The following is a 144,179-nucleotide window of genomic DNA, read 5'->3' on the forward strand; positions in this document are numbered from 1 at the left end:
GTGGCCGAGCGGTTCTAGGCGCTTCACTCCGAAACCATGCTGCTGCTACGGTCGCAGGTTCGAATGCTGCCTCGGGCATGGATGTGTGTGATGTCCTTAGGTTAGCTAGGTTTAAGTAGCTCTAAGTCTAGGGGACTGATGACCTCAGATGTTAAGTCCCATAGAGCTTAGAGCCACTTTTTGAAAATTCGACCAGCTTCACCGTTTTCGAGACAGTCGTTCACAGGCTCTGCGTAATAATAGTCTGCTCTTTGTCGAAGTCGCTTATCTCAATTGGTTTCCCCATTCTCTCCCCATTCTCAGTCTTCATCTTCGCCAGGGTGATCCCCCGTCCGTGTCTGCTCCGCTTACATACTTTGGTTACGACGTTTCGTGCCCGTAGCGCCACCAGGCGGCATCCAGCGTTGCGGTGGGCAGTGATCGTAATGTTTTAGCTGATCAGTATATATATATATATATATATATATATATATATATATATATATATATATATATATATATATATATATATATATATATATACGTGTGTATTTACAGATGGGCGCATAATAGGTGTCAGAAAGTTTTTGTCTACTACGACATAATATGGGGTGATATATTCTTGTTATCATATTTATGTTATAGTAGACAACCTGAAATTTAAAACAAAATATTTTGAAAGTGTTTTCCTTCTGCAGCAATGTGAGTGTAGAGCCTTGAACTAAACTGAGTCAAGACTTCCTAGAAAACACGGAACTTTACCTTTAAACCACTGGATCGATTTTTAAAAAAAGTGGTTCAAATGGCTCTGAGCACTATGGAACTTAACTTCTGAGGTCATCAGTCCCCTAGAACTTAGAACTACTTAAACCTAACTAACCTAAGGACAGCACACACATCCATGCCCGAGGCAGGATTCGAACCTGCGACCGTAGCGGTCGCGCGGTTCTAGACTGTACCGCCTAGAACCGCTCGGCCACTCCGGCCGGCGGATCGATTTCAACCAACCTTGGTACACATCATTTAGTGTCTGCAATTCATCACTGTGGAGGTAAGAACCACCCACCTGTGAAAGGGTTGGAGGTGGGAGGCAACAAGCAGAGTATCCCACGACGCACTAATATCCATAATGAACCGTTGTAGGATCACATTGTTGTCCGTCCGTCTTTCTGTCTGTCGGTGCAGCTGCTAAACATCCTTTTTCTCAGGAACGTGTAGAGTCGATTTTCATGTCATATACTAACGTCTGAAGCCCCTTTGTGGTGTAATACATGAAAGCTCTTAAGTCAATGCAGTCAAAAGATACGGCCATTTATGTCACATATTTTGGAACGCGCAAACTCGCTCAACAAAACCTATAGGGCACTTCCCGTTGGCCTAGAATGAGATTTGGCAAGAAGAAAGGTTTCACAGTACAACCAAAGGAAAAAATCCGAAAACTGTACTTATGTAATCATATCACACGAAAAATTTTCCTTATCTCATTTTTTTATCCGACGTCAAACTTGCGACTGAAACATTCTCCAAAGTCTTGGAATCCCTGGGGCCGATATCTTACCATTTCAATGTCGTTATTAGGCAAAAATGGTCAGATTTTCTATTCTTAGAATGGATGAACTGTCTATGTACTTAATTATTTTTGCACAGACCCCTCAGTGCGTTAGTTCTACTCGTACCTGACCAACTTTTTATTAGAAACAGTATTCGCGACGCATCTTGCAGACAGTATTTGTATACACCAGTGAATATAGCAGAAAAATTATATCGTTGCACGACACATAGTTCAGGAGATATGACGCCATAAACACTGAGATGCGTGAAAAACTACGACGTCTTGAATAAAGTTTTAATTTATTAGTTCGTTACTAATAACTCCAGTCACAATACATTTCGCAAACAGTAGACATATATAACACCTGCAAAATTATATCGTTGCACAGCACACAGTTCAGAGAAACCGCGTCATAAACAGTGAGAAGCGTGAAACTGAAACTGCAGTGCAAAGTTCACCATAGATAGAGGTGAAATATATGTACAACAGAGGTGAAATATATGTATAACAGAGAAATATCTTAAATAGATGTAAAAAATGTTTGATATGAGCGTACGCGGGCATAGCCACGGGTAGAAAGCTGATCTGGCTCGACTTCAACCAAATCTGGGACATATCTGAATTAAAACCAGAAAAGAAATACTGTGGTGGTAAGAACCACCAAACTCCTTTTGGGATGAGCGCGATAATATTGAGAGAGAAAGGAGAAGAAGGACATGGAAAGACAGCGAAGGGGAAGGAAGAGATGGGCTCAGATAAGGGGGACTAGTAGATGGAGAGGCAGAAGGGGGACGGAAACGGACAGAGGGAGCGGAGAGGAGGAGGTAGACACAGGAACGAAAGAGGAGATGAACGGTTATTGGTGGCGGTGGTGGGGGGGGGGGAGGGCAAGAGGGGAAGAGATAGGCAGAGAAGGGGCGAAGGAGGAGATGAAGAGACAGAGGACGAGGAAGGAATGGACAGAAAAAGGGAAGAGGAGGAGGAGATTTACATGAGTCTGTTCATGGCCAACATTGTGGCACTCCAAACTGGCCAAAGGACAAATTTACAATTGAATAAAGTAAAGTACCTATATAGTCAAATAGCAGAACTTTCATTTAGAAAGTACTACATGGTTGTGGCTCCAGCCTACGGTAAAATTATTAATTTATACGTAAGTGTAGTATCATTACCACAGATACTACTACAACGCCGCGCCAACACGAGGTTGGCAGCCCGTCGTCTGCAGAGCACAGTGCACTCTAGCGGGCTGTGCAGCTCGACGGAACTGGAGTGTGCCTCGTTCACCTCTTAGCTAGATTTCAACCTAGGCAGACGCACATTCGTAATTGGCCCTCAGCCAGTTCTGTAATGTTTGTCTTGATTCTCTGAGGACGGCCTATCAGGCTTAGTCCCTGAGAATATGTTACATTAATTCATGGTATTCCATGTTACGAGATTGTCAGTTCATAGCCGCAGCTACCATCCTACAAATTACTGAAGATAAGTAATTTCACTGTACTATGTGTTTCTTGAATAATAATTCTCTCTAAGAGTGAGCCACACCGCATATTATTCAAACGCAAGGCAAGGTGAGTGGGATGTAAGTGATAAGGGACGTAGACTGCACGACTTCCTCCCTGACATAAGGGAGCGGTTGAGAGTGAGACATATCGATCCCAGCCGCGGTATTGTACATTTCTTAAGCGGACACGGACCTTATCCCAAGCACTTAAACCGCGTGATTCTGAGGCAGAAGAAGGTTCCCCAGAACACACTGTCTTTTTCTGCGGGCAATACGCGAACAATACACATACACTACACTTAGGCTACACAGATACAGACATAGATATATACACAGCAATAAGAGACGAAGAACAATGGGCACAATTAAACGCACTGACAAACAGTATTTCAAAAACAACGTATGAAGAGTATATGCGGACACAACATTACAGACATGCCTATGTGCAGCGTAACAGCAATCTCCAGAGGATGGACAGCGATACCCACAGTGACAACGAAAATAGTGACAATGAGGAGGAACAGGAGGAGGAAGCTGAGATGTGACAGTAAATAAGCAAAAGTGCTGGCAATCTAGCCAAGAAAACACCAAATACTGTACATGGATGGGCACCTTAAGTAGTTAATACATAGGATTAGTAATAAATAGGATAAGCAACATTATTTCTCTACTAATAGCCATCTGTGTGTGTGTGTGTGTGTGTGTGTGTGTGTGTGTGTGTGTGTGACTGGCGGTCAACGGCTCGAAGAAACCATTCCGAGGTATTCACCGTCAGTCGCATTCGGTGACGGTACTAACAAATCTCTCATCTATCCTATCTTCTTTTTATATTATTCTTAAAAAACAACATAATTTCATTTACATTTCAACCTTAAATCATTGTTATTTTGAAAAGTAACATTCTTTGTAAATGTTGTAGATAAAACAAAAGGAAAGAAAACTGTAAAAAGATGAAAAACGAAAATTGTAATGTGTACGACCTGTTTCGATCATCAGGTAACAGGTCTATAATTTGGCAATAAATAAATAAATAAATACATACATAAATACCGCATATTATTGCAACCTGGACTCCTTCAGCTCCTATCAACTCGTCCTCCTACTTGTTTGCATTTAGTTACGAGCTGAAAACACCGACGCGTTTTGTGCCTCTAAACAGTGAGACACAATAGTAAGACAACAAGACGTGTAATGATGATGATGATGTTTGGTTTGTGGGGCGCTCAACTGCGTGGTTATCAGCGCCCGTACAATTATCCAATCTTTGCTCAGTCCAATTTCGCCACTTTCCTGGATGATGATGAAATGATGAGGACAACACAAACACCCAGTCATCTCGAGGCAGGTGAAAATCCCTGACCCCGCCGGGAATCGAACCCGGGACCCCGTGCTCGGGAAGCGAGAACGCTACCGTGAGACCACGAGCGGCGGACAACAAGGCGTGTAAGAAACGGAAGCTCTTTACGTTTTAACATACTTACGTTGCATTGGATCTTTGTACCCACCCGAAATTAATTTTGATAGGGTACATTCTAGCCAGCTTACAACACAGTGTGTGTGTGTGTGTGTGTGTGTGTGTGTGTGTGTGTGTGTTAGAGAGAGAAACTGAAGTCATAGCACAGCTTCCCTGGTGGTCATGTCTTCCTATTCCCCAAGTGCTTAGAATCTACGGGAAATTTTCCCCATTCCCGTAAATTATTACTTCTCGGTAATGATATTGTGTCTTGTTAAATACTGGTAGGGCTACAATTAATATCGCTCTGTTTGCCACGGCGGCCGTAATCTGCTGGGAGCTGGACGAGTGTGACCGGTGCAGGGGAACATGCGTAGCCGCGGCACAAGAGTAACGAGCGTCGAGCGCCCCGGGCGTCGGCAAACGAAGAAATACGCGGGCGGGGAGCAGGGCCGGGCCGGGCTGCGTGCAAAGCGAGAAGGATGACCGCGGCGCCGCCTCCCGTGCAGCAGCGCCGCCACAGTGATTGCCGGACGGGTGCGGCGCCAGCTGCCAGCACACAGCGCACACGAGCCGAGCCAGCTCTCTCAACACTGCTCGCCTCGGTAGGTACGGCACTGAAATCCATTGCAGTGGCCTAATCAGACGCATCCCAGCGATTCTACACGGTCCTGCTGGAACGTACGATGTGTATGAGGATGGCGCTCCACCACATATTGCTAGACGCGTGAAAGATCTCCTGCGCGCGTCGTTTGGTGATGATCGTGTGCTCAGCCGCCACTTTCGTCATGCTTGGCCTCCCAGGTCCCCAGACCTGGGTCCGTGTGATTATTGGCTTTGGGGTTACCTGAAGTCGCAAGTGTATGGTGATCGACCAACATCTCTAATGATGCTGAAAGACAACGTCCGACGCCAGCGCCTCACCATAACTCCGGACATGCTTCACAGTGCTGTTCACAACATTATTCGTCGACTACAGCTACTGTTGAGGAATGATGGTGGACATATTGAGCATTTCCTGTAAAGAACATCATCTTTGCTTGGTCTTACTTTTTTATGCTAATTATTGCTATTATGATCAGATAAAGTGCCATCTGTCGCACATTTTTTGAACTTTTGTATTTTTTGGTTCTAATAAAACCCCATGTCATTCCAAGCATGTGTGTCAATTTATATCTCTCTACTACATTATTCCGTGATTTATTCAGTTTCCAAATTTATACTGACTTTTTGATCACCCGGTATATACCGAGGCTTGTTTATAAGTAGTTCACGGAGTGACTTTCCTTGCGAGAAGATGCTGGAAAAAATGTCCAAGGCCCCTCGTCGGGCATGGATGCGGCAGGTGGCGCCGTAAAAAAGCTGTGCAGGAACCGTGAGCCGCTAAGAGCCGGTGTGTCCTCGTTTAGACGGCGGCGATACCTGTCCACGGAGCTTCTTGTTGCGCCGCCGGCCCGCATTAGGCAGCGCGCGCCCGCGGCTGCCGCCTTTGTGGGGAGCGCCGCTGCGCCTGCCTCGCTGTCTCTGCTTCTCTTTCTTGCAGCGAGGCTCAGCTCCCCACTAGGCCAGCGCGGCCGAGTTCGTCGTCTTTTTTAGGCGCAGCAGGCAGCGCGGCACCATCTGGCTAGCGTCCCCCGGGCCGGAGGTCAGGGTCTCCTTTAAGAGCGGAGCCCGCCCACCGCCCACCGCTCAGCAGACAGCCCTCCGACTTGTCCGAGCTGTCTGCACGCACCGCCGCTCTCGCACGCAAATCTGCTTCGCTGCCCTCCTGACGCGCCTCCCATCCTTTGTTGTCTACGGATAGGGCTGCTGACCTCTACTCTTTCCCGTGTCAGACTGCTGAAGTCCCCTGTCATAAAGGAGACCGTTCTAGGCAGTCCCCCGACACCCTGACACAATAAGGGTACGTCAGTGGAAAACATGTGGATTGGAAGCGATCTAACGTCGGGCGTTTGACTTATTTTTACCAATACTTACACCGCCTCCCATGTCTGTACGCATGCAGCAGCATGCGCTACTATTATGTTTCAAAATGCAATGCATAAAATCGGAATTTTTCCAGTAATCATACCTTGGGGTCTATGGGTGATAGAGAGGTAGGGTAGAGTGTTTTGCGTAGCCCTCCGGCTACGGACCATTAGCGTATCCAACAGAAGGATCGTCTTCCTGCTGGTCGTTGTGGCCGACCGGTTCAAGGTGCTTCAGTCTGGAACCGCGCGGCCGCTACTGTCGCAGGTTCGAATCCTGCCTCGGGCATGGATGTGTGTGATGTCCTTAGGTTAGTTAGGTTTAAGTAGATCTAAGTTCTAGGGGACTGATGACCTCAGATTTTAAGTCCCATAGTAGTCAGAGCCATTTTTTGATCGTCTTCCTGTAACTATCCTACAATACTGGGTCGAACATTGAATATTACCCTCCTCCTCCAGTTTAGGTAAATGGAGAAAATAATTTGTTATTTTTGCGATGTGTGTGATCTGTGGTGTTCCATAATGTCATTATGAAGGAGTTATTTAGTTCAAGGGCTGTCCTTGAGAAAACCCGAAAAACATTGTTCTCCGGTACCAAAACCTAGCCGCGGATTCCAAGATGGTTATGCACAGCAAATGGCTGAAATTTTTACGATATATTCCTAACATACTGATCGTGAACATCCTTGAAATTTTTTGATATCTTTGTCCGTTTCCGAGACACAGAGGTACAAATTTACCCCACTTGTACACGTAAAATACGCACTCAAACTCTGTTATGAGGCGTGAAATACACATAAAATACACACGTAAACTCTAGTATGAGACGTAAAAGTAGTTTATAAAGTGACGTAGCACGAAGAAATATGCTGTAAAGTGTCTCCGATAATATCTGAAAACCGCTTGTCATAGTACTGAAGCACATTTAAATTTTTGTGAACGTCTGAGGTGTAAAATAAGCTTTGCGCTATTTCAGTTTCACGTAAGTAAACTATCTAAATTTTACTGACTCTTAAAGTTCTTTTCATATCAGTGGCATACCCTAATGTAGCAGGGAAAAAAAGGGAACCAACGGAAAAATGCTCCTATCGGAGAACAAAAAAGGCGAATATGCTCCTGTTTTAAAAGATTCTGACTGAAAAGTGGGGTACCAGCTGCCTCATTGTGGCTTCTTCGGCAGAAAAACTTTGGCTTGCCAACATTTACGCACTTTTCTATGCTGAGAGACAAGGAGACAGCGACAGTGAAAAACGGGTCGAAAAATAATAAATACTGGAAGATAGTAGACAGCGATTGTAGTATAGATAGAGCAATTTAAGCGAAAGAGAGAGACACAGTGGCAGTGGAACGTAAGTGACAGTGGCAATAGTGCTAGGAATAGAGTGGAAGAGGCAGTGCCGGTAGGGGAGAATAATGAGAAGGATGACGATGACAACGAGGAAGAGAGAAATAGTGAGAGCGAGACGAGACAACAGCAGTGGGAAATAATGAATGAGTAGCAGCAGTAAGAGCCAGCAAGAGGGAGACTGTGAGAGTCAGAGAAGACAGTAGTAACAGGACAGAAGAAGGTGACTGTGGCTGTAAGACAAGGGACAGTTACAGATAAATTCAAAGGGATAATGGGATTGAGTTGGGCTGAATGAATGAGCGGGAAAGGGCAAGTGGGTGTGGATAGGTATGAGCGGTGGCCTAGTGAGTGTGAGCGAGTTAAAGTTAGGGGAGCTTGTTGGAGTGGGAGGTGAGTTGCATGTTAAAAAGTGCGCGAATATGTTCGCCAGTCAAGAGTGTTGGGAACAATTTTAAAGTAGAATGAGGCAGTTGGTACCCTAAGTTTCAGTCAAAGCCTTTTCAATATAAGCGTATTTGTCTTTTTTGTACTCCGATAGGAGAATTTTATCACTGGTAGAGAAAAAACTTCTAAGACAGTCTGCATTCCACTCCTCGAAGGTCGGCTTGCTTGGATACGGGCGCACACGTCTCTAGTGACATAAACTTAATACAGAATTATTGATCCTTCAAAACAGGGTGGCAGTAGTGGAAATTGGTTTCTCACTTCCTGAACAATAATAACCACGCAGCCTCAGCACAGATTTTCTAATGAAGGGGAATTAAAACTTGGAACATCAGTAACAGTCAAGTGGCAAGAGGTGCGAAAAATAGCGTGTATAGTCGTAACTCACAAAGGATGCATAATATGCGAAAACATGACACGCTGGAAATTGGAAATTTGTGGTAAGGTCCTATGGAACCAAACTGCTCAGGTCATCGGTCCCTAAGCTTACACACTACTTTAACTAACTTACGCTAAGGACGACACACACACCCATGTCCAAGGGAGGACTCGAACCTCCTACGGGGAGAGCCATGACACGCTTCGCCCTGTACAGTTCAAGCGTTAAAGGAATGCAGCTTCAAAAAATAAAAAAAAAAGACAACCACAGAAGATTAGAAGTAAGAAGTCAGAGTTCATATTAAGATGATTACCCACGACGAAGTAAATGTAATGAAGCTGTGTTCTGACTGAGTTTCAGGGGACGTGTAATAAAAATGTGCGATCCCTGAAGAGATTTGCTGCCCTCCATTAACAGCCAGGCCCTTATTCTGCCCTGCGGTCTCAATTCTGAGAGAGATTTCTTGACACCAAGTGGAAATCGCAAGGCAGATCTTATTGCATTGCATCTGCATTAGGTCAGTGGCAGCGGCAGCGGCGGACATCCGTCATGTCACGTCGCCGGACGGTCGGCCTGCGCTTTTTCCTCAGAGTAACGTGAGAACGCTGCAGATCGTATGGGTCTGACAGCGCCGAAGCCAACAGGACTGATGCTATGCAGCATCGCCACGGACCGGCTCAGTTCACTTTACTACGTTAATTCGTCTTCTGGTCTCTGCGTAAACATAATAATAATAATAATGTTCGTGGCTGCGAATTTAAGTATATTGGCCGGCAAAACTCAAGGACAAGCTAGATAAAGTAACATATCATACTACACACTCGGTGGAAATTAATGTAAGTGAGGAGCATGTTGCCAATCTCCCAGCCGTGTGCAGAACATAGGAAGTCACGTGATGCGAGGTGAGCGTGACTGTACTGGCAAATGCGGCTTGCCGCGCAACACAAGGTAGTTGGGGGAGCGGGAAAAGACTCTGTGTGTCAATCAGGGAGCAGTTACAGTATACAATGATGGTTCAAATGGCTCTGAGCACTATGGGACTTAACATCTGTGGTCATCAGTCCCCTAGAACTAAGAACTACTTAAACCTAACTAACCGAAGGACATCACACACATCCATGCCCGAGGCAGGATTCGAACCTGCGACCGTAGCAGTCGCGCGGTTCCGGACTGCGCGCCTAGAACCACTAGACCACCGCGGCCGGCATACAATGATGGCGATCTTCTTTAAAACATGGTCCGGAGACAAAATCTGGATGACATCGCACGGTGAAAAACCTCAGGAAAACTGTAAGAAGGACGAAGCGTGGCGAATGTAGGGAATTTGGTATTGCTCACATATTGTTTGGAGTGCATGAGAAGCGTTCCAGATCACAAGTCACTGCTGCCCAAATCAGATGAGGTGGTCGAACTACGGCGGTAGCACGTGACCGACACATTGTGCAGCACGCAAGAAGGGCCCCACGTCAATCAGAGGGTGCAATTGCAACCAAATTTAACACGATTGCAAGGCACTCAATCTCTCACTCGTCAGTGCCAGACCGACTGCATGGTGCACATCTCTTTGCCCGGCGACCGCACCGTTTGCGATCGTGGCAAGAGCATAGGAAGTGGACCAGCGAGGAATGGGTTCGCGTGCTCTTCTCGCACGAGGGCATATCCAATCTGAGTAGCGATTCTAGATGTACACTCGTATGCGCAGAGGTGGGAACACGCAGTACACCCAAGAACAACATCGAACATAATTAGTTTTATGGTCAAGTGTTATGGTTGCAAGGCGGTATACTGTTGCACGGGATACTGATCTCCGAATCTTCAATCACTGTGCACTCACCTGCCAATGCCATCGCATCGCTGTACTCCTTCCCCATGTGTGTCTTTTCTAGGCTGCATTCTGCCCTAACTTTACTTTTATGGATCATTCTATGTGACCCCATCGACCATCGCTGATGGAGAGGCTCTTAGAGAGAAAGAGAGGATATTCGATGAATGGACTGGCTGGTCGTTCCCTCGTATTAAATCACATCGAGGACGTGTGGTATGCATGGGGAGATGTACTGCAGTCAGGTGCTTTTGAGATTCAGCCTAACCAAAAACCGAACGAGGTGGCGCAGTGCTTAGCACACTGGACTCGTGTTCGGGCGGACGACGGTACAAAGCCGCGTCCTGCCATCCTGATGTAGGTTTTAGGTGATTTCCCTAAATCGCTTCAGGTAAACGCCGGGATGGTTCCTATGGGAGGGCGCGGCCGACTTCCTTCCCCTCCTTCCCTAATCCGACTGCGCAGATGACCTCGCTGTTTGGTCCCCTTCCCCAGAACTTAACCATCAATCAACCTAACAAAATTCTGAAAAATACTTATTAAAATTAGAGTTAAAATATGACAACGTGTTGGAAACAGTGTAAATTTCTTTTGTACGTCAATGCAGTTTCTTTCGGTCCATCCAAGAGTTGAGAGTTCATTGCGTTACGCACGCTTTCCAGTTTAACAATTCACTGTAGGCTTCTAGAAACAGTCTCCTGTTTCCACGCGGCAGTCGGCAAAACGGCAGCAGTGACGTGTGTCCTAGGAGCCTGGTATGGAGGCTTGGCTCAGCCGTGTGTTATTTCGCACGCTGTTCAGGCCTCGTTTAACAAAAATTATTTTAGTAATATGATTCGTGAGTGTATGTGCTTAACTGATTATGTTAAGGCTTGTGCAGAGAGAACAGTTGTGTCTTTATTTCGTGAATTAGATGGCAAAGCATTTTCAAGCTGGGCTTACGAAACAAAGTGCGCTTACAATGATAAGTGATTCATACAACACTTAACACGTTAAAAAAGTTTATGGTAAACAAAACAGAAGATTTCAGTTTTTTTGGCATAGAAAGTATCCTTGGCTTACAGGTTGCTCTGTAACAAACAAACTGTGTTGTTATGTATGTATTTTGTTTGGTGGATCTCGGATTGAAAAACAATGGACAAAAAATTCTTTCGGAGTACGTGTGGCAAAAAGTTTGGCGAAAAAGCCGAGAAACTCCAGAATTCAAGAAGGCACATACAGAGTCAAGAGAGTTTTCAGTTGTTGGCTCACAGACGAACTGACCATTCCATTTCTCACGAAGCCAAACTTCTAGCCATAAAACATGGTGTGAAATACAATAGATTCGCAATCGAGAGACTTATGGACATTGTTTGTTTCTTGGACAAGCAAGATCTTGCATTCAGAGGACATTTTGAAGATGGAAGTACCGACAAGGAAAGGATTTACCTCGAGTTACTGAAAATTTTGTCTAGATAGTAACAGTTTATTAGCGATCACTTGCAGAGCATTTTTCGGAGGAATGTCAAGCACAGTTTAAAAGGGGTTAACTAAATTGGTTACCGTAGCCATTAATGATCGAATTAAAGAAGAGTTAGAGTCATGTGAGTTCGTTGGAGTGCAAGCAGATGAAACCCTGGAAGCTTCCTGTAACTCACAAATCACTATTATTCTCAGGTTTCGTATAAAAGAAAGATTTATTGGTTTTCGCAACGTTTTTAGTAACAAAAATGCTCAGGGTTTATCAGAAATTGGATCCGATGCTCTTGATGTTCGTGGAGTTACTGAAAAAATAGTGAGCCAAACACATGTTGGAGACTCAGTAATGGCAGATAAACATGGAGCTGTCCAAAATTTTGTTGAAAAGAAATGTCTGCGAGCTATATGTTTGCACTGTTAGGCTCTAAACTTAATCTAGTGCTGTTACACTATTCTTAAAATATTAAAGCAGTTAGGCTTCTCATTTACAATCTTGTACATTCCATTCATTTTTAGGAAGTTCTCGAAGAGGGGAATAAAGGATTTAGAATGCCTCAAACACGTACTACGCGCCGGAATTTCAATTCACGAGCTGTTCGGACAATTTATCTTCAGTACCATGAGTTCAGAGACATTTTGCAAAATATCGTATATTCTTGATATTGTTCGAGAACAGGAGAGATGTGCAGTGTAATAAACTCAGAAGAAAAGCTTAAAAAATTCAGGATCGCTAGTAAAGCATTTATATCGATAACCGGTTTCGGTAAGACTTCGTTATTATCTTCGGATGTTATGGTCTACAAATTCACACAATATCCTTCATTTGTGCTATTATCGTGTCGCATCACGAATACGCATGTGAAGATCCGAAGGTGGTAACGTAGTCTTACCGGAACCGGTGATCGAAATAAATTCATTGCTATCGGTATTGGCTTTTTGAAGTTCTTCTTCTGAGTTTATTCCAAATATCACCCCACCTGATGAAGACTGGGATGCAGAGGTGTTGAGACAGTACTTCTTGCTTGCTTAACATTCTTAGTAAAACCCAATTCCTTTTCCTGGTTTGTCTCTACAAAGAAATATTTATATATGTTAACTATCTCTATGCACGTCTTCAACACGTAATTACATGTAATATTAAGAGTAGTATGTGCAGTGCTGAAATCGAGAACACTATGTTTGTTGAAGGATATGAGATTAGAGAAAACCGTGACTTCAAGTACTGAAAGCTGCAACAAGAAATTTCACAGTGCAACGCACTATGTGATCAAAAGTATCCGGGCACCTGGCTGAAAATGACTTACAGGTTCATGGCACACTCCATCGGTAATTCTGGTATTCAGTACAATGTTGGTCCACTCTTAGCCTTGATGACAGCTTCCACTCTCGCAGGAATATGTTCAATCACGTGCTGGAAGGTTTCTTGGGGAATGGCAGGCCATTCTGCACTGGGGAGAGGAATCGATGTCGGTCGGTGACGCCTGGCACGAAGTCGGCGTTCCAAAACATTCCAAAGGTGTTCCATAGGATTCAGGTCAGGACTTTGTGCAGGCCAGTCAATTACAAGGATGCTATTGTCGTGTAACCACTCCGCCACAGGCCGTGCATTATGAATAGTTTCTCGATCGTGTTGAAAGATGCAATCGCCATCGCCGAATTTCCCTTCAACAGTGGGAAGCAAGAAGGTTCTTAAAACAGCGGTGTAGGCCTGTGCTGTGATGGTGCCTTGCAAAACAACAAGAAGTGCAAGCCCCCTCCATGAAAAACACGACCATACCATAACACAACCACCTCCGAATTTTATTGTTGGCACTAGACACGCTGGCAGATGACGTTCACCGGGCAATCGCCATACCCACATCCTGCCATCAGATCGCCACATTGTGTACCGTTATTCGTCACTCCACACAGCGTTTTTCCACTGTTCAGTCGTCCACTGTTTACGCTCCTTACACCAAGCGAGGTGTCGTTTGGTACTTACCGACGTCGTGTGTGGCTTATCAGCAGCCACTAGACCATGAAATCCAAGTTTTCTCACCTCCCGCGTAGTTATAGCACTTGCAGTGGATCCTGATGCAGTTTGGAATTCCTGTGTGATGGTTTGGATAGATGTCTGCCTATTACATGTTACGACCCTCTTCAACTGTTGGCGGTCAGTCAAGAGCGAGGTCGGCCTGTACGCTTTTGTGCTGTACGTGTCCCTTCATTTCCACTTCACTATCACGTCGGAAACAGTGGACCTAGGTTTGTTTAGGAGTGTGGAAATCTCGCGTACAGACGTATGACACAAGTGACACTCTGTCACCTGACCACGTTCGAAGTCCATGAGTTCCGCCGAGCGCCCCATTGTGCTCTCTCACAATGTCTAATGACTACTGAGGTCGCTAATATGGAGTGCTTGGCAGTAGGTAGCAGAAAAATTCACCTAATATGAAAAACGTATGTTTTTGCGGATGTCCGGATACTTTTGATCACATAGTGTAAGTATTAGCGAGCGTGACTTGTAGTCCCTTACGATGTCATCTTGTGAGATCTTGAAAACATGATAGTGCAAATGGAAATGCGTTTTGGAGACCTTCAGAATATTCCGTTTATAGAGTACACATGGCAATTTTAGTGTAATTTTGTGAATAAATTGTAAGTTTCCGATGAGTGACGCGTAGGCGATTCGCAGGCTTTCAAATGTGACATGCAGCATGGTTTTCAAACACAGTAAGAAGCTGTTTCCGGTAAAAATACATGTACGATATGGACAACCTGTATTTTTCGGTAATCCGTGAGTGTCGGGTCGGCATTAAGCCGGATAATTTGTGATTTTAATTAGGTTTTTGCGTTTAGTAGAATTTCTGTGCCCATCGAAAAGCGCAAAGAAAGATATTCAGGGGAACTTCGAGAAGTGCCACTTTTTTTTGCATTTACCAATAATTTTATATCCAATGAAAAGCACAGAGGAAGACATTAAACGAAATTTCGAGAAGTGTGCGCTGGAGAGACGCTCCGCCAGCTGCTGCACGCCTGTATTCTCCAGCTGCCCGTCCTCACGGAGTTCTGTCATTCGCGCCATCCCATCAACTGTGCACGAAGGCGGCATGTCGCCGTGAACCGACAGCGGCGGGGAGTCGTTTCCACTGGCGTCCCGCGAAGCGAAAAAAAAGCAGCAGTGCAGTGCCACGATTCCACCCACGTCTCTTTTTCCTGTTTTGCTGTTTTGGCCACGTGACAACAGAGAAGTAGGTGTCGTCTACAACTGTGCGCATTTCGTCTAAATTATCCACATTTCTCCATTATTTAAAACTGTAGCTTAAGGTTCAGTAGACATAAATATCATTACACATTTGCAGCTACGACTGTTAAATGATGAACGCGAAGGGGGCGAACAAGATGGAGGTTCTTCTTTCTTTTTTTTTTCTCTCTCCAGCTCAGAGATTTGATTCGTATTCACAGGATGCGTAGGGCACGACTAGGCCTTTAACATACGTGAATAGGAAGCCGCAACTTTCAAGAGTTTTCGAGAAAATCGATTTTGGAGACAGCTAGGATGATTTGGGCATGTCATAAGAATGGACGAACACACATGGCCAAGAGAGTAATTTCATAGCAATCTGCTGAAAGGAGAAGAAGAGAAAGTCGCAGAAATCGTAGCTAAGTGGTATCCAAGAAGCGATGGAACGATGGAGAGAAGAGGATGAGAAAGAATGCCGAGATGGAGTCATTTGGCGACAGAGATGCGGGATGCGACTGTAGCTGTAGGATCCCGCAACAAGGAAAGAGAAAAAAATTTAGGTCAGTTTCTATACTTTGTACGATCGCTAGTATTGTAGGAGCCCGCAGCCGAGTCAGTAAATGCTTAGTTTCATAAGGCCGAGATCTCTGGACCCAGTATCGTGACTCAAAATTTTTTCTTCATTCCTATGTTCTTTGAACAACAGATTTATTAATGCTGTGCCAATTATCAATAATTAACGATACATTTGTTATTTTCCTGCTCATTAAACTCAAAGAAGACTTGTAAGATACAGGTGTCTCATTTGGGCCACGGGTGAAACACTCAGCCGATGAGTACCCATGCAAACACAAAAATAATACAATAACGTCATCAAAACTAGGCGAACTCACAACAGCGTTATACAATAGTATTCTCGCCGACGTCTTGAAGCCGTAGGTGAGAGAAGAACAAATGGTTTTGCTCTTCTATTCATGGGGAAGGGCAAAGAACGCAGGTTTATCCAACGAAACTTTTCAGGATGGAAAGCGTCTGCCAACGTTCGGTATTAAAGAAACTTCTCCGTAATGTACGCTGCTGGTGCAGCCTTCTGACGTGTATTTTTTACAGGCAGGTCAAAAACCTTATAAAAGTATTACAAAACTGTGCTTACACCATCATACAGAGTAGAGACAAAGGTTCTAGAGAATATTCCACAGAAATTCAATCAGTTGTAGACCATAGATTGTCTGTACCAACATTCGGTGACATGCTTCGAATCGTGAGATGACTGTGAACCGTTTATGAAAGTAAACCAAGTTTGTTTTGGAGCGGATACCCTGCAAAACCATACACATGCGTAAGTTCGTCGTTTATTTCATGTGTTCTGTGTCGCAATAATGATTATTTTCTATGTTTCTCTGATTAGTATCGTTCTGATTCGTGCACATCTCCACGGGTTAAACATTATACTTGTCACAAATTTATGTACAAGAACGTAAATATAATGACTGTACTAATGTATTCTTTTTTTTGTTCCCAGTCGCCTCACGAAAATAGTTTTTCTCCATTTTTGAGGATAAAAATTGTGAAAATTGATAATTTTCACAGTCATAATACGAGGACTATTCGGGATGTAAGGTCCAATAGGGTAGAAAATGGAAACCACTGTGAAAATCCAATGAAGCTTTGCAAAGATGTATAGGCAGTGTCTCTAAGATGCCCGTAGATCGCGTCACGTCACTCCTTTCAGTTCTGAGCGCACAGTGAACACGTAAAGATACTTAGAACAATAGTGTCTCCCGCCGAGTATGACGGCCTGGTGTGAGATTTCGCCTGATGTCATGCAGCCCACATAAGATAACTGTCATGAGTTTCCTTCTGCATGACATTTCTCGGCCGCATCCTGAAGAAACAATGAAGATTCTCCTGCAGCGTTTTCGATGGGAAGTGTTCGACGACCCCTGACAGAGCTCGTAATTGACTCTCCCTGAGTTTCACCTCTGCTCACATGAACTGCTAGCTATGAAGACAACGTTCTGGCGCAGACAAGGAGCTGTGGACTAGGGTAGAGAACTGGCAGGAAGCACATGCGGCTTTCTTCTATGACGAGGATATTGGAAAGTTGGTACAACGCTACGAAAAATGTCTAAATCGGAGCGGCAACTACGTAGCGAAGTAGCTGGAAGGTATCGCTAACAGTTGAAAATAAAATATTTTTGGTTTTCACAGTGGTTTCCATTTTGCGACCAATTGGACCTTACTTTCCGAATAGCCTAGCGTATAGTGAGCAGACCGTACACGACTCTTATTTTCACTCCAGCTTTGAAGAGGAAACCACAGGACATTTTAATTTCCACTGTCTATATTTTTACAAATAAATTTATAAAACATTTTCAGCATGACCAGGAAGGATTCAGGATTCACACTCAGCAGTGGAAGTTGAAAAACATAAGAAAATAAATTTTTTACATGTGAAATTTCATCAATTTCACTTACTATTGGCTGCATTTGTTGCTATAGGTACACTTTTCTTCATAAGAGTGATTCTCCGATGAACTTTGCACAACATAGAAACCATACTTACACGTGTATGAAACTCTAGAATTTATTTCATTTATGAAAAAATGAATGAGCTGTTACATTTTAAACTTCATGTTGAGAAAGAACAAAAATTTTATAGCTAATTATCTCAATTTTTACCACAGTTTCTAATAGATTTGAAAAATTCTAGAGTTTTTTACACCTGTAAGTATGGTTGTATGCTGTGCAAAGCCATCGAAGAATCTTACTTACTATAGCAACAAATGCAGCCAACAGTAAGTGAAATATGATGAAATTTCACATATACAGCGTGAGTCACCTAACATTACCGCTAGATATATTTCGTAAACCATATCAAATACTGACGATTCGATTCCACAGACCGAACGTGAGGAGAGGAGCGAGTGTAACTGGTTACTACAAACCATTAAAAAATGCACGGAAGTATGTTTTTTAACGCAAACCTACGTTTTTTAAAATGGAACCCCATTAGTTTTGTTAGCACATCTGAACATATAAACAAATACGTAATCAGTGCCGTTTGTTGCATTGTAAAATGTTAATTACATCCGGAGATATTGTAACCTAAAGTTGACGCTTGAGTACCACTCCTCCGCTGTTCGATCGTGTGTATCGGAGAGCACCGAATTACGTAGGGATCCAAAGGGAACGGTGGTGGTCCTTAGGTACAGAAGAGACTGGAACAGCACATTACGTCCACATGCTAACACCTTTTTATTGGTCTTTTTCACTGATGCACATGTACATTACCATGAGGGGTGAGGTACACGTACACACGTGGTTTCCGTTTTCAATTACGGAGTGGAACAGTGTGTGTCCCGACATGTCAGGCCAATAATTGTTTAATGTGGTGACCATCATTTGCTGCACACAATTGCAATCTCTGGCGTAATGAATGTCGTACACGCCGCAGTACATCTGGTGTAATGTCGCCGCAGGCTGCCACAATACGTTGTTTCATATCCTCTGGGGTTGTAGGCACATCACGGTACACATTCTCCTTTAACGTACCCCACAGAAAGAAGTCCAGAGGTGTAAGATCATGAGAACGGGCTGGCCAATTTATGCGTTCTCCACGTCCTATGAAACGCCCGTCGAACATCCTGTCAAGGGTCAGCCTAGTGCTAATTGCGGAATGTGCAGATGCACCATCAAGCTGATACCACATACGTCGACGCGTTTCGAGTGGGACATTTTCGAGCAACGTTGGCAGATCATTCTGTAGAAACGCGATGTATGTTGCAGCTGTTTGGGCCCCTGCAATGAAGTGAGGACAATGTTTCAAGCGTCAACTTTAGGTTACAATATCTCCGGATGTAATTAACATTTTACAATGCAACAAACGGCACTGATTACGTATTTGTTTATATGTTCAGATGTGCTAACAAAACTAACGTGGTTCCATTTAAAGAAACATAGGTTTGTGTTTAAAAACATACTTCCGTGTATTTTTGTATGGTTTGTAGTAACCAGTTACACTAGCCCCTCTCCTCACGTTCGGTCTGTGGAATCGGTTCGTCAGTATTTGATGTGGTTTACGAAATATATCCAGCGGTAGCGTTAGGTGACTCACCCTGTATATATTTTGCTATGTTTTTTAACTTCCACTGCTATGAGTGTGAATCTTGGAATCCTTCCTCGTCATGCTGACAAAGTTTAATGAATTTATTTGTAAAAATATAGACAGTGGAAATTAAAGTGCCCAGTGGTACCTCTCCTGCTCCAAATCGGCCTGTGTGACGTCCTGCCCCCTTTAAAAGTAAAGCACTCTTTTTAAATGATGCTATTTGATACTGCGAAGCTGTGAAACAGTCACCTGTCATCGTTGGCACTGACACATCTCGTTCAAACTAGTGACGCCGTCTACTCTTTGATTCCGACAGCAGCAAGCACTCAGTCTGAGGTGAGCGTTTTTCTTGGGAGCGGTAAGCAACGCGCCAGAGTGGGAAGGGGACGGGTGGGCAGCCGTGCCGGTCGGCAAGGCGTGCAGGCTCGTTACTCTGGCCATTATACAGTCCGACCGGCTGCCCGGAACTGATGGCCCGAGCGTGAATGCGTGACCGGCGTAATGACAGGGCGGCGAGCGGCCGGCAGCTGCCCGCTCTGCTCTGGTCTGGACGGCCAGGCTCACAGCCGCACAGGCCGCACTGCGGCTCACCACTTCCTCTCGTCTCCCAGCAGGCTGAACAAATAACGGGCCCCTCCCGTCATCAACGCAACGGCACACGTCACCTACTAAAAATGCAGCTATCAGGTCAATGTCTTAACAGGCCTAACTGTAACATACTGGCTGCTCAGAAATCACTGCACTTCTTCATAACACCATAAGGCTTCATTTTCACCTACACTGAAGATAAACGCATCATGCACGGTCCAGTCAATTTAATGTGGTCACCTGTCAAAAACTCTAATAACCTCCTTTTGAAGCACGAACTGCTGCGAGACGTGCATAAAGGGAGTCAATAAGGATCTGAAAGCTACCGACAGGGATGTGGAGCCATGCCGATTACCGCACCGTTGCCAATGGCGCGAGGTTTTACCGTTCAGGATCCACGGCACGATCATCCCGTTCGAGGAGTCCCCACAGATTCTCGATTGGGTTTGAATCCGGTGGGGGGGGGGGGGGGGGGTTTGCTGATCAGGGGAGAAAGGTAATCTCATCCTGATGCTATTCGAAACACTCAGTTACACTGCCACGTTGCATTGTCCATCTGGTAGGTGCCATCGCGCCGAGGAAAAAGCGAACGGCATATAGGTGTGGATATGGTCTCCAACCAAAGATGCATACTTGTGTTGATCCAATGTGCCCTTCAGAATGACTACACAACCCAGGCAATACCACGGAAACATTCCCCAGATGATAATGCTCCGTTCTCTGGCTTGGACCCTTTCGACGGTTTTTGTAGGGCCGTACACGCCAAAGGCCATCTGTTCGATGGAAGATAAAACGTGATCCATCTCTAATGATCACCTGTCTCCACTCAGTAGAGCTCCAGTTGAGGTACTGACGTGAAAAATCCGGCCTTCGTCGCCGATGAACATGATGTTCATGGGTGCATGAACCAGGTGCTTGCTACTGAGGCCCATACGCAGCAATGTTAGGTGAACGGTCGTTAAAGAGACAGTGTTGGTATTCCATTAGTGTATCTGGGACATTAGTTGCTCAGCAGATGCACGCCCGTATACATCTCCGCAGCTCTCGTTCACACGGTCATCTATAGCCCGCTGTGCATCAAAGTTGCCTCGCTCGCCGGTGTTGGATAGCTTCATTTTACCACGCTTTATGTAGCTTAACCATCGCGGCACATGAACAGTTTACAAACATAGCCGTTTCGGAAACGCTTCCACACCTGGCCCGAAATCCAATCATCGTACCCTTTTCGGCGTCAGCTAAATCGCTCCGTTTCTGCCACACGACAACGACTGCATCGTTTTTCGTGTCCCAGTGAACCAATTTATGTACCCTCCACTGGTAGTGATGCCATCTGCTATGTGTGAGTTATTTCAAATGCTTCAAATGGCTCTGAGCACTATGGGACTTAACTGCTGAGGTCATCAGTCCCCTAGAACTTAGAACTACTTAAACCTAATTAACCTAAGGACATCACACACATCCATGCCCGAGGCAGGATTCGAACCTGCGACCGTAGCGGTCACGCGGTTCCAGACTGTAGCGCCTAGAACAGCTCGGCCACTCCGGCCGGCTGTTATTTCAAGCCTATATCCAACTTTGGAGGTGGCGGCATTAATGCGAATGAACAGTACATTACCATCATCTCCAAAATGGCAATAAAATCAAAGGAGTCAATACACTGGAGTGCAAAACTTCAGGACGAAAATAGCATTCGCATGATTTGTCAGTGCAAAGGAACATAGCTCGATGAAACTCTGAACATACTCCTTTTATCATAAAAGTTCCACAATAGGATATTTTATTTTAATTTCTGAGTTTGCAATACTAAACAGGAACAAATGTTTTATGTTACCTGATGTGTGTGCGTCCTTGAAATAACCTTGGACACAGTTCCGCGCAAACTCACTAGCTCGCAGGACTACTGTTAGCAACACAGTGTTTGGGTTCTTGGCCCATCAGTTATGGTAATACTAAGGATGCTGACTGTGATCAAAGAGTGAACATTAAATTTTGCGTTAAGCTAGGGAAAACCCCTAGTCAAAAGTGGACAATGGTTAAGCAAGCACATGCGGGCGAGGCCTCTTCAAAAAGTCATGTTTTCGTATGGCACAAAAGGTTTCGTGAAGGCAGAGAGTCAGTGCAAAATGATCCCACAGCTGGTTTCCCGTCTACAGCACACCCGATACAAACGTGGAGCGTGTAAGGCAGTTATTGCAAGAAGACCGTCATGTAATTGTGCGTGCTATATCAGAAGACTTAATTTGAATCGTGATGTGTTTTATAAGATTTTAAGCGAAGATTTAGGGAAACAGAAACTTAACACGAAACTCATCACACAAACACTAACAGACGAACAAAATGAGGAAAGACGAAGAATTTATGCTGAACCAGTGGCTAGAGAGAGACGTGATTCCATGTTTCTGTCAGGGATTATTACTGCAGATGAGAGTTGGTGCTAACAGTATGACCCTCACACGAAGTGTCAGAGTGCTGAATGGCGGAGTCCTGGATCATTAGTGCCGAAAAAAGTCAAACGACAACGTTTGAGAACAAAGATAAGTCGATCACATTACTTGATTGTAAAGGATTAGTTCACCATGAGTATGTTTCTCCAGGTCAAAATGGGAACCAAACTCTCTGCATCAAAGTCTTGAAACGATTGTGACAAGTAGTTCGACGTCGCCGACCTGGTTTGTGCCATTCTCGGGACTGGTTCTTACTGCATGTCAATGCAATACCGCATACTGCTTCATCGGTTACCGTGTGTCTGGTCAGTCATTCTGTTATTGCCGTCCTATACCCGCTATATTCAACTGAGCTCTCGCCTTGCGACTTTTTCTTGTTTCCGCGAGTGAAAGGAAACCTTCATGAAGATATCGCAGACATCCAACGGGCTGTGACAAATGAGCTTACAAGCATAGCAGTTGAAAAATTTCCTGGTTGCTTCCTGTACCTCCACAAACGCTGCAATTATGTATAGGTAGCCAAGAGGAGTACTTCGATAGGAGCTAGGATCATTATTTGGTAAGCGTAATTTTCTGTTTTTAAAAGAAGCCTGTCCTGGAGCTTTTCTGACAAACTAAGCACATAAAAATAACGATCATAGCATACTACAGAAGGTAGCTAAAAGAAAAGTGCAGTGGGAGGAACAGAAATGACACTATCATTCAAAGTAAATAAGTACTCTTATTTCACTGCGATTTGCGATGTTCCCCTTGGCATTCCAAGCGGTGGGACGTGGTTGTTAGAAGGGTGTATGATCACTACGGACGACAATGCATGGCCGCCATCGTGCTCCGACGCTGGCTAAAAGGTTTATAAGTTCTTGTGCTAGGGCGTTCCATTCCTCCATCAACCCAGTTGACAGGTGCTGGATGGTCATTCGTGCATGAGGAACTGCTGCAATACATCTCACCAAGCCATCCCACTCGTGCTCGATGGGATTAAAGTCCATGGAACGTGCACACCAGACCACTCACCGGATATCCAGTCGTTCCATGACCTTCTCCACTTGCACCGTTCGATGCGGTCACGCATTGTCGTACATAAGAATGAAATCATGGCCGAGTGGACGCCTGTAAGGGTGCATATCGTTGACTGGTGAGCGTACCAGCAAAACAATAATATTCGACAACGTTTCTGGGTGTGGTACCTGTTTCCGCCTCGTACCGTATGGGGGTACGTCCAGAATCACTACTCAGACTGAATCTTTTCTCATCCAAGAGGAGATAGCGACCCCACTACTCGCTGGCCCCGTCGCTATGTTTTTGGCACCATTGCAACAACAGAGGCAACAAATAGACCTGCAAGGTGTAGAATGAAAGTCAACTGAAACACTGAGTCCCTTTTGTGGTGTCACTGCCAGACACCACACTTGCTAGGTGGTAGCCTTTAAATCGGCCGCGGTCCGTCTGTATACGTCGGACCCGCGTGTCGCCACTATCAGTGATTGCAGACCGAGCGCCGCCACACGGCAGGTCTAGAGAGACTTCCTAGCACTCGCCCCACTTGTACAACCGACTTTGCTAGCGATGGTTCACTGACAAAATACGCTCTCATTTGCCGAGACGATAGTTAGCATAGCCTTCAGCTACGTCATTTGCTACGACCTAACAAGGCGCCATTACCAGTTACTATTGATACTGAATCATGAACCGTCAAGAGCGACGTTCACCATTAATGGATTAAAGTTAAGTATTCCACCAGCTACGTAAGTTTTTTCTAAATTCTAATTTCCTTGTCCTGTTCCAGACCTCACGCCAGCCTGCGTGAGCTAAAACGCGTGCCTTTCGGCTTCCTCTAATAACACGGTGTTGGCTCTCCTGCCAACCACAACATCTTTCTACAGTGTACAGGGACGAGTCGCGCTTCCGGTTGTGGGACTCGCTCAGATTGACACTAACGTGTCTATGGACGACCATGGGAAAAATCTTGAGAAGCTTCTGTTCTCGAGACCAGCAGCTCTCCCACACCTGTAATAATTACATGGCGAGCTGCTGTATACGGCAACAAGACTTGTGTGGTACAATTATACGGAGGCTGAATGCTCGCTCCAGTCATGCACTTCATGGCATCTTCCAACAGGATAATGCAAGACAGGTCCCTACAGTTCACACTACAAACGCCTTGAAGTATGAACGGGTCCTTGACTGGCTCACACCTCCTTCTGATGTTTATGATCGACGTTATTCCGAATGGAATGAAAGCCTAATCTACAAGCTGAGTAGATAGGAAAAGTAATGAACATGCCTTAAGACAAGTGAATGAGAACAGAACGCCGCTAAATTATATAGGAAGAAGAAAATTAAAAAAATGATAGGGCACATAATGAGACACAGCCAGTTTCTAAAGAATGTATTTGAAGGAAAAGTTTTAGGGAAAAAACAAAGAGGCAGGCTGAGAACAACGTATTTTCATAACCTCAAAGAAGATAAGGGGATAAAATCGTATGAGGAATTGAAGAGGATGAGAATGGAGAGAGGGACGCGGCTAAATCGACAAAGCATAGCCTTTAGTTTATGACGATGAGTGCCTCGTACTGATTCGTCCTTTCGAAGCACGTTGTGTTTGACGCAAGTCAATAGTTTTCTAACTTGAAATACTTGACTTCATAGTTCCACATCTGACAGCTTAGCCAACCGACCTCAAGAGTAAACAAATAAAAATTCTAATCAAATATCAACGCCTTCCCTCCCCCCGATGACCCTCCCCCCCCCACCACACACACACACACACACACACACACACACACACACACACACACACACACACACACCAAGAAAGTTACTGTCGCCGCTGTTATCTTCGAGAGTTAAACTACTGACTGCCTGGAACGGCAAGTCGTCCTCTTCGTACAGACATGCCCGGATGTTTCTACCAACCCAGCTGTCAGAACTTCAGTGTGGCCTGCCTTGCTCGTCATTTTATAAATTACTGGTTCGGTCTGAGTGCTCTTCTAAATCTTGGACCGCCTCACGGATGTGTATCCGGCCTCGTTTTTTTCTATTTGCGCTGGCTGAGAAGGTAGAGTTGGAGGCCACCCGCTCTAGAACCGAGGCGGCGGGTCACAAGTGGCTGGCCGGAGTACAAAAAGCGGCGCCGATCGCGGGGTGGATGCTGGCCAGCAATCAGGCATGTGGCCGGCGGGGCACCCTCGTGCTGCCGCTTGCCGGCCATCTGTCGCCCCGGCGCAATCACAGCGGTCCAGCGGCGAGCGAGAGTGCCGCAGCTGCCGGGTGCTTCCGCTGACCGCGCGGCAGCGCCACGGCTCCTACCGCCCTTTGCACGCCTCCCTATTTCATGTTCTAGACGCAGAGCAGCTCAGTCAGCTTGCAAGGGAAACGAGTCATCTTTCGCACGATTAGCGAAATGGCTCTGAGTACTATGTGACGTAACATCTGAGGCCATCAGTCCCCTACAACTTAGAACTACTTAAACCTAACTAACCTAAGGACATCACTCTCATCCATGCCCGAGGCAGGATACGAACCTGCGACCGTAGCGGTCGTGCGGTTCCAGACTGAGGCGCCTAGAACCGCTCGGCTACAACAGCCGGCACACGATTAGCAAATTCTATTCCTGTTGATCGGTCCGTCTCTGACACAACGTAACAATCTAAATGTTAGATTGTAGCAGTAGAAAGAAAGATAAGGAAAATTATGATTACAAAGACTGTTAAAACTAATTCAATGTTCGCAACAGAAAAAAATTAGCGGAAGACAAATACATAGATTATCAAGAAGATTCACATACATGTAATTATTTATGTGCCAACGGCCTCGCCGCTGTGTAACAGCAGTTCCCGTCAGATCACCGAAGTTACGCGCTGTCGGACATTGCTAGCACTTGGATGGGTCACAACCACCCGGGTTTGTCGAGTGCTTTTGTCAAGCGGGGTGCACTCAGCATTTGTGAGCCAACTGGCGAGATACTTGAATCAGAAGTAATGGCACCGTCACGAAATCTGACAATGGCCAGGAGGTCGGTGTGCTGATCACATGTCCTTCCGTATCTGCAGCCGGTGGCGCCTTAGGGCTTAGGATGACACGGCGGCCGGTCGGTATCGTTAATCCTTCAAGGCCTATTCTGACTCTTTTTTTTGTTTTTTGTAACGGTCCATTGTTCTCATCAAGAAAGTGAACTGTGGTAAATAAATTTAAAGTATGAGTCACATTAACATGTATGGTGTCTGGTCCTTACGACACAGTTATCGCAATAAAGCGTAAATGTTCGTAATACTTTGCATAAAGGCAGCGAGTGGTAATTCCGTGACACTGGTGTTGCGACGTGGTGGGCGGCCACAGAGCTTGCAGTGGCGCAGCGTGGGTGGCCTCCCCGGCGCCGGCGGACCACACGGCTCGCTTCCAGAGGGTGGTCTGGTCTGGTCTGGCCTGCACCGTTCACCACCCGCCGGCCCCGCACCGAGGCCTCCCCATGTTCGTGGCCCATCAGGGAGCCCCTGACAGCTGCTTCCTCGTGCCTAATTGGAGGGCATCTCTTTATTAAGTCGGCAGCTAGCGTACGTTACAGCAAACTTGGCCGTTTGCTGGTGTCTCAGCTTTTCGTGGTCTTGATGTTTCGTATTAAGTCAAGCCTTACGGCGATATACGAGGCAAGGAAACGTAACCGAAACGTCACAGAAAATTTAAATAAATAAAAAAAATAGACTCTGAGCACTATGGGACTTCACTTCTGAGGCCATCAGTCCCCTAGAACTCAGAACTACTTAAACCTAACTAACCTAAGGACATCACACACATACATGCCCGAGGCAGGATTCGAACCTGCGACAGTAGCGGTCGCGCGGTTCCAGACTGAAACGCATAGAACCGCTCGGACATTCCGGCCGGCTAAAATTTTCAGCTGCATTCTTAGTGTGGTGTGGTGTACAGTGAAAAACACACCTAGGTAGCTTTGGAGTTTAATTATAGAACACTGTCTTATTGAAACAGTTGCTGTTGTTGTCTTGCTTGGAAAAAATATTAGTTTCTTACTGATAGCTCAGTAAAAACAGGCTGACCAGACTTCCCGTTTTTGCCGGGACAGTCCCGATTAACACAAATGTTCTGGTACCGTGATAAAGTCTTTCAGGGCGCATAATTGTCCGCGCTTTCAATCGAGAAACAAAATTCATTCGACAATACAGGGAGAGTCAAAAAGACTTAACAACTTTGGAATGATATAGAGATTTATTGAGGTAACTTACAGAATCGGCAGATGTGTCGTTTTGTAGCAAACAATCTCAAGTTTCACATAAATGTATCAAGTGTGATTTTAGTTCAGTGTGACTACAATTTGTGATGCGGCAAACACCCCACCTGTAATGGGTTTATTCCCACAATAGTTGCAGCAAATCGAGTGTAAGACGTGCAACGACAGCGTAGATTCGATTTTTCATGTCAGATAGAATTGTTTGATAGGGGAGGAGCATATAAACGGTCTTTAATGAAACCCCAGAGAAAGGAAACCAATGGTGTCAAGTCTGGGGAGAGACATGGCCATACGATTGGCGCTCCACCGCGAATATATAGACCTGGGAAGCGATTATCGAGGAAACCTCGAACTTCTTTAAGGAAATGAGGTGGTGTCCGATCTCCGTCGTGTTCATCGATCTGTGGAACTAAAAAGTTTCCAAGCTTATCCAGACACACCATACCAGTGAAACTAGCCATTTTAACTGTTCACTACACAACCTAACGTTGTTTGCTACAAAATAGCACATCTATCAATTCTGCAAGTTACCTCAAAAATTCCTATACAGGAAATAGACACATATGCGTCGATAGAACATCTCTCCAAATTTTTAACTCACAATACAGGTGCCCAATGCGGGTGCTGTATGTGATGCAGCAAACGTTAATTCTCGCATGCCGCTCCTTAGATGGCACGAACTGGCCGGGAAGTTGCGACAGCAGTTCATTTTGGAAATCTGTTCTTTGGGTTGCCTATCTGCAATCGCAAACTCATTCGATGCAGCAATACGAAACGGAAGGTTTTGTCTACATGTTCTGAAACGCCTGCCCCCTAAGGGTGTCTTCTGCAACTACTCCACGGAGCGCATACGAATCGAAACTAGCAGCGTTGCCATGTCCACTGATAGGTGTCGTTTTACTGTAAGCCTTGTAGCTTGTGTGCAGTCCAGTTCAACCTGTTCTATAACCGTCGATGTACTGTGCTTTTCAGTAACTCTACAAATGTGGTGGTTTTTATTGACAGTGAAAAAAATGGTTCAAATGGCTCTGAGCACTATGGGACTCAACATCTTAGGTCATAAGTCCCCGGGAACTTAGAACTACTTAAACCTAACTAACCTAAGGACATCACACACACCCATGCCCGAGACAGGATTCGAACCTGCGGCCGTAGCAGTCCCGCGGTTCCGGACTGCAGCGCCAGAACCGCACGGCCACCGCGGCCGGCTATTGACAGTCACATTATTCAGCTGTCGAGGCACAAATTGGTAGGCTTCAATAATCAGGGTTAAAGGAACTGAAAGGACACGGGATAGGAAAGAGACAGGGTAGAAATAATGACTTCCGGCGGCACAGTACATGCAACAATGCAACGATGAGAACTGAAAATTGGCACCGGACTAGGACTCGAACGCGGGCGTTCCACTTCTCTATATCTGTTGCCTGAATCGCCTCCAGAATCTGGAAATTTGGGTCTAACGGAAAGTGTGTGCGCAGGCCGATGCTGTTAAGTCAACCGTTCTAGAGAAGCAGTGCGTTCGGGTTAGAGCCCCATCCCGCACAAATTTTCAACTCTCGCCGTTGCATTGCCGCAATGCCTTTTGCGGCTGGATGTCATTATTTCCTTCAACTCTCTTTCCCATCCTCTTTTCATATGTTTCACGCAAATTATTTTTGTATCTGCCCTAGCTGCTTCATCGCGAATGGTGTTTGATACGGATCGAGTTTTTTCATCATTGCACTTTAAAATGGCTCTGCAGCCGAAATCGTGAGAGTGACATAAACAAATAACAACTTACAGTCAAATGGCGGCAATGATTTCACTCAATGAATATTTCTTCCTTTCGCTGAGGATAGTATTATACGAACTATAATGGGGAAAGTTTTATGTCCGTCTACAGGACTACTCTGTAATTTCTAGTTAAGTGCCTCGCAGGGGGCTCTTCAAACCGCCTTCACATTAATTCTCTACCATCCCACTCTCTAACAGCGCGTGGGAAAAATGAACATTGAAATCTTTCCGTACAAGCTCCGATTTCTCTTCTTTTATGGTTCACATTGCTCTAAGCACTATGGGACTTAACATCTGAGGTCATCAGTCCCCTAGACTTACAACTAAGTAAACCTAACTAACCTAAGGACATCACACACACTCATGCCCGAGGCAGGATTCGAACCTGCGTTCGTAGTAGCCGCGTGGTTCCGAACTGAAGCGCCTAGAACCGCTCGGCCGTCGAGACCGGCTGTCTTCTTTTATGACGACGATCATCTCTCTCTATTTAGGTTAGCGGGAATAAAATATTTTTGCACTCAGAGAAGGCAATTGGTGATTGGAATTTCGTGAAAAGATCTCGCCGCAAGGAAAAAGTCCTTGTTTTAATGATTGCCACTCCAACTCGCCTATCATATCCGTGACACTGTGCCCCCTATTTCGCCGACAGCACGAAGGATACTGCCATTGTTTTAATTTTATCCATGTTCTCCGTCAGTCGTATTTGATAAGGATCACATACTGCACGGCAGTACTCTAGCAGAGAACGGACAAGCGCAGGGCAGGCAGTCTTTAGTAAACCTGTTCCGTCTTCTGTGTGTTCTGCCAATAAGCGGAGTCTTTGGTTTGCCTTCCCCACAAGATTGGCCCCTTATTGTGGAGTGTCGCATATTCGCATCGTACCAATGATGTGCTAATAACTGGAAGGTAAATTGTTTTTGAATGCCAGTGCCGGTAGCTACTGATTATTCATGAAGGTACCAACGCTTCTGACAAGTGCTGTATTGTCTCGAGTGTTTCGGGCACCTCTAAAGCACCGTAATTTATTAATTTTTATCTTTCATCGAGAGATTTATTCAGGCGTTAAGGGTTAAGCTGTTCGTAAGTTGTTCGCCCTTTTTTCACATGATATCTTGCGAACCATGGATGAAGGGTATCAAACGGATGCCACACTCCTTGACTTCCGGAAAGCATTTGACTCGGTGCCCCACTCAGACTCCTAGCTAAGGTACGAGCATATGGGATTGGTTCCCAAATATGTGAGTGACTCGAAGACTTCTTAAGTAATAGAACTCAGTACGTTGTCCTGAAGGTGAGTGTTCATCGGAGGTGAGGGTATCATCTGCAGTGCCCCAGGGAAGTGTGGTAGGTCCGCTGTTGTTTTCTATCTACATAAATTATCTTTTGGATAGGGTGGATAGCAATGTGCGGCTGTTTCCTGATGGTGCTGTGGTGTACGTGAAGGTGTCGTCGTTGAGTGAGTGTAGGAGGATACAAGATGACTTGGACAGGATTTGTGATTGGTTTAAAGAACGGCAGCTAACTCTAAATATAGATAAATGTAAATTAATGCAGATGAATAGGAAAAATAATCCCGTAATGTTTGAATACTCCATTAGTAGTGTAGCGCTTGACACAGTCACGTCGATTAAATGTTTGGGCGTAACATTGGGGAGCGATATGAAGTGGGACAAGCATGTAATGGCAGTTGTGGGGAAGGCGGATAGTCGTCTTCGGTTCATTGGTTAATCTGTAAAGGAGACCGCTTATAAAACACTAATACGACCTATACTTGAGTACTGCTCGAGCGTTTGGGATCCCTATCACGTCGGATTGGGGGAGGACATAGAAGCAATTCAGAGCCGGGCTGCTAGATTTCTTACTGGTAAGTTTGATCATCACGCGAGTGTTACGGGAATGCTTCAGGAACTCGGGTGGGAGTCTCTAGAGGAAAGGAGGCGTTCTTTTCGTGAATCGCTACTGAGGAAATTTAGAGAACCAGCATTTGAGGCTGACTGCAGTACAATTTTACTGCCGCCAACTTACATTTCGCGGAAAGACCACAAAGATAAGATAATAGAGATTAGGGCTCGTACAGAGGCATATAGGCAGTCATTTTTCCCTCGTTCTGTTTCGGAGTGGAACAGGGAGAGAAGACGCTAGTTGTGGTACGAGGTACCCTCCGCCACGCACCGTATTGTGGATTGCGGAGTATGTGTGTAGATGTAGATGTAATTGTAATTTAAGGTGTGTAGTTGAATTGACAGTCTTTAGGTTTGTGTGATTTATCGTCCAACCGAAATTTAACGAATTTCTTTTAGTTCATTTTTCACACCATACAGATATCGAGTCTAAGTCACGTTTAGCAAGCTCGGAACAAGAATGCTAGAAATGCCAGACGAGGGAGCCTCGAGCAGCTCATCAGCAACGACTGCGAGTGCAACCGCGTTGACCAGCACGAATTTTTTACGTAGCCAATGCGAGGAAACGGAGGAAGGAAGAACGAAAAAAGCCGCAGCTAATGCGTTAATCCGACACGTCGGCGACCTTAATTAGCGGCGGCGCCTTAATCAGGAGGACCGCGGCGGGCCGCTGACGAGGAGCGCCGGCCGGCGGCCGAAACGCCTCGGGCGACGCGCCTGAATATTTATGCGCAGCCGATGCGGCGTCGCCGCTGTTGATACAGCTGATAGGCAAACTAGTTTAGTGGCACGGAGCCGGGCCCTGCGGCTAGCCGGGCGTCGCGACGTCCAGACGAGACGCTGCGCTGCGGTGCGGTACGGTACGGGACGAGACGAGACGAGATAGTTAATCCTTTGCATATGCATGGCCCTGCGCGCGCAGCGGGAGGCCGGCCCGTCTTGAGGCCAGGGTTACAGCCGCGGCCACATAATAACGTCGTCTCGCCGCTCCCCTCGCCCACCCCGCAGTCGCGCCGTGCCCTACGGCGAGGCGGGCCGAGGCTGTAGCCGAGCCACTGTCGCCCGATGTACTCTGCTCTGCCCTGCCCTCCGTCCCGCCTCCTCCGCCTCATCCTTAAGAGGCGTCTCCGTCCTTAGCATTCGAGACTCACTATCTCCCGCACTAGCAGCTTAGCAGAGCAGTGACCCAAGTGTTGTTGCACTCTCTCTCCTCCCCCCCCCCCCTCCCAACCCCCCACTCTCTCTCTCTCTCTCTCTCTCTCTCTCACACACACACACACACACACACACACACACACACACACACACACACACACACGTACACCATCGTCTAGGGATCTTGTCTTGGCCAACAACTTTTGTCAGACAAGAAATGTGCGCTGCCGCTTCTTTCTATTGATTTCGCCGGCCCTGGGACAACGAGATTTTACCGAACTAGCAACAGTCTCCTAGCCAGGTGTGATACATCTCCGTACTATACGATCCAGTCACATCAAGGTGACCACCGCCTATGTTCGACGTCGTTGTTGTTGTTGTGGTCTTCAGTCCTGAGACTGGTTTGATGCAGCTCTCCATTCTACTCTATCCTGTGCAAGCTTCTTCATCTCCCAGTACCTATTGCAACCTACATCCTTCTCTATCTGTTTAGTGTATGCATCTCTTGTTCTCTCTCTACGATTTTTACCCTCCACGCTGCCCTCCAATACCAAATTGGTGATTCCTTGATGCCTCAGAACATGTCCTACCAACCGATCCCTTCTTCTAGTCAAGTTGTGCCACAAACTTCTCTTCTCCCCAATCCTATTCAATACCTCCTCATTAGTTATATTATCTACCCATCTAATGTTCAGCATTCTTGTGTAGCGCCACATTTCGAAACTTTCTATTCTCTTCTTGTCCAAACTACTTACCGTCCATGTTTCACTTCCATACATGGCTACACTCCATACAAATACTTTCAGAAACGACTTCCTGACACTTAAATCTATACTCGATGTTAACAATTTTCTCTTCTTCAGAAACGCTTTCCTTGCCATTGCCAGTCTACATTTTATATCCTCTCTACTTCGACCATCATCAGGTATTTTGCTCCCAAAATAGCAAAACTCCTTTACTACTTTAAGTGTCTTATTTCCTGATCTAATTCCCTCAGCATCACCAGACTTAATTCGACTACATTCCATTATCCTTGTTTTGCTTTTGTTGATGTTCATCTTATATCCTCCTTTCAAGACACTATCCATTCCGTTCAACTGCTGTTCCAAGTCCTTTGCTGTCTCTGACAGAATTACAATGTCATCGGCGAACCTCAAAGTTTTTATTTCTTCTCCATGGATTTTAACACCCACTCCGAATTTTTCTTTTGTTCGACGTCAACATGCAATAATCATTCACAGACGGCAAGTGCCAGCACTAGCAGTGAATGGTATGTAAATGCTGTCGGAGAGACGCGGAAAACACTCCAGTTGTCTAGAACGAAATTTTTCACTCTACAGCGGAATGTGCGCTGATATGAAATTTCCTGGCAGATTAAAACTGTGTGCCGGACCGAGACACGAACTCGGGACCTTTGTCTTCGCGTGAAAGTGCTCTACCAACTGAGCTACACAAGCACGACTCACGCCGCGTCCTCACAGCCTTAATTCCGCCAGTACCTCGTCTCCTACCTTCCAAACTTTTTCAGAAGTTCTCCTGCGAACCTTGCAGAACTAGACGACTTGCCTTCGGATTTTCCAATCTCGCAAATATGGCTATTAAGACTGTCGAATATTACTTCTCTTGTGAAGGAAACCTCAGTAAACAAGACACGGAGTCACGGGTGCCTACACAATTTGGTGTATATACCACTGGCAGCAGTCAACACGCTGGGGAAAGTCATCAGTTGATGGATCTTGTAGCTTATCATAATTGAATGAATCCATACCTGCCTCCTGCACGACGTTACACACATTGGCTTTCGACGTATTTAGTTCCTTGGCTATGAATCGTGTGATGGCGCAGGTGTTGAACTCAGTCCGCTCTAACATAGATTCCTCAGACTGAACGGTTCGCACGATGTTAGGTCTACCAGTCTGTTGTCGGCCTCGTCTAAGGCATCCTGTGTTAAGAAGACTGCCATCAAGTATTTAGTATGTTGCATGATTTTGTAACCTCCTCCCTGAAAATCTTTCTGCGTACAGGCGCCTACCTGCTCGACTGTTGCAACGTGTCTCCCCATAAATGAGACGTAGATCAGAAAACTCAACTAGAGCATAATCAGCTATCAAGGATATTTAAGCATCAGTAGCAATATTCGTGTAAACATAACATAAACAACAACAATGTAATTATTTATCCAGGCCCGTAGAAAACGCTAACGGTAGCGTAAACTTACCCATTGCAGCAATAAGACGTAATTGCGTCGCAAATCAGATTGTAGTGTCAACGTGTTGCATGCAAAGCAGCCAAAACAACTGTCAACGTTTGCCTAAGTGAGGTCAAGCGTAAAAGCCTTGCAGACACATATGGTGGAAACGGTGCTTCATTTGTGTCAAACAACAAAAGTGGTTCTTTTTATCTCACATAAACACTCAAAAATTTGCAGACATATTGTTTTCCATCCTTTATATTAAACGTTTTAAAATACACTCCTGGAAATTGAAATAAGAACACCGTGAATTCATTGTCCCAGGAAGGGGAAACTTTATTGACACATTCCTGGGGTCAGATACATCACATGATCACACTGACAGAACCACAGGCACATAGACACAGGCAACAGAGCATGCACAATGTCGGCACTAGTACAGTGTATATCCACCTTTCGCAGCAATGCAGGCTGCTATTCTCCCATGGAGACGATCGTAGAGATGCTGGATGTAGTCCTGTGGAACGGCTTGCCATGCCATTTCCACCTGGCGCCTCAGTTGGACCAGCGTTCGTGCTGGACGTGCAGACCGCGTGAGACGACGCTTCATCCAGTCCCAAACATGCTCAATGGGGGACAGATCCGGAGATCTTGCTGGCCAGGGTAGTTGACTTACACCTTCTAGAGCACGTTGGGTGGCACGGGATAAATGCGGACGTGCATTGTCCTGTTGGAACAGCAAGTTCCCTTGCCGGTCTAGGAATGGTAGAACGATGGGTTCGATGACGGTTTGGATGTACCGTGCACTATTCAGTGTCCCCTCGACGATCACCAGTGGTGTACGGCCAGTGTAGGAGATCGCTCCCCACACCATGATGCCGGGTGTTGGCCCTGTGTGCCTCGGTCGTATGCAGTCCTGATTGTGGCGCTCACCTGCACGGCGCCAAACACGCATACGACCATCATTGGCACCAAGGCAGAAGCGACTCTCATCGCTGAAGACGACACGTCTCCATTCGTCCCTCCATTCACGCCTGTCGCGACACCACTGGAGGCGGGCTGCACGATGTTGGGGCGTGAGCGGAAGACGGCCTAACGGTGTGCGGGACCGTAGCCCAGCTTCATGGAGACGGTTGCGAATGGTCCTCGCCGATACCCCAGGAGCAACAGTGTCCCTAATTTGCTGGGAAGTGGCGGTGCGGTCCCCTACGGCACTGCGTAGGATCCTACGGTCTTGGCGTGCATCCGTGCGTCGCTGCGGTCCGGTCCCAGGTCGACGGGCACGTGCACCTTCCGCCGACACTGGCGACAAGAGCGATGTACTGTGGAGACCTCACGCCCCACATGTTGAGCAATTCGGCGGTACGTCCACCCGGCCTCCCGCATGCCCACTATACGCCCTCGCTCAAAGTCCGTCAACTGCACATACGGTTCAAGTCCACGCTGTCGCGGCATGCTACCAGTGTTAAAGACTGCGATGGAGCTCCGTATGCCACGGCAAACTGGCTGACACTGACGGCGGCGGTGCACAAATGCTGCGCAGCTAGCGCCATTCGACGGCCAACACCGCGGTTCCTGGTGTGTCCGCTGTGCCGTGCGTGTGATCATTGCTTGTACAGCCCTCTCGCAGTGTCCGGAGCAAGTATGGTGGGTCTGACACACCGGTGTCAATGTGTTCTTTTTTCCATTTCCAGGAGTGTACAAACATTGCCACACGATAATTTGAAGTTTTAAAAATTTGGGAGTGGAAGGAAACAATGGGTAATACCACATCATAAAATGATTAAAAGCTTCTCATTTGTACATATGACTGGCGTAATATGTAGTTCGATCTTAAACGAGGTTAAAAGAATCCACGAAATCTTTGTTAACTAGTTCCTAAGTAACACAGTGAGGTGACAAAAGTCATGGGATACCTCCTGATATCATGTCGGACCTCCTTTTGCCCGGCGTACTTCAGCAACTCGACATGGTACAAACTCAACAAGTCGTTGTAAGTCCCCTGCAGAAATATTGAGCCTTGTTGCTGCCTCTATAGCTGTCCATAATTGTGAAATTGTGGGCGGTGCAGTATTTTGTGCATGAAATGGCCTCTCCATTACGCGTCGCAAATGTTCGATGGGATTGACGTTGGGCGATCTGGCTGACCAAACCGTTTGCTCGAACTGTCCAGAATGTTCTTCAAACCTATCGCGAACAATAGAGTTCTCCACAAAAATTCCATCGTTGTTTGGGGTCTTTAACTTCATGAAGTCGGCTGCAGAAATACTGGGCCATGTTGCCGCCTCTATAGCTGTCCATAATTGCGAAAGTGTGTCCGGTGGAGTATTTTGTGCACGAACTGGCCTCTCCATTATGTCTCGTAAACATTCGATGAGATTGACGTCAGGCGATCTGGCTGGCCAAATCGTTTGCTCAAACAGTCCAGAATGTTCTTCAAACCTATCGCGAACAACTGTGGTCCGGAGACATGGCGCATTGTTATCCACATAAGCTCCACCATTGTTTGGGAACATGAACTTCATGAATGGCTCCAAGTAGCCGAACATAACCATTTCCATTCAGTGATGTGTTCAGTTGGACCAGGCAATACAGTACGTTGCATGTAAACACAACCCACACAGTTATGGAGCCACCACCAGTTCGCATAATGCCTTGCTGACTTCCCCGCCCCCAGGGCTTGGTGAGATCGTCACCGAACTCGAACCCTACCATCATCTCTTACCAGTTGAAATTGGGAATCACCTTCCCAGGCCACGGTTTTCCAGTAGTAAAGGATTCAGCCGATATGGTTACTAGTCGGGGAAACGTGCTGTAGGCGATGTCGTGCTGTTAGCAAAGGCATTTGCATCGGTCGTCAGCTGCCATAGCCCATTAACGTCAAATTGCGCCGCATTGTCCTAACACATACGTTCCCCATACGTCCTACATTGACTGTCGCGGTCATTTCGCGCAGTGTTGCTTGTCTGCTACCACTGACAACTCTACGCAAACGCCACTGCTCTCGGTGTTCAGTGAAGGTCATCGGTCGCTCTGTTGCCTATGGTGAGAGATAATGCCTGAAATTTGGTATTCTCGGCACAGTATTGACACTGTAGATCTCGGAATGTCGAATTCACCAGCGATTTCCGAAATAGAAGTATAATCATGCCGAAAATAGTCCCAAGTGGATCACCCGAGTACAAATGACAGCTCCGTCAGCGCATTGCCACGTTGTACATTGTGTACGCGATACGACCGCAATTTCTGTGTTTGACTTCTGTCACTTCAATGAACAATTCACGTTATATGAGCACGACCATATTACGCAATGATATACATCAAAACAGCCTTAGTGTTTGCCAACGACCTACTGGTAAGGCTGTTCGTGATCGATCACTGCGCGAGAGGAGAAATTATTGAGGTGGAGTTGAAGGAATCGTTAGGACGAAAGGAGGGTGAGATCGACAGCATGGAGAGCGATATACACGGTACAGTGAAGTATGCAGTCTAGTAGAGAGTGAGTAAAGCCCTTGAAACAGCGCATGACGCAATGTAGGGTACAGAGACACCTCTATCACTTCGCCGGCGACCGCCCGCGTTGCATTCCTCCGGCGTCTGTTGCCGGAGCGGCGTCTTTACGAACGCCTCTGACGTTAATCCTCGCGCCGAAGATTTAGTTGCGAGGGCCGAACGTTAACGTTTAACCGCCACGCTGGCGGCGAGCAACGAGCGCTATCCGTGGCCTGGAACACCTTACTGTGTCCTCTGGCGGCAGACGTAAAACTTTGACTGCCTGTTTGGCCAAGTTGGCGTAATAACAGCAAGGCTAACCCACCCCTCCGCGCATATCCGGGGCGTAGCAGCTTCTGGCGACTGTCGCTAGGAAACGACCGCCCCTTACTAGTTCAAAGAAGACCGTACCGAGATCCCGTACACACAGAGTATTCTAGAACATCGCAAGCTTATCAAAGACAGCGGAATATTCGCAAACTGGTGTTCTTCTCTACAGGGTGTTTCACAATTCATGTTACGTACATGAAGCGGTTGTACGGGGGGCGGGACTCAATAGATCATAGATCAAGTTTTACGTAGGAACCCATGTTCGGAAACGTCATCGAACCACCCTACAGTGCGTCAAAGTTACAGGCGCCGGCGCGTGTAAATGTATGTATACAGGGTGGTCCACTGATCGTGACCGGGCCAAATATCTCACAAAATAAGCGTCAAACGAAAAAACTACAAAGAACGAAACTTGTCTGGCTTGAAAGAGGAAACCAGATGGCGCTATTGTTGGCCCACTAGATGGCGCTGCCACAGGTCGAACGGATATTAACTGCGTTTTTTTTTAATAGGAACCCCCATTTTTATTACATATTCGTGTAGTACGTAAAGAAATATGAATGTTTTAGCTGGACCATTTCTTTCGTTTTTAATATATTAATAGCTGAAGAGAGGTACATAAAAATATTAGTATATATGAAAGTTTTAAGTCGACGTCCTAATTTAATATCATGCATTGCATTAAACTGACATTAAAATATTTTATTGCAATTTCTTAAAGAAAAGCAGATATGAAAACAAGTAACAGTACATTTCTCTTTACACGCAGAACGGGACATCCAATAATAAAAATAATAAAAAAAATTGCAAATTTCGGAATTTGCGTAGATTTACAGGTTAATTTCAGTAATGTGGGGGAAATAATATCGTAACATATTAATCGTGGTAACGACTGTTCTTTATATTATGAGATACAGATCAGCATCGGATGAGAGCATTAATGCTCTTTAGTGATATCCAGGAAGAGACAGCTCAGTAAACAGAGTAAAGTAATATGAACAACTAAGTGAGAGCGGGAGAAAAATATGAGAAATGACCAGCATAAATGATAAATTAGTTATAAGGAAAATACAATTTCGAAGAACGGGTGTGCTTGAAGGAAGGTCACACATTTTAATGCCAACAGACAAAGAAGAGGGGAGAAAAAGAGCAGAAGTCGAAGAAGGAAAACAAGCGCTATGACTTCCATTAACTTGAAGGAAACTACCAGTTCTAAGGGAACAAAGAAAGACTTTTGTCTTCAATTTTAACGTGACATGCTTCTTAAATTTATATTTTGATCCCTCTCACTGTCACCTTAAGCACTAAAATCACAGTTCATCGAGGCTGTCGTTGAAAAGAAGAAAAGGGTTCGATGATTTAATGGCGTGAAATGACAACTATTTAACTTTAAAGTCATTTAGACGGTATGAATAACTACTCAGATGGCTTTTGCGTTACCTTGTTTCCGTTACACAAGGGCGCTTACATATACAAACTGCTTGATGACTCCGTCGTTGAACGATATGGGCCGAAAGCTTTCAGGAAATGCATCATCCGCCTCCGGCACACGGACACTTACCTGAAACAAAGAATTAAAATAAGTATTGAGCAGGACAGACACAAACAGGTTTATTATAAGAGGCAATGAGGTGTGTTGGGTTATTGAATGATTTGTCACGAAGGCTTTGTGTAACGTTGCTCGTACTCAATATTCGAGCATTGATGCATGATTGCTATTCGTCAGTGAACTGCTGGTGTTTGTCCTCCGCGTTCAACTGAACTGGAAGCTGTATTTCAAAAGCGGACCTGTCTCAAGTGCGTGGGACAAGCTGGTTGCTGCATTTGAATCATAGTCTCATCGTTTAGGATATTGATTGTCATCTGAGAATTTACAATTATCATTGCCGTCCTTGAACAGTTAAAAGTTAGCGATAGTCTCAACACTTGCCTTAAAATATCTGAAGATATCATCTCTGTATCTTAGAGTCGTAGAAGGACCACTTCAAATTTCATGCAAGTTGCTTCGTTCAGAATGCTGATTTGTAACACATGACGACGGTATTTGTTGTGGACACATTTGAGAACTATTTATTTCGTGTCGCGTTCTATTGGGATCCGGGCTAAGTCGTGAGCTTTTATAAAACAAAATATGACTATTTTCAGGCTTCCCCTTTGTCAACGTGCCTCAAATCGGTTTCTTTGGAGGCGCGGTGCTAAGTTGGCGCCTACCTTGGATCTACGTGCATACGCTCTGCCTTTACGATGACTGCTGTTCGAAGTCTTATTTGCTGCTCCATATCTGCAGTAAAGTGCCATTAAGTAACGACCGGCTCTATGCCTGATTTTTTTCGTATAACTGCAGTTGGTTCAATGCCAATTCAGTCGCGAACTTACTCTATGGGACACGTCAGAAACATTTACTACTCACAACTGCACTGTCAGTTACTCGTCTAGTCGCGGGCTTCACTTAATCTCATTACGCAACAGCCCGTCTTTTTATTGGTGCCTAAGGAGGTGTCAGTCTTTAACTGTGACGATTTGCTGGGCACCATTACTTCAGTAAAGCATTAACCCCATAGCGAGAGAAGAAGAGGCAGCGTGAAAGAGAAGTGTGAAGCGGGGAGAGAGGTGAATGTAGGTGACTATTTGCACTGATTTGTGCTGTAAAATTTGCTCCGGTATGAGACTGGAGCTGCTGAACGGAATGAACAGATTAATGAGTATAGAATATCGATTGAGAGTAAAATCGAAGAAAGACCAAAGTAATGAGAAGTAACGGAAATGAGAAGAGAGAAAAAATTTAACATCAAAATTGGGTATCACCAAGTAGACGAAGGTAAGAAATTTACTGCCTAGGTAGCAAAATAACCAACGACGGACGTAGCAAGGAGGACATACAAAGAATGACAAAGAGAGCATTCCTGACCAAGAGAAGTTTACTAGTATCGAACATACGTCTTAATTTGAGGAAGAAATTTCCGATAATGTATGTTTGGAGCACAACATCTTATGGTAGTGAAATATGGACTGTGGAAAAGCCGGAATAGAAACGAATCGAAGCATTTGATATGTGGTGGTGCAGAAGAATGTCGAAAATTAAGTGGACTGATAAAGTAAGGAACGAGGATGTTCTCCGTGGAATCGTAGAGGAAAAGATTAAATGGAAAACACTGAAAAGAAGAAAGGACAGGATGACAGAACATCCATTAAGACACAAGGAGTTAACCACCGTGATATTAGAGGAAGGTGCAGGGGGGTGAAAAGTGTAGAGATACTGAGCTGTGGTTAATGCCTCCTGCCAAGATTCAACTGCGCTCTGCTATTCACTTTTTAGACTCTTAGCCAATAAAGCTGCACATCGGAGCGGATAGGAAATAGCGAAATTTCACTTACTTTGCGTGTACTGTGCAGCAGAAAGAATACGCGAGTGACACTGCAAGTTGGTTCATATCTAAGATAGTAAATTGTAACATTAATTGACGATTATGTATATGAAATTCACCTTTTAACATTTTCAATGTGAATTGTGCTACATAGAGATGCGTATAAAAGTTGTGCCTATAACTACCACGGATGTGAGAAAGCGTTATTAAGTCCACACAACATATGTTTCTTCCTCCACACAGACGTGTGAAATACATGAAGGTGCTGATAGACGATACTCATTATTGTCATACTTGTTGTTGTTGTTGTGATCTTCAGTCCACAGACTCGGTTGATGCAGCTCTCTATGCTACTCTATCCTGTGCAAGCCTCTTCATCTCCGTGTAACTACTGCAACCTACATCCTTCTGAATCTGCTCGGTCTCCGTCTACGATTTTTACTCCCCCCAGTACTAAACTGGTGATCCCTTGACGCCTCAGAACATGTCCTACCAACCGATCCCTTTCCCTGGTCAGGTTGTGCCACAGATTTCTTTTCTCCTCAATTCCAATCAGTACCTCTTCATTAGCTACGTGATCTACCCATCTAATCTTGAGGATTCTTCTGTAGCACCACATTTCAAAAGCTTCCATTCTCTTCTTGTCTACACTGTTTATCGTCCACGCTTCACTTCCATACATGGCTACACTTCATGGAAACACTTTCGGGAAAGACTTCCTGTGACTTAAATCTATATTCGATGTTAACAAATTTCTTTTGGAGAAACGCTTTTGTTGCCATTGCCAGTCTAAATTTTATATCCTCCCTGCTTCGACCGTCATCAGTTATTTTGCTTTCCAAGTAGCAAAACTCACCTACTACTTTGTCTCATTTCCTAATCCTAATTTAATTCGATTACATTCCATTCTTGTACAAGGCATGAAACGATCATCTCAGAAACAAACAACTTTCAAATGCTTTTTATATATGAGGAAGCTACTGAGTAACCTTTCCACTGACAGAGGCTTCTTATTGCACGTTTGCCACTTATTATGTGCGATTGCGGTGGAATGTCAATCATTTACGTATAGAAGCATGTAGCACACAATTCACGCTGATTTGAAGTTCTTCGCACTCGTAATGGCCAGCGGTGTGTCTGCCGAGGGAACGTGGAGAATCATACAGGCCGATGTTCCGACACCCTCATAACTCATCACTGCGACGTACACTCGCAGCAACTGTTTACTCTTCATCTCCCTTTCTGCGGCGTGCGTGCGCGCTCTCGCGCGTGCGTGTGAACGCAAGTGCTGGCCGCAGCCGAGACGCCGCAATATCGCGGCGCTGTTTGTCATCGTGCCGTTCAATTTGTGCGCGTTGTCGCGTCCTAATGGGTCAACATTTGGCCGCAGCACGGCGCGCAATATGTAAGGAAGTGGTAGGCGGGGGCGGGGACGAGGAGGAACGCTGAGGATGAGAGGGCGAGAGGGCCCGGAGGAGGGGCGGGGGGGGGGCAGTAATATCGCGACGCATTAACATGGCGACAGCCGGCGCCTCTGCCAGCGCGACAACGCTCTGCCTGCCGTCGCCAGGATTTGCCAGCCTCGTCAGAGGAATGCGAGTGCCGCTATGACGGGTGTTGCGGTTCGCTATTCCCTCTGCCAGCTTACTCATCGTACGCTATCTGATCCGGACACCTATTAGTGGACTTTAATGTGGGTTGCGTCCACCCCTCTCGTTTATGACGACTTGAAGCTGCTGCAGCCGCTTTCAGTAAGGTGTCCGAAAATCTGTGGAGGACCCATACCGGACCTAAAACGGGAGTGGTGCTTGACGCCAGGGTCTGGAGCTAAGTCAAAGTCTTAGCTCATCTCAGATGTGTTCCATTGGATTGAGGTCTGAACACTTGACAGGACAGCCCTTTTCAGCAATGTTATTGTCCACAAACCACTGCCTCACAGATGACATGGCGCATTTTCATGCTAATACAAACGCATCACCGCCTTCGAATTGTTTCCCTGCCCTGCGCAGTACGGAGTAGTGTGAAATGTATTTATATCCTCCTGCACTAAAGGTGTTCTTAAGCGAACCGGGAGCCCACACCCCAACAACGAAAAGCACCATACAAGGTGTGTTCAAAAATTAAGGTGACTTAATATTTTTATTAAAAATATTTATTTATTCGTCAATATTCATGTTGTCCCCTTCAAAGTAATCCCCCACAGATACAACACACTTGTGCCAAAGCTTCTTCCAAGCTCGAAGCACTTTTTGGTACAGCCTTGAAAACTTCCAGCGATGCTTATTTCCTCAATCGTTAAGAATCTTCATCCTTTCATTGGTCTCCTCAGTTTTGGGGACTGGAAAAAGTCGCAGGGGACCAAATGCGATGAATATGGTGGCTGAGGCATGATTGTGTTGTTTTTGGTCAAAAAAATCTCTCGCAAACGATGAATGAGCAAGTGCACTGTAGTGATGTAAAAGCCGTGAATTGCTTTTCCACAATTTCGGGTCCTCAGCTCGTGGTCGTGCGGTAGCGTTCTCGCTTCCCACGCCCGGGTTCCCGGGTTCGATTCCCGGCGGGGACAGGGATTTTCTCTGCCTCGTGATGACTGGGTGTTGTGTGATGTCCTTAGGTTAGTTACGTTTAAGTAGTTCTAAGTTCTAGGGGACTGATGACCATAGATGTTAAGTCCCATAGTGCTCAGAGCCATTTGAACCACAATTCCGAACGTTTTTTGCATATTGCTTCTCGCAAACGGCGCTTAACGTCAAGGTAACGCTCCTTACTGACCGTACTACCTTCAGGCAAAAATTAATGATTTAGGGTGATTGAAAAACACAGCGAGCAGATCTTGGACATTTGATCGAACTTGGCGTGCTTTTCTCAATCTAAGCTCTCCGGGATGCTTCCATTGGGGCGACTGGAATTTGCGTTCGACGTCATAACCGTAAACCCATGTTTCGTTACCAGTTATGTCCATTTTGAGCAAATCAGGATCATCGTTGACGTCATTCAATAGGTACTGAGTGATGCTCATGCGACGGTTCTTGTGATCAAGTTTTGGAACGAACTTCGCTGACACATGTCTCATACGCAAAACATCCGAAAAAATTGCATGATGCGAGCCGACCGATATACCAACATCCTCTCATACGATTTTCCAAAACAATTTTCTTCACAGCTTGGACGTTATCACCTGTTATTTATGTGCTGGGGCCTCCAGAGCGAGGTTTGTCATTAGCATCTTATCGGCGATCTTGGAAGAGCTTGTACGACTTGTAAATTTGTTTTTACTTAGAGCGGACTCACCACATGCCACTGTCGACATTTCAAGAGTTTTAGTGCACTTGATTCCGTTTTTCACACAAAATTTGATGCAAACACTTTGCTCCATTTCTTATAAAAATCTAAGGTCGCTTAGCACACTGCAATATGTCTAACCTTTCTATTAGTCAAAAACAAACGATATATGCTGTACACTTGAAACTGTGAGCATATGTTCGGGACATGTGTGGCAAAATAACGAAAAAAGAGATCGATAATGGAATGTAAGTTGCCAGTGCAATTTGAGTCACCTTATTTTTTGAACAGCCCTCGTATACCGTATAGCACCAGCTTCTCCGTACGTCACTATTACCCCCACACATGACGGCAGGTAACGTGTCCCTGCATTCGCCGAACTCAAACTCTTCCATCGGATTGTCACAGGGTACAGCGTGAATCATCGCTCTAAATCACTCATTTCCAGCCTTCCGCCGTCCAGTGGCCTCACTCTTTACACCACCTTAGACGTCGCTTAGCACTGACAGCAGAACTGTACGGCTTATGAGGAGCTGTTCCACCACTGTACCCCATTGTTTTCAAATCACTACGCACAGTCATTGTACTGGCTGGACTCATGGTAGCACTTTGGAACTCACGAGTGATACTTTCCGTTGATTTTATGCGAAGGTCCCTGCTCATCAGTACATGAGATCTGCTCGGTTTTAGTTTAGCTGTGTTTGATGATTCGCTTTCCTGATTTACAATCGCATCACCAACAGTCGAAGGATTGAAATTCCCCTGATGGATTTTCTTACTCAGGTGCATCCAATGACCAGTCTACGTTCGAAGTTAACGAGCTCTTCCACCCATTCTGCTATTGCTACTTCTCTGCTTATAACAAAATACACGCTGCCTCATTTTGTATGGCTGGTCCACCTCTTCTGGTATATAGTGTTCAGTTCCGTATTACGTCGGGGGTCCGGAAACTTTCAAGTAGGTACTGTACGTACTAATAATTTTTTGAAGACGACCTGATGATTCACAGATGTCCGCAAGACTAATGAAAAAACAATTTCATTACCATCCTTAGACTAGCACTTTTTATGAACAGTACAGTTCTTTTGAGTGCAGCTGTACCAGTGTGCCAACGTTGTTCGTAGCAGATTATAAAGAATTACTTATCTTGTGACTGAAGATTTACGTACTTCCTTTTGCGTTTCCCGACCCGTAAGCTCTTGTCCCGTCCATTTCTGTTACCAAAAACCCTAAAAACTTGGATCTGGCAGCACTAGTCTAAACTGAGTATGTACACTAATACAGAGTACACCATCGGAGCCCGCATCTCGTGGTCGTGCGGTAGCGTTCTCGCTTCCCACGCCCGGGTTCCCGGGTTCGATTCCCGGCGGGGTCAGGGATTTTCTCTGCCTCGTGATGGCTGGGTGTTGTGTGCTGTCCTTAGGTTAGTTAGGTTTAAGTAGTTCTAAGTTCTAGGGGACTTATGACCACAGCAGTTGAGTCCCATAGTTCTCAGAGCCATTTGAACCATTTGAACACCATCGGTGGTCGAACGTTACTATGAAACCCCACTACTTCGGACTAGTTGGAGCGATTCCCAGTCTGAATGATTGAAAGCCCAAATTATACAATTTTTTTTCTAAAATAGTTATCTGAAGGTATAAATAGGAAAGTAACATGAATTATATGTAGTGGTTAAATTAAATCTAGATGAATTCTAATATACTGAGATACTGTACTGCACTTAAATCTCTCCACATGCATTTCTGTAAGATGTGTTGTTCCGACTAAGGAATATGGACAGTTATCGACTAATAGCCCTGATCTTTGATTGAGCTAACTTATTTTCAAATCTTTCCCCCGCAGCCGGCACTTCTACTCTTCATATAGGAACTCCGACAGAGCGTTATTGTTAATGTTGTTGTTTCTACGAGGTGTATACAACATTATTAATGGTAGGCAGATCTGGTCTAGTTGTCCATTTTTCGTTTTCCGGTTAGTTCGTGTGCTTTAGCACAACATGCAAAATTTTCCAGTGATTTTTCTTATTGCTGGAAACTCGCTTAGCGTTACCCAACTATGTCATAATCCTTTTGGCATAAGCACGAACCTGGATTTTATCAAGGAATTTTACTCTATTTTTTAACATTAACTATCTAAATTTACTCCTAACACGCATCTTTGTTACTGTATTATACTGTGCCGCACTGTAATATACTTCTAAGCGATGACGGTTATGGAGTTTAGTAAAACGCCTCAAGTGAGCTCCAGCTAGTCGAATCAAGAGGCTTGGTCTTCATTGCGTGACCCACAATGACACAAATTTTGCTCATTAATGGCCACGGCTGAAGCGAATGGGAAGGGAAGTGATGCGTTCAACATTTTACAATAAACGAGCTTCGCGCGAATGGTGTCAGGTATAGTGACGCGACCTCTCAAATCGCGATTTCTTTTTAAATCCGAATCATCACGCATCAGTAAGTTAGAAATAGTGAAGGTTTTACTGTGTGATTTATTTGACTGGTTTCTGCTCTTCAGATGCGAATATCCTCAAATAATATTTGAGCTGATCGCTACACATTAGAAGTTTACAGCAGCTCTCAACACTATCGTCAAGGCAAAATGGTGTGACTAAGTGTGTGTTAGCGAAGGTGCCGCGTGGCGCATTAAACCTGTAACGTGTTGCTACGCGAGCAACGAGTATATCAGGTTGTTGGCGTCTAGAGAGCGAAACTAACCAAAGTAATCAAATAATACGAGAACTGTGGCGGTTTGTTCGAACATTCTTTGTAGTTTTCGGCGCCCTCCCTTGCAGGTGATACCTTCGTTTGCTAAATGGGTGTTTTGGATTTTATATAAAAACTCAACTATCAGATGTTCCCTAATCGATATACTATTACTCAAATCTTTTCATGGCATTTGACTGCGTAAAAAATTACGTTTTGGTAGTAGAGATGACGTTTATCGAAATAAGAGATTCAACTGACCAAGTCACTGAGACGTAGTACATAAACACCTAAAAAAGTGCACTTGCCCGCTAAAGGCAAAGATTTAGTTTGTTGGGCTTTCAACTGCGCTGTCATCAACGCCCGTACAAAGTCCCAATTTTTATATAGTCCAATTTTTACTACGCAGTCCAATCTTGCAACTGTCACGAATGATGATGATGAAGATGAAATGATGAGGAGAACACAAACACCAAGTCCCCGGGCAGAGAAAAATCCCCAACCCGGCCACCCGGCCGGGAATCGAACCCAGGTCCCCGTGATCCAGAGGCGGCAACGCTAGCCACTAGACAACGAGCTGCGAATGCAAAGGTCCCGTGTTCGAGTCCCGGTCCGGCACGTAGTTTTAATCTGCCAGGGAGCTCCGTGTCAGTGCACACTCTGCCGCAGAGTGAAAATTCATTCTAGTGATTGTAAGTAGGCTGTTTATGTTTTCTTTATGTAAGTGGCTAGTTTGCATTGTTGTCTGCCATTGTAGTGTTGGGCAGCGGCAGCTGGATGTGAACAGTGCGTAGCGTTGCACAGTTAGAGGTGAGCCGCCAGCAGTGGTGGATGTGTGGAAGGAAATGGCGGAGTTTTGAAATTACATATATTATGACTTTTGATGATATTAAGGTAAATACAGTGTTTGTTCTCTATTAAAATCTTTCATTTGCTAACTATCCCTATCAGTAGTTAGTGCCTTCTGTAGTTTGAATCTCTTATTTAGCTGGCAGTAGTGGCGCTCGCTGTATTGCAGTAGTTCGAGTAATGAAGATTTTTGTGAGGTGATTTGTGGAAGGTATAGGTTAATGTTAGTCAGGGCCATTCTTTTGTAGGGATTATTGAAAGTCAGATTGCGTTGCGCTAAAAATATTGTGTGTCAGTTTAAGCATAGTCATGTATAAATTGTTCTAAGGTCTTGTAAAATTGTTCTAAGGGGACGTTTCATGATGAAGAGGGCTGCACAGGATAGGGTGGAGAACTGCATCAAACCAGTCTTCAGGCCGAAGATCGAAAGAATGTACTTTTGAGGAACTATTTATGTATTTATTTGATTCATTAACAGTACCTTCAAACGTAAGGTGGGTCGAATGCTACTAAATCTAATAGCAAACAGTTCTTATTGTTACAATGTCATGGGTATGCAGTTGTTAATGCTATTTTAAACAATATAAATAACGTAACATTTGAAAGATTCTCTAATGTTACAGAGAATTTAATGGTTTACAATTTGGAGGAACGGTGTAAGTGCTAATCCTGTTTTCCTGGAGTTCTGTCGTATACTGCGGACACGTCCTGCGTGTGGCGGTAATAGCCCACTGCCCCGCCAGGACAGCCGACACCGCTCCGGCGCAGAGGCGCCACTTGCCGCCCCCGGTGGGCGGCCGCTGCTCCACTACTTCAAGTTCTCTCCCCGCCAACACCTGTTACGCGACCTCAGACCCTTTTCATCCACCTGAGCTTCATCCGGATCCGCGAGAGAGCTTTAGACGAGAAGAGGAAGAGAGCGTGCGGGGGAAAACAGACGCCGCCCCCGCAGCACATCCGGAGGCGGCGGGGGCGGAGCGCCGGGCCCTGGCGGCCTGAAGGCTGCGCGCCGTCGAACGCAGACTTGGCGCGCTTCCGCCCCCACACGGGCGCTTCTTTCATTTCCGGCGCTGCGGCCGCCGCCTCCGGTCGGCCCGCCACGTGCACGCCGGCTCGTATCCGCTGGCCGTGCTTACGCTACACCGTTTGCTGACTTTCCAAAATCTGCCTGCCACAGACTGGCACGAACATCGTCGCTGTCGAATACCGACGTTCTGGAAAGTCTACAATACGTTACAGAGCTGCACTTTACTGGCTTAAGAGGGGGAGGCTCGATAAAGTCACCGAAATTACGGGAACAAACATTACGAACAAAACACAAATGAAACAATGGCGGATTCAAACATGGCAGAGAGCGTGGGATGCATCCGATAAGGGTCGCCGAGTAAACTCTTACTTTCCTGATGTATACGAAAGACTACAACTGAAACATGTCGACCCAAGCCGGGGGATGGTCCATTTCCTGACAGGCCACGGGCCGTATCCGGTACGTTTAAACCGTATGGGACTAACTAACGATGAAGTATGCGTATGCGGAGAAACTGGGACACCAGAACATGTCACACTGATGTGCAACACGCTAGCACAAGTGAGAGCTATACAGAATGACAATGACAATGACATCACCAGAATAATACGTAATCCCGATGACTGGAACACAGTAAATAGCGTAGCCGATATTGTATCGAACACTCTGCACGAAGAATACAAGCGCTAAAACTCATATGGAAGGAGGCGTAGACAAGCACGAACAACAAAACAAACCACATGGGAGGACACGAACACGACCTCAGATTCCGAAACCGAGGAAGGAACACAAAGTGAACACGACTCATAAGGGATCAACATGTAAGGGACCAAAACCAACAATGTCTAACACTGCATGCCACAACACAGTCACAAACAACACAACAATCATAAAACAAATAAACACCGGCACCACATACTAAGACCGTAGTAATAAGGTATGTCGCTTGGGACGCTCCTCCTCCCCAACGGCATCCTGCATAGTGTTTAAAGTATACTGCACACAAGCAGTAATGTATTGCCCGTCTTATTGTGTGCATACAGAAGTATATTCTTTTCTCTGTTCAAAGCTATAATCAATGAGTTTCATATATCAGAAATGTATTACGTTATTTAAGGAATAATGCATTCAAGTAGCAATGAACTATATTCTATTTTAACTAATAAGTTACAAACATATGTGTATTTCTCAGGTGAAGCTAAAATTCATGTATTCCATGTATGAAGTGCTCAGTCAGCATTTAATCTGTATAATATGTGTAAACATACATTAGCGCAAACCATTTCAGATGAGAATAGCTCGAGGTTGTACCGACACCTTCTCATCTGAAATAGATAGAAATAGGCTAATACTCACCAACATACTACTTAGACTGTAGTATTCATTCAAATACAGCATATCACTTCCCACGCTCATTGTGTTACATTTTCTTTTTTTTAATTTTTCTTTGAAGTTTGCATTGTATAAATTATATTCTCATCAACTACGTAGTAACAAATTATAAGGAACCATTTTAACAATTGTTAAGCATTAAATCTGCTGTAACCTCAGAGAAATTTTTATATATTATGTTCTTTATGTTATTTTTAAAAAAGCATTAACAACTGTATAACAATAAGACTGTAACAATGAGAAGTCTTTGCTATTAGATTCAGAAGCATACGACCCACCTTACATTTCAAGGTGGTGGTTACACTGTACTGTTAATGAAATAAATAAATAAATAAAGTTCTGGAAATTTGCCAGCGCTCACCAGATACCCTGACTGGAAGAAAATCACAACACCAAAAGTAATTAATATAGAGGAATGAAATTTCGGAAATACATTTGTGTAGGTAACATACTTATGTGTTAAACATTGCAAGAGCAATTGGAAATGTAAAATGCTGGTACATTAATAACCGGTATAACAGCCAGAATGTCCAATGAAATTAAGCAGCTATGCATGCGTTGTGTTAAACAGGTGTCGGATATGAGTTTGTGGAATGCAGTTCCATGCCTTTTGCACTTGGTCGGTCAATACAGTGACGGTTAATGCTGTTTGTGGATGACACTGAGGTTGTCGAAGGATGACGCCTCGTATATGCACGACTGGAGACACATTTTGTGATGGAAGAGGCTCTGTAGAGGATATTGGGTTACCATACCGGTATGTGGGCGAGAGTTACCCACTTGGGGAACAGCCCCTGGAATGCTGTTCTTTAATGGAAGTACAACTCGTCACCGGAGTAACTTATAACTTTGCAGTCAGGACGCTTGGTATAATCAGGTGAGTTCTCCTGCTGTCGATTTCGGATTGGTTGCAGGCCCTTATCTGTCCTCCTCTTAATCAACATACTATCATCACTGGCACCAAGACAGAGTCAGCTTTCTTCAGGAAACACAACAGACCTCCATTCTGCCCTCCGGTGAGCTCTCTCTTGAAACCACGGAAGTCGCAAATGGCGATGGTTTGGGGTCAGTGGAATGCACGCTGCAGGGCGTCTGGCTCGGAGCTGTCCTTGAAGTAACCTGTTTGTAGCGGTTCACTCTATCAGCGTCGTGCCAACTGCTCTTCAAATTGCTGTTGCAAGTCCAGTATGATGTACTTGTGCCATACTCTGAATACGATGGCCTTCCCTCTCGGTAGTGTCATGTACCTTCTGGATCCCGCTCTTCTTGCGACTGTACATTCTCGTGACCACCGCTGCCAGCAGTCGCGTACAGTGGTTAAAATCCTGACACGTATTTCTGCAATATCGCAGAAGGAACATCCAAACCCACTACACAACCTCGTTGACACCCAGTAAGGTGTTGATAATGGCCTCTTTGTCGCATTGTTGACTATCATTAGCTTGGCACGTCCATACTCAAAGGTAACTAATGACCGTTACAGCGTGTATTTAAAGCAAACATGATTTGCCTCCCTCATAGTGTCATTACTAGCGCCACTCTTCCACGAGTGGAACGAAATCTGGATAGACACCATCTTCCAGATGTAGAAACAAGCCTATCAACTTTCGTTCATGTCACATAGTTCCTTTCTGGTGTTGCGACTTTTTTCTGTCATCCCAGGCTTTATGCGAAACAGTGGCGTAACTTTGGTAACTAATGCCCTGTACGAATTTCTATTCAGTTCGTTCTCCACCCCCCCCCCCGCCTCCCCTATTCCCCCAGGCAACTCCCATTATGTCTTTTACATTCTTTTAGTCTTTACAATGTATTTCACAATTCCTATTACAGGCTTCTGGGAATATCAGATAGGTCTTAGTAGAGGAAGTTTTGATAAGGAATACAAGTCCGGAAATGTACCTTCTGAAATTAACGTATATTTGGAGGACGTGTCAACTTCAAATCTACCGCTCCACGGTACGCACACAGTGAAGACAATGAGCACTGATGAATGTGAAACTTCCTGGCAGATTAAAACTGTGTGCCCGACCGAGACTCGAACTCGGGACCTTTGCCTTTCGCGGGCAAGCGCTCTACCATCTGAGCTACCGAAGTACGACTCACGTCCGGTACTCACAGCTTTACTTCTGCCAGTACCTCGTCTCCTACCTTCCAAACTTTACAGAAGCTCTCCTGCGAACCTTGCAGAACTAGCAGAACTTCCAGAAAGGCAAAGGTCACGAGTTCGAGTCTCGTGTCGGGCACACAGTTTTAATCTGCCAGGAAGTTTCATATCAGCGCACACTCCGCTGCAGAGTGAAAATCTCATTCTGGAAACATCACCCAGGCTGTGGCTAAGCCATGTCTCCGCAATATCCTTTCTTTCAGGAGTGCTAGTTCTGCAAGGTTCGCAGGAGAGCTTCTGTAAAGTTTGGAAGGTAGGAGACGAGGTACTGGCAGAAGTAAAGCTGTGAGTACCGGACGTGAGTCGTGCTTCGGTAGCTCAGATGGTAGAGCGCTTGCCCGCGAAAGGCAAAGGTCCCGAGTTGGAGTCTCGGTCGGGCACACAGTTTTAATCTGCCAGGAAGTTTCATATCAGCGCACACTCCGCTACTGATGAATGTGTTCTGCGGAAGCCCAAGGCACGAGAGGCGTTTCGAGTCTCGTCATTGGGTTCTCTTTTACGCGACGAAGGAAGTCCTCTTCAATGTCGAGAGTCTGTTGCGTCTGTGGAGCACCACAGTCGACCCTCCTGCTGCGATCGTACCAACTGCTTGTAGCCGAAAGAAATTTGTATGTGGTGTCTTAAGAAGATCAATCGACTGACGAGAGCGCCCTCTTATCGTGAAGCGTGGGATCTGAAATTGAGCCAATCTTCAAACATATTTTATATTCAAACGGACATGGGTTCCATATCAAAACAAGTAAATCCCCTCTAAAGCTCCTAAAATCATGTAATAGTAATTTACAAGCAGCAGGTATATTCGAAAGTGTAGTGTCTCTGAAATATATGCCGATAAAGTTATCCTGGGCTTCCAGCTGCGACTCGCATTCGGGAGGACGACGGTTCAAAAAATGGTTCAAATGGCTCTGAGCACTATGGGACTTAACATCTATGGTCATCAGTCTCCTAGAACTTAGAACTACTTAAACCTAACTAACCTAAGGACAGCACACAACACCCAGCCATCACGAGGCAGAGAAAATCCCTGACCCCGCCGGGAATCGAACCCGGGAACCCGGGCGTGGGAAGCGAGAACGCTACCGCACGACCACGAGATGCGGGCTACGACGGTTCAATCCCGTCTCCAGCCATCCTGATTTAGGTTTTCCGTGATTTCCCTAAATCGTTTCAGGCAAATGCCAGGATGGTTCCTTTCAAAGGGCACGGCCGATTTCCTTCCCCATCCTTACCTAACCCGAGCTAGCGCTCCGTCTCTAATGACCTCGTTGTCGACGGGACGTTAAACAACACTAACCTAACCTAACCTTCCAGCTGCGTCAACTGGTTTAAAATCCACGAGCTTTCGGCCGAGTACACCTCGGCCATTGTCAAGTGGTGCCTGTCTTCTGGTGTCTGCTGTCGTCCTTCCATAGCCACGTTGTCGTCTGTGACGTTACTGGTGCTGGCCCCAGAGCCATATAAGGTAATGTTTTTGTAAGGGCTCGTCGCATCCGCTTCAACTTTCCTATGGCCTATTCCCAAGATATGCTTAGCTACAGACCATCGTCTTTATTGAGGGTGGACCACCACAACCATCTAAAGGTTGTGGTGATAGCGAGCACCCACCAATCGCTATTATAAGGGTACGTCGGAAATCACAATTCAGACTGGATCTGTTCTCAACCGGAAACAGCACGCGACCTGTCTCCTAGCTGGCCCAGTCCTTAGGCTCTTGGCACCATCTCAAACGGTGCCGCTGATATGTGGGTGTCAACGGACACAACCTAATGATCGTCGGGAGAAGAGACCACCCCCATGCACTCGCTGTGGCTTGCAGTCCTATTATATGTGTTTGCAATTTCACCCGATATCTGATGTGGTTCCCTTATTCCCTACTACAGACTGCCGCGAACATCTACTGCTGTAGTTGATATAGGTCGACCACCTCATCTCCTCTGTGTATCAGTGCCTGTTGTTCGGAAAGCTCCCCATGCACGTGAGACAATGCTGTGAGCAATATCAAACTTCAGGCCCACGTCTGTCGCTCTTCGTGCTCCTTCGAGTTTCCCGTTGGTAATTCCCAGTGTGAAGTCCTCCAAATGTTGTATCCGGGCCATGTTGTAATGAAGAACATCACCACAGTGCACTCTAACTTCTCGCTGAATGGCATACACTGTCTTCTGCTGTTCCTTCAACTGCCCCATTTGGCCCTATAGTTACGCTGACATCACGCCAAGTGCCGTCCAGTTTACAGTGTGCGACTGGAAGACATCTGGCAACATTCTCCCTTACTTTCATTCATTTCCACCGAGTTGTTAAGATTTTATTTCGCTTCGTTTATCTTGTCTTTAAATTTTGCAGTGCATTGTAGCATTGCTCAACGTTGCGTTGTTTTGTCTAATCTTTGCATCTCGAGCTAAATTTATTTTTATTGTACACATCTCTTATCACTGAATCTCTCTGGCTAAATATACCTCTCGTTTATTATTATGTAAGTTACAGAAAAAAAACCTCTTATCTGAGACGCTCTATACAAACATACACACAATAAGTGCACAGATCTTAAATATAAAAAGGTTCATCCACATGACATTTTGTCATTGTGACCATACCGTCAATGATGAATTAGGATCCACTTCCATGTAATCAAACCAAATCAGGCTGTTAATTTCAATCGCGAAAAGTCCAGCGACGACTTTCATTGTACTGTACTGAGTACTGTTGGAGAGTGATAAAGATTGTTGACCTCGTGTTTGGGAGGACGTCTATTGAAAACCCCGTCCGACCTTCCGGAAGTAAGCTTTCGGCGGTTTTCCTAAGTCCTATATGTTACGTGCCGTGGCAGCTTCTGAAACGGATATGTCAACTTTTCTCTCCTCGCATTCCTCCAGACCAGTCTTACGGCTCTAATGACTTCGTCATTGATGGTATGTTAAACTCTAATCGTGCTTTCTTTGCTTTTATATTGCACCGTCGTAGTCTATAATACTGAATTAATCTTATACATGGGCGAAGAGTGTACTTGTGATATATTTCGGCCACATTGCGGGAAGAATATCTGATTACACAGGAGCCTTTATAGAAATGCAGGTTTCTAATGACGTCGTTTTGACAGAACCCGAGAAGAACTGAACAAATAAATTACACAGCTATATTTATATCTTATTAATTCCTTTTTTGGTGGGGAGATACTTCACTTCATTGAGGAACCGCCCACACAGTGAAGAGTGGCGTTAGTGGGAGACATTTTTGTAATCTCGAAAGTAAAAGAAAAAAAGTGTCACCTTAATTTGGCCACAGTCTAGCTTGGCGAGGGGCGACAGCACAGCCCATTTAACAGATAAGGTGCCAGTTATTGCCTGTACATTTTATTCATCCTCTCAGAGAAATTTCTTGCTGTTATTGCCCGAGTTCCTGAGTATCAAACGGGAATTGAAAACCAAATAGCGATCACCATACCACCCGCCCGATTAGGGAGTGCACAGTTTCTCGAAAAAAAGAACAAACGAACGGCCAATTCAGAGCTCGTAACTCAGATGGGAACGGTTTTACTGGTAACGAACGACGAACAGAATTCCACGTGACATTTCAATTTGGCTCTGCCTGCATGAGATTCTTTTTTTGTTCTTTCTGTGTGTGTGTGTGTGTGTGTGTGTGTGTGTGTGTGTGTGTGTGTGTGTGTTTGTGCTGAAATCGCAATAGGCTTAGCCTGTGATGTGGATAACCGGCTACTGCCAGAGTTTTTATTGCTCCATCACAGCCAAATGAAAGGGTTTGAAAGAAATAAGCCAGGAACACACCCCCTGCTAACAAGCGGTCCATGCAGAAACCTGTCTCTTCAAAAATGAACCACCACCTTCTCAGTGGGAAAAACACGTTCTTAATATATTAGAAACGCAAGCAACTTCCTGAACTGATACCTGAGTTTGTTGCTCATAAACGAGTACGAAGTGTTATAGCAACATCGCTGTATATTTGTATTTTCATTCATCGACGCAATGTTTTCAATTGCACTCCTAATGTAAACAAATCGTGGAAGTTGCTTTGATTCTGCTCTTCAGAAGTTCGTGTAAACGTAACGTATATTGATTTTATGTGGAACTCTCTTATTTGATTAATCAATTTGTCGTAGTGGTTTGTAACTACGCATCATTCAGATAGCTTCGTAAACGTTAGATTTCTCGAAACGTTTGCATTTTTATGTTGTGAATTACCTGATAATGAACTGGTGTAGTTCGAAGCTGGCCGCAACATTGTAATGAATCCGACGGAATTTGTACTAGAAAAACAGTAAAAGAGACTCTTTTAAACACTGCATTCTTTAGACACTTTCAGGAAATTAAAATATGACCCAACATGCTTATTACCTGTAGTGATTTCCAGGATGTCGGTCGATATCCTCTAGGGAAAACAGTAGGCAACAAATGTATTTTATTGAAAGTAGCATTTAACTGGATTCTACATTATTTTCCCAAACGGCTGTACATTGAGTATTTTAAAGTCACATCTAACAAAAATTAGTGGTATGTCGTTTATAGGCCTTTCTGTTTTACGGTGTCATTGCTATACTTTAGCAATGATACAGATTTCCGGCAGTTCTCGTAGAAAAAACACCACTCCTCGCTTTTTGGGTGGTTAATGGCAATGGCGTTATTCGATTCTCTGAAAAATAAGGTTATCTCTATAATTTGTTTGCCATAGTAAAGGAAGTTGGAAGGTAGTGTCGTTCTCATCACTAGTGCATGCATTCCCTTGTATGCAGTATGTAAATCGTTGGATATCAAATCTAAATTTTTGATCTAAGCAAAGGCTTTTCCCTTTTCATAAGTAACAGGAAATTTCTTTAACATGTGACCTCGTCGACAAGCTGTTTTATGGGGCAATATTTTTTGACCATTTGTCAACTTCCTTTCATCAAGTTCCTTTATTTTATCAGATATAGTTACACTCCTGGAAATGGAAAAAAGAACACATTGACACCGGTGTGTCAGACCCACCATACTTGCTCCGGACACTGCGAGAGGGCTGTACAAGCAATGATCACACGCACGGCACAGCGGACACACCAGGAACCGCGGTGTTGGCCGTCGAATGGCGCTAGCTGCGCAGCATTTGTGCACCGCCGCCGTCAGTGTCAGCCAGTTTGCCGTGGCATACGGAGCTCCATCGCAGTCTTAAACACTGCTAGCATGCCGCGACAGCGTGGACGTGAACCGTATGTGCAGTTGACGGACTTTGAGCGAGGGCGTATAGTGGGCATGCGGGAGGCCGGGTGGACGTACCGCCGAATTGCTCAACACGTGGGGCGTGAGGTCTCCACAGTACATCGATGTTGTCGCCAGTGGTCGGCGGAAGGTGCACGTGCTCGTCGACCTGGGACCGGACCGCAGCGACGCACGGATGCACGCCAAGACCGTAGGATCCTACGCAGTGCCGTAGGGGACCGCACCGCCACTTCCCAGCAAATTAGGGACACTGTTGCTCCTGGGGTATCGGCGAGGACCATTCGCAACCGTCTCCATGAAGCTGGGCTACGGTCCTGCACACCGTTAGGCCGTCTTCCGCTCACGCCCCAACATCGTGCAGCCCGCCTCCAGTGGTGTCGCGACATGCGTGAATGGAGGGACGAATGGAGACGTGTCGTCTTCAGCGATGAGAGTCGCTTCTGCCTTGGTGCCAATGATGGTCGTATGCGTGTTTGGCGCCGTGCAGGTGAGCGCCACAATCAGGACTGCATACGACCGAGGCACACAGGGCCAACACTCGGCATCATGGTGTGGGGAGCGATCTCCTACACTGGCCGTACACCACTGGTGATCGTCGAGGGGACACTGAATAGTGCACGGTACATCCAAACCGTCGTCGAACCCATCGTTCTACCATTCCTAGACCGGCAAGGGAACTTGCTGTTCCAACAGGACAATGCACGTCCGCATGTATCCCGTGCCACCCAACGTGCTCTAGAAGGTGTAAGTCAACTACCCTGGGCAGCAAGATCTCCGGATCTGTCCCCCATTGAGCATGTTTGGGACTGGATGAAGCGTCGTCTCACGCGGTCTGCACGTCCAGCACGAACGCTGGTCCAACTGAGGCGCCAGGTGGAAATGGCATGGCAAGCCGTTCCACAGGACTACATCCAGCATCTCTACGATCGTCTCCATGGGAGAATAGCAGCCTGCATTGCTGCCAAAGGTGGATATACACTGTACTAGTGCCGACATTGTGCATGCTCTGTTGCTGTGTCTATGTGCCTGTGGTTCTGTCAGTGTGATAATGTGATGTATCTGACCCCAGGAATGTGTTAATAAAGTTTCCCCTTCCTGGGACAATGAATTCACGGTGTTCTTATTTCAATTTCCAGGAGTGTATTTTAGACTTTGACATATATATTTTTGAAAATTTCTTCTTGAAGGGAGCGCGTAATAATGAGAAACCTACAGTCCAAATTAAACATTAAAATTGTTGTGTAATCAGACACCACCCCTCTATACAGGCGCTATAAAGCAGGCAACTGATCAGATGGTCTGAAGTTTCCATATCTTTGTCTTCCTAAACGTTACTTACGCCTCTTTGGCCTATTTGTAGTAGATTTGGAATCTGTGCCATGTTCGTGAGGCGTAGTGAACTAGTACCGTACCACAAAGAGTGACGTTAGCCTGGAAATACGTACATCTTACCACTCACACACTGTGGAGCTTCGTCTCCAGTTCCAGCACCGCTGAACGTATGGCACTTCCTGCCCGCACGGTTCACAAAACGAGGACTGAATGGAGGAGAGGACGTTATGCCTGGCACTAAGGACAGTGCCACCACACAACGGACTCATTGGCGCAATAAGAAGCCGACTGGCAAGAAATCATCTTCACCAATGGATTACGCTTGTGTTTGGGTTACAGTGATGGCCTTCCTGCGCGTGAGAGGTAACAACAACAAAATCTTTGTGTACACGGGACAGACCCACTGTAGAAGAGAAGCTATATTATAGCGATCACGTTCGAGAGATTACTTAAGTGTTAAGGTAGATTGCCGCTCGACATCGGCGGAAAGGAAGGCGACGTCCTCGTCAAATGCTAGTATGTCTACACTCCACAGAATGTAAATACGTCACTTCTTACAAACTGTAAAGGTTAGGTACCAACTGCTAAAGGACCTTTTGAGTGGTTGGATCGTCTCTACATATATGCATATGAGTCACGCCCTGCAGATGGCGTTGGCTGCGCACATTACGCCTAATTCCAGCTTCCTCCGGAAGCCTCGATACTTTCAGCGGAACCCACCGCAATACTAGAGGGCCTTAAATATGTCGACGGCTTGGATAAATGCAATCATTATTTCGACAGATTTGCAATCAGTATTGCTGTTCATACGGAATCATGTCGTCAATAATACAGACAATTATATACTTGGTGCGCCAGATCATGGACTGTATTGCAGCACTACAGCGTCGTAGCAAGGAGATTTGGTACGATAATGTTCCGCGTAAGTTAACTTCATTTACGAAAACTGCGGGAAATATAATGAATTTTGGTAAGATTCAAACATACATTCACAGGGACCGAATGTTACTAGTTCCTACGGCCACGACGCTGATGTTGTTTTGCTTGTAATGACAGAAATAAAGCTACGGTCGCAGGTTCGAATCCTGCCTCGGGCATGGATGTGTGTGATGTCCTTAGGTTAGTTAGGTTTAAGTAGTTCTAAGTTATAGGCGACTGATGACCTCAGAAGCTAAGTCGCATAGTGCTCAGAACCATTTGAACAGAAATAAAACAAATTACGACTGCTCTTGTTGGCTAGCGTATGGAACAAATGGTTCAAATGGCTCTGAGCACTGTGGGACTCAACATCGGATGTCATCAGTCCCATAGAACTTACAACTACTTAAACCTAACTAACCTAAGGACATCACACACATCCATGCCCGAGGCAGGATTCGAACCTGCGACCATAGCGATCGTGTGGTTCCAGACTGAAGCGCTCGGCCACTGCAGCCGGCCGTATGGAACAGTAGCAGAAGTGGGTTTAAAGATGTGCAATGTAATCATATCAGTCAGCTTTAAGATCTTTAACTGTGGAAGTTTCGGTAATTCGGTCTGAAGATACCGTAAACAACCTTATTCTTTAAAATTATGTTTCAGATAATAGTATTTTTCACGTTAGGGTGATAACTTTTTCTATAGAGCTGAAACTACTGTTCAAAAGTTTCTGAATATTTGTGAAAATTATGATTGATTTCTCAAAATTCATAACAGATAAACAAAAAGCAAAACACAAAACTTGCTCGCTTCAGCACGTAAGAGCTCGTGTGAAGTGTGTGAAGCTTCTGAACAGTGGCGGAATGCACAGAACGGAGAAAAATCTCAATTCTACCAACGCAAATCCCCCCCCGCTATGTGACTACTTGAAAACGCCGTTGTCTGTTGACACGACGGTGCCGAACGTATGTCTGTCACCCAGAGAACATGGGACTGAAAATGTCGGCAGTGAAAGAAGTTGTAAGCGGATACAGTGCCACTGTAGCCTTTGGACACGTCGGGGCTAAAGGGACTAGCGGTCACTGGAGGAGATCAAAACGATTGAGTAGGAGGGTGATCACCGCGTTTTTGGAGTCGGACTGCCCGGACTCTGAAGGCATCTGAAGAGAGGGCCCATCGGCCTGTCGGCAAGTGATGCGGCGGCAGTGGGCCGTCCGTCTGTGATGATGAGCGGACAGCGCCGCAAGTTGGGCCACTTCCTTCCTTGATGTCGGAAGTTGGGTTCGGCAGGAGTTTGTGCGGGGTCCGGCGGCCGGACCGCCTCGAGGAGGAGGAAGTCATCACCGGCCAAGCCTCCGAGGGGCCCTTAACCATTAACGTGGCCGCGCCGCCGCCGCAACCGCCGAGGCCCGCGCCGGCTGTTCCTCATGGCGTCCAATAAAGGCCTGCATTATTGATGCTGCGTGCGCCGGGTGATGGCGGGGAAATCAAGCAGCGTGTGAGCAGCGCCGCGGTACAAAGAGGCGAAGGGAAATGGTCGGAGAGAGAGAGAGAGAGAGAGAGAGAGAGAGAGAGAGAGAGACAGGTAGGAAGAGAGAACGCTGGAGATCATAACAGCTCGAAACAGTATCAGCACATCTCCCGCCTCCGTGAAACCGCCACTGAATTTTAGACTCTAGTGAACATACAGGATTGCAACACTGTAATGAATATCGACGAGCGTGAGCAAAAAAGATTAAGAGTAGCCGCCATGAACTTTAACCGATCACCTCGGAGGGAGATTTCCACAGCACGCCCCTAGACGGTTTGCCCCATACGAGAATTCTACACTGCTCTGCAGAACTTAAGGACGAGATATGTAAAGTAACATAGCATGTTAACACTCCCTTGCTTTCGCTCTGCGTTTGATACTTTTCACCCCAGCCCCGGTGTCGCATTTTCCATGCTATATAAGAACGGGGACGAGCATTAATCACGACCAATAGAAAAAAAAAATGGTTCATATGGCTCTGAGCACTATGCGACTTAACTTCTGAGGTCACCAGTCGCCTAGAACTTAGAACTAATTAAACCTAACTAACCTAAGGACATCACACACATCCATGCCCGAGGCAAGATTCGAACTTGCGACCGTAGCGGTCGCTCGGCTCCAGACTGTAGCGCCTAGAACCGCACGGCCACTCCGGCCGGCGACCAGTAGCAGTTCTTGTCCAACACTGAGCCAGAGTATGCTTACATCTATACGGATGGCTCCAAAACTGAGGCGGGTGTGGGATACACCTTGTTCAACGCTCCTATCGATACATACGAGCGTAATCCCCAAAGTAACGTCTCCTATTTTTTATAAGTACATAGACCTGTTTATTTCTACAATGGTTTACATCAGTTTACAGCTAGAACATATAGATATTTTTCTACATAATCACAATTTCTGTCGATGCATTCTGGTAGACGCTGTGGCAGTTTTTGTATGCCCGTGTCATACCAGCTCGCCGCCATGCTGCTTACAAAGTTATGAACCTCTTCTTTCACCTCGTCGCCGGAGCTGAATCGCTGGGACCACAATTAACGCTGACAGGTACTGTGAGACTCTGAAAAATGTCAAACGGGCAATTCAGAACTGGAGAAGAGGAATGCTGAGCAAGGGCGTACACATTCTCCATGACAACGCACGCCCACACACCGCTCTGCAAACCGTTGCTCTCCTGCAATAGTTTCAGTGGAACATAATCACCCACCCGCCCTATATTCCTATAACATGTTCCCTAGGTAAAAGAACATTTGGCCGGAAAGCGATTCAGCTCCGACGACGAGGTAAAAGAAGAGGTTCATAACTTTCTGAACAGCATGCGGCGAGCTGGTATGACATGGACATACAAAAACTGCCGCAGTGTCTACAAAAATGCATCGACAGAAATGGTGATTATGTCAAAAAATAGCTAATGTTCAAGCTGTAAACTGATATAAACCATTGTAGAGATAAACAGGTCTATGTACTTATACAAAATAGGAAACCTTACTCTTGGGATTACCAAATGTTTGTACCGCTACCTGAATCGTCTATCTACACGGTAGAGCTACTGAGAATCAAGGCTGCTATTTGTTTAGAGTTTCCGGCTCGTATTGATCCTCAATGTCTCCCGAAGTTTGTTGCAGGAACTACATACTACATCCGACGTTTGATAAACATAGTAACATATGTATTGAGTGACTTGGAGACCACAGTATGTGCGCGTACACTAGACACTGACGCCCGCTTACGCTGAGTAAAAGGGCAACGAGGCATTGTCCATAACGAAACTGCCCGACCACCTACACCGGCTGAAAATCGTCGCTTCTGGAAGCCTGTCATCAGAACACAACGGCGATGACCGATCCAAACCACGTCAGACTGCGTGCACCGCACAGGCGGTCTTGTGCAACGAAACTGTTGTTGTGTCAGTTGAGTACAACAGACAGACAGTCTAATATCAACGAGAGCACTTGTAAGGCTGGCGAAGAAGGTGATGGGTACGAAACTCTTTGAAACGTTGCGACAAGAAGACGCCACTACTCGGCTGATAACCCGAGAAGAATTCATCAGTGGAATACGCCGAGAAAGACTGAAATCGCATATATCGAACACATACTGTTCAATATATCCGGGTCAAATAGCTGCAAAAATTTCGATATAAGGGCACTGTTATTTACCCAACTGCGGATGTTTTCTTCTCCGTGTTCACAACCAGAAAGAAGTATTTCACACGAAAATATTCGCTTTAATTGCAGCAGAATACTTCATACTACAGAAGTGAAGACAATGATGAAGTATACATTATCTGATGATAAGTATACTGACATGTACTGGTGGGCATTAATACGGAATGCGTTCACCCTTCTCCTTTCAACTTGAAACCTGCTGGAGACTCTTTAATGAGATGTATGAGTGTCTGCAGAGGAACTGACCAAATTCTTTCTCGAAAGCCGAAACTGGAGAAGGCAGTGGTTTCGGGAGCTGGCGTCTGTAGCGAAGTCGGTAATACTTGGAAGCTTTATAACCAGAAACGTGGGGTTCATGCAGTAAGCAATCGACGCGCGAGTCGTTCACTTCCAAACTATTATCTATTGCAAGCACCCCACGTTTTTCGTTATAAATCTTCCAAGTATTATCCATGCTATTAAAAGTTCACAAGCATAAGTTTTCAGAACCATCTCTGAGGGGTTACTAATCTGTATGGGGCTCGGAGAAATTATTTCCCTGTCCATCTCCTCTTCCCTTCCCTCTCTGCTCAGCCGCGCCCATCCGTTCAGATATCGCCTGGAATACATTCCGATACTACCCACACAATACGGCAGTCCTGCAGGCCAACCAAGATGTCAGCCGTTACCGGTGCCTTCACCCCGACTACCAGCCCTACTGAACAGACTGATAGGAAAGCTAGTTAAGATTAAATTCATCCATTCTGAGCTATGTTTTTAAATTTCGGGGTTATAGTTTATTGGGGCGTTAGTTTGAAATCAACTGCAACATTTGCACAGAACAGGCAGATAAAAAAAAGATACCTAATAACAACATGTCAATAATCTGTGTTGCCCGTCTCAACCTCGACCGAGAGGGAAATGAATAACAAGTATGGGGATTAAAAGGAACGGTCGCAAGTAAAAGATGTTCGCAAAAAAGACAGAACAGACAGTGGGGAGCTGGCGAGTACCTCTCGCTGTGCGTCCCAGGAGCGGCGACTCGGGAGGACGCGGCGGAGGCCGGGGGCGGACGAATTGCAAAGTAATAGCGCGCGAGTCAGCGCGTCTCTGCCGCCGAGCTGCAAAAACCGTGACAAGTCCCGGCCATGATGAATGCGCGCGGCCGAGGCGCCGCAAAAACCAGCGCCCACCAAGGCGGGCCCGGGACGACGCGACGCTTCTTGCATGCGTGGCTGGAGCGGCGGTTGAACCCCGTGGGGTTCTGCGTGCACCTCTCCCGCGGCTATGCACAACCACTTCTCATTTCGAACGGGACAAATCCAAACACTGTCGACAAACCGTCACATCTTTATTAGAGTTGTTTGGTAAGTTCAGATTCGCCCTTCCACACCTGCATGTGGCCCCTGAAATCTAGTCTTTTTATTTCCCCTATACTAGGCCACCTGACGTTTTCTACTTCCGCATCTACATCTAGAACCACCTAAAAATGGCTCTGAGCACTATGGGACTTAAATGCTGTGGTCATCAGTCCCCTAGAACTTATAACTACTTAAACCTAACTAACCTAAGGACATCACACACATCCATTCCCGAGGCAGGATTCGACCTGCGACCGTAGCGGTCGCCCGGTTCCAGACTGTAGCGCCTAGAACCGCTCGGCCACTCCGGCCGGCGGACTAAGCAGTTTAGATTATGCCTCGGCCACAGGTCATGTTAGAAATCTCAGGAATCCTAAATCTAAGACAGTAGTTCATCGGACGAAGTTATCCAACCTACTGGCGTTCCTTCATCAACGACCAATTAATCCAACAAAAACTTAAATGCACTCAGTGGTTATAATCTTAGAAATGCGTGGAGTTGAAGAGCTTAGAGGGGACATGCCGTGTTGTTTACAATGCAATGCTGCCGTTAGCTCTACTTTCATTCTTCCACTGCATACTACGAAATGATATGTGTTATATTCCTTGGTTTTCGCATGTTACACCACGACGTAAATCAGCGAACTGTTACACAAAAACGAGCAGCATAGAAGCTGTTAAAATATTAGTACCACGTACGCTACGACAGACAGCACCTAAAAATGATGACACAGGAAGTAGTAGAGAGCTGAGATGTAATTTAAACCTAACGCGGCATGAAAATCGATAGAATTTTTTTTCTGAAAATGAGCTTGCAGGAGACTTTGTTGCCACTTTGCTGTACTATTTCCAGTGGGCCTCACAGCTACACGAAATTGTGTATATTTCTAGCTCCTTTGTGTAGCGATTACTAAGAATAATTACCACCGAGTTGCGTCGTAACACACTGTCAATAGTTTTATTATAAACTAAGCGAGAAATGTCTCCTGCAGTCTCGGTTGGAAAGTATCTGAGGTTAGATGTTAGCGAATACTTGAACTTGTTCCTGGAAGTATGATTTTAAGTTTAACTCTCTTGCATGGTATGTGTTTGCACAGAACTAAAATCATGTAGATAACAAGCTTCAATAAACAGTTACGTCACCTGTAAACGTTAAGTGGATGTCCAGCGAGAATGACAAATTTGGAGGACGGTAATGGCTGAAAAAATGTGTTAATAATTCGTATAGTGGCGCACTGTGGTATTCGTTCCCGGAACGTTCATTTCATACACGATCAGCAGTCCAAACAAATAACTCAGTCACGCTACAAACATTCCAACAAACAACCGTTACTGAATGTGTGTTTATGGTGGATCCTCGTATCATCAAACGGTTTTTACATGTCAATGAATTTACATGTGATAACACAGGCGCGGTAAAAACCATCACAAGAAATTCTGCGAATGCCGAGCTGTAATCACAAGTGCGAATTTACGAAACAATTTGGTATTTTAGAGAGGCGTGCATTGGCTAATACGAATTCATGTCCGTGTGTGTGTGTGTGTGTGTGTGTGTGTGTGTGTGCGCGAGAGAGAGAGAGAGAGAGAGAGAGAGAGAGAGAGAGATAGATAGATAGAGAGAGAGAGAGAGAGAGAGATCGTGAGCTTCTGGCATTGGCCAGTAAGTGAACTATCGCTTATCACAAACACGGGTGAAAGAAAGTTCTCTTACCTCTGATTAATGTTGTGTTGCAATATTCTTCCATGAAACTGACAACGAAATAAAAACAAGTAACTAGGAGTTCTGGGTATCTGATTATATTTTGAACTGAGAGAAGTGAACATCAGATTTTACATACATAATATTGGGCATAATATTCTGGCTCAGTTTAGGTTTTTTTTTTTTAGTTTATTAGTATCTTCGAGCTTTGCTACGGAACGGTCTCTCACATAAAAAGACCATTTTTGCTGTGAGACTGTACCTACCGGACTCAAGCCAAGCGACAATTGCATCTGTATCATCTGCGGAAAGTGCAGTCATTGCAAATAGCAGACTTCCCATGTCGAATGTGTTCGAAATGTTATAATATGAATTATAATGATAAGGCCTTTTTGAACTTCACGATTGTAGGTTTCGCAGAAATTGCAGAAAACGTGTTAAATCTGAATGTGAACACTAACTACGCAATTTCACTTCCAGCCACACGTAACTATCGCATACGCAGGCGACAATTTTATTGTATCTTCACCTTTAGTCTACAGACTTATTTTTCTTGGCTCTTGTTGGAAACTTTGACTGCAGATTTAAGTGTGTTATATCAGTAGAACCAGTTTGCAAGAGATCTCAAATACCAATAAAATAATATCGTTACATTCAAATTTAATAAAGAAGCTATGTCGGCTTGGTAGATAAAACTTGAGGGGCTTTAAACAACAATCCTTTACCCATAACAGAGTGTGAAAATGTTGTTTCGACATTTCTAAACGTTTGTGAAGCACGGGAGGCAGTTGTAAGGTTTCAGTTATGATCTTCAAAACATAAAGTTACGTAATTTATTTTTTTGTTTATTTTTACAGTATATGGTCAAAAGAATCCTGACACCCCCAAAAACATACGTTTTTCATATTAGGTGCATTGTGCTGCCAGGTACTCCATATCAGCGACCTCAGTAGTCGTGAGAGAGCAGAATGGTTCGCTCCGCGGAATTCACGGACTTCGAACGTGGTCAGTTGATTGCGTGTCACTTGTGTCATACGTCTGTATGCGAGATTTCCACACTCATAAACATCCATAGGTACATTGTTTCCGATGTGATAGTGAAGTAAAAACGTGAAGGGAGACGTACAGCACAAAAGAATACAGGCAGACCTCGTCTGTTGACTGACAGAGAACGCCGACAGTTGAAGAGGGTTGTAATGTGTAATAGGCACACATCTATCCAGACCATCAAACAGGAATTCCAAACTTCGTCAGGATCCACTGCAAGTACTATGACAGTTAGGAGGGAGGTGACAAAACTTGGATTTCATGGTCGAGCGGCTGCTCATAGGCCACACATCATGCCGGTAAATGCCAAACGACGCCTCGCTTGGTGTAAGGAGCGTAAACAGTGGATGATTGAACAGTGGAATTACGTTGTATGGAGTGACGAGTCACCGTACATAATGTGTCGATCCAGCCTGTGTAGAGCCAACAGTAAAATTCGGAGGCGGTGCTGTTATGGTATGGGATGGTCGTGTTTTTCATGGAGGGGGCTTGCACCCCTTGTTGTTTTGCAAGGCACTATCACAGCACAGGCGTACACTGCTGTGTTATGCACCTTTTTGTTTCCCGTTGTTGAAGAGCAATTCGGGGATGGCGACTGCATCTTTCAACACGATCGAGCACCTGTTCATAATGCACAGACTGTGGCGGAGTGGTTACACGACAATAACATCCCTGTAATGGACTGGCCTGCGCAGAGTCCTGACCTGAATCCTCTGGAACACCTTTGGGATGTTTTGGAACCCCGACTTCGTGCCAGGCCTCACCGACCGTCGTGCCAGGCCTCGCCGACCGACGTCGAATCCTCTCCTCCACGCAGCACTCCGTGAATAATGGGCTGCCATTCCCGAAGAAACCTTCCAGGACCTGACTGAACATGTGTCTGGGAGAGTGGAAGCTGTAATCAAGGCTAAGGGTGGGGCAACACCATATCGAATTCCAGCATTACCGATGGAGTGCGCCACGAACTTGAAAGTGATTTCCAGCCAGGTGTCCGGATACTTTTGATCACATATGTGTAGGTAGACGTCTGTGGTCTTTGTAAGCTGTGAAATTCCTGCACCACAGAATGGAATAGGACATGTGGACGTCGAAGCAAATGTCGCTTTGAGTTGAAGTTATGTTTCTATAATTTGGAACAAATTTCTAGAAACAAGAATGGCCGCGAAAGATAGAAAATAGGTGTGAAAGACTGAAATCTCTGTATAACAGCAAGCAGAAACCCTAAATACAATCTTACATGTCTGTGGTGGCAGTTACGAAAAGCCACGAGAGTGCGGATGTCAACACATTAGACGATACGAAATAGGCATCATGAGCAGAGATTACGTCACAGAAGACCTCTCATGGCTCCTCCTCCGCATCGGGTTCGGAGAAGAGCTCATGTCGCATGCGCACGAAACCACTCTTTGTGGGCTAGACAGCAGTGGGACACAGCGCTCCTTTCTGACGAGACCTGTATCAGTCTCCACTTTGGTAATACTGATATTTGTTTCTCGAGAAACGAGGACAACGTTTACACCCTAAATGGACGGTAGACCGCCTCCCATATGAAGCTGGTTCCTTCGCGTTTCTGTGTTGAATCATGTATGACCGCAGGTTACACCTTGCGCCAATACATGGGAGGATGACTGGTGTGAAGTAACGGGACGACCTCTTTGCATGCATTGTGGATCCATCTGGTGAACAAACTGGAGCGGAATTCACACTGATGGACGACAATGCGTGCCACCATGGTGACAGTCTTGTGACGTAGTATCAGTCGGATGGAATAGCCTCCATGTTCCACATATCTCAGTTGTATTGATGATGGATGGGCCATGCTAAAGAGAGCGGTTTGGAATCGTCCTGTCCCACGAGAGACCTGACAGTGCATCGTAGACGTCCCTGTGGAAGAATGGACAATATCCCACAGGCTTATCTGGACAATTGGGTAAGGAGTATGCTGAGCCGCGTCAAAAAGTGTCTCCAGTTACGCGCAGTGCCAGTAGGTTCATAAACAGTGTATTATTCAAGATGACAGTGAGAAGAAACTGTAGCGTTTCTGTGGAATCTTCTCTCAGGATACGCTTTTGCTTTGCGGTTTTTTATTTGTGTTTATCAAGCTTAAATGTGTTTATCTCCTATTTGGGACTGTGTCTGTCAGAAAAAAATCTGTTTTGTTCCCTATTATGTCCAGTGTTAACGATGAATCAATAAGCAACATTTGTTTTGACCGCAGTAATTAACGTACGGTAGTCCACGTTGTTGGGTCCAACAAAGAAGATGCTGATATTTCTATTTATTTATTTATATCATTACTTTGTTAATTTGTCTTTGGGATTGGCTGTTTAGCAAGGGAAGTGACTATTGACGAAACTGTTATTCAATATCAGACATACTACATAAGGCTTTTTAAATTACATAGATAGAATTTAATCTTTATGATACGATTGTATAACTGAAACGGAAGGGAATATTTCAATAACAACGAGGAAAAAATATTCGCAGGAGCGGCGGACAATCGTCCGCAAATATTACGTCTGAATATCTCGAACATATGAATCGCCATGAAGACTGCACCGTCATCAAGATTGCCCCGCCGGTGTCCCTCTTGCTGAACACCGATTGTTCAGCACGCCCTACGTGTCTCACATCTGCTCACACCATATTCCACGTGACAGGAAAAGAATTCATCAGACGACCTGTTAAGTGTGGGGATCGCTCTGCGGTGAAACTGCCTCTGCCTTTGCGTCTGATTTACAGCTGTGCATCCCGATCTTGCAGAAACCTGGTATGCTGGCACAGTCCGCCGTGGACGGTTGCGAAAGAGGTCTGTCACAGACGTACTTTTGGGAGAACCTGCTCCGACCAAATGGGTGAGAATCTTAGGCCACTGACTTCCCTAATGCGAACGTTCTAGTATCACATGGTTGAGGTCTGCGGTCTCATTTGGATATTCTTTGCAGTATGCAGATAGCTGAACTTCCATCCTATTAAGATGTGAAGAATAACATCCGTGATCCAACTGGATGCGCATTATACTACTGATGTGTCGCCTAGATAGCTTTATCTCTGCAAATTAGGTTCCTTGACGATCGCTTCGCTGTGTTACTACTAGAGTTGCTCTCTACCAGAACTACGGATCGGCAGTTTTGGTACAGTACGTAAATGACGTAATAAATGGAAGGATTACCGACTGCGCTGGTGGGGAAAGAAACACAAATTAATGAGTGAGAGAGAAACTAGGACCCGGCGTCTTCTCTTTGTTTTTTGTTGGTTTTTTGTTTCTTTGTCTTACCGATATTTAGAACAGCAGTTCAATGATAGTCCATTGTGTATTTTATATACTACAAAAGTATGAACTACTTTTGTATGTAATAAAAATTACCTGTTCGGGAAACTTCTACACTTTCATGTACCTTTGCTACCAATACAGCTTACATGTACCACTACATAAAAACATTATAATTATTGTTGTTATTCCGTTCTCAATAGAGCCTTCTCTATCATTATCAAAGGCAAGAATGTCTTGTTATAACTGATAAGCGCGAAAGATTTTGGGAATAAAGAAACGTGTTTGCAATTGCGTTTTTTTAAATTTTAATTTTTTTTATGAAATTGAATTTTCTAGTGCTATATGATGAATCTGTACTGTTTCATTTTTTTTTACAACAAAATTCCTCTGTTTCATGTTACAAATCAACAATTTTCTAATAAAACCTAAATTAAACATTAACAATTTAATTTTGCTACAAATACTGTTTATTTGTAGGTAACAGACAGAACAATAATTACGTAGAACAAAAATGTTCCATAGGTTATGTGCCCCTTTATATATCCTCATTCTGTCTGTAGACTGTTCACCGCTGTACGAGGTAGCTGTGCGGTCTGGGGCGTCTTGCCACGGTTCGCGCTGGTCCTCCCGTCGGAGGTTCGAGTCCTCCCTCGGGTATGGGTGTGTGTGTGTGTTGTTCTTAGCGTATGTTAGTTTAATTGGCGTGTAATCCTATGGACCGATGACCTCAGCAGTTTTGTCCCATAGTCCTTACCACAAATTTTAATTTAACTGTTCACTGCTTCTGGTTTCTAAGGCAATGTAGTAAGACACTGATTGCATATGCAGACAGACTGATCGAAATGAGGTAACATCCGATAGGTATACAACTCGCCTAACGTACAAGTAACGCTGTTACAATCTTAACCGACCAAGGCTACTTGGAAAATTAACATAGTCTACCCTTACTTATGATAGCCTACGATAGTGTTACAGCTCTAATTACTACATGATGTCTTCCTTTCGACTGTTCCGAGATTTGTCACATTGGCGACCATTCTTGAAAGACTCACTTCTTTACACCAGCGACGAAATCTTTGTGAGCCCATGTTTAAACTTCAAGGAGCTGTGTAGAATTTATCAACTGCCTATGCTATTTTGTTACGGCTCCCCTAGTGGCGTTTTAGTCAACTGTAGTTTGGGAATTTCACTGCGTACCGGGACGGTAGATACGTACCTGCGAACACACAAAAAATTAATAACGGAAGTTTATTTTTTCGTGGTGATTATTACAACGTTATAACTCGCCTCCTACCAGGTGGTCCATCGAATTTAGTGAGAAAGCCTATGTGTTTGTGAGACACAAAGAGACTGAGAGAGTTATTTGTATCAGTTGACCTGAAAATCAAACACAAAGGATCATACGATAATAGGGAGAGGAGATTTGTGGGGATATGGAGGGTAGCTGGCGTAGGGGTTTTGGAATTGTTTACAGCGGGACTGGCCGTGTGTGCCGACTGCAACGGACGCTCTCGTGAGGGTGGAGCAGCCTGGTTGGGGCGGCGGGGGTTGGAGAGGGGCGAGTGTCAGCAGGCTCGCCCGCCAGCTCGGACAGAGCCCTGCGGATGAAATACGCCGCTTTTCACAGATCTAGCTTCCACGCGTCACTCCGGCTCGTCGAGTAAAATCCAGCATTGCTCCCGCGGGGTTAGCGCGCGATGGCACGACTGTATCGCCCCCGCCGGAAAGAGTCGGCGGCGCCAGGGATCGATGGCAGATTTAGGGCATAATTTATAAACTTGTCCCCGGCCGATAGCTTCCACCGCACCCGGTACGCAACGACAAGTTTATTCGCTCGCTGCCGGGTGATTGGAGCGCGGTGGCTTTGAGTCAGTGACGAAGCAGCTGGAGTCTGTGCGACGCGCTCGAGTGATTGGCGATCTGTCACGCTGACGAATGACGGCCCGCAGGCCACGGTTGCGCTACGAGAGAGAGGGAGAGAGAGAGAGGGGGAGAGAGAGAGAGAGAGAGAGAGAGACGGCTAGGAGGGATAAAGCAGCTCGCACGGAGCTCCACTCCGATTTGTTTCCGATCCAATGCAGAGAAGAAAAATACTCTGACCTAAATTTCAAACCGACCCGTGCCACCGTATCGTTGCCTTCGATGGGTTTCGCGTGCTGTGTGGGTGCATTGCGGCTATCCCCAACGTGGAAGGGATTTACGAATGAACTGCAACCTACATAGGCCAACTCACTGAGTCAACCAACAGCTACTAAAAAAGTAAGTCGTGGAGAGAAGCTACGACAAATAGTAGAAAAGTAAACATGTTAGGACTACTAGTACTGTGTCTTGGGTGTGGTGGCAGACGGTTAGCAGTTTACTTTTTCAGTATTTTTTCTTCTTCTTTTTGATACTATTTCGATACATTCTTAGGTTGAGAAAAGTGATTTGTAGGAGACAAGAGCTAAACCTTATTGCTCACATTTGAAGACTTATTTCTAGGCCATCCTTAGATACTGCGACGCATAATATGAAATGAGAATCTTATCAGCTGCACTGCTCCTTAAAATCTTATCTTATCTTATTTTATTTAGAGTATCCGATTCAATACCCATATGGGGTGCAAGATATGGTTGAACAAGTTCTTTGTGAACTTCTGGAGCAAATGACTGTGAAAAGGGAAATTAGTAGTACTTCCGAATGGCGTCTATGAGAATTTAACACTTGTAAATATTAAGGAATAAATAAACTTTTAAACACGTTTAAAAAAACTAACTACCTCCTCTTGAACAGGCGATGAAGGCCCAAAGGTACCGACCGGCCGCCGTGTCATCCTCAGACTATAGGCGTCACCGGATGCGGATATAGAGGGGCATGCGGTCAGCACACCGCTCTTCCAGCCGTATGTCAGTTTCCCAGACCGGAGCCGCTACTTCTCAATCAAGTAGCTCCTCAGTTTGCCTCACAAGGGCTGAGGACAGCCCGCTTGCCAAGAGCGCTCGGCAGACCAGATGATCACCCATCCAGCCCGACAGCGCTTAACTTCGCTGATCTGACGGAAACCGGTATTACCACTGCGGCGAGGCTGTTGGCTTAAACATGTTATAGGCATTGATTAACTGTTTGTCAATGACTATAGCTATCAGTCGTTAAGTATACTGAAGTAAAATGGTGTAATTAGGAAGAGCAATACTTGCGAAAGTGCTAACTGAAAAGTAAGGAACCTAGAGACGGACAGTAAGTGACAAAAAAATGTGAAATACGAAAAACGCTTGGTAGGATATCAGGGGAATAATCGTACGCATACGCACCATCGATGAGTATGTAAATGATTGAAGCTGCAATTCTGTATGGCAGGTAGACGGTTGCCTAGGCTGGAGGTAGTGTGTAATTTTCAAATATGGACCCTGTACTGTAGTACGGTTATAGAAAGACGATCCCTCCGTTGAGTATGCAAGGATATTCAAAACACTTTATCCTACCTTTCTATCATCAATAGAATCCGAAGTATGAGCCCAGAAAAAATCCCGTTTTTATATGCCACTTTCTGGAACATGCATACCGGTAAGCATTTTTAAGAAATCTATAATTCGACTTTCAATAAAATTCAGACCATTATTCGTTTCGGTTGATTCGAATGAGCAAGGTTTTATGTACTAGATTTTTTTCAGCGCTCAACGTACACGTAGGGAGCACATTGCAGAGCGGGTGGGAAGAGGGAGAGAGGGGAAGAGGGAGAGGGAGAGGGAGAGGGAGAGAGAGAGACCGGAAGGGGGGGGAGGATGGAGGGGAAAAAATGGAGAAAGGGTAAGGCAGCAGACGCGAGCAATCAGGCCGTGTATGGGTGTGTACGGCGGCATACGCCCCAGGATAAACGTCGCGCCGGCTCGGCCTCGCCATGGCCGCCGGCCGTCACTTCATTCCGCACGCCGGCGCGCCTTTCTGCCCCAGTACGGCACGGCAGCTTTTATTTCCCAATGGGCGTGGGTAGCGGGCCAGCCACTCAGCCTCTTTCTCAGACAGCCGAGCGCCGCGCACAATACCGCTCTCTGGCGAGGAAATTGTCTCGCCGCCGTTTCATAGGCTTACGCTGTATATACTTTCGTAATCAAAATTGTCACCGTAATGAAATGTACGAATGAGTTGGCGCTTGCTTATCTGTCAGTGGATTACTCGATCTCTGAAGAAACTGAGCTCAATTTTGCATTAGCGTAGCATATTTTTGTCAAGTTCAAATTCTGCCTTAGTACCATTCTTTATATTTTTACTACTTTCATTTGGGATCCATTTATACGGCAGTATGACAAGAAATTCTCAGTATGACAAGAAATTCTGATGTGTGAAAGAACAGACACCAAATATACAATTAAGGTGAGAACGACCAGTTGATCAGTTCAGTACGGATGCAAACCACGCTCGAACTCTTACGGAATTAGGCGAAATGCTGCGAGTAATGAGGGTAATGGGAAAGGACACTACATTCGTAGTGTACGGATAAGTTGAGAATTTGGGCGTCATGGGAGGTCTGCTATGGTAATCCGTGCAGTTGTGAGACCACTGTGTCCACATGGTGCAGTGGTCAGCGAATCTGCCCAGTTAGTGGGCGACCCGAGTTCGAATACCGGTCCGATACAAATTTTTAACTTTCCTCATTCATTTAAATCAATGCCCACTGGCAGCTAATGTTATTAATTCTTTCGCGTCTTGATCAATATCATTTATCCTCACATACGTTTACGGGAACCTCGCTGCATTAAACATCTTGTACATACCAGAGGAGTGGTAAAATACACTCCTGGGAATTGAAATAAGAACACCGTGAATTCATTGTCCCAGGAAGGGGAAACTTTATTGACACATTCCTGGGGTCAGATACATCACATGATCACACTGACAGAACCACAGGCACATAGACACAGGCAACAGAGCATGCACAATGTCGGCACTAGTACAGTGTATATCCACCTTTCGCAGCAATGCAGGCTGCTATTCTCCCATGGAGACGATCGTAGAGATGCTGGATGTAGTCCTGTGGAACGGCTTGCCATGCCATTTCCACCTGGCGCCTCAGTTGGACCAGCGTTCGTGCTGGACGTGCAGACCGCGTGAGACGACACTTCATCCAGTCCCAAACATGCTCAATGGGGGACAGATCCGGAGATCTTGCTGGCCAGGGTAGTTGACTTACACCTTCTAGAGCACTTTGGGTGACACGGGATACATGCGGACGTGCATTGTCCTGTTGGAACAGCAAGTTCCCTTGCCGGTCTAGGAATGGTAGAACGATGGGTTCGATGACGGTTTGGATGTACCGTGCACTATTCAGTGTCCCCTCGACGAGCAACAGTGTCCCTAATTTGCTGGGAAGTGGCGGTGCGGTCCCCTACGGCACTGCGTAGGATCCTGCGGTCTTGGCGTGCATCCGTGCGTCGCTGCGGTCCGGTCCCAGGTCGACGGGCATGTGCACCTTCCGCCGACCACTGGCGACAACATCGATGTACTGTGGAGACCTCACGCCCCACGTGTTGAGCAATTCGGCGGTACGTCCACCCGGCCTCCCGCATGCCCACTATACGCCCTCGCTCAAAGTCCGTCAACTGCACATACGGTTCACGTCCACGCTGTCGCGGCATGCTACCAGTGTTAAAGACTGCGATGGAGCTCCGTATGCCAGGGCAAACTGGCTGACACTAACGGCGGCGGTGCACAAATGCTGCGCAGCTAGCGCCATTCGACGGCGAACACCGCGGTTCCTGGTGTGTCCGCTGTGCCGTGCGTGTGATCATTGCTTGTACAGCCCTCTCGCAGTGTCCGGAGCAAGTATGGTGGGTCTGACACACCGGTGTCAATGTGTTCTTTTTTCCATTTCCAGGAGTGTAACAAAAGAAGCAGTCTGGCGCTCGGACTGATTATGGAAGAAAGACTTCAGAAGAATCAAGACACGTTCACACGAATTATCAACATACAAAAGGCCTTCAGCAACGCAAAATGGTGCGAGATGATCAAAATTCTCAAAAAGTAGATGTAAGAGCGATGAAAAGATAGGTAATATACCCTGAAGTAACAGAAGTCATGGGATAGCGATGTGCACATATACAGATGTCGGTGGTACAGCGTACATAGATATAAGAGGGCAATGAATTGACAGAGCTGTCAATTGTGCTCAGGTGACTCATGTGAAACAATTTCCGAGGTAATAATAGTCGTACGAAGGGAATTAACAGACTCTGAACACGGAATGGCAGTTGGAGCTAGAACCATGGGATACTCCATTTCGAAAATCGATAGGGAATTCAATATTCAGAGATCCACAGTGTGAACAGTGAGCCAAGAGTAGCAAATTTCAGGCGTTACCTCTCACACGGACAACGCAGTAGCCGATGGCCTGCACTTAACGACCGAGAGCAGGGGCGTTTGCGTGGAATTATCAGTGCCAACAGACAGACAACACTGCGAGAAAGAACCGTAGAAATTAATGTTGAACGTACGGCGAACGTGTCCGTTAGGACAGTGTGGCGAAATTTGGCGCTAATGGGTTATGGCAGCTGAAAACCGACTTGAGTGCCTTTGCTAACAACACGACATCGCCTCTCCTCAGTTCTTGACCATATCGGTTGGACCCTAGACGACTGGACAAATCGTGGCCTCGAGCCCCGATATCAGTTGGTAAGAGCTGATGGTATGGTTCGCGTGTAGCGCTGGCCCCACGAAGCCATGGACCCTAAGTTGTCAATAAGGCACTGTGGAAGTTGGTGGTGGCTCCATAACGGTGTGGGTTGTGTTTACCTGGAGTGGACCGAGTCCTCTGGACTAGCTGAACCAGTCGTTGACAGGCTACTTGGGGACCATTTTCAGCCATTCCTGTTCCCAAAACACTATGTCATGTCACCGGGTAACAGTTGTCCGCCAATGGTTTGAAGAACATGCTGGAGAATTCGAGCGGACGATTTTGCCACCCAGATCGCACGACCTGAAACTCACCGGGCATTTATGGGACATAATCGAGAGGTTAGTTTGCTGGATAACATCCTGCACTGGCAACACTTTCGCAATAATGGACAACTATGAAGGCAGCATTTCTGCAGAGAACTTCCAACGACTTGTTAAATGCTTACCATGTCGAGTTCCTGCACTATGACTGGAAAAAGGAGGTCCGACACGATATTATTAGGTATCCCATGACTTTTGTCAACTCACTGAATAGTAGATGCGAAAACCAAGAGGGAACACTACGAATGACGGACCGAGAAAGAAGTTCTAAGATTACAATGGGTAAAAGACAGGGATGTAGGCTCTCGCTTTTACCATTCAATCTATGCACAGAAGAACCAACGATGGAAGTAAAAGAAAGGTTCATGACAGGTGTCAAAATTCAGGGTGAAAAAGTATCAGTAAATAAAATTCGCTGAAGTCTTCGCTGTCCTCAGAGGAAGTGGGGAACACTTGTTTAATGAAATTAACAGCGCGCTCTGTGGTTTGAAAGTAAACTGAAGAAAGGTGAAAGTGATGAGGAGTAGCAGAAACGATATTTAGCGGTAAACCAAACATCAAAATTTGCAGACCACGAAGCAGATGAAGTGCAAGAGTTTTGCTACCTTGGAAGTAAAATTACGCCTGACGGAAGAAGGAAGGAGTGTACAAGAAGCTATCACAGGCATACAGCAAGATAATCCCCGCCCGCACCTATCTAGAGTTCCACTGCTTGTCTTCGTGCTGTTCAAGCACTACCTTGGCCAGCAAAGTTACAAGATCACTCCCGAATTGAGATTTGAAGCATTATGGGGAGCGCCGTCTAATAATCTCGTGATTTCGACGATCTAACGCGTCAGTTGTACAGAATTTGGGACGATATCCATCAGGGGACATCCGGCAACTTTATCAATCAATACCAATTCTAGTAACTGCTTGCGTAAGTGCCAGAGGTGGACCAACGCATTATTGGCTTGCTCAATTTGTGATGCTGTTTCTCTTGAATAAATCATCCAGTTTTGCGGAAATTATAATGATTTGTTTGTCTGTACATGTACATCACATATTTTCCTTAGAGTGTACTTCAGAGAACTGCAGCGAAGCGATACTAGAGGGAGCTGTAGACGGTAAAAACTGTACCGAAGACACTTATTGCTACATATCAGTGCTACTCTTGAGATGAAGAGGTTGAGACAGAAGAGGAAGTTGTGGCTGGCTGCATGGAACTAGTTAGAAGAAAGAAAAAATATATTCCGTGGATGATCGCTGCGAGGAGAAAAATAACTGTTTGAAAGTCCTGTGGTCATCTACGAACTGTGTATTTCAGTCAAATGGTTCAAATGGCTCTAAGCACTATGGGGCGTAACAGCTGAGGTCATCAGTCCCCTAAACATAGAACTACTTAAACCTAACCAACCTAAGGACATCACATACATCCATGCCCGAGGCAGGATACGAATCTGCGACCGTAGCAGCCGCGTGGTTCCGGACGGAAGTGCCTAGAACCCCTCGGCCACCGCGGCCGGCGTATTTCAGTCCCTGAGCCTTTTTCCGGCGGTGATCTCGTGAAAGCAACTCACAGAAAGAAAGAACACCCAAAATAGCTTCAATGCCCTTTGTAGTGTGACAGTTACCTGTAAGTGAAGTCGCAAAGTAATTATTGCAAACCACACGTGCTTTTCTCCGTCTGCGTAATTCTCTAGCTACACGCGTCAAGGCTTCGTTCTGTAGCACGGCGTTTCCGGCGTAGCGTCTCGGTGGAGTCACTGCCTGGAATGTGAAAGACTCTTTGGGAGCCTCTATCCGGGAGAGGGAACACCTTGTACAGACCCATTGCCTGCAGAGGAGGATGAATCACTGCGAAAGAGCGCTGCTCTCTCGAGATGGCCGCCCTTACTTACTCAGCCGCGGTACACAAGAACGCATTTCATTTGATTGGACGCAGGGCGACCCTTCAGAAGCCCCTCTCCCACGACGGAAGCATTTAGCGGCACCCCTCAATTTAACGCTCGGCTTGAGACCAAATGCTCACCCAGTTCTTACGCCAGTGGAAAACTTTGCTTTCTTATCTCGCGATCAAATATCCGTAATTGCCGAAGCAGCATTTCACAGTTCCTTTTGACAGATGCTTTCTTGCGCTTTTTAGTTTTCCGGGGATCCGCGAAGCCCTCGTAGCGCTGACGGCAGCAATATCTTCTGATTGATTGGGTTTTGCTTCTGTTACGCATGAGACTTCACATTCGCTAGGCCCGTCTTCAGCTTAGCTTGCACACGTCCTTATAATTTATCGACGAACTCTTTGAACGACGAATGAAAAATGATCTGTACCCTCTCTGTTCAGGAAAATGTATCTGCTATTATTTGATACTGCAAACTGAAGAGCGAGCACCGGTGGTGGTGTGGAAGTGGTCTTTCTCGGGAAAAATGTTGCAACTGACGCACAGGATGACTAACAATCAATTTCCCGTCGATCTGCGTACTGCACCTAAAAGTAAAGTAAAGCCTCTGTCGTGTTTTTCTGTCTGTATGTGAAGGCCAATCTCATGAACTAGAGTAGGGATTTTGATAAGTTATTCACTAATAGACTGTGGTGTCGATACTCACGACTCGAGAGAATACCGCACAACAATCGATAAGCTGCGCTCGAAACACTCGATGTGCAGCAGCTGTATGGGTTGTCAGTATGAACTATGCTGAAGTCCACCAGGGCCCGCAGCTACCAATCTATGGGCAAGACGTATGTGGATAGCGATTGGTCGACGGCTCGTTAAATACCTGAGCACTGAGCTATGGTGGACAGTTCTCTTTTTATAATAATTTCAAACGCCTAGTTCTGCTGGACATTTCACAAGAAGCAGCATCCTTTGAAGTTGAGTGTTTCTTCATAGTTAATAAATATCATTTTTTTACTAATTGTTGGGAATCTTTCTGTTTGAAGATAACATAAGCTGTCCTCCTTTATTCCCAACACAGTTGAGCTGATTGACGAGGTTTTTCTGTCTGTATGTGAACGCTAATCTCATGAAGCACTTAAGAGATTTTGATAAGTTTTTCACTAATATATACTATGGTTCACAGGGAACGTTTGTGTAGGCAAGGTGATTCAGCTGACCATACCAATGGGTTTTATGTAATCCGCAACACCTTCAAAAACCTAGTGGGAGACTTTCGTATTCACTCGCTCTCTTTACGCAAACTGCTAATCCCACAGAAAGAAAATTATACGATTTTTTATAGGAAATTTTATGTAGGCCTAATTAAATTTTATATTGGGATACATAGTGGCTGGAGACCATGGATTTTGAGTTATTCAGTGAAAACGCGTTTGAAGTTCAGATTTGTACGTTTTTCTTGAATAATTCGAAAACTACAGGCTCTAGCAAAAATGCGTCACAGTACAAAATTTAACTTATTAAATTTCCTATAAAAAGGTTCTGTTCGTTTTTTATACAGGATTGATAGTTTTCATGTAGGGAGGGAGAGAATATGGAAATCTTGTTCGTGGTATTAGAAGATGTTACGGGCTGCACAACACCCATTGGCAGGGGCAGCTGAATCACCCTGTGTGAGTTATTACTGCTGCGTCAGCCAAGTCATCCAGAGCTAAATACTTAGTGCTATACATGAGAAGCCGGGGCAGATGCCCAGTCGCCGCCTATTTAAAAGCCGCTTTGCGGAAGGATGCTAGAACTTTGTGGAACAGCCGGTAGTTCCCCTTTGTGACGTAGCTGGGAACAGAGAGTGGGGTCTCACTTGCTTGCTCTTCAGGTTGCATGCAAACTGTATGTAGGATGTCAATCTGTTCTAACAGCTTTGTTCACTTGGACAGCTGTAGACCCTCTTGTTGTTCAGCAGTACATTCATTTTTAATCATCCATCATTTTTCGATAGCGGGTTTCAACTGAACTGAGAAACGACTAGAAACAGACGCTTTCAGGCCAAGTAAATAAGAAGGAGGCACAAGAATTACCAGTACGCTATTCTCTACAACAAACTGTCAATTAATGAGCGCCCAATCTGCGGGAACGCAGTCGTATTCTTTCTTCAGTAGTTCTGAGGTTTCTGTTGTATTAGTGTCTCCCCTTTCATGCCATATTACTCCTAAATAAAACTGGAAACGAAATTCCTCGCAATGACATCCCTGTATAAATATTTTACGGTCCACTTGCACGTCAGCTTAAAGTAGAATATCGAGCTTTCGACGATCGCTTCCATCGTCTTCGCAGGGCCGCTTGACAAGAACGATGGAAACAGTCGTCGAAAGCTGGAACTTTTATTCTAATCTGATGTGGGAAGAAAACTATGGAAAGTATAGTTGAAACTATTCCTCCAATATCTGAACTCGGTAAATGTATTTAATGTGACCAAATCGTTACAGTCCAGAACTGAGACCACCGTCACATTTACTATCAGTCTCGGACTCGGCTGATTGACACAACGTTGCCCCTTTTGGATTCGAAATTATTCCTCATTGCATCGCTCATTACCATCACTTCATCGCTCGTTATTAGATTCTTTAGAAACCTGTTATCTTCAAAATACCTTTATGACATCAACACGCTCCTACTTCCACTCGTTTTACTTCATAATCTGAAGCACTATGCTTCTACTCGTTCCTAACCATTGTTCTGGTATTTTAAGGCGGTCTGTCAGCGATATTCGCCCTTTGCAGCGCACACTTTCCCAGAATGAATATCTTCGGATATCTCTACCCCCAAACAGACATTTTATCTCACATGGTCGTTCTACTCGATCTCAAGAATTAACTCACGACTTTGGTTTTCTGCTAGATATATATCCCCCCCCCCCCCTCCTATCCCTACTATGTCGTCAAAACTTCCCTACGCCATCAGTTTGTCACTGAGATTAAGACAGAACGTTCCATCATGTTCTTGCAGAAATAGAAGAGGTGCAGCCACGGAACGCAAAGTTTCTCAATCGCTTCCACAGTGGCTATGATCAACAATTTTGTCTACAAAACTGCTAGGTAATCGATTGCTACATCTATCTTGAGTACGCTGTCAGGTCCATTCGGAAGTTCGGTTTCGCTTTGGACAGATCGTAGACTGTATCTCCAAAGGATACACAATTTTTTGTCAGCCCTCGCACTCGATGCAAAGCTGTGAATGAAACCTGAAATCGTTTGAACGTTGGAAGCTGCAGTTTTAGTTACTAGGCCACTTTCAGTGATCAAGAGCTGTAATAGACATCATTAATAAATCTGACACAGCCGGGCTGGAATCAGACATCACCACTTGACGCAGCCGAGCTCAATTACTCCAGTATAAATTAGTTTGGCTGTGACCACTGGAGACGTCAGAGTCATGCCCCACAAATTGCCTAATAGCAGGAATCATTGCTTGAGAACAGCGCTGCAGCTCCAAAACTAGTCGCAAAAAACGAAAGACAAATAAATATAATAATGTCAAGGCGTGGCTGTAGAACATACGAGGGGTATTCGGAAAATAAGTTCCGATCGGTCCCGAACCGGAAACCACTGTGAAAATCAAGGACGTTTTGTTTTGCAATAGTAAGCTAAACCTTACAGCTACTTCTCTACATAGTCGCCGCTCCGACTTAGACATTTTTCGTAGCTTTGTTCCAACTTTCCAAAAGCCGGTGCTTTCCGTCGGTTCTCTACGCTCGTCTACAGCTCGTTGTCCGTGTCAAAATGTTGTCTTCATAGCTAGCGGTTCATGTGAGCAGAGATGACACTCAGGACGAGACAAATGCGGGCTGCGTAGTGAGTGATCAAACACTACCCATCGAAAACGTGCAACAGCATCTTCATTGCCAGTGCAGAGTGCGGCCGAGAATTGTCATGAAGAATGAAACGCGTGAGAGCCATGTTATGACATCAGCCGGCCCTCGTACTTGGTGGGAGTCACTATTTTTTAGGCATCTTTACGTGTTCATTGTGGTCTCAGAACTGAAACGAGCAACGTGCTGCGATCGACGGGCGTACCAGAGACACTACCCAACGCAACTGCGCATACCTTCATCGGATTTTCACAGTGGTTTCCATTATGCGACCTTTTGGAACTTACTTTCTGAACAGTATTCGTATATTTTGCAAAACAAAAAATACAAGTCATTTCTAGAGGAATAGTAAGTACAGGGTGATCAAAAAGTCAATATAAATTTGAAAACTGAATAAATCACGGAATAATGTGGCTAGAGAGGTACAAATTGACACACATGCTTGGAATGAGATAGGGTTTTATTAGATCCAAAAAAAGTACAAACGTTCAAGAAATGTCCGACAGGTGGCGCTTCATCTCATCATAATAGCAATAATTAGCATAACAAAGTAAGACAAAGCAAAGGTGATGTTCTTTACAGGAAATGCTCAATATGTCCACCATCATTCCTCAACAATAGCTGTAGTCGAGGAATAATGTTGTGAACAGCACTGTAAAGCATGTCCGGACTTATGGTGAGGCATTGGCGTCGGATGTTGTCTTTCAGCATCCCTAGAGATGTCGGTCGATCACGATACACTTGCGACTTCAGGTAACCCCAAAGCCAATAATCGCACGGAGTGGGGTCTAGGGACCTAGGAGGCCAGCATGACGAAAGTGGCGGCTGAGCACACGATCATCTCCAAACGACGCGCGCAAGAGATCTTTCACGCGTCTAACAATATGGGGTGTTTTCTTTTTGGTTCTTAATAAAACCCCATGTCATTCCAAGCATGTGTGTCAATTTTTATCTCTCTGTCTACATTATTCCGTGTTTTATTAAGTTTTCAAATTTATACTGACTTTTTGATCACCCGGTATGTTAGGAGGGTGGTAGAACAGACTAAATCGAGTTCCCAGATGCTCAGTATGCCGTAATGCTACTTGCATACGGGTTTTGTGATGGAGTTTCCCGTATTATTAAAAAAAATGGTTCAAATGGCTCTTAGCACTATGGGACTTAACTTCTGAGGTCATCAGACCCCTAGAACTTAGAACTACTTAAACCTAACTAAGCTAAGGACATCACACACATCCATGCCCGAGACAGGATTCGAACCTGCGACCGCAGCGGGCGCGCGGCTCCAGACTGTAGCGCCTAGAACCGCTCGGCCACTGCGGCCGGTCCGTATTATTGAAACAGCTTTCTTGGCTACAGGAGTGGGTATGTTCTTGCACCGTGCCGCGGCCCATTGCAAAATCTAGTCGTCTGAACGTCTTTCCCCGAAAAATGGATCGGCAGAAATGGTCACTTTTCTTGGCAAACCAGATTCCTGATCCATAACCCTTTAAATTCTTGTCTGTGGGGATGGATGAAATACGAAGTCTGCAAATAAAAGTTCAACACATGATATGAATTTAAAGTTCGGAATATGAATGGTGCTGCTCCCAGAAAAAAACCTTGAAAAGACATCGTGTGGTGTAAAGTGATAATGTAGAGAGTATTCGAAAGTCCACTGAAGTCGAAAGTGGAATTTATGACAGTGAACTTTGGACCTGATCATTTGCCTTCACGTCTTTAATGTGTATTTGTTTGCAACTGATTCCGATAGCTATACCTTTGTACCAATGAAAATCGATGCTTGTTATATAGAGCGCTTTATTCGAAGTAGTCTATGCTACTAGCAGAAGTATTCACTATTCCTCCTGAAAAATCGTGTGTTCTACCTGATACGTCAGTCAGTATGAGAAACAATATAGCAACAGAGAGGTGACCTGTAGACATCTCGTTTTGGTGAGAGGGCGGAGACATTCGTCCCGAGCTGCAAGGAGGACTGCGTGCCTGTGTCACGTAGCGGCCACACCCGTCACCTGTGTGGAGTGGTCAGGGCCGCGACCCCCTGGCGCGCATTACCTCTGCGCCCGCGCCACTCTCAGCGCCATCAGAGGCGGCCACGGGGGCAGCGGCTGATTTCCGCCGAGACCGGGATTTCCCAGTGGGAGCGACAGCCAGGCAACGGGAGGGGAGGGGCACTCGCGGCATCTGCAGCAGTCGCGACACCCGACCCCGGACCCTCCGCTGTTGACTGATGGCTGTTGGGGGGCAAGCGCGCCTGGGCCGTCCACCAACTCCTGCGCGCCGGGACCGGCTTAATCCAATTTGGGCTTCGTCTCCAGAAGAAACATCAGTGGGGCGCCGGGAGTTACTGCACTAAGATTCTGGGAAACAAGTGCCGCTCGGCTGCGGCTCGCAGGCCGCCGAATCGTGTGACCCGATCGTCAGCTCAGTTAAAGCCAGTTCTCACAGGCCGTCACGTTACGTCATGTCATATCAAAACATTCCACAATGCATTTCAAACTGTGGCATTTGCACAGGCCTTCGATGGACCATCAGCTCACGGTGTCTCGGGGATAAAGTACTGAGGATGTCGTCGTCTGCTAAACTACTCTACTGCCCCTTAAAATTGCTACACCACGAAGATGACGTGCTACAGACGCGAAATTTAACCGACAGAAAGAAGATGCTGTGATATGCAAATGATTAGCTTTTCAGAGCATTCACACAAGGTTGGCGCCGTTGGCGACACCTACAACGAGCTGACATGAGGCAAGTTTCCAACCGAGGCCGTTGGGATCCAGCTCGGTGTGCCGTATTACCCTCCTGAACCCAACGATTCCATATTCTGCTAACAGTTATTGGATCTCGACCAACGCGAGCAGCAATGTCGCGATACGATAAACCGCAATCACGATAGGCTACAATCCGACCTTAATCAAAGTCGGAAACGTGATGGTACGCATTTCTGCTCCTTACACGAGGCATCACAACAACGTTTCACCAGGCAACGCCGATCAACTGCTGTTTGTGCATGAGAAAGCGGTTGGAAACTTTCCTCATGTCAGCACGTTGTAGGTGTCGCCACCGGCGCCAACCTTGTGTTAATGCTCTGAAAAGCTAATCATTTGCATATCAGAGCATCTTCTTCCTGTCGGTTAAATTTCGCGTCTGTAGCACGTCATCTTCGTGGTGCAGCAATTTTAATGGCCAGTAGTGTATTATTTGACGTCTGTGTTATACATTCTTTGTTATTAGTTGTTTTTTGCTGTTGTTTGTTATAGATGAAATAAATGAAATGATCGTATAGCATTTATTGGCCGGGATATCCTCTTCGGGGTTCGGCCACCGCATTGCAAGTCTTTTTAGGTGACGCCACTTCGGCGACTTACTTGCCAATGATGATGAAGGACACACGACAACCAGTCCCCTGCTGGGGATCGAACCCAGTCCCCCTTGCGTTGTAGGCGGCAACGCTACCGCTGCTCTACGGAGGCGGACTGTTATAGATGAAAACAATTGAGGACAATAATGCCAGTTGATATCGTGTGACTTCAAATGACTTGACGTGACGTAACATGACGGGCAGTATGAAAACTATCCGATGTGGCAGTGCCGTGACATTCAGTGTGAATTGGCCTTTTAAGTCATCACTCCACAGGCTAGGTAAGCTTTCTGTAAGAGAAACATTATGTCGGTTTTACAATAACAGAACAGAGCTGATGATCACACTGTATATAAATAAGAACATAAGATGACGAAGCAGTTTTCACTGAAACATTTTAAGTGAAAAAGTCAGCTCTGATGAAAGAGATAAAAACAATTCTTTAAGACGTTATTAGCTACGTAAGAAAAAAAGCGCAGTGAGAAAGGTAAACATGGTTTACTTATCCCTTTACACACATTTTTTTGAGATGTCTATATGTACATATGTTCGCTAGCAAATACCTGAAGATGTTTTGAAATGTTGTTCCACTTCTCAGAACTTTACTGCATAAAGCTAATGAAGAACGTACGCCATTCAGTTTGCTTTCGCCATTTATAAACTATATCGCTGTTAGTTCCTCGGTTCAGATGCTATACTCGTACTTTTTGAAACCTTTCTTTCACCGTTTGATACTGAGTTACACAAATGAACGTGACTGACACCGTGAATGCACTCTGACGTGACGCTGTCATGATGTGACGTGACGTGACGTTCAGTGTGAACTGGATTGAAAGTGATGTGGGAATGGAGTTGTGCATCTGGTGTTGAATTCGAAAGGATCGTCGTTCAGATCTCTTGATTTAGGTGTCACAATTTCCTTGGAACCGTAAAGACTAAGTTAGTGGTAATTAGAAAGCCTCCATCAAAACTTACTGAGTCTCGTTCTATCCAGTGCCGATTACAGTACGCAATGAATTCATTCCGAATTGAATTCTCATAAGTCTGTGATCAAATAACCTTTAGGGGCCTTAGTCATATATGTATCATCACGTGGTGTATTTCAGTCACCAATGAGGTTGCACTTATCACAAAAGTTAATACTGTAGCGGAGCCCGAAATTGCGCAGCCCTAACGTCATGTAATTAGTCTAGCAGGTCTGACAACTTTGGCTTCCGTACGATGTGCGGTAACCGCTGAAGTCTCAGTGGTACCTGGAGCCTTAGCTGTGCTCCATTTCCGCCGCAGCAGTTGCATAGACTGCGGCAGCGACGACGACATTCCACAGCGGTGACGGCGCAGCCCACCTGCCGCGCCGTGGGCGTCGCTGCCCGCGAGGTCGCTGCCCACGCCTGCGATCCGCCTCTCTCTGCGGCGGAACTGATCTCCGCTTCTGGCTACAATATTCCCGGTCTACCACCTGCATTTACTACAAGGCGGCTGCTATACTTAGTGACGTGGAGGCAGGCCATTAAAGCCTAGTGTCGAGATCAGATCACCAGAACACATCAAGTAGCTATCATCCGGCTTACGCGAACACCGCAGCCATTACCTGCTCACACCGAAACTCCGCAACTTGCCCTAATCGACCCCAAGCGCCAATACCCCAACTCAGTAACCAGTAGCAAACCTTAGACATTCTAACATTGGGAGATCACTATTTTTTGTTACATTTTATAACCAGTTTCAGTCGGTACAGACTATCTTTAGATCTACAAACGAATGCAAAAAATTAAAAGTAACGATGTCACATATAATAATGATGTAGGCCAAAGAAATGAATTAACACTTGTCCCAGCACCAGGATTTTTTAAAATTTGATTTCATTTTGTTCAATATCGTTCGGTGAATTCGTTCGGGGCGGATGTCCGATGAGACCCGTTCAGGTTCTTCGTTGATCCGTTCACTCAGTTTTTTTATTACAGAAGGTAGCTAACCCTCTAACCAAACAAGCTGAGATACCGTGCCGGCGATTCGAACCCATATCTTCGGCTTACTAGGCAGATGTGCTATCCGTTACGCCGTATTTGCACTACAGATACCACTGCTGAATGGACTACCCAGTTAAGCCTCCCTTACCGACACAAATTCCAGCTCACATCTCAGCCCATTGTGATTCCCGTTCTAAACTAGCATCAGTACTACCAAGGCTCTCCGACAGTGGAATACAACCTGAGCAATGAACGAAACAGGGTCAGTCCCATCTGGATTAGCAGTGGTCTGAGACGTGTATTGGAATTTGTACCGGTAAGTGATACGCACAAGGGTTCCCCATGCAGTTGCGATACCTAGAGTGCCAGTGTGGCGTAACGGATCATGCTTGTGCCTCGTAAGCAGGAGACCTGGGTTCGAAGCCTGGTGCTGTAGAAATTTGAACTGATTGCTTTGGCCTACGTCATTATCATATATAAAGGTGGGACTCTCAGGAATACCAGCCATATACCACTATATATAATAAATTTATCGACCAGAAAAGTATAAATGAATGTATCTAAAAAACTGAGCTTCTTGCCAGTCTGTGAAGGCTCAAGGGATGTCTACCGGTCGCCGTGACATCCTCCGCCGTGCGAGGTCGTGCAGATGCGGAATAGAGGAGAATGTGATCAGCAAACCGTTATACCGGCCATTTTACAGACTTTCCAGACGGTGGAGCCGCTGCTACTCGGTCAAGTAGCTCCTCAGTTGGTATCACGAGGCTGAGTGCACCGCCTTCCAGGCCTCTTACCAAGGAAAAATCCTTGGCCTTACCGGGAATCGAAACGAGGTCCTCCACATGGCATCAAACTATGCTGGCAACTCCGCTACGGACGCAGAAAAATGAATGTATCTGGTTTCCTAAAATCTCGTAGCAGTAGCTATTAGGCGACGTTAACCGAACTTTTAGCAGTACCCGAACGATTGTACACTATCTGACCAACAATATCTGGACACCTATTATTGCACATTAATAATAAGGAATATCCATTGTTCGTCTATATGGTTTCTTGAACTCAGCTGGGGAGAAATTCAGTGAGGTGGTTCGAATGTCTGTGCAGGAATGACGGCTCATTATTCCTCAGGAGCAAAATACAGAAAAGGTAATGATGCAGGACACTGGGGTCTAAAGTGAAACTGGCAATCTAACTCACACAAAAGCTGTTACATTGAGTTCCTGTTGGCGTCCTGGGCACGCCAGTCCATTTCGGGAATGTTATGTCCGCAAACTATTGCCACAGATGCTTGTTAATGAGGTACGTTGTCGTGTTAAGAGAACCATCATCTCCGAACTGTTTCTCTCCTGAACGCAGTATATGATTCTGTAAATTGTGTTCTTATCCTTCCACACAGAGCGTTTTCTTAGCACAATAACGGAAACACGCCCTAACCACGAGAAACGTCCCCCTACCGTAACATGACCTACTCGCGACTTCAAAAAAAATGGTTCAAACGGCTCTGAGCACTATGGGACTTAACATCTACGGTCATCAGTCCCCTAGAACTTAGTACTAATTAAACATAACTAACCTAAGGACATCACACAACACCCAGTCATCACGAGGCAGAGAAAATCCCTGACCCCACCGGGAATGAACCCGGGAACCCGGGCGTGGGAATCGAGAACGCTACCGCACGACCACGAGCTGTGGACTACTCGCGACTTCACTACTGGCACTAGGTGGGTGAGCACATTTAAATACATATATGCTGCGCCCTGCACTTCTTCAGCGACTTGATCACCGTACTGTGTAGTTTCACATTTAAACTGTATGTGATCAAAAGTGTCCGGACGCCAGTGTATAATGCGGAACTGACCAGGTAATCTTATCCAGGCATTCGGCAAACTCAGACTCCTTCATCGCATTGCCAGAGGCTACAGCGAAGTTCACCACTGCAGATCGCTCGTTTCCCGTCATCCATTGTCCAGTGACATTGCTGTTTACACCACCTCAGGCATCGCGTAGGACCGACTACGGAAATGTGTGGCTCATTAGATCCTGCTCGACCATTCTTCACTGCTCTTTTTTAACACCCTACGCACAGTCAATGCTGTTAGCATTTTGGAACTCACGAGAGCTTCCTTGTGGTGATTCCATGCGAGTCCCACAGCCGCCATCCGCAATGCTCTACGTTTCCCGTCTGCCAGTAGACGAGGTCTGCTTTGTGGTGGTTCCGTCACGTTTACATTTCACAGTCATATCATCAGGAGTCAGCTTGGTCACCTTTAGAAGGACTGAAATGTCCTGACGGATTTGTTACTCAGGCGACATCTGTTCACTGTTATACGTTCGAAGTCACTGAGCACCCTTGACCGACAAAACCTGTTTTTACTGTTTCTCTGCTGACTATACAATACTCGCCACTCCTTTTGTACTACCAGGTCACACTCTCGTGACATTTAGTGGTCAGTTCCGCATTCCGTAGGGGTGCCCGGATACTTGTGATTAGGTACTGCATTAAAATGAAAATATTGCAATGCGGTGCTGGAGTCGCGGAAAAAGTCCTATGGGAAGGTATGTTTATATTTAAATGCAATTATCTGTCCTATTTACGTTCATTACAACATGGAAAATAAGAAACGAACATTTCGATATGTTAAAAGTTTGTATATATGCAACCACAGGTACAATTTTTGTACTTAGGTTGCTATAGTATAGTGAGGACCGCGATCTTCAAGCCGTTAAAAGCTGAACTGCATGAAACACACTGCTTGATATTTGCTAAGGAACAGAGACATTTTTGGACATGCATAATCACAGGCAATGATGCACGACACGAAACACAGTACATGGGTAATGGAGGCAGAGCGTATATTTATAACGGAAAACTGTACAGATTTAATTTCGTGGGAAATCAGGATAACAGGCGTAAACAACGTTCATGTTTGACACAAGTAAAACTCCCAACATGAAGGTCGATATCGGACTCGCAGTAAGGAATTTGTTCTCCTCGGACACTAACGCGCCTGTTGCACCTACCAAACTATTGAGTAGTCCTCGCCGCGTGGAGTAACGGCGCGGTTTGACGCGCCCTGTCGCGGACTGCAAGGCCGCTCTCGCCGGAGGTTCTAATCCTCCCTCGGGCATGTGTGTGTGTGCGTGTGTTGTTCTTAGCATAAGTTAGTTTAAGAAGTGTGTAGGTGCAGGGACCGATGACCTCAGCAGTTTGGTCTCTTAGGAATTCACACACACCCGGTCGTTGTGGCCGAGCGGCTCTAGGCGCTTCAGACTAGAACCGCGCGACCACTACGGTCGCAGGTTCGAATCCTGCCTCGGGCATGGATGTGTGTGATGTTCTTAAGTTAGTTAGGTTTAAGTAGTTCTAAGTTCTAAGGGACTGATGACCTCAGATGTTAGTCCCATAGTACTCAGAGCCATTTGAACAAATTCGCACACATTTGAACATTTCTGAACAGTCCTGTGGAGATAGTGTGCCACTACTCTCTCAGGACAGTTTTCAGTTCTTTAACTGTTCGGGGAGGGGTGTCCGTTGAGAAATACGCCTCCCAAGAGCATCCCGGTAACGCTCCATAGGGTTACGGCCTTGGGAGCACACAGGCCATTCCATACACGCAAAATCTTCACTTTACAGCGAAGCAGTCCTGTGTGGCCTGGCATGGTCGTCGATAAAAAGAAAGTCTACATCTACCGCAACCCTAAACAGACGGACACGATCCAGAATAATCTCCCTAGAATACCACTGGGCTTTGACGGTACTTAGCAAAAATATGCAGTGGTATTCGGGCACTGTGCATAATGCCTGCGCACACCATAAAGCTTAGCCCGTACTGATGACATTCATGAACGTTCTGTGATGTGCAGCATATTGCCCTCTCTCTCCACACTAACTGTTGGTCAGAATCACTAGCCACAGTGATACGGAACTCGTCGAAGAACATCACTTTGGGGCCACTGTTGCCGACCCCAACCAACATGCTGCCTACAAAGTAAACTGTTTCTCGACGATGGCCTGGCGGAAGTGGGACATATTAAACGGACTACCCCGAGCATACAACTATCCTGATATAATCGCCGCGAAATTCTTCTGGTAGAGACACGTATATCGGTAGCTGTTGCAAGGTCCGCAGCGATCTGTCTAGGTGACGTGTCTGGTCCTTTACACCACGAGGTCTACGTATCGATCCTCTTACGGCGTGGTGGTCCCTCTGCGATCACCGGCATGTTTTCGCATAGCATTTTCACTTTCAACGACCTTTTTTACTCGTGAGATGGCTATTTGCCACATTCATTGTAACGACGCTATGACTGGCTTCGAGAGGTCCAGCTGCTAGTTCACGATCGTAAGAACCCAAATGATATTTAGCACACATGTTGCCATACCATCATCTTCGTCAAATACCATACTGCATGAACTGCCGAATGCATACAGAATGTTCGTGTACAGGCTTTTCTGCAGTTGAAAATGTATCGCCCTCTACGTTCCTTTTACTGACACCAGTCGCGTTTTGCAGTTGCAGACTGTTGCGTAGCTATTGGCAGTTGTTCCTTAGTAAGTGTCAAGTGTTCCTTAGCAATTGTGAGTTAGTGTAAAATACTGCCTTGAAATTTCGGGTTCGGTATGCACACTTATGGGAGTTATGACGACATTTAATCTCTAGGGGATGGGCATGGCGATAGGAAAGGGTGATATTTAAGGCATAACCCTGAAACGCATGCACAAACTTAGTGCACTAATAGCACTTATTTAGGAAAAAATAGCTACAGGCGCAAGATGACACCACCAGCTCGGATACAGTAAAATTGGGTTAAGTGAGCAACCTCGCAACATCTCGTCCGCCTTATTGGAGACGAAAAATTTTAAAAGTGTCTGTCTGGAAACGGGTGACCCCAGTAACAAGATACCCTCCCTGGTACATGCGGCCCTGCAGTAAACCCGAGCTATAGTGTGGCGGCTGGCAGATGGTAGAGGCGGCGTCACTGGCGGTGCTGCTTTACCGTGCTGTGCTGGCCTGGCCTGGGCTGGCCTGGCCTGGCCGAGCTAATTAATGAGCTCCGGCGTGGACTGCTTCAAAGAGCAGAGCGGCCGCGCCGATGCCGCTGCGTCCAAAACATAGCGGCGTGGCTTGCTTAGTGTCCTTTGCAGACACCACGGCTCTGCTTGTCGCAGTTCAGTCGGCGTTCACTTTATTTAGTGGCGTGCAGTATGTGGTTTAACTAGCTCTCAGCCCCCTTACAGCAACCTGGAATCTTGAGAGCTTGTAATCCATAGATTACTCATGGGCAGACACAGCACGTCATGAAGCCTCCCGTATTGCCTTTTCCTGTTACCAGAAAACAAAGAGAGAGAGAGAGAGAGAGAGAGAGAAAATTAAGCCAGAAAATCCGATTACAGATTCGTGTTTCTGACGAGATGACGAGTTTAGTGATTCCAACAAAAACTCTGTTAACTGCGTAATTAAAAAGCTCCCTAATTAAAACAATCAATTTGAGTATCAAAACTAATGTGCAAACGAAACCAAACTATATCGTTCCGAAGTCTTGAAGTTCTATAATGTATGTATTTAGACTGAAGCGATAAATGAAAATTTGCACAAAAGCAGGGATTCAAACCAATGCCTCCTGCTCACTAGGCATAAGCGCTAACCTTTGGACCGACACAGTGGCTTTTCTCGACTGCACGGACTCTCCAAGCACGCCTCCTTCCTCAGTTCAAATTCCCATTCGCACCTCAGCCCGCTTGCTATTGCCCATAAACTCTAACAAGGAAACATCCCCATCGCACTCCCCTCAGATTTAGTTATAAGTTGGCACAGTGGATAGGCTTTGAAAAACGGAACACAGATCAATCGAGAAAACAGGAAGAAGCTGTGTGGAACTATGAAAAAAATAAGCAAAATATACAAACTGAGTAGTCCATGTGGAAGATAGGCAACATCAAGGATAGTGTGAGCACAAGAGCGCGCCGGCACGGTAGCTCAGCGCTTTCGGTCAGAGAGCTGGCTGGCCTCTGTAATAAAAAACTGAGTGGAAGGATCAACAAAACGAACTTTAATGGATATATTGTGACGTCCGCAACGACCCAACACAAAGATAAAAAAAAAGCGCCGTGGTCCCGTGGTTAGCGTGAGCAGCTGCGGAACGAGAGGTCCTTGGTTCAAGTCTTCTCTGGAGTGACGAGTTTAATTTTTTATATAATCAACTTCGCTCTCCAAAATTCTAGGACATGTTCAGATTTGCTTAGACATATGCAGGATTTGACGGTCTACACACGGAAAAATTTGAAAACGTTAAAAACATATGTTTTGACAGAGAACAGGGAAAACTGTGCGACTGTGAAATTGTGCATTCATTTGTTGCAGGTTGTGTGACAAACTCTTATGTTTTCATCACTTTTTTGGGAGTGATTATCACATTCACAAGAAAACCTAAATCGGGCAAGGTAGAAGAATCTTTTTACCCATTCGCCAAGTGTACAAGTTAGGTGGGTCTACAACATATTCCTGTCACGTGACGCACATGCCGTACCAGTGTCGTATAGAATATATCAGACGTGTTTTCCTGTGGAGGAATCGGTTGCCCTATAACCTTGCGATCAAATGTTTCCGGTTCCCATTGGAGAGGCACGGCTTTTCGTCTACTAATCGCAAAACACAGACACTAAACTTATTAAAGTGAACATAGACGTAAATGAACGAACGGACAGGTCATAACTTTGCGAAAATTAAGAAAGTAAACTTTTCACTGAAGAGAAGACTTGATCCAAGGACCTCTCGTTCCACAGCTGCTCACGCTAACCAAGGGACCACGGCGCTCCTGAGCTCACAGTATCCTTGATGTTGCCTATCTTGCGCATGGACTACTCAGTTTGTATATTTTGCTTATTTTTTCATAGTTCCAAACAACTTCTTCATGTTTTCTCCATTCATCTGTGTTCAGTTTTTCAAGGCCTATCCACTGTGCCAACTTATAACTAAATCTGAGGTGGGTGCGATGGGGAGGTTCCCTTGTAAGAGCATTGCAGAACCTCTCCAACTGTATTAGAAGAGCACCTAAGCATCAAGCGATACGTGATTTCCTGTCCGAAACCCGGGAATTGGCGTTTCCAAACTCGTGCAGCTGTGCAAAGCCAGGCGTAGTTGTCAGCCCATCTGCGTACAGATTTTCATTCTTCGCTTCAGTCCGCATATGCGGCTCATAGACGTTTGAGACTAGGGAAGCATATAATTTCATTGATTCAAAAGCCTGCGCCTGGATTTCAGGCAAGACCCCCCGTTTCTTTCGAAGCTGAGGTGCTGTTCCCATACAGTTGGAGAGCCTCTGCAACGCTGTTCGAGGTTAGGGGGAATATCGAATGAGCTTAGGCGTGAATGGGAACTTAGACTGAGAAGGAAGGCATGCTAGGGTAGTTCGTGCGGGAGTGCAAAGCCACTGTGCCAGGGTGGTGCAGTGGTTAGCGCATCTGCCTAGTGAGCAGGATTCAAATCCAGGCGTTGGTACAAGTTGTCATTTATCGCTTCATTCTGCATTTATTCATCCAAACAAATTTTCTTAGACCTACGAAGACCACCAATGTCTTGCCTGCATGGCGAGCTATCAGATGGAGGGGGCGAAATATTTTTCCCGTTCACCTTTCAGTCAATATTAAAATTACTCAAGATGGCGTATTTTCTTAAAGTCAGCCATTTTATTGATACTTGACAGTAGGGTAAGCCCGTACATAGGGATAACAGTAGTCCATGCGTTAGAAGAAAGTCCGCCTGCCGGCCGCTGTGGCCGAGCTTTTCTAGGCGCTTCAGTCTAGAACCGCGAGATCACTACGGTCGCAGGTTCGAATTCTGCGTCGGACATGGATATGTGTGATGCCCTTAGGTTAGTTAGGTTTAAGTAGTTCTAAGTTCTAGGGGACTGATGACCTCAGATGTTAAGTCCCATAATGCTCAGAGCCATTTTTTTTAATTGCACCCAAACAGGTACTGTAACCTAAAGTTAAAAAAAACCGAGCCGCACCATCGGTCTGAAGAGCGCAGACCCACGCCTCCCTTAACCAAGTAGGCGTAGCAGGTAGTAAGGACCCATGCCTCCCGGACAAGTCAAATAGCGGTAGTGCTAGTTAATGGGCTCATCTTCAAATCTAAGAGTTGCAGAAGTTATACTAATACTGCCTCCATCGAAGACACAGAAGGCCATCTCAACTGGAGCGGTGATGTAGCTGCCAGCTACGCAAGGGGATACTTGAATTTATGGGGAATAAGGTGCTGAAGGTAATCTCCAAATCTGCATACGTATAAAATGACTAATCGGATTTGCATATTAAAATGTTTCGTTTTCGTATGGGTCCAATGGCAATTTTGGTGTAGGTTTAAAATTTCTGGCTGTAGCACCTAATTTGTAAAAGTTCTGTTAAAACTTTGGTTAAGTTGCCGTTGGGACTAATCATTGAATTGCTTCCTGTTACAATACCTGCTGTGTTTGTTTTGTTAAATACAGTTTTTAAATTGTTTTTTAAAGTAGCCGTTGGGCCTACCTGCTTCAGTTTTTTTTCTTTTTTTTTTTTACATTCTCCCACTGGATGCGATTGAGTTTTGTTCTACATTTGTTTTAGTAGAATTTATTGAGAATAGCACACATAATCAACCAGCCCTTCCACTCTCTTGTTACACAGCTAATAGTGGTACACTGTGCGTAATGAGTAATAGCTATCCTCCCATTTAGGAACCATACTTAGGAGTATGACTTAAGCCGTTAGTAATTTACGAATGCTACCACGCAAAGTTTTTTCACCTTCGTTCAACTCTTTTCACTTGCCATCTTTTTTATGCCATTAGACAAATAGTAGTATCGTGGGCATGGGCCTTCACGCTTACAGACTTCCGCATTTACAATCTAGAAGAAAGAAGCAGACAAGTCACGAAAGATTAACTTTTGAACATGTGAACAGTCATAATCTGGTATTTTACCGTGTAGACTTCTTAACGCAGACTTCTTACAGCTATGCTGGACGTTTTGTTGCGGATACGAGTCTATTTCAGCATAATGTAAAACACCGTCGATGCTGTGTGTTAGAATAGTAAAATACGAGACAATGTATTCAGCCTTTTTATCCTCTTTGAGCTCTTCGTTTACTTCACCATCGAGTACATTAACGAGACAGTGAAAAAGGTTGAGGATTTCGATTTCGTTAAAAACGACATAATACTGCATGACATTTTGCAGGTCATCGCAGAGCGACGAGGAATATTCTGTGCAGCGACTGGTAATCGTAAGAGGTTGTGGGCTTGCTAGATGGAAGCGCAGGATCACAGACGGCAAGTCTTCCCCGCTCGATCGGGCCGCGATACGGCTTATTTTTTTTTTTTTTATACCCTGGAGGGTGCTCGCAAGTAAAGAGGGTGGCCTCCCCAGAGCGGGGGACTGTAGGAATTCCCAGCTGCGGGCTATTGATTGATACTGATGGATTTCCTTTAATGTCGTCGCTGCCTCGGGCTGCACACATGGACCCCCTGCCACAGATAGTCGCGGGATCACAGTCAACAGATAACCAACCCCTAGCCGCGCCCACATCAGGAGGACCAACACTTGAAATTTTAAAGGTCTGAGTATGGTTACATTGGCGATATACGTTGCCTGAGTATCTCTCCTATGCATTTTTGTATATAATAGTTCTGCGTAATAGGCTTCTGTTTGTTTTGTTGTTTATAATCGTAAAAAAGTGTAGCGAAAATCGACACACTATGTAATATACACAATGTCTGAAGGAGCAGTGTATAACTAACAATGAAAGGAAGCAGCTTACCAATAGCGCTAACAACATTATAATACAACAATTCAGAGTTAATATTAAAAGGAGAAAGTAACTCAGAGGTACATATTAGTTAGTTACAAGTTCCGTAAATCCTTTCACCGATTTTTTATGGAAATGATGGCGGAATGACTCAATTTAGACATACGTATACATGATTTGTTTCAATATTGGCCATTTACAAGTTCCTAAATGGCCTAAAATTTTACGCTATTGGACATATTATTTTCAGTCCTACTCATGCAACTGCAGTTGAAACAGTCATGAGCAAAGAAGAAATGGTGAGCGATTGTTCAGTAGCATGATACCAAGGAGACACATAAAAAATTGATCGCTATACATGCTTCAAGGAAAACTGTGGTTAGCGTTCAAATTACTCTTTTTTCCGATTTTTTAAGGTCTAGTGAGGGTAGTACCACACCTCGAGCGGCCACATAATTCCCTTATTCGCTCAAATGTGGAGCTGCAATGAAGTGATTAAACTACGTCGGAGTGGAACTTCTCCTGGCGAGGATCTGGATGACGTGGTCACTGTGGCTTCTGATACAGGACCGATGCTGTGCGAATATCCCGGAAATAATTTACCAAGTCCACTTGCTGCTATTACCGAGCGTGCACACTGTTACATTCCGCTGTGTTTTTCTCTCTTCATTGAAGCTCCACCTATGATGACACAGTACTTTCTAATGCAGAGTTTTACAGACAAAAGACTTTTAGGGCAGAAAGAACAGGCTATTTCCATATTTTAAAATCATTTTAGTTCGTTTTATGCGTTAGAGCTGGGTAATTTTCTTCTAAGCATATTGCTAATAACTGTAATGCCAAACTTTTTAGTATATAGCATGTATTTGCTGATGTAATTGACCTCACGATACAAACAGCAATCGAAACAACTATCAAGGCTTCACAACGTAGATGCTTGTTACAGCAGATGGGAGTTTTCACTGCACACAACGTGAGTCAGGAGGAGAGGTACACGCTTTGGGGGGTGATAGTACTCGCGATCAAGGAAAAAAAAAGAAAGTACATGCCCTTTTCTTAACAGTAACCGTTTGAAAATCACGGGCGTCAGTGCGTGTCGTTCTTCACCAGGACCCACATACGAATGGCGACAGTAGACTATGTAGTGCTTTCTTTATTGACCATTTGAATGCGCAATTCACTTGCGCGTGGTGAGGCGACGAGTCCTGCCATTGTACACGTTGTTTCCCTCACGCCTCAGTACTACAGTGGTTGCTCCAGTTCACTGCAGTGCTGTTGCATGTATAGTCAAATGGTTCAAATGGCTCTGAGCACTATGGGACTTAACAGCTGTTATTTTGTACCCAATAGAAGCTACTTCATCGTGATCAAAGGTAAGAGTTTCCTATTATTATTAATAAGTGCAAAAGTTCTTTAGCAATAACAGAAACATGGTTTATACAAGCTCGATGAAGTATTGAAGCGATGTGATGTATTTTTGTTTTGAGGTTTGCTGTTAATTTAATTTTTTTAATTTTACCTTTTTTGAGAAAAATAGCGTTTTCTCAGGCTATATGCTGACTCTTTTTTTATTATTTTTGCAACATCCCTCTCTGTCACGTTATACATCAACAATTGTCGAATGAAACATGAAGTTAAATATTCAGTTTTGCTGTTAATACTGATTACTTTTAGTTAACAAACAGGAGGATAACCTTCCTCACTCAGTTTCTAGAGAGTTCCTCACTTCTGGTTTCTTGGGGCATCTAGTAAGACACTGATCGCATATACAAACAAAGCGATTGAAATGAAGTAAAGCCTGACAGGTATGCAACACAGTTTACCATCACAACTGACCAAAGCTTCCAGGAAAACTACGGTAGTCTGCGCATTCTTACTATAGTCTACAGTAACCTTTGGTAGTTTTATAACTCTACACATGATATACTAGCGTGGAGTTGTAACCTTATCCGTGTATATTTTATATATATATATATATATATATATATATATATATATATATATATATATATATATAATGATAAGTAACCTTCTAGAACAGAAAATAAAAATAATTAAATTTGGATAATTAAACTCTGACTTATGAAAACTGATAAATTTTGACGTAAGCAGCGCTACGCCATGGCCCTTTCAAATCAATCTGAATCTGTCCGTGAGAAATAAACTGAAAACCTCTTACCTCTTGATGGTGTCGCCGGCTAACGCTGTCTATATACCTGCTCGTATATGGCACAGTTTAGTGCAATGCTGGCCTATCTACTAATATTGGATAACATTTGTCTGAGATCTGAATTTCTAGAAAAACTGACTTTACTTAGTGACACAGATGCACAGCTGGTCGTCTGATTACTAAAGAACACGACTGTGATATGACAAAAATTGTGGAATATTTTAATTTAGATAAATGACTGGATCGGGACTGACAATGGCTTACCGGTATATTATACCTTTATAGTTGACCGGTAAAAACAATTATATTCTGAACATTTTTACGTTATTGATGAAGATCTACAATCCATTACACGGGAAAATTGAATTTATTACAAATCTGGCTCAACTGGTGCTGACGCATCACAAAAGAAAAGATTGAAACAAATTCATATTAACATCTCAGACAAGTGACATAACTACGCACATGCCAATAAAAATAATAAAATTTACCGTACAATAGATGGTTGACTTAATTACACCGTTGATTTTTAATTATTTTACCAACTATTCATTTGTTTATCATCTTCTCATTCAAATGGTTCAAATGGCTCTGAGCACTATGGGACATCTGAGGTCATCAGTCCCCTAGAATTGAGAACTACTTAAACCTAACTAACCTAAGGATATCACACACATCCATGCGCGAGGCAGGATTCGAACCTGCGACCGTAGTGGCCGTGCGGTGCCAAACTGAAGCGCCTAGAACCGCTCGGCCACACGGCCGGCATCTTCTCATTCCATGGTATCATTTTGCTCTGCGGCTGATCACAGTTATTATTCAGTTCCATATGATAAAATTTTACAATTTGTTCTGCACTGTGACTTTAACAGCTAGTAACTATAAACTGCGCTCTACCAGCGACAGACTACAACTACACTGTAGCAGCGAGCGACTGCAACTACCGCAGAGACTGCTCTGACCTGCGACTCTATTGCAGCTGTCTTTTGACAGGGGCAAAGATATTTTATGTCTCAGGCAGCGCCTGTGAATTGTCATTCTAGCAAGTGAGCAATACATCGAGATTACATTTGCTTCAGCAGGGTGGTGAGCCCCTTACAAAGTGCTTCGTCAAAGCAGTCTTCAGACTGAAGACACCACCACCACCACCACCACCACCACCACCAACATCAGCATCAACATGATCAAAATCTTTTGCAGAGAAAGTTGCTTGGTTCTGTTAGCACGGTATCAAGCTGGAAGAAACAATTTACGGTTTCTCTTTAGGGCTGTGTTCAGGATAATCTTCCGGTGCTGCAGGCGTTTGGAAGACGTACCGTAATGCAGTTACGAGGGCACAGTGAGGCACACCAGCGATATACCTCGAGGCGAGTTGGACGCTAATGGTTTGGCGTGAAGGGAAAATAGTACGGCAGGCGCGCGAGGGCGGCAGGTGAGTAACGGACGGTATGCCGGCGAGTCGGCAGACACGACGCCGGCGTAGACGCCTCGGGGCCCGAAACCAATCAGGTTGCTGGCCGTGTGGGAAGCGGCCCGCTACAAATCGCGGCGCTGGCAGGCCACGAATCACGGCGTGCCGTACCGAGCAGCGCCGTATTTATGAGGGGGTCTGCGCTGGCCGCCGGCCGTTCAATTAGGAGCCGTCCCGCGGTCTGACGTCCGTGGCGTGGCGTGCGCTACGGATTGAAACCACTGCCTCGTCTCGGCGGGGTGCGCCAGGTGCGGCCCAGGCCTGTATGCAGTCCACGTGATTCCACAAGTTCGTCCGCCTATCGCGACAACCCACGGCGAGTCTATACCTCGTTCAGACATCACCTCCTAACCGAAAAATCTCCGTTCACCTCCTCCCGTAATTGTACTGGGTTGTTGCGATAGTTCCAAACGTTTTTCCATAAGTTTAACAAACATAACACATACACATAACACAATACTGGCCATTAAAATTGCTACACCAAGAAGAAATGCAGATGATAAACGGGTATTAATTGGACAAATATATTATACTAGAACTGACATGTGATTACATTTTCACGCAATTTGGGTACATAGATCCTGAGAAATCAGTACCCAGAACAACCACCCAACCACCTCTGGCCGTAATAACGGCCTTGATACGCCTGGGCATTGAGTCAGAGCTTGGATGGCGTGTACAGGTACAGCTGCCCATGCAGCTTCAACACGATACCACAGTTCATCAAGAGTAGTGACTGGCGTATTGTGACGAGCCAGTTGCTCGGCCACCATTGACCAGACGTTTTCAATTGGTGAGAGATCTGGAGAATGTGTTGGCCAGGGCAGCAGTCGAACATTTTCTGTACCCAGAAAGGCCCGTACAGGACCTGCAACATGCGGTTGTGCAATAGCCTGCTCAAATGTAGGGTGTCGCAGGGATCGAATGAAGGGTAGATCCACAGGTCGTAACACATCTGAAATGTAACGTCCACAGTTCAAAGTGCCGTCAATGCGAACAAGAGGTGACCGAGACGTGTAACCAATGGCACCCCATACCATCACGCCGGGTGATACGCCAGTATGGCGATGACGAATACACGCTTCCAATGTGCGTTTACCGTGATGTCGCCAAACACGGATGCAACCATCATGATGCTGCAAACAGAACTTGGATTCATTCGAAAAAATGACGTTTTGACATTCGTGCACCCAGGTTCGCCGTTGAGTACACCATCGCAAGCGCTCCTGTCTGTGATGCAGCGTCAAGGGTAACCGCAGCCATGGTCTCCGAGCTGATAGTCCATGCTGCTGCAAACGTCGTCGAACTGTTCGTGCAGATGGATATTGTCTCGCAAACGTCCCCATCTGTTGACTCAGGGATCGAGACGTTGTTGCACGATCCGTTCGATCCGAGCCACGCGGATAAGATGCCTGTCATCTCGACTGCTAGTGATAAGAGGCCGTTGGGATCCAGAAGATCGTTCCGTATTACCCTCCTGAACCCACCGATTGCATATTCTGCAAACAGTCATTGGATCTCGGCCAACGCGAGTAGCAATGTCGCGATACGATAAACCGCAATCGCGATAGGCTACAATCCGACCTTTATCAAGGTCGGAAACGTGATGGTACGCATGTCTCCTCCTTACACGTGGCATCACAACAACGTTTCACCAGGCAATGTCGGTCAACTGCTGTTTGTGTATGAGAAATCGCTTGGAAACTTTTCTCATGTCAGCACGTTGTAGGTGTCGCCACCGGCGCCTACCTTGTGTGAATGCTCTGAAAAGCTAATCATTTGCATATCATAGCATCTTCTTCCTGGCGGTTAAATTTCGCGTCTGTAGCACGTCATCTTCGTAGTGTAGCAATTTTAATGGCATATAGTATATTCTCCTTCACTATTTACAACAGTCTGCCAACGCTGGGGTAACTTTTCCATTCCGGGACTGTAGACATCATGTCGTTTTGAGGCGAAGAACTCGTAGAGTTTCCGTGTGGAAAAGAAGTTCCTTGAAGACTGTTCGTGAGAGAACAGAAAGGGTGAAAAATCCGAGGGCACAAGATCAGGTGAATAACGTGGGTAAGGAATGATTTCCCAACCCAACTCCAGCTGTTTTTGTCAATCTAGCAGCATGCGGGCTACCTTTGTCGTGGAGCAGCATCAATCCACGCAGTCTTCCTGGCGGAATGCGTCTTAAGACGTCTCAGTTGCTGACAGCAGTAGTAGCTGCATCTCCGGAAAGCAATTCGCAGTACAACACACCGTCGCTAACCCATCAGATGCATAAAAATGGATGCGTTCAGGTCTTTGTAAGGGGAATTGCTGCTTTGTTTGGGCTCACCCATTCCGTTCTCATACTTAGGTTAGCATAAAGACACCATTTATCATTACCGTTAACGATACAGAAGAGGAATGGTCGGTGTTGTTCACGAGCCAATAGATGACGAACAAGCACAGATAAACCCGCCGATCTCTGAATTTGGCGTAGAGCATGCTGTACCCATGCACCTGCTTTTAGAACCTTCCTCATTGCATACAAATGTCGCACGATGACGGAATGACCACAGTTCATCACATCTGCCACTTGTCGCTTGACGTGGCACATTACGGATTAACACGTTTAAACGATCTTTATCGAATTATGAAGCTCTTCCTGAACCTGGAGAGTCACTAATGTCAAAACGATTCTCCTTATAACGAGAAAACCATTTTCTTGCCGTGATCTCTCCGATGTCATTATCCCCAGACACGGCGGAAACTTTTCTGGCTGCCTCCGCTGCTTTAAACACTCTGTTGAACTCGAACACAAGAATATATTGGAAATGTTCCCGTTTCTCAACTTGGCAGTCCATTTTCCGGTGTCCACAGCTCCACTCACTATCTCCAACTGACAAAATAACGATATGTAAACTCGAATAGTAACAGTGAACTACAGATAAAAAACGACAGTCGCTAAATAAATCTATAGCAACCGGAATGCCAACGTGCAAAACAAACATGCTACAAACTTATGAATTAATCTAATACCTACTGATTGATTTCCAGTTGTTATAGAGACTTGGTAACATATCATTTTCTGACTGTCCGAAGGTCCTTTCCCTGTTCGCTATTGTGCTCGCTTCGGCTAGTCTCCGGTTGCAGGGGTAAGACGAATTTAGCTTGGACAGAAGATCGCAAGTTTTTAGTCATCTTCTGACTGTTATTCCACCATTTCCCGGGCGTGCATCTGGGATGTTATTAGTTCTTATTCGATATTTCGACTGACAGTTTTTCAGCTATTCTCAGTGTGAGTCGATTCTAAAATTTTTAAACCACTTTACATTGAGGAGTAAAAGTGCACGCGTGAGAGGTAACACTGATCATACGGTGTAACCTTTCACGGCCGGTACTGACTTCTCTTGAAACTCCTGGACGGATTGGCCATGGTTGAGGTATAAAACTGTCTCCTAACGTTTCCTCCCCGACAGCGGAAGAAACCTTGTGAGGTAAAGATGAGACCTTTGAACAACGGGCATTGTACAATGCTAGTAAAAGACAGTCAGGTCGTACTGATATGTCGATGATACTTTCGATGTATTGACACACGATGCAGAGGAGTTGGATGCCTTCCTGATATATCTCAACAGTATCAATCCGAAAATCCAATTTATTTCGGAGACGGTGAATAGTGGCTATAAGATTTTTTTGGATGTGTCTGTATAAGGCGAGGAGATTGGACGCTGAACCATAGGGTATATGTAAAAGCTACGCATACTGACAGTTACCTTCATAAAGTTTCTCATCACCTCCTCAGATAAAAAAGAGATGTGTTTGAAACCTCGGTAGAAGGGCGTGCAAAATTTGTGAACCGTCTTATTTAAAATATGAGGCTGAGCATCTATAGTCGAGATTCAAGAAAAGTTATTCTGACAAACAGATAAATAGAGCACTTCGCCAAGGGATAATCAGGATCAACAGCCGTCCAAGAGAAAAGTTTCCTAGCGTTCATACTAAGACTGCAGATGGCATTGGAAAGTGTTGAGCAAGTATCGTATGGAAAATATCTTCCGACATACCAGGAATAAAAGAGAATGTTTAAACCGTAGCGGAACATGTTTACCGAGAGTGTGATCATGAAACAAAATTCAGTGAGATGAACGTCATATAGAAAAACAGCATTAATATGCGTGCATGTATAGGGAGGCTGTTGAGATTCATGAACACCGTAATTTTGACAAAAAAGAGGTATGCGTTAAATTAGATAAAATTTGGATGTCAAAGTTGCACCGTATGAATGACGATCGACTATCTTCAGTCGAGAATGTTGGCATTACCAGAGATAATCTCGTAGCCGACGTCACGTAATGGACTGTCGTGCCCTCTACACTGCCCATATATTTGGCGCTCCTCGAGTTCTGGTTGCAGTTCGTCGCTTTACCTTAGAAAATATCTGCCGCAGTCGGAGAGGGAACATTAGGAGGAAGTTTTATGCATCGACTATGGCTTGTCCGCTCGGAAGTTTCAAGAGAGGAGGCAACACTGTTGGTAACTAGCATGGAGATATAATAACGGGAGTTTTCGTTGCGTCACGAACTTGAAGCAGACCCTTGCCATATTACTCGTATGAATCCCAAACCTTAGGTTCTGGTGGAAATGTTTGGATAAAAAAAATGCCAGCATGGGTCATTTACGGGTGTACTAAACATTCCGATCACAGTCAGAAATGTAAAGGAATCACATTTCATTCGTAAGTGGACTCATTCAAGAGATATTTTCTTCCAGCTCGATGATATCTCTTGTTTAACGCTGTGGGAAAGAGAGACCGGAAAGCGATGAACCATAGCAAAATATGTTCTCTGCTTTCTCGCGAGGAAGATATAGATTTTCTGCCTGACCACTTTATAGAAAACATTGGATAACGAAGGCAGCCGTATCATACAACATAGTACTCTTCTTGGTTATTCGATACGTATAATAAAGTCTCATTACGTGGTCAAATGTGCATTCAAGGTCAGAAAAACGCCTGAAAATGCCTTCCCAACACTGTGTTGCATGCGCATGACAAATTAAGAAATAGAAGCAAATGGTCTGCTAATGTTTGGGCCTACTTACATGGCGACGACGGTTCGAAGTCCCAAACATCGTCAAGTCTACAGCACCATCTTCCCTTATTATACCTCCATAGCAAATAGTGCGTCAATCACAGATAAATATTCATGCGTCTACGAGTGAAACAAGTGCAGAATCAGCGAATCCATAGTGCCTACAAAAAATGTGGTTGCTCATTATGGGTGGATTATACAGGAGCACCAGGCAGTGAAGAGTTTGAACAACATTTACTTTTGGAGCGCAGACGGAAAATGAGAGTTTCCCACGATTTGTCGAGCTGAGTGGTTTGACACCGCCCGCTACAAATTCCTCACGTCTGCTAACGTCTTCCGACCAGAATAGCATTTTCATGTTATGTTCTCCATTATTTGTTGGATATATTACAGTCTTTGCCTTCCCCTGCAATTCTTATCCACTGCAGCATCCTCTATCACAGTGGTTCCCAACGGTTCTGAGATCATTACTTGTGACTAATCGTGCCACCATTATAAACATCGATCTCCACCCTTCTTACTACTCCCTCTAATATCGTGCTGAAATGTATTGTTTGCCTTATAGTGAAGACATGGTCTGACGTGGATCTGCTCTGTCGCAAACCGCTCTGACAGTCTGTGCATAAATCTTCTGTAAGTAGAGCGAGTCTCATAGCAATAACTTTGGTTAAGACCTCCAGAAAGTTACCGCTTTGCCAAAATGTAAACTAAAGCATCTCTTTAGCATGTATATTAGCTTATATTTATCTACATATATCTGCTCACTCGGTCAGCCATCAGAGAGCCGTCTGTATCAAGGAGAGTTAGCAATGCTGCAGACGACATCCAGAGGCATGCTACTAGATTTGTTACCGGAAGGTTAGATCATTGCGCAAGTATTACAGGGATGCTTCCTGAACTCAAATGGGAATCCCTGAAGGGAAGACGACGCTGATTTCGTTGGGCATTATTGTTGAAATTTAGAGAACAAGCATTTGAGGCTGACTGCAGAACAATTCCACTGCCGCCAAAGTAAATTTCTAGTAAGGAGCATGAAGATAAGCTGCAAGATGCGAGAATTTAGGGCTCGTACGGAGGGTTCTTGACAGAATTTTTTCCTCTCACTCTATTTGCGACCAGAGATGGCGGTTATCTCTGTAGCAACTGGTTTTATCGTTTCTTTCCACGCTAGATTAACCTGATTCTTAAATCCTCTGAAAATAACCAGTTTCTGATATAACCGATTAATAATTTTTTTATTTCCATTATTTAGGGCTCCAAATGCAGAAATCGAGCGAAGATTGAAAAATTTTAACTCACTTAATTTCAAGATATGTAGAATCAAAATATTAAATTAAGTATAAATAAAAGACAACTTAGTCCGTCCACAGTTCGGAAAGTGATAGATGATTGAACGTTACAAGAAATCAAGAGTATTCACCCATTGACTCAAAGTTTTCGAAACTCTGCTCACAAATCATGTTATAATCGGGCACCACACCACTATTTGGACAATACGAATAGTGTGTTAAAGGGTGAAAACCGAGGTTAAAGAACTTTGTTTTTCGTGTTGATTTGTCTGTTTTGAAGGGCTACCAGTAGATAGAGGCATATCATGTGGACACAAGCAGGACATCAGCTACTGTGTACTTTCATTTTATACTATGAATGAACTGTTTTTAAGTTTTCTATTTATTACTGTTAGCATAATTCCCTTCCTCTTTTATTATTTCATAGAGATGGCAGACAAATGTTTAATCTTTTAAAACAAATTAAGCATTGTACTTCCTTGCTAAGTCACTTCGTAAAAATATTTCCGGACTAGGGTTGGTGTCACTCATCAATACAAAGGATGTCCGGCGACGGCAGAGAGAAACTACCGTACAGACAACAAGGAGGCAACTCTTGCACCGTGCACGTACACGTCAACATTAAGCCACGACCCATGGCAGCATGGAAATTACTGTCTCAATAATGTCGTACCAATTGTTACACCAAGTCTTTGTTGCTCGTCTCTGTCACCATTGCATAAAAGTACCACTGATCACTTTTCTCATTTTCTATAATAACGTAATACTTCAAACCAATCAAAATTTTAGAAATAAAAATTACTTCTTTTCCAAAAAACGTTTATTTAAAAACAAAAAAATTAACACCGCTGCTATGGTTAACTGATATTTCATTTTTTTCATTTGGTTATTAGTAAAAAGTAAGCAACACTTGTTAATAACGAGACCAATCAAATATCGAAAAATACCTGCTATTCAGAACTAAAATACCGGTATCGGTTTTAACCGGTTTGTTTTTCCCATCCCCATTTGCGAGTGGAACAGAAATGGAAATGACTATTGGTGGTACAATGTACCCTCTGCCATGTACTGTATTGTGGTTTGCGGAGTGAAATGCTGTTCGATTCTGATGCAATTGTGGCTACCCTACCAAAAGGAGAAACAGTGTTCGATCGACAAATGTAAAAGCATGCAGCGCTCAGGCAGGAACTAAGAAGTCCTGCACAGTGTTTTCCTCGATACGAAAGTATAACGAAGAATCATACAAGTTGTATGTCACACTGAAGCTCGTTATTCTCCAGATGTATCAGAGAAGACAAAAACGTTTGCAAAATTTGGTGCTACTTAGAAAGAAAGGCGATATTGGACAGACAGACGTTCACAACAGAGGAATTGTATTAGTTATTTGGATCAAACGTATGCAGTTTAGTATTGCCTTTTAACGGGCACGTGCCATTCCAGCTGAACGATAATGTGTAGTAAAAATATTAAAGCTCTGCACATTTGTGCAGTTAACACCGAAATGATTCGACAGCGGGCAAACAGGCTAGCCTGAAGACCGGTGGCTTCCGCTCCAGTAGACACGTACAAAAGCCACGGTCCCGCTTCTCTCGCTGTAGGTAGAACACGGCGCGGAGCGGAACGAAAACCCAGCAGATTAAAATAATTCACGTTTATCGCAGTGGAAGGTAAAATTTCACTGACCCGTATAAAAAATATTTGTCAGATCGAGTTATAAATTGTCGCGCATCTGCGTACGCTGCTTTAGCGGCAAAACAAACATTCGGAAATGGCAAGCAGAAACATCGGTAAAAACAACACACGTAACATGAAATATTAGATATCCTCGGGGGAATAATTTTTTTAACGAGAAAAATCTCTTGAAACATTTAATTGCATGCAAAATTGAAAACTCGGGTGTGTTGTTGCGGAACGAGCCCCGCGCGAGGCATGTGGGAGACGTTCTATGTTACACGTTGTACTCCCTACAATGTACTGACAGGCACTCTGACCGTGTTAACGGTAGCTGGATTACAGTTTGCACCGAGACGGTACGCGAATTGTGCTGTGGTATCAACAGGGATTGGTCAGATCCCTCCTCAGGAAAAGGTAGGTGTGGTTGCCTCTGGCGTTTGTCACTGCTGATAGGTACCTAACTCGGAGCAACGCTTCCACCTAATATGGTGGTTGTATGTCTGTTGTATGTTAATTGGGGGCCTAGAAACGACGGAAAGGCTCCGTCCCCGCCGCAGCCGCAATGGTCCACAGCCCCACGACGACTACCGCAGTCCACTTCACCCCTCCGCCACCCCACACCGAACCACTCTTTCAGGGTTATTGTGCGGCTCGGCCCCCGGTGGACCCCAAGGGAACATCTCACAACAGACGAGTGTAGCCCCTATGTTTGCGTGGTAGAGTAACGGTGGTGTACGTGTACATGGAGAACTTGTTTCCGCAGCAATCGCCGACATAGTGTAGCTGAAGCGGAATAAGGGGAACCAGCTCGCATTCGCCGAGACAGATGGAAAACCGCCTACAGACCATCCACAGACTGGCCGGCTCACCGAACCTCGAGACAAGTCCGCAGGGCGGATTCGTGCTAGGGACCAGGCGCTCCTTCCCAGTCCGGAAATCCGTGCGTTAGACCGCACGACTAGCCGGGCAGGCAATATGGTGGTTGTCGATACACTTCCAACTGATGCGGCGGTTGTCGATGCAGGAGCAAGTATCCTGCAACGATATCTTTGTCTCGAACCTATAGTGAATGATTTTCTTATAATACGTGAATACACTGGTGGGAGTATAGTATTTCTAAAACAAAATTGAAAAAAATCTAATCTCCGGCTTTAACTAGAAAATTACGAACTTATACTATATTCTTATTCCTATATACATTAGTTGAGATTATTGTTTATTAGTCACTATTGAAAGATGTCAAGAAGATGCCTTTGCTTATCCAGAATCTTTACTTCTTAAAGTTCAAGCTTCAACCCATTACCTTCGCTGTAAGACTGTTGTAGTACTTGTTACTAACTGATATCACAATGAGGTGACAACAGTCATGGAGTAGGTCCTAATATCGTGTCGCGCCTCCTTTTGGCCGGCGTAGTGCAGCTCAACGTGAGATGGAGTCAACAAGTCGTTGGAAGTCCCCCGTAGAAATACTGAGCCACGCTACTCGTATAGCCGCCCATAATTTCGAATGTGTTGCGGGTGCAGGATTTTGCGCACGAATTCACTTCTCCATTACATCCCGCAAATGTACGATCAGATTCATCTCGGGCGACCTGGGTGGCCAAATCATTCGCTCGAACTGGCCAGATGTTTTTCAAACGAGTCGAGATCAACTGTTGACCGGTGACATGGTGCATTTTCATCCATTAAAATTCCATCGTTGTGTGGGAACATGGTCTCAAGTAGCCCAGCATAGCCTTTTCCAGTCTATAATCGATTCAGTTGGATCAGAGCACCCAGTTCATGCTATGTAAACGCAGCCCACGCCATTATGGAGCAACCACCAGCTTGCACAGTGCTTTGTTGACCACTAGGGTCCATGGCTTCGTGGGGTCTGCGCCACACTCGAACCCTGCCATCAGCTCTTACCAACTGAAATAGCGCCTCATCTGACAACGCCACGGTTTTCCATTAGTCTATGGTCCAACCGATGTGGTCACGGGCCCAGGAGAGGCGCTGCAGGCGATGTGGTGGTGTTAGCAAAGGCAGTCGCGTCAGTCATCTACTGCCACAGTCCAATAACACCAAATTTCGCTGCACTGTCAGAACGGATACGTTCATCGTACGTCCCACATTAATTTATGCGGTTATTTCATGTAGTGTTGCTTGTCTGTTAACACTGACTACTTTACGCAAACACCGCTGTCATTAGTGAAACCCATCGGCCACCGTGTTGTCCATGGCGAGAGGTAATGCCTGAAATTTGGTATTTGATACTGTGGATCTCGGAATGTTGAATGCCCTAACGATTTACGAAATGGAATGTCCCACACGTCTAAGATTCCGCGATAAGAGTCTGTTAGTTCCCATCGTGCGGGCATAACCGTGTCGGAAACTTTTCCCCATGAATCACAAATGACGCCCCGCTAATGCACTGTTCTTTTATGACTTGTGTACGCGATACTACCGCCATCTGTATATGTTCTTATGGCTATGCTATCCTTTTGTCACCTCACAGTATAAGATACACTGAGCACTTTGCTGGAGCCGTGGGATCGCGTTGCTAGGAACTAACTCCGAGCAACGCTAAATACAATAGACGATGCCCGTCATAATCAGTTTTGTGCTGCATAAATATACCACAGCAATACCGGTAAATACCACACGACGCTGTGCGATGGTACTAATTAATGACGGTTGTGTAATGGGCATTCAAAATGAAACGAGCCGGGAAACCGCTGAAGGTCGATTGCCTACAGAAGAAAGTTTTTTCTATGTAATACGGCCAATGCCCCAGAGTCGCCGCTACAGGCATATGGGCACACATTCACGTGACGAGAGAGCGAACGCGCATGCGCATTGACAGTTCTCTTTCAGCAGAAGGAGCACGGGGTATGGTATTCCATCAAAGAATGGCGTGAGTGTAAGGAGACTACTACATGTCCGTTGCAGTTCCGACGCTCAATTCGACCTTCGGTGGAGCGGCTGCCACCATAACTCTGCGGTCTTGATAATGAGGGCACGCACTTGCTTGACAATGCTATCAGTAATGCGTTGTTGCTTCCCACATCGTGCGTCACCGGCCAACGACGTCCGCCCTTTCGTGAATTGCTTGTCCTAGGCCTTGACCCTTGCAACGGACACGCAGTGCTCGTCGAACACTTGTGCCGTTCTTTGACGAATTTCCTTTTCCCACACTCCTTCCGCTGGCAGGAAGCGTACTAGCCCTTTGTTCTTCTTTTGAAGCGTGCATTTCAGTTTTTTCAGCCCGACTGACTGTGGGTGCAGTGGACAGTTGACGCGTGCAGCTACACACTCTGTAGTCAAGTAGGCATTCGCTCATGTTCCTCTGGCGGAGAGGATTGGGGTCGCAGTGCTCCTACTGGGACCACACTTCCTTCCGCAGGCAATGGCATTACGATCGCCTCGACAGCTTTTTTCTTTACTTCGACAAAGTGGTTTCAGACGCATCTCCCCTGGTGTCGTCACAGTTCCCTTTACACTGCACACAACTTTTGAAATGTGCAGCATTTGTTTGGTATGCCCGCTCGGTGCTAGATTAATTCACATAAGAAAATCACCACACTTTTGCTGTACAGCACAGAAGCATACTGTGGATACCACCCGTGTTAACCCCCATGCTGCATAGTATTCCTTCGCAATATCATTTATCACATATGCTGGTATAACTGATTTAACGTGCAATACATTTCGAGAGCATTACTTCCCCACCTTCCGGTATTTAGTTGTAGGTAATGTGGATCTCACGCTTTACTTTAGCTTGTCGAAGGCCCTTACATTTAGGGTAGGGGCTGGTTGTTTTGGGGAAAAAGACCAAAAAGCAAGGTCATCGGTCTCATCGGATACGGGAAGGATGGAGAAGGACAACGGCCGTGCCCTGTCAAAGGAACCATCCCGGCATTTGCCTGAAACGATTTAGGGAAATCACGGAAAACCTAAATCAGGATGGCTGGACGCGGGATTGAAGCGTCGTCCTCCGAATGCGAGTCCAGTGTGCTAACCACTGTGCCACCTCGCTCGGTTTACATTTAGGTGTTTGGAACACTGAGGTGTAGATAACATGGATTTTATGGCTTTTTAAAGATGAGCTGTGTATGGCGTAATATGAAACACGTTACCCTAAAAGTCTATCCAATGTGTGGTAGGGCGCGATGGCTCAGTGATTAAGGTAATGAATTCGCATTAGAGTTGACGGTGGTTTGAATATCTATCCGGCCATCCAGATTTAGCTTCCCCGTGGTTACCACACATGGCACAAGACAAGTGTCTCGGATTGCATCCTACTTCCCTTGCGATCCTTTCCCAGTCAGAGCCTGCACTCCGTCTCTAAGTGATCTCGTTGGTATCGGGATTGAAGCCTTACGAGATGTAACCCACTGTGAACCGGAAACCTTTTTCTGCTATCCGTTTGACGTTACGCTTCAACTAGCAAAGCTTTGCAAAATACTACTTAATCCATAGCAAGAGTCAGTTATGTCTATTCCATTGAAGTTGATGAAATAAACACACGAAACATATCGTGGGTAAAGTAAATAGAATAGGTGACTGGATATTGTCTGAATTATTTTTAATGATAATTAACTCAAAAGAAAGCTTATTAAATTTAGTAGCTGGACATTTGCGCCTTGAGTATCAATAAATGTGAGTGCATAATTTACTTGTACGAGTTGGATAGTATGACACTGAAGGTAAGTAGTAATACTCGCTTGACCGTAATACTGCAGGTATAGTAGACACCACTAAAAATTCCTACACAGATTGGACAATTGGCTTGTTGAATTTTTATATCTTAGTTTTATTTTCATAATTATTTTCATAATAACTGATTACGTAAAGAGATTGCTGATGTACGAAATGATCACTTTTCTCACATGACATATTGAAAGCTTTGGACCAATGCACTCAGGTAGATTGTTTTCCGAAAAACATTTGACTGAGTACCACATCTACGCTTACTGTTAAAAGTACGATCATGTGGAGTATCAAGCGAAGTTCCTGATTAGACTGAGAAACTTTTGGTACGAGAATGCATCATGTTATCTTGGATGGAGAGCTATCGTCAGATGTAGAAGTAACTTGGGGTGTACCGGAGGGAAGTGTGATGGGGCTCTTGCTGTTCATGTTGTTTATGAATGACCTTATGGGCAATATTAATCAACTTCTTGCAGATGACGCAGTTATTTATAATGAAGTACTGTCTGAAAGAAATTGCATAAATATTCAGTCAGATCTTGAGTGGCGCAAAGGTTGGCAACTTGCTTTAAATGCTCAGAAACATAAAATTAGACACTTCCCAAAACGAAAAATCCTATGACTATAATATCAACGAGTTACACTTGGAATCGGCCAGCTCACACAAATACCTGGGTGTTCAAATGGTTCAAATGGCTCTGAGCACTATGGGACTTAACTTCTAAGGTCATCAGTCCCCTAGAACTTAGAACTACTTAAACCTAACTAACCTAAGGACATCACACACATTCATGCGCGAGGCAGGATTCGAACCTGCGACCGTAGCGGCCGCGCGGTTCCAGACTGTAGCGCCTTTAACCGCTTGGCCGCCACGGCCGGCATACATGGGTGTAACACACTGTAGGGATATGAAGTGGAATGAACAGTCGTGGGTAACGCAGTTAGAAGACTTCGATTCATTTGTAGAATACTGGGGAAATGCAATCAATCTACAATGGAAATTGCTTACAAACCACTCATACGATCCATTCTGGAATATTGCTCAAGTGTGTGCGATCCGCACCAGACAGTACTACCTGAGGACACTGAAAGTGTACAAAGGAGGACCGCACGAATGGTCACAGGTTTTAGGGGAGAGTGTCACAGAGAGCTCAAGAAAGTGAACTGGCAGACACTTGAAGATGAACGTAAAACATCCCGAGAAAGCCTACTTACAAAGTTTCAAGAAATGGCTATAAATGATTACTCCAAGAACACACAACCTCCAACGTATCGCTTACATAGGGATCGGAAGAACAAGATTAGATTAATTATAGCAATCACAGAGGCATTGGAACAATTATTCTTCATGCTCTCCACAAGTGAATGGAATGGTAAGAAATCTCAGTAACAATGGGAAGTACGCTCTCTCATGATCTACATAGTGCTTTGCAGAGTATAGATTTAGATACAGATATAGAAGTAGATGTTGATATATTCTGACGGCAGCTAGAAATGAACGTGGCTATGACAGAATGCAGTCACCGCCCGTTAAAGCATCTTAAGCATATAAGTATTACCAACATGACCCCTTGTAAATGCAGCTCACCAAGTTCTATTCCGGCTGGATGTGCGGGCTAGAGGACAGCATCGAAAGGTCGGTTAGGCTGTTCGCAGAGAATGATGTTTTCTAAAGGGTGATTGCAACGCCAAAAGATCTAGCGAAATGGAGGAAGACCTGCGGAGGATCCGGTACTGGTGGAGGGACAGAACGTGAATAGATGGAATGTATTGTTTATAAATACGCAAAAGACCAATCACTGCTCGATTACGCTATAAAACAGTAACAACAGTAAGATACTTAGGAGTATTCCCCCCTCCCACCTAGCCTGGTGATTAGACGCAAAACATTGGGCTTCTGTCAACAAAACTTCTCAACACAAGTTCGCTTCCTATCTACAAGCACGATTACTCAAGTCCTCTCTCATGAAGTGCATGTACCTCTAGACGGCATATCAATAATTGAAAATCCACTTGTCTGACATAACCCAACACGATGTACTGTCTAAATTATACCAAAAATGGTCGAACTTTTAGCACGTACATACCGATGACTCCAAATTGAAAGTGAGACTAATACAATTCTCAAAAATGTATCAACGGCCGAAAGAAACTTTTCTTTCTACGGAAGCTGTGGTTTTATTAGAAGCCTTAAAAATGTAAGCTTCCTTCAGGTTTCCAAAGTCTTACACTTAAGGCACAAAAAGTGGAATTCGAAAACCAATAGTCTCATCTTGATAATCTTTTGGTAGTGAGAGCATCCAGTGTGAAATCCAGTCAGACGACAGAAATAATATGGGTTAAAACTCAATGCGTCATCATTCATAAAGCACAAATCGATATTATTCCTAAAGAAACCACTAAATCACGAACTTTAATCGATTGCAAGCTTTCACCTTCCGAATTGTACCGTTTGGCCCCACAGAACGCCTTCCAGGGATGGAAAGAGGACTGGAAAGTGTCCACTCTCTTCAGCGAAAGATATTGTGCATGTCTTTAATCTGTTATTCTGCGTAGGCCCTGATTTCACGATGTTAGCCTATCCACGTGACACATACGCATCGTCTGCCTATTAGGTTCAACCACGGAAGCTTTCCGATGCACCTTTACCGCACTGGAAGCACAGCAGCTCCGTGCTGTGACTATACTACTAACGCTAGAGAATGTGAAATGAATTAAAACCTCTTTGCATGTGCAAAATGGGAGAGTCACAGACAATAGTTCGTGCAAGAATTGCGTCGTCTCAAAGAAGGGCCTAAAATGAATGCTTTCATTATACTTTCTTTGCGTAATCACCCATATAATAAAGAGCTTTTAAATTTTTGCAAGCCAACAAAATATCTCTGTAGTATTAAAGCAGCACTGGGAACTATGTTAAAACTCGATTCGTGTTAATATTTCTTCTGTATCTACAGTTATTTCAGCTTAGGCATTGAAAATATACATATCTATTTTTACTATTCTCTGCGTCTTATTTCTTGAATTTCAGGTGCCGAAACAATTAATTCTGTTAAACCCCCTAGGTAAAATTTTACGCCGCTTGCAAAACACAACGGTAAACGCGCGCTTACATATTTACTTGCGTTTGTGCCACGATACAATTTTTCATCGTTAATATTGTTATGCTGTTCTTCCATTTTTTGCTTTAAATAAAGTATTGTTCCATATTTTACATGTATGTCAATCAACAGCAGGCTTCTAAACCTCTTTGTTAAACCTGTACCCTTATGCTCTCATATTATGTTACACATTCGTTCTATACTGTAAGGGAATTATTTAGTTTTAGCTGGATAAATGGCCGTTAGCTGCCGAAGACGAAATAAAATTAACCGAAAAAGAAAAACAAATTTCGGAAGTGACCTAAAGTGGAATTGCCACGTAGAACTGATTTTGGAGAAAGCAGATGCAAATCTGCTTTTCATTGGAGGAATATTGAAGAAATGTAGTTAAGCCTCGAAAGAAGCGCGTTCCAAATACTTGTTCAACCGATTCTTCAGTATTTCTCATCACTCTGAATCCGTGACCACATTGGACTAATACAATGAGAAGACGCAACCAATAGCAGGGCTCTTCGCCATGGGAACGACAAGTCGGCACAAGAATTACAGTGACAGAAGTTACAACAGCGGCATAGTGTAACACTGATCCCAAGAAGAGCCGGAAAAAATATTACTCTCTCCCAACGTACGGCTCGCGAGAAGAGCACGTCGAGAAACCAGAGAAATTAGAGCACATGTGGAGATTGAACAAAAGTCACTCTTTCCAGGAAAACACGAACGGAACCGGAAAGGGGCACGATAGCCGTACCGAAAGTACCCTCCACAGCACACCATGAAGTGACTTTCGGAATATGAACCTCGATGTAGAACCGCTGCTCTCTCGTTTTTAAACGATCCCTCAGAGAGGTGGCAGTTTCAGTGGTGACATATCGCATCTGACTAATTCGACCCAACGAGAAGGGCAGAGATTTCTCTCGCTACCAGTTCATCACGTGACAGGAATTCTCTGTAGCAGGTTGCGTAAAACAGATTAGAGTTTCCACACTCGTTTATCGTGCTGCCTACTCAGCGAAACAGTACACTCGTATATGTCTGCATTCCGCTGAAGTATTTTCGCACCGCGAACGCGAGCGGTGCGTTTTCCGGGAATCGCACCGGAGATGTCAGCGTGAACGCTGTAAACCGATAACGCGCTCCCTCTTCCGGGAACTCGCTCACCTTTCCTGGCGCTTCTAGGCGCGGCGAGGCAGCTGGCAGCCGCTCGCGCCCGCAGGCCAGGGTCTTCGGGCCTTCCGCTTCGCCAGCACGCGCCGGCGCCGCCGGCCGATGCTATCTCCTTACGGCGCCCGCCGAAGCCCTGGACTTCTCCAAAGCCGCCGGACGCACCTAAACGGTTCGTTAGCCGGAGTACGGCTAGCACATTGGCTCCCCTATAACTGGCCGGGTAGGCGAAGCAAGGACGAGGATCAATCCTAGTGAAGCAAAACGGTGTTCCAACCACCTTCCGGGTTGATGACTGCTCTACCTTTTTAAGGTTCCGTATCTGAGTAGGTAAAAATGGAACCCTTATTGGATAATTTTATGGAGCTGGTGGTGTACAGCTGTAGTGAATGCTAAGAACTTGATTTTTACCACCTAATGGGCCCGCTGCGTTGAAGATATCTCTTAAGAGATACTAAGTCCAAATTGCTGCTATAGGAGTTTAGTGTTTTTATTGTAATGGATCCCTATCCGCTGGATTGCCATCTTCAGACCATCTGCGAAACTCGCATAATATTTTTATTTTATTATTATGTTGGTTGTGCCAACGGCTTTACGGCAGAGGATACACCCGTTCCCGTGAGATAACCGAAGTTAAACGCTGTTGGGCGTGGCCGGCACTTGCGTGGGTGACCATCCAGCCGCCATGCGCTGTTGCCATTTTTCGGGGTGCACTCAGCCTCGTGATGCCAATTGAGGAGCTACTCGACCGAATGGTAGCGGCTTCGGTCAAGAATACCATCGTAACGACCGGGAGAGCGGTGTGCTGACCCCACGCCCCTCCTATCAGCATCGTCCTTGAGAATGACACGGCGGTCGGATGGTCCCGGTAGGCCATTCGTGGCGTGAAGACGGAGTGCTTTATTATGTTGGTTGTCGTATTTTCAGACATACAAATTGTGTACTCACGTCCATATGTCATCACTGGTCGCTGTCACTCTACAGGGCGAGTAACTGACTATTGCCACCAAGAATAACTCCGAAAAAGTATGGCAGGAGCTGAAAAGTTTATGGAACAGAATTTGCATGGGACAACGAGGGCCGTGATACGACGTTGGTTTTTTGTTGCTAGGTGGGGTCGCTTCAGAGATATGAAGGTCAATTTTTTTTTCTTTTTTAAATAGGATGCTATAGTTTGCTATATATTTTCTGATAGCGGCTATCGAGACAAATCCAATGATGTGTGACAGTAAGATCTTTGAAGGTCAACGAAGGTCACAAAAGTGGCATGAACGTGTATTTACAGAAGGTGTTCGAAGTGATAACCATTGGTATTAATGCAGTGCTGCACTTTTCTTATAATGGATTGAGTCGTATTCCTTATCACATCGGAACTTATCGAAGCACATGCTCTGATAATTCTCTCTCGCATATCTTCTGGCGTAGTGGAACGTCTTTATAAACAAAGTCTTTTACGAATCCCTACAAGAAAATATCCAGAGGCGTCAAGTCTGGCGAACAAGTCGGCCACGACACATCTCCTCCACGTCCAATCCAACGATTTGGGAATTGCCTCTGCAGCTCATTTCTAGCCGTCAGCGAAAAATTTGCCGGACACCCATTGTGTTGACACAACATTCTAAAAAAATGTTCAAATGTGTGTGAAATCTTATGGGACTTAACTGCTAAGGTCATCAGTCCCTAAGCTTACACACTACTTAACCTAAAGTATCCTAAGGACAAACACACACACACCCATGCCCGAGGAAGGACTCGAACCTCCGCGGGGACCAGTCGCACAGTCCATGACTGCAGCGCCTTAAACCGCTCGGCTAATCCCACGCGCCGACACAACATTCTGTTCCTTGTTCCTAAAGGCATCTCTTCCAATAACGACCTAATGTTTCCTGCAGGAATGTGGTGTACTTCCTACTATTAAGATTTCCTTCGATGAAGTAGGGGCCTATAATTCTGTCCTCTAGAATCCAACACCATATAGTCACCGACCACGGTTTTTGGTGTGCAACTTTCCGTAGCCAACATGGATTTTCAGTTGCCCATTAATGCATGTTATGCAAATTAACATTTCCGTGGGTCGTCAATGTAGCCTCGTCAGTAAATAAAATCAAATTAATGAATGTGTTATCCCTCTGAATCTGTAAGTTGAGCCCATCATCAGAATTCAATGCGACGCATACAATCTGTACCAATTAATTCTTAGTGGAGACTGATATAGTAAGGACGATATTAATGGCGATGCAGAGCACTAACAACATTACTCCGGCTCATGCCAGATTCTCTTGCGATTTGACGCGAACTAACACAAGGATCTCGAACCACAGTGGCAAGAGTACCAATTTCCATTTCTTCGTTAGTAAATTTCCTTTGCCGGATATGTTTCCGATTCACTAAAGATCGAGTTGTTCTCAATTTATCATAGACATGTTTAAATGTATTTCGTGTATGGTGGGTACGTTGAGGATATCTTTCAGCGTATAAGTCTCTAGCTCTCACTGAATTTCGTTGGCATTCTCCGTATATGAGAAGCATATAGACTTGTTCTTCGAGGTAATACATCATTCACATTCCCTTGATTCGACGATATTAGTCTTACCGTTCCTATTAGTGTTTTATTGCGAAACCGTCGATAGTGTTTTATTGCGAAACCGTCGAATGGTGTTTACATGTCAATACCACGTTATATGGATACGCCGTATTCGGCGAATATTTACTATTTTCACGATATACAAGAGCGAATTGTCAGAGCATGTGCTTCGATAAGTGGCGAAGTGATAGGGAATACCACTCAATCCATGATAAGAAGATTGCAGCACTGCATTGATACCAGTGGTCATTACTTCGTACACCTTCTGTAAATGGACGTTCATACCGATTTTCTGACCTTCGTTGACCTTCAAAGACCTCACTGTTACACATCATTGGATTCGTCTCGACTGCTGCTGTCAGAAAATAAGTACCAAACTATAGGATCCCATTAAAAGAAAAGAAAGTTGACCATATCTCTAACGCGACCCCACCTAGCAACAAAAAACCAACAACATATTATGGCCCCCGTTGTCCCATGAAACAGTTGCCTCACACACTTTTCAGCTACTACCATACGTTCGAAGTTATTCCAGGCTGCAGTAGTTAGTGACTCACCTTGTATATTCTATTACAGGGTGGTATAGATTTAATACTGTTTCGTGACTAGGTGCTGTCGTTAATCGTCCTTTCTCGCAATATTTAGAATTTGACGTTTTATGTTTAGGTTTGACAGATTGACGGTAGTTACAGCTGGCCAAGATATTATGTGGTTACAGTTGTTATGGTGCATAGACCGTAGATAACAGACTGCGCATGAAGTCATTTCACTGAAACCAACATCAAAGTCACGTGAGTCGGAGCATGTATCCGAGTATGTCGTACGCAACAGCAGTACACAATGTATGACAGTTTTGTTACAGATCAAATATTGTGCTTTATACTAAAAGCAGGAGTAATGCCCTTCACATATGTTTAGATAAGTCTTCTTTTGTATCCTACAGAATAGGAAAACTGATGAAAATCTCAGTTGTGAAAGTGAACTATTTAGTAATGCTTGCAGAGATATTTCCATGAGTTGAAAGTTTGAATATATATTGAATCTTACAGATAAAACTCGGTGAAAGACTAACATTTTAAAATGACAGAATTACAGGATTTTCTCAATATTTTCTAATGCCTATATTATGTCCATTGTTTTGATATATGTACTAGATTGAGAAAAAGTCATGAAATATAACCACTGATTATGGGAAAAAACGGATATTATGAATATAAATGGATTTCATTTCCTATAAAAGCGCAATTGAAAATTCCACACATATTGCCGAGGAATCGTAGCTGTCTGCCAAACCGAGAGTTCGTCTTCTACTCCTGTGGAAGAGGTGAATTAAGACCGATAGTGCAACAAAACCAAGCATTCATCTAATAACTGTAATTCTATCGTTTCTGAAAAGAACTGTCAATACTTTTCAAATGTCCACCTGTCATAACGATAACCACCGCAGGAATATTGGTAATTTCGGGAAAATTAGGCTAACTGTGCCAGTACATGACGTATAATAGCAATAAGACAAGCCATTTTATTGTTAAAGCCTATGCTTTTTTTCCGATATAAATGAGAAAAACTGTCAGCCTTGCCTCGCATAATGCGTAATGACAGAGGTTCGACTTGCTGCAACGAGTTTACCTGCTGCCCCGAGTCATGTGACTTAGATGTTGCTTTCAAACGTCAACACGGTAGAGATTGGTGCTTGAGCGTTCTTTGTTATCTACTGCCCATGATACGGTGTGTTGATGTTATGAATTTGGACTGTCTGCATGATATTTGTATTCGCTGTGTCTGCGGTTAGTTGTTTGTGTTTATCCATCATCTTTGGTTAGGAATTCAATAAAATTTTGGATGAAATATTTACATTTTAAATTTGTTTGTTTGTTTAACATGTCATTAGGGCGTTTTATTGCATGTATATGTATTTTTGTCTCTTCAAGTACGCTCATTATTGAACCTTTAGGTAATCTGTGTAAAATGAATCCACTTGAAAAGACAAATGTGCATACGTACAGTACATTGCCCTGATGACATTTTAAATGAACAAACGAATTTAAAACACAAACATTTCATAGAAAATTGTATTAAGTTCCTAACCAAAGCTAACGCATAGACACAAACAGCTGCTCACAGACACACCGATTGCAAATATCATACATACAGCCCAAAATGATAATATCAACACCACACACCAACTGTAGCCATACAGCCTCTTTGGCCAATTGTCACAATTGTTAGTCTCAGCAGACCACAAAACAGCTTATAACGTAAGAGTCCTAAATCTACATAACGTTCTAATAGAACACAGAGTTACAGTGACCCCTGATAATGTATGAACGCAAGTACAAATTGTGGAAATTCGATAACCAATATCATACTGCAATAATAAAGATATTATGTAACTTTCGCAGATGGTCTCAAGATGGCAGTCTACCCAGAATGGATCCATCACAATAAAAATTGTGTACTACTACACCAGAAATTCGGATTTTATTACATAATGCTAAGAACTGCATTATGCAGTACACAGCTGTAACGGATCAGATGTACATTGTGCTATCGCTGATAGTAGCCGTATATACGTAACTTTATGTCCATTTACCCTCACAGATGTATTTGTGTGGTAGGCTCATGCACTGAACAGACGTTTGCAGACCTGTTGCTATAATACCACAAGACGTATTTGATTTGTGTGGTATGCGTCTATGAGGTTAAATGGACAAAATGTTACGTGTGTACAGCTAATATCAATGATGGAATATTGTACATCTGATAACTGTTGTTCCAATTGCGCAAAGGCATAGCTGAGATAGTTTTTGGACCCGATGATTGTCTGATCCTAGACTCTCTAATAAAATTTACCGTTACAGCTGTGAATTGCACAATGCAGTCCTTAACGGATAACTCTGTCTGTCTAACAAGAATCCTATCTCCCAGGAACGGGCACAAGTACCAAGTTGAAATTCATGTCACTTACTAAGGTTTATGGTCCACTGGCAGTGTAAAAAATTTAAGCTTCTATGTCAATGTAATCAAAAGGCACAACCAGTATTGCACATTTTTTGACACTCGCAAGTTCACTCATCCAAACGTATAGGTTACTTTCCGTAGACCTAAAATCATCAAATTAGGCAGGAAACAAGGTTGCACAATGCAAGTATAGGAAAAAAAATCAAAAATTGATAAACTGTAATTATAGCACACGAAAATTATATATTTTTTGTCATTTGTTATCCGACTGTCTCTCTGTTCGTCTGTTAAGACCACTTCTTCTCAGAAGTGGGTAGAAGTATCAAGTTGAAACTTGTGTCACGTGCTAAAGTCTACAATCCTTTGCCTGTGTAAAATATTTAAGCTAGTACGTCAATGCAGTCAAAAGGTACGGTCAGTTACGTCACATATTCTGATATCTTGTTAGCATCGATATCGATAACAGGCAAATATCGTCGAAATTTTCGATTCCCGGGATAGATGAACTGTTTAAACACATAATTAAGTTTGTACGGAACTCTCATTTCGCGTGTCCTGTCGCACTTACCCGGATTTCTTTTTTAAATAATGTTATTAGTATGGTATGGTCGTTAATGTTCACGCAAATCCGTATGGTTAACTTTGATTAATCACTGTGATGGCTGACTGCTTCACACACTGTTGAAAGCAGCGTCAGCTACGATACTGTCGAGGTCATACGGATTGGAATTTTGTCCCTTAAATTCAGCTTGTTACGGGAAGTGATGGGTAGGAAACGTGTACAGCCACGACGAGACGTATATGCGTCCTATATGTGACTTGTGGCGACGTAGATCATAACGTACGCCACTTGATGTGCACTGGAAATCCACCCGTGTACGGAGAGTGACAGACATGTGTTTTTGTTCGCTCACAGCAGTCTCGTATAAGAGAAACTGTTCCCCAGCTTTAAAAAGAACATTTGATAATCCGCTTTGAAAACAAGGTCAACCGTATCTCTGAAACGGCAAAGTTAGTAATGGACTAATGACATCACTGTAAAAAGTGGCATGGAAGCATAGCAGCTCCGCGATCTTTTGAAGTCCGATTTAAATGTCGACTATGACTGTGTGAGAAGCCCGAGACTCATCATATGCTCTAAATAAACCAGAGGGCAATAAGGACATCTTTACCATTACCGTTGCCCGCATCTCGTGGTCGTGCGGTAGCGTTCTCGCTTCCCACTCCCGGGTTCCCGGGTTCGATTCCCGGCGGGGTCAGGGATTTTCTCTGCCTCGTGATGGCTGGGTGTTGTGTGATGTCCTTAGGTTAGTTAGGTTTAAGTAGTTCTAAGTTCTAGGGGACTGATGACCATAGCTGTTAAGTCCCATAGTGCTCAGAGCCATTTGAACCATTTGAACCATTACAGTTACGGGACTCCCAGCTGCATATGACAAAACGAGCTTCATATGACGGAACGAAGACAGCTCGAAATTTTTCAGACGCAGATGGAAAAAAATTCAAGTGGCTGGAGAGTTAGTTACGATTTAAAATTCAATGGAAAAAGTAAACCGCCACAAAATAATTAATGAATCTTTTTTTTCGTATTACATTAACGTAAATTCATCATAGAAAAGTTAAATAGTGTAAGTTAATTTCAAAAAGTAATATCCAGACTTCAACATTTTTTCGGACCATTAAAGAAATTTATGCAGTAAGGTTACTACTATAACTTAAAGAAGGATAGTTTGGTAAATTGACGTAAAAATTTGACTATCCGTATGGTAGTTTGTAACAAGTGAAGAAATGAAAGAATATGTCACGTGACGTTCTCTGTACGAACAAACCCAGGGTTCGGCTGCGTTCATTTACAAAGTTTTGTATAGCAGTCAGTTTCAAATTTGAATACTCCAGAATATGGACGCCTGTCTCCAATAATTTCGACTCTCCATAACATATCGCTGTACAGTTAATTAAAAAACAAGTAGTAGAAATTTGGAGTTCCTATTCTAAAACTTAGTTAAGACGGAAAGCTATCTCCGCGCTATAACGGGATATTGTAATCTGCCTTGTTTTTCTCGTAGCGGTCAATAGTCTTTAACATATGGGCGAAAAATGCGTGGCTGAGATGGTTATTAGACAAATGCAATTGTTATAACGTAAAGAAACTAATAATTCCTTGCGTAGTAATTGTCGGTGTTCCCACCCCTCTAGTGCGTTCTAAAATGTTGTAGGTGGAATTTCGCTTCCAAATTTTCTATCCAGGCGCAGCTTTAAAAGGGAATATGGCTGCCATCGCTAATATTACTATCTAATTCTCTATAGAATTCCGGCTGACGACCACAAAGAAAGGCGTATTACGTGGCTAGAAACAGAATAAATAAACAGAGCGACATTATCACTGGGTAAACGCGGTGGAACATTATGCACGGTCGCATTAACGCTAAGTCCAACAGGCAACTGCGCGATATATATCAACGTCAGTGAGCCGTTTGTTTGGCTCTATACGTAAACCGATAATTTTCACTGTGTTTTGTATTAAATGGGACCGCGTAGTGTTGATTGCACCCTGTACTGTTTAATACTGCAGTAATTAGCAACGAGTATAGATTCAGGTTCATTGGCTGTCTCGTCAATAATGGCTTTCACATACTTGGCGACAACTAAAATTAACAGGGGAGAAACGGTGCAGCGGAGCGCATAATTTTCTACGGCCACTATTGGCCATCAATTGTTGTCGTGTGATTCGTCATTTAAGCTATCGACTTCGTAGTGAGAAACACCATTCGCATCAACCACTTTTTGTCCAGCATTTGTAAAACGAGGCCAAGCGAACAGATAAATGTTAAGGTTCTACGGCACTGGGACTCAACTTACAACGTGCAAATAGATGAATTACTCAAGGCCAATCTTCAGCTCCTGTGTCGGTACGCTAGATTTGATTTATCGGCGTGACTCACCGATACTGTTGAAAACGACAGAAGATGAGACTTTAAAGTCCGTTAACGGACGAGGTCATTACAGACACCACAAACTCGGATCGACGAATCTTTCCTTTTCAAACGAATTACCTCGTATCTGCGCTAAGCTATTCAGAGAAACGACGGGAAACCCAAATACTTGTACAGAATGCTGGGTGGGGTGTTCATGCTCTCTTTTCTCTTCGTAGTTATTAAGGAGCTTTATAGATTGTACTCATAACAAAATTTATAGAGTAGAATGCGACGCCTAAATATAGTCTTAACACGTTGCTTATAAAGGCTGCATAGGTTCGGTATGTATTTTTTAGCTGATTCAGGAATTTGTCTGGGACTAGAATGAGTGTAGAAGGAGAAACAGATTTAATAAAACAATAAAAGATCACTATGTATTAGAAATTTCCATATTGGTGACAGACTGACAAAAGCTTCATAGCTGCCAACTTTACATTTTTTGCCTACGTTGGACTTCTAGGTCGTAGTGGAGGTAATTGTATTTATTTATTAAATCATCTGATTTGGGCCATCAGTCCTTCTCTTCCCTCAGACCAGCGTTTCACACATACAGTACCTATTTTATATCATAACAATTTTAGTATGACATATAATAATAATAATAATAATAATAACTACAATAATAACAATAACGATAACAGTGGTGATAGTGGCAGATATAAAATGTATTTATAGATGCTGCGCGGGGTAGCCGCGCGGTGTAAGGCACCTAGTCACGGTCCGTGCGGCTCCCCACGTCGGAGGTTCGAGTCCTCCCTCGGGCATGAGTGTGTGTGCTGTCCATAGCGTTAGATTAAGTAGTGTGTAGGCTTAGGGACCGATGACCTCAGCAGTTTGGTTCCATAAGATCTACCCACAAATTTCCAAATTTATTTATAGATGTGCAAAATAGATGTTTCCTGATACAGCAAGCTATGGTGAAAGGAAATTTAAGGGGACTGGGTCAGCCAAGAATACTGAGAAATGAACGTCTGGCTTGAAAGAAGGAAACTAGAGCACACATGCACAACCGTAGCCCTTACTACTCCTTAAGTAGATATGTCATTAAGTGATTTCTGAAGTTGAAGGTGTTATACAAGTACCTAATATAACGCGGTAGGTTATTGCAGAGTGAGATTCCTGCTACTGAGAAGGACTTCGAGAAAAAGGCTGAACGATGCAGTGGGTCAGAAAGGATTTTGTTATGATGGGAACGGTTGTTTCTGATATGTTGTGCAGACAAGATCGTTAAGGTCGAGGAGACGTATGAAGGACAGTGTTCGTTGGTGAAACTGTAGAGAAGACGAAGTCTCTGCGCTTGTCTGCACGCAGCCAGAACAGTTGGGCTGGAATACGATCAAAGGCTCTGACATCACAGATAATTCATATAAGATTCTATTAGTTAATCTCACTGTTACTGGACTGAGCTACTGACAAAATTTCACCAAGGAAATAAATAACCTTGCACGTCTCAGGGCTGAAGACGACAACAACAACAACAACAACAACAAAAACAACAGTGGCGGTCAGGTGGCGAAGTTACGTAATCTTAACTCACAGTGCCTTGTTATGTAGCACAGAAATCCTTATGTTTCTACCACAGTCTGAGATCTGTTGCATTGGCATTAGCCGGCCGGGGTGGCCGAGCGGTTCTAGGCGCTACAAAAAAATGGTTCAAATGGCTCTGAGTACTATGGGACTTAACTGCTGTGGTCATCAGTCCCCTAGAACTTAGAACTACTTAAACCTAACTAACCCAAGAACATCACACACATCCATGCCCGAGGCAGGATTCGAACCTGCGACCGTAGCGGTCGTGCAGTTCCAGACTGAAGCGCCTAGAACCGCTCGGCCACTCCGGCCGGCTAGGCGCTACAGTCTGGAACCGCGCGACCGCTGCGGTCGCAGGTTCGAATCCTGCCTCGGGCATGGATGTGTGTGATGTCCTTAGGTTAGTTAGGTTTAAGTAGTTCTAAGTTCTAGGGGACTGATGACCTCAGAAGTTAAGTCCCATAGTGCTCAGAGCGATTTGAACCATTTGAGCATTGGCAGTATGCCTTGTTGACGTAACGACTGCAAGACCAGCCCAGTGCTAACCTACTCTGTTCTGGGCTAGGCTGGTAGAACTTTTTTAAAAACCTTAAATATACCGTGTAATTATTCTGCTGCGCAACAATACATTGAGTTACCAAAACTGTAGGTTGCAAAAACGAAACGAGGAATTGCAGTCGATTTGCAGTTTGACAAAGCACATTTGAAAAGGTGAAATTTCAGGAACTTCCGGGGAGCGCCACGAGTGTGCGAACTGCTTAGTGTGACGAGCGCGGCTTTTTCATCCGACGTCGGATTTCGTTTGGACTAGCGGTGCATCGGCGTTCGGGTATCACGCGGCAGAGACCGTTAGCGAGAACAGATAGAGAGGACGGACGGGGACAGAAAAACAAATTGCCCCGCTGACCCGAGTGGACGACAAAAACGCCGATGCTGCCGCGTTGGCAAAGCGGAAACGAAACGCAAACCGCGCTCCGGAGAGCGGGCACGATAATCTGTGATCGATAGCTGCAGGCGCCGAGCCGGCCCGCCAGTCCAGTGGGGGGCGCAGAGGACCTGCGGAGCCAGCACTCGCCAACAGCAACAGTGGATGGGGAGGGGGGGGGATAAAGAGCGGGGGAGGGAGGGCGACAAGGGACGGGATTGCCAATAATGAGTTCTGACAGGGCGGCAGTAATTTTTGCGCGGGCGTTGTGTTTCGGCAGTGGCGGCTGGCGGGCAGCGGCGGGTGTCGTCGCCTCACGAAGTGACGGCTGCGCGCGACTCGGGCCGGTGCATGCCGGAATGAAAAACTAATTACGGGCTGTGGCAGCTGGCGAATGGCGCCCGGCGCCCGGCCCTGGGATTTCGCCGACACCCGAGAGCGGCGCAACGCTACGTTTCGAAATCCGCTGCACTGGCCGGGACGAACAAAGGACACTGGGCGCGATAGCACATAGGCCGAGATGTGTCGACAGCTTGCTTATTACAGTTTCACCACCCCCCACATGAGATCGAAAATCAAAAAAGGGCAGTCCAACGGCGTTGTTATTGTTGTTGTTGCATTCACTCCGAAGAGTTGTTGTTATCAATGGAGAGACGTCTACAGACGTTAAAGTAACCTCTGGCGTGCCACAGGGGAGTGTTATGGGACCATTGCTTTTCACAATATATATAAATGACCTAGTAGATAGTGTCGGAAGTTCCATGCGGCTTTTCGCGGATGATGCTGTACTATACAGAGAAGCTGCAGCATTAGAAAGTAGCTCCGAAATGCAGGAAGATCTGCAGCGGATAGGCACTTGGTGGAGGGAGTGGCAACTTACCCTTAACATAGACAAATGTAATGTATTGCGAATACATAGAAAGAAGGATCATTTATTGTATGATTATATGATAGCGGAACAAACACTGGTAGCAGTTACTTCTGTAAAATATCTGGGAGTATGCGTGCGGAACAATTTGAAGTGGAATGATCATATAAAATTAATTGTTGGTAAGGCGGGTACCAGGTTGAGACTCATTGGGAGAGTCCTTAGAAAATGTAGTCCATCAACAAAGGAGGTGGCTTACAAAACACTCGTTCGACCTATACTTGAGTATTGCTCATCAGTGTGGGATCCGTACCAGATCGGGTTGACGGAGGAGATAGAGAAGATCCAAAGAAGAGCGGAGCGTTTCGTCACAGAGTTATTTGGTAACCGTGATAGCCTTACGGAGATGTTTAGCAGGCTCGAGTGGCAGACTCTGCAAGAGAGGCGCTCTGCATCGCGGTGTAGCTTGCTCGCCAGGTTGTTTCTGGATGAGGTATCGAATATATTGCTTCCCACTACTTATACCTCCCGAGGAGATCACGAATGTGAAATTAGAGAGATTAGAGCGCGCACGGAGGCTTTCAGACAGTCGTTCTTCCCGCGAACCATAGGCGACTGGAACAGAAAAGGGAGGTAATGACAGTGGCACGTAAAGTGCCCTCCGCCACACACCGTTGAGTGGCTTGCGGAGTATAAATGTAGATGTAGATGTAGATGAAGATTGATTTTATAGTGCTCCACGGTAGTCCATCCAACATGACACACCCCATCTCTGCACAGTTACTGCGATATACATCCATTTCAATTCTTTCTTTCTTTCTTTCACTGGTGCCATGTCCCACACTTACGCAGGGTCGGCATTGTTAGGAACGGATTTGGCAAGGTTAATGGAAAGGGGTGGCCGGATGCCCTTCCTGCCGCCACCCTGTACCCCCCGGGAAGGAATTTGTGAACCCCAACTGTCTGCGACTAGTGTAATCCATGGAATAGTGCGAACGTGTTCAGATGTCTGCGAGCCGTGTAACTAAGGCGGAACGTGGGGACCAGCCCAGTATTCACCTAGGGGGACGTGGAAAACCGCCTAAAAACCACATCCAGGCTGGCCGACACACCGGCGCCATACTCGAATCCTATCATCAGCTCTTACCGACTTAAATCGGTTTTCCAGAAGTGTAGGGTCCAATCGATATGATCACGAGCCCAGAGGAGTTGCTCTAGTCGATGTTGTGCTTTTGGCAAACGCACTCGCGTCGGTTGTCTGCTGCCATAGCCCATTAACGCCAAATTTCGCTGCACTGTCAGAACGAATACGTGCATCGTTCGTCCCACATTTTTTCAGCGTTTATTTCACGCAGTGTTGCTTGTCTGTTAGCACTGACAACTCTACGCAAACGCCACTGCTCTCGGTCGTTAAGTAAAGGCCGTCGGCCACTGCGCTGTCCGTGGTGAGAGGTAATGCCTGAACTTTTGTATTCTCGGCACGTTTTTGACAATACTGATCTCGGAATGCTGAATTACCTAACGATTTCCGAAACAGAATATCCCATGCGTCTATCTCAAACCGCCAATCCGCAATTAAAGTCTGTTAATTCCCGCCGCGCGGCCATAATCACATCGGAAATCTTTTCACGTGACTCAACTGAGTACAAATGACAGGTACGCCACGCATTGCCCTTTTCTACGTTGTGTACATGGCGTAACGATACTGACTACATTCGCAGACACAACCATGAAAACTTGAACTGGAGACGCACACTGCTGAGGTTCTCAAAGCTACTTCTACTCATTTTGAAACAACCTCCCGATATATTTTGCGAATTTCCACTCAATAACGTCGTTCGAAATAACTTTCTGGGGTAACTCATCACTTAGAAAGAAAGTACTGATCGCACGAAAGCTTTCAGTAAGAATAATATGCCGTATTGACTCACCAACATCATGTAGATAACTCTTCAAGGAGGTAGGCACTTTAATTGTGCTGTCGCAATTCATATATTCGTTTATGAAATTCTCCATAAGTAATCCAAAACAATTTCAGAAAAACACTAATGTACATGCCTATAACACTAGAGGAAAAATGGCCTTTTGTTAGCCCTTGTTGAAGCTGTCAGTGGCTTAGAGAGGAGTTCAATATGAAAAAATAAAATTTTTTTTTATCATTTGCCCGTTAAGATAAAATGTCTGACCGTTGCGAAGCAAGTTTTAAATCTTGTTTAAAATCTATTCTCCTGCACGACTCCTCCTATTCCATTGCCGAATTTCTGCTTAAAAACTAACAGCCAGTAAGACACTAATGATAAATACATATCCTGGAAACTAACTCGTTCCAAATCATTTCGATAAAATAATCGTTCAGAGGTCTATAGAACGTCTAACAAACTAACTGGATGATCTAGCCTCCTACAGTGCCTTATTCATCTTCAGGAAGTCTGTTTTCCACTTTTGAGGAAACAGATGAGGAGGGGGAGCTTAGTGTTTAACGTCCCGTCGACAACGAAGTCATTAGATATGGAGCATAAGCACTTTTTAGGGAAGAATGTGGAAGGAAAGAAGGAAATCGGCCGTCTCCCTTCAAAGGAACCATTCCGGAATTTGCCTTAAGCGACGTACGGAAATCACGGAGAACCTGGATGGCTGGAAGCGATTTTGAGCCGTCGTCCTCCCGAAGACGAGCAATGTTCGCTAGCCACTGCTCCACCCCATATCGCTCGGAACCAGTAATCAATCCCAGTACGTAGACATGTAACCTGACACTGCTAGTACTTGCTGTGTTCTGTACTTGAATTGTAGACTGGATGACCCACGACTTGTAATGTCCAAATTGTATGATGGCTAACAGACGGGAGCCTTTTTTTTTAGTATTTCAATCAGTTCTATGGTTCCCGTGACCTCCACGTTTTAATATCTACATTAATATTCACTAGATACCTAACGGTGTGTGGCGAAAGGTGCTTCTGGCACCAATAACTGATGCTCCCTTCCTTGTCCTATTCACGAATCGCGCGTGGGAAAAGTTCCTCTGTAGTAGCTCTAATTTGTTGGAGGAAGTAATATGTTGTCTGACTTTTCCGGAAAGTACTCTCGAAATTTCATTAGTAAAGTTCTCCGTGATACACAGCGCCTCTCTTATAGCGTTTGTCATTGCAGTTTGTTGAGCACCTCTGTATTTTTTAATATCTTGTGAAAATCTTATTTCTTCCACGTAATTCTTACACCCTATACACAGGGTGTTTCAGAAGTGATGGTCAACAAATCACACCCGGAAAGAACAAGCCAAAAGTAGCTAAAAACCTCCAATAAACATCGGTTCGAAAATCAACCACTGCCGAGGTCTCGCATTAATTCGAGTTGAAAACCAACTGTAAACACCCCTGGACACAGCGTTATCTACGTTGGTGTCTCAAGGTTTGGGCTCGACTATGTTTACGCATGCGCAACTAATTCCCTTTCCCCCTCCGTGCACTGTGCCGTATCGGCTTCACAATCAGTTACGAACGTGAAGGCTCGACGGACAGACGTTATACCAATGAAGAGCACACGGACATGCACTTCATGTATGGCAAAGCGGATGGCAGTGCCCCTGAGGCTGCGCGGTTGTATGAAGAAGCTTTCCCTCTCCCCAGGCAGTCCGACAGGCGTACATTTATCTGGTTACATCAGCGCCTTAGAGAAACCGGGAATTTCGCACTCCATGTACGAGAAGGTCGACCCAGATCCATAACACCAGATGAACAGGAAAGGGTATTACGCATTGTACACGAACGTCCGAATACTTCAACAAGGAGAATTGCTGTCGAAGAGCGTGTCCTGAGTCATAGTAGTGTGTGGCGGACTTTACATCGGCAAGTACTCTATCCATATCATCTCCAGCGCGTGTAAGCCCTAAACAATTCAGAATTCCCTCCTAGCGAGAATTTCTGCCAATGGTTGCAGCAACAATGTTCCAGGAACCCCTGTTTGTGTGCATTATTTTGTTCACGGGCGAGGCTGGATTTACCCGTGATGGTATTATTAACCACCGTAAATGTCACATTTGGCCCGATGTCAATCCTAATGCAACACACGTATCACATGAGCGTTATTCGTTGAACATCTGGGCAGGACTGCTCGGAGACCACATAATTGGACCACACTTCTTACCACAGAGCCGTATCGGCTTCACAATCAGTTACGAACGTGAAGGCTCGACGGACAGACGTTATACCAATGAAGAGCACACGGACATGCACTTCATGTATGGCAAAGCGGATGGCAGTGCCCCTGAGGCTGCGCGGTTGTATGAAGAAGCTTTCCCTCTCCCCAGGCAGTCCGACAGGCGTACATTTATCTGGTTACATCAGCGCCTTAGAGAAACCGGGAATTTCGCACTCCATGTACGAGAAGGTCGACCCAGATCCATAACACCAGATGAACAGGAAAGGGTATTACGCATTGTACACGAACGTCCGAATACTTCAACAAGGAGAATTGCTGTCGAAGAGCGTGTCCTGAGTCATAGTAGTGTGTGGCGGACTTTACATCGGCAAGTACTCTATCCATATCATCTCCAGCGCGTGTAAGCCCTAAACAATTCAGAATTCCCTCCTAGCGAGAATTTCTGCCAATGGTTGCAGCAACAATGTTCCAGGAACCCCTGTTTGTGTGCATTATTTTGTTCACGGGCGAGGCTGGATTTACCCGTGATGGTATTATTAACCACCGTAAATGTCACATTTGGCCCGATGTCAATCCTAATGCAACACACGTATCACATGAGCGTTATTCGTTGAACATCTGGGCAGGACTGCTCGGAGACCACATAATTGGACCACACTTCTTACCACAGAGACTAACCGGACAGCAGTACATGCGGTTTCTGCAGACTCTACTTCCAGATGTACGTAATGATGTTCCACTGAACCAACGTATGAATATGTGGTTCATGCATGACGGTGCTCCGGAACATTTTCATTTACGAGTGCGTCAGCTTCTAACTCGGACGTACGGTCAACACTGGATGGGTAGAGGGGAGGCAGTGCCATGGCCTCCAAAGTCTACGGATTTAAATCTCATGGATTTCTGTGTGTGGGGGTCATATCAAAAGCCTGGTCTACGCTACCGAAGTCAACTCACTTATGAGGAATAACGCTTGCGGATTGAAGCTGCCTTCCAGCATTTACAGAATTCCCCAGGACTGCCTGAGAGGATCAGCAACTCATTGAAGAGAACAGTTCAATGTTGCATTCAGAAGCAGGGACAACATTTCAGACAATTACTTGAGCTTTCCGAAGTGGCAGAGCGGTTCTAGGCGCTACTGTCTGGAACTGTGCGACCGATACGGTCGTAGGTTCGAATCCTGCCTCGGGCATGTATGTGTGTGATGTTGTTAGGTTAGTTATGTTTAAGTAGTTCTAAGTTCTAGGGGACTGATGACTTCAGATGTTAAGTTACATAGTGCTCAGAGCCATTTGAACCCTTTTGAATAATTACTTGAGCTTTTAGAGATGCCTCGTGATCGTAGACAATGATGAACCGCAACCGAAAATGTATGTTGCCAACGATTGATTTGAGGACCCATGTTTATTGGGGCTTTTCATCTACTTTTGTCCTGTAGTTTCTTTGTGTGAATTATTGACCATCACTTCTGAAATACCCTGTATTCTATAGCCTGCGACAGTGCGATAGTACAACTCCCCCCCCCCCCCCCCCGGTGAATCATAATTTCTTATATTAAGTAATACTTGTTTAGATCTGTCTGTCAACTGAAGTTTATTCACATTTCGTTTTAATTCCGTACAGTGTTAATACTGAAAACAAGTTCTCTAGATTTGATTGCAGTGTACAAACGTTTCACTAACCACTTCCAACGAGCCCTTATACATTTAAAAAGATTGACACCTGTGACAGACGCAAAAAAATAATAAATGAAATGAGGGCATCTTTAAGGCGTCGTACACAGGCGAAAGTAGTGGGCGCTACGAAAGAAATGTTTAGACAGGTGCGGCCTCTCTACACACAACATCGTGTGCAATCATTTGTTCTATTGGAGTATGTAGTTTTTGCTTACTGTTGCTAAAGGACCATCGTTAAGTCCATTTAATGGGTTATATTCAGCCAATTAAGAGTTCCTGGATGTTTACAGTGACTGACACAGTTTATAGTCCACCAAATTGCACACGCGTTTAATCACCAGTTAATGTTATCGTCCCGAACTTTTATATCGTGCCTGTGTAACATAAATTTGACAAGGAAAACAAAAATCATACCGACACTGAATGCTAAAGACTCGTTACAACTGTACATGCTGCAGGAAAACGGGTAGCGTGCCTTAACAAAACTGCCAGCCCTTACTTCTTACATTGCGAATAATAATTTCTTTTCCGTTATTTCCCATCTTTAACCATAGTGAACCACTGTTGCACGACAGTGTCACTAAGTTTTTAATGCGTTACAAGCAAATATCGACAGTTGTTTATCTTTAATCAGTAATTATTAACTTTAATGGAGAATACCAAAAACTTTTTAAAAAATTTGATATTCACTTTATTTGTTTGTGCAAGGATAAATGTCTACCATGTCAAGCTACGTGCTTCAACACTGTTTACTTTTTAGAAGCATTTCCAGCGTACACTGTTGCTCAAACGTCCACGTAGATGATCCCTCTCACTGAAGCAAAATATTTTTATTTTAGACATTTGTTTTGTAGTATTTCTTTAATAGTGTGCGCTTCAACTTTTACATTTTTCTTTGTAATATCGTCTCTACCCAAGAAAATATTGTCTCCTTTCTTTCCCTTTTTCCTTTTCATGTAAAATACGAAACATTGTCAAGAAAGAGCGGTGCGAACATCATGATAATGATGAATATTCAATCAGTAATTAGTTCTCATTTTATCCTCCTCTAGTTCACATCCTAGAATTGCTGTAATCTTATACCTCTCCCTCAAATAGTTCCGCGAAAAATTGGTTGTTTCGATGCTTTGTACGCCATCGGGAGCTTGACGTTACGCAAGAGGGCATGTAAACTCATTACGTACGTTACTGGCAATGACATTTGGATGCACAATACAATTTCGCTTATTCATTCTGAAATAAACGACAGCTTGTTAATATCATCTGCGCCATAATACAGAAACAGAACTGAGCTGTATAAAATTACAGGCGAACTCATTCAGTATCAGGTGGAATATTGCGTAACATCGGCAACTGTTGAAAGGAGACTATGCAGGAATCCACTGCTGTGCTGTGTAGCTACCATTAAATAAGCTATCCTCAACCCATAATCTAGTATGAACACGACAGTGATTTATTAGACATGGTCCTGGTGGTGATGGTAGGACATATCCTTTGTCCAGCTTTTTAACCATCTGCTCATACGTTTGTAGTGTTACATATACTTGCAGCTTGTCATCTGCATAGGTCTTGACTACATTTCATTTCATCTATGTTAATTTCTGTACGCACTCGCTCCATGACAGGTCGGCGCGGAGGCAAGTCCGTAGGAAAAGAGACATGCACTTGTTGCAAGTGGTTCAGATAATGTCAGCTGTCGTGGAGAATGTTCCACACGTTCGTCTGGCTCACCTCATGCTGGTAAGTCACTTGCCTGGTGCTCAAATCGGCGTCACTATCATATATCATTTACTTCCCCCTTTTCGTAGCCTTCTCTGTGTAATTTCGTCATACTGGAAGACACAAACAAAAGTTTGCATCTCTGCTTCGGAACCGTGGCCACACGTACATGCAGTTTGTTTTTCCTCAGCACGACGGCATCTACCAGCGGCACAATGTAACGTGTCACACAGGTTGCAGTGTACGTGCGTGATTGGAAGAGAATTAGAACGAGCTTACCGTTCTCCCCAGACTACCAAACTCCCCGGATTTAAACACAATCGAGAATCTGTGGGACCAATTCCATCGATCGTACGTGCCGCGGATCTTCAACCGAAAAACCTAGCGCAACCGACCACAGCAATCGAGTCGATATGTCTACACATCCCTGTCGGTACCTTCCAGAACCTGAATGACTCTCTTCTTGCATGTCTCGCCCGCTATGTGCTGCAAAAGGTGGTTAGTCAGGCTTCTTACAGCCAGTCACCTTAATGCGACTCTGCAATGTAGATTAAACTGTGGGTCTCACCCAGCACATGTTATAAAACTTTCTAACTAGAAGACCAAAAAGAAAAATTAGATTTATACAACAGGAGCAGACACAGATAAAATGTTTTTCATGAATATAAAGACATATAATATCAAGCTGTCTTATGCTGCATATTAGGCCAGAACCAAGTCTTAAAACGTAAAATTTTGGGTTATACTTCAGAAAGGAGTTTTCGTCTGAATCAATGGATTAGGAATAGATCACGTGGCAGCAACCGATCTTTGATTTATGAAAAGAATGGTGAATTTAGTAGAATTGTACGCTTCCATACTGAGTAGTCAGCGCGGCAGAATGCTATGCGAGGTTCCCGGGTTCGATTACCAGCCGCGTCGGAGATTTTTCTCCCCTCGGGGACTGGGTACTATGTCGTCTTCCTCATCATTTCAGCCCCATCGACATGCAAGTCGTCGAAATGGCGTCAACTAAAAAAATTTGGCTCTGAGCACTATGGGACTTAACATCTGAGGTCATCAGTCCCCTAGATCTTAGAACTACTTAAACCTAACTAACCTAAGGACATCACTCACATCCATGCCCGAGGCAGGATTCGAACCTGCGACCGTAGCGATCGCGCGGTTCCAGACTGAAGCGCCTATAACCGCTCGGCCACACCGGCCGGCGTCAACTAAAAAGGTTTGCACCAGTCGACCCGTCTACCCAACGGGTGGGCCTAGCCACAGGCACATTTAATTTCATTTCAGTAGAACTGTATCGCATACTACAGTTCACAGTGATGTTCTATTCGTAGGCAAGCACTTGATATCGTATGATGATGGTGCAAAGGGCACTGTAACTTGTCGTATGTTAATAAGAATACTTAACGATCGAGACAGAAAGTCTTTTCTTTACTAACAGCGTTTTCGATCGCTGCATGCAGTGACTACGAGAGCGTTTCAAGCTTTCACGTCTCTCGCGATCCTTGGCCACTGCGAAGGCAGGCGGCGAGCCGATCGCGGTAAGTCGGCAACGCCGCACCACGCATCAGGGGGCAGAGTCGGGCGCAGCTGCGCTCTTGTTTTTGATCACCTCTGACCTCGCCTTCCGGCCGCTTCTGTCTCTGTTATCTCAGCCGACACTCTCAGCTTCTTCTATAAGCCGACAGTCTATCGCCCGGCATTACTGTCTTATAACTGCACATAGGAAGTTGTTAACAAATATCGCTCGTAATTTTTCTCTGTTATAAGGGCCACCAAAAATTTTCCGTTCGAAAGTCGTATAGCCCAGAATCTGTATCCCAATCAGGCAAAATGCCAGGTTGAAGACCACCTTTTGGTAAAACGCTGTGTCTTGCTGCATGAAGAAGTCCGTAACTTCCTGCTGCACCTCTTCGTCCGCCAAGTATCGTCGACTCTTCAAAGCTTCTTTTAAGGGACCGAAGGCGTGGTAATCGCGGGTGTTCGAATGCTTCTCACTTCAGTTGGCGTAACTTCTGCGTTACGACATTCGCGATATGCAGCCGTGCTTTACCGTTCAAATGGTTCAAATGGCTCTGAGCACTATAGGAATTAACATATCAGGTCATCAGTCCCCGAGACTTAGAACAACATAAACCTAACTAACCTAAGGACATCACACACATCCGTGCCCGAGGCAGGATTCGAATCTGCAACAGTAGCAGCAGCGGTGCCTTACCGTCATGCAGTAGCACGGAACATGGCGTACCATTCTATGACGATGTTTTTGACAGATGTGCTCTGATGGATGTTTACTGCTGTTTGTCCTTCGGAGCCAAGAAAAGAACAATAGTACGTTGAACCTGCTTGGAAGCGTTTGGTAATAACGTCGCCACATTTCATATTTCCGCATTTATAGCACTCGCGTCGGAAAAACGCAAATGCCACACTAACCCCCTTTCCTACAGGTCGGTGTTGATATACCCGCATAGAAATTGCGCTACTATCTGTGCAAGTGGCAGCAACGCCGAAACAAAAATTTCTGGATCGCTGGCTTGTGTTTATGTACCTATGAGTAGTATTAGTGTAGTAGTGTAGTAACGGTGGAGCAAAGCACAAACAGGAGAATTACTGAAGCCTGCTAGACAGCGGAATGAGCACAAAAGTTTACGTCCTATATCCTGATAATCTGCTACCTATACAAGCTATCTAAACGAATGATTCTGTCAAGAAAAGGAACCAAAATAGACACAAAACTTACGCCTGAACAAGCTGGTTTCGAAAGGTAATTAATAACTGTTACTGTCTTTGTTAACATTTATGCTGTGGATGATACAGTAAACGAGCAACGACACCTCAGGAAAGTCAATGAGGACAATCTACTGATTTACATGTTATGAGGCATGTTGCAGAGTCTAAGCTTCTAAGTAACCCTCCCAATAAAGAAATTTATACGGAGAAAAAAAAAGAATGGATCACCAAAAGAGAGCAGTCTTCCCCCTGTTGTGTAAAATATGTTCAGAAATAACTATCCACTCCAGATATTCATATATGCAGAGGACACCGCCGTTACTGCTCATAGAGGAAGATTTGAAGATGTTGTACGAAAACTGACAATGGCTTTGGATTCTTTGGGGAACTACTATGACTAAAAATAACCTGAGGCCTAATCCACAAAAAACTCAAGTTCGCATATTCCACCTGCGTAATAAAGAACCGAAAATATAGTTGGAAAAGAAATTAGACTACATCATTACAGCAAACAAAATACTTGAGAGTCAGCCTTCAACATCCACTGTCACTTAAAAAACACGGCACTGATCTGAAAGCAAAAATACGTGCAAGGAACAATGTCATACATAAGCTGACTGGATCAACATTGGAGCACAGCCTTAAGTTCTTCGATCTTCAGCAGAAGGACTCTGTTTTGCAGTCGGGAAACATGCAGCACCCTTATGGGAGGCGTTTTGCTACACGAATCAAGCAGACGTCGCTTTAACCGAGTCCGTCAGGACTGTTACCGGGTATCTGAGGCCAACACATGCCCAAAAAAAAATTACTCACTTGTGACCATAGCACCACCAACTGCCAGACACAAAGTAGCCAGTGAAATAAAGGGAAAATGAAGAATAATAATAGTAAGAAGAAGAAGAAGAAGAAGAACAGAAAATCTACCCCGGGCGCTTAATGTACAACAACCAAACAGTTTCAAGCCTTATTAGAGCTTTATCGAATGGAGAGTACCGCTAGAAGACAGATCTCAGATCCGCTGCGTATCTTTATGACTAGACTCTCTGCAAAACAAAACCTGCACCCCGAAGATGAAATGACAAATGGGTAGCAACTTCTCTATACTACTTATACACGGAGAGCACTGTATAGATTAAGAACAGGAGTAAAATAAACGATGTTAAGTGGGCTACTCTGAAGATAACCAGTGTGAATGTGGAGAAACACAGAAAACTATACATTTCTTCTTGTGCCCAAGGAAGCAGTTTCTTTGGAAAAAAGAAGATCTATTTTTATACAATGAAAAGGCAATTAAAGCTCCAGAGTTTTGGAAGAAGAGATTTTCAGTGTTCTCGCACGGGCACGTAAAGTAAATGACAGTAAGTATTTCACAGAGAAAAAAGGTACTCTTTCAGATATTTAAATTTGCCTTGATTGATGGGAGTACGTAGAACGCAATCGTATGGTTGTAGAATGAGTTTTCACTCTTCAGCGGAGTGTATGGGGATTTGAAATTTCCTGGCAGATAAAAACTGAGTGACGGACTGGGACTCGAAATTGGGACCTTTAGCTTTCGCAGGCAAGTCTTCTACCGTCTGAGCTTTCCTAGTATAACTTCCGACCCTCCCTTACAGCTTCATTATCTCTGACAAAGAAGATTTTTCGAAATGATATCATTTGACTGTAGAGAGTATATTTATTTCACGATCTGTATTTCGGCCTTAGGCCACTTTCAGTTGATGGTTTTGTACAATGTAATAAAGATTTCACCTGTGTTTTGAACTTCCAGTTTACATCACAGCTACACTCGTTTACCAGACATACAAATTTGCAGCCGTTTTCTGTATTGCAGATATGTTGTCACACTTACTTACGAGACAATTGGCTTATATAACCTGCTACGAAATGTTCGAAGATGACTTGGGTCTCACATAAGTTGAACGTTTTTTGACGTTGTGACACTTGAAAATGGCC

The sequence above is a fragment of the Schistocerca cancellata genome, chromosome 8 (assembly GCF_023864275.1).
Source record: "Schistocerca cancellata isolate TAMUIC-IGC-003103 chromosome 8, iqSchCanc2.1, whole genome shotgun sequence".
NCBI lineage: Eukaryota > Metazoa > Arthropoda > Insecta > Orthoptera > Acrididae > Schistocerca > Schistocerca cancellata.